The 139398-nt window shown below is 55.0% G+C and overlaps 3 protein-coding genes and 1 non-coding gene across 17 annotated transcripts; 2 read left to right on the forward strand and 2 right to left on the reverse strand.

The window, feature by feature from the left end:
* The first annotated feature begins 32180 nt into the window (after nt 1-32180).
* Nucleotides 32181-74534, forward strand: LOC105103741 (serine/threonine-protein phosphatase 2A regulatory subunit B'' subunit beta). 3 transcript variants are annotated; one of them, XM_031446056.2, is made up of 13 exons: nt 32181-32939; nt 46226-46408; nt 61329-61432; nt 61610-61712; nt 62471-62545; nt 63688-63774; nt 64439-64595; nt 67349-67397; nt 68090-68179; nt 68623-68798; nt 69804-69922; nt 70055-70161; nt 73727-74534. In XM_031446056.2, the coding sequence occupies exons 1-13, from the start codon at nt 32607-32609 to the stop codon at nt 73875-73877; spliced, it is 1734 nt and encodes a 577-aa protein (XP_031301916.1). In that variant the 5' UTR covers nt 32181-32606; the 3' UTR covers nt 73878-74534. The 3 variants fall into 3 exon arrangements, with proteins under 3 accessions (XP_031301916.1, XP_031301918.1, XP_064338725.1); XM_031446058.2 differs by having other exon boundaries at nt 32184-32555; XM_064482655.1 differs by lacking the exon at nt 32181-32939 and adding an exon at nt 40285-40588.
* On the reverse strand, nt 74441-82730 carry LOC116150854 (uncharacterized). 8 transcript variants are annotated; one of them, XR_010379307.1, is made up of 6 exons: nt 82595-82730; nt 79830-79924; nt 77529-77597; nt 76566-77131; nt 76396-76481; nt 74441-75186 (listed from the first exon to the last, which is right to left on the reverse strand). It is a non-coding gene; the product is annotated as an uncharacterized LOC116150854 (transcript). The 8 variants fall into 8 exon arrangements; XR_010379308.1 differs by having other exon boundaries at nt 76566-77152; XR_010379305.1 differs by having other exon boundaries at nt 76566-76648; nt 76992-77597.
* LOC105103740 (putative GTP-binding protein 6) lies at nt 82347-93901 on the forward strand. Of its 4 annotated transcripts, none has more exons than XM_064482656.1 (10): nt 82349-82723; nt 84824-84961; nt 85526-85596; nt 85737-85867; nt 86216-86286; nt 87137-87295; nt 87871-88079; nt 88447-88595; nt 88991-89143; nt 89269-89423. In XM_064482656.1, exons 1-10 carry the CDS (start codon nt 82366-82368, stop codon nt 89291-89293), a joined length of 1464 nt encoding a protein of 487 aa, XP_064338726.1. In that variant the 5' UTR covers nt 82349-82365; the 3' UTR covers nt 89294-89423. The 4 variants fall into 4 exon arrangements, with proteins under 4 accessions (XP_064338728.1, XP_064338726.1, XP_064338727.1 ...); XM_064482657.1 differs by lacking the exon at nt 89269-89423 and adding an exon at nt 92620-93901 and having other exon boundaries at nt 82350-82723; XM_031446059.2 differs by lacking the exon at nt 89269-89423 and adding an exon at nt 89430-90411 and having other exon boundaries at nt 82350-82723.
* LOC105103739 (PI-PLC X domain-containing protein 1) lies at nt 92590-110918 on the reverse strand. 2 transcript variants are annotated; one of them, XM_010997360.3, is made up of 7 exons: nt 110779-110918; nt 107331-107475; nt 103041-103177; nt 100011-100139; nt 99052-99207; nt 98100-98283; nt 94493-94938 (listed from the first exon to the last, which is right to left on the reverse strand). In XM_010997360.3, exons 2-7 carry the CDS (start codon nt 107455-107457, stop codon nt 94700-94702), a joined length of 972 nt encoding a protein of 323 aa, XP_010995662.1. In that variant the 5' UTR covers nt 107458-107475; nt 110779-110918; the 3' UTR covers nt 94493-94699. The 2 variants fall into 2 exon arrangements, with proteins under 2 accessions (XP_064338729.1, XP_010995662.1); XM_064482659.1 differs by lacking the exons at nt 94493-94938; nt 110779-110918 and adding an exon at nt 92590-92949 and having other exon boundaries at nt 107331-107568.
* Between the last annotated feature and the right edge of the window lie 28480 nt (nt 110919-139398).

A 139398-nucleotide genomic window follows, 5' to 3' on the forward strand; every position in this document is an offset into this window, starting at 1 on the left:
GTGACCTGTCCTCCATCTCCCCAGGACGCCCTGACCAGTTTCCCTGTGCAGGTCACCCACCACTCATGCAATGGGGGCGGTACCGGCTCTGGTCTCCAGGGGCACCTGCACTGGCCAAGGCCACAGCCCTGCCGGCCAGAGTCAGCCATGGCTCCTGCCCCCAGCCCCACCCCACTCCACCCCCGGACCAGGGGTGTGGGCACCTTGTACTGAAGTGGGGACCGTGTTTCACCCCGAGGGGCTGCCGCTTTCATTTCAATTCTTGGGTCCTGAGACAGGGCAGGATGTCCCTGCTGTGGGCTGAGGTCCCCAAAATTCCTACACTGAAGTCCTGACCCTCAGGATCTCGGAATGGGGCTGTGTTTGGAAACGGGGTCTTTAAGGAGGTGATGGAGGTAAAACGAGGTCACTAGGGTGGGCCCTGATCCCAGAGGACTGGGGTCCTTATAAGAAGAGGAGATGAGGACCCAGACACTCACAGAGGGACGGCCACGGGAGGACACAGGGAGGAGCCGGCCGTCCACACCCCAAGGGGAGAGGGCTCAGGAGACACCAGCCCTGCTGACACCCTGACCTCAGATCCCAGCGTCCAGGACCGTGAGGAATAGTGTCTATTGTTTATGCCGCCCCCTCTGTGATGTTTGTGATGGCGGCCTCAGGACGCAGCCCCACACAAACTATTTCACTGTTACTCAAATGAATACAGACGGAAAAATAATCACATACGCCTCCTGCTTAGAGTCCTGAGGTGTTGGGAACATGAAAATAAACGTGCCGGTTAAATCCCAGCAAACAAGCAAGCCCTTCCCGTGCACACTCCCCGTTGAGGTCAGAGGCCGGTCACCCCCACCCCAGGGAGATTCCAGCCCCAGGGAAGGCGCTCCCTGGTTCCTCCGGAATCCGGTCTCCGACTTCTACTGAGCTCTCTGGACTTCCCACGTCAGACCCTGCGCCCCACAGTGTCTTGGAGTCCTCCGTCTTTATGGAGCAAAATGGAGTAAATTTGTGCTCCGGGTACACTCAGTCTAACAGGGTCGGAGTGCCTGGTTTGGGAAAACAGGATGGGGGATTCGGGTTCCCACAAGAGGCACGTTTGGGGCCAAGCTACGTCTGAGGCATCCAGCCCCCACACGCAAAGCAGACCCCATGCCCACCACGCCTCGTGGGTGCCCTGGGCGGGCCCGGAACCCCCAGACCTGGAGGGGGCGGTCCTTCTCCACCACGGGAGTGGCAGCAGGGGGCTGCGGCTGAGGTGAAGGCTCTGCGTGTCATGTGTATGTACAAGTCAGAGTTGGGTTTGCCGGCCCTGGAGAGTAAAACCTCACATTTCAGAAGGCCTGGCGTGCCCTCTTCCGGGCCGGGCTCAGTTGGAGGCTCCAGGAAGTCTCAGCCTCCTGGGGGAGGCCAATCCCTTGAGGACATAGCTCCACCTGTGCAGGGAATTCTATGGGAAATGCCATGCGTTTGGCCCCAACTCGGAGGAAGTAAATGTATCGGGTAAAGGAGGGGCTGGCCACAAATGTCATATTCTCTTCTGATGCAGGTTTGTGACAAACAGCAGCAGTAATCACATGCACACACACGTGTCAGGAAGCTGCTCGGGGTGTGGGGACAGGCAGGAACCCGCCCCACCCCGTCTGCTCCTGTTGACAGGGACCGTGTCCGGTGTATGCGTGTCCTGGGGCCACCACACGTGACCCCAAACCATGAGGCTTAGAAGCACAGATATCCAACCTCCCCCCATCCTGGAGACCAGACGTCTGAGGTCAAGGTGTCCCAGGGCCGCGCTCCCTCCCGAGGCCCCAGGGGAGGGTCCCTCCTGCCTCTTCCAGCTTCTGGGGGCTCCAGGCGTCCATCCCTGGGCTAGTGGCCGCCTCCCTCCCGTCCCGGCCTCCGTTTTCACGTGGCGTCTCCTCTGTGTCTGTGTCTCTCCTCTTCTGTCTCTTCTGAGGTCACTGTCCTTGGATGCAGGCCACCTCCTCCAGGAGGACCTCAGTTAACCACTCAATTTCAGACTTCCAGCCTCCGAAACTGTGAGAGAACAAGTTTCTCTTGCTTGAAGACGTAAAGGTGTCTTGGGTCGGAGTGACTGGTTCCAGGAGCCCCATGACCCTCAGACACACCATTCTGGGCTCTACGTGGAGGTCAGCACGCTTGTCTCCTGAACCGTCCGTCCCCTCCCTGGAAGGTAGTTTTTATTTTCTGACTCATCTCCCAGCCCCACAGTCTCTTGACCCCTTCTCCCTCATGAATTTTGCCCCTCGATTCAGACTCTGCCCACCCAGACCCCAGCCCACCCCACCTGTCCGTTCCCTCCCGGCAGCACCGGTTTTGCAGACCTCAGCCTGCCCGTGGCCTGATTTCTACCCCTGGCAGACTAGACAGCACACGAAGGACCCTTGTGCACCACCCCCCACAAGGGGAACCGGTCCCTCAGAGCGGCTGGATTCTCAGCGCATCTTAGGACACAGGTGCCGGTCGCCCAGCAGACACCCAGTCCCACACGATGGGGAGCGGGTGGGGGTCGGGAGGCGCTGCCGCACCAGGAGTGTCGAGAAGCCGCCTTTCATCAGGTATCTGATACGCACGTGCATTTCCCATGCGCAGTTGGACGGAGCGTCCCTCCCCCACGCCCCGCTCACCCTAATTTATTTATCTTGAGGCTCACGATGCACTGTAATTTCATCATAAAGGCTCCCAATCAAAGCTTACCTTTTCCAGAGGTAATTAATACAAAGCTTGTTGAATTAAAGATGTGAGTCATGACACTTTGGCAGGGGGTAAGGGACATGGTCTCCAGGGCCCAAATTATACCCGAGACAGACAATTAGCACCATGCGTCTTCTTTTATGTTAACTCCAATTAAGCTTCCTTAAAATTTTTAAAGTTATTTTCTTCCTCACCGTCTGCGAGTGTCAGACGGCACATCAAAGGGCCTGGGTGGAACACCACAGGTGACGTGGGTCGGCAGACAGCTCTGCAGAGGACCGGCTCGCAGGCGCCCGGGCGTGCGGCTCCGCGGGCCCTGTGTCTGGGCCGGGAGGGGCTCGGGAGAGAGGTGCCCCACAGGGAGCCGGCGTCCCGTGTGTGTGCCCCACGCCCCTCCCCACCCCCGCCGGTTCCCAGCAGCAATGGCCCCAGGGGACAAGGCCCAGACCCAGCCGAGTCCTGCAGCTCAGACTCACCCTCACCCTCTCGAGGTCCCCAGGGACAGGAAAGATCTTTCCCCGCATGGTTGCCGCCTGTCCGAGAATTAAGGCTGTCCACCCAGGGAGCAGCTGAGGGCCACGGAGGACCTGGGGCTGGTCGCAGCCTGTTTGTGTGTCCTGGGGCAGCCGGAACAAATGGCCACAACGTAGGGGTTTAAAACCACAGATATCCACCCTTCCCCATCCTGGAGACCGGACGTCTGAGGTCAAGGTGCCCCAGGGCCGCACTCCCTCCCGAGTCTCCAGGGGAGGGTCCGCCCTGCCTCTTCCAGCTTCTGGGGGCTCCAGGCGTCCATCCCTGAGCTGGTGGCCGCCTCCCTCCCATCTCTGCCTCCGTCTCCACGTGGCTTCTCCTCTATGTCTGTGTCTCTCCTCTTCTGAGAACACTGTCTTTGGATGTAGGGCCACCTCTCCAGGAGGACCTCCTCTCGGATCCTTCATGTCATCATGTCTGCAGAGACCCTATTTCCGGATAAGGTCCCATTCGTAGATTCCTGGTGGTCATGAATTTGGGAGACACCAGTGACCCCCTGGTGGGCTTTTTGCTCCCCAGATAGTTTCTTGTCCTGAAAGATTAGGGCAAGCACTTGTCCTCTCCCCTTCTCTCACGGGGAGGGCACGGGGGGAGGGGGTTCCTGAGAAAGTGCCCGTGGAGGACAGCGCAGGAGCCAGGGTCCACGGGGGTCTCGGTGGAGACATGGGACCAGGACTGACTGCAGGGTCTGTCTGGGCTTCCCTCAGGGTCTGCACAGACATGCGGGGTCCTCTAACAAGACCACCCATCAGCCAGTCTGTGGGTGACCAGACTCAGGGTCCCCTGGACAGGCCATCCCTCTGACACTGAGGTCAGTGGTCCTGGGAGGGGTCACTCGAGAGGGCTTGACAAGCCCCAGCAGCAGTCACGTCGGCACCCACAGTGACTGGGAACAAGGCTGGTCTCTGGGGTCCTCCGTCCAGCGTCCCCAACTTCCACGACTGACGTAGGGGCCCCTGACTGCATGCCATGGGGCTGAGCTGTGCTTAGAAGGAGGTTGAGCAGCAGAGATGCGGGGGCAGCAGCTAATCAATCGACAGATATGTAGACAGACCATAGGCAGGTAATAGACGGACAGGTGCACTCACTGAGCGATGACTGCGTAGTTGTAGCGGAGGGACAGATACCTGGAGATGAAGCTGGGTGACAGATGGATAAATACACAAACAGATAATCGATCGACTGATAGATGACAGATGATCGGTTAGATGTAAAGAGATACAGTTGGTGGATTTTAGATAATGACACATACAGAGACAGGGCCCATCCAAAAGAGCAGATCTGTGACGGACAGACAGCTGAGAGAGAGAAACAGATGACAGACAGACACACGGATACGCAAACAGTCAGACAGGTGAGGACGTAACAGACAGACACGTGGGTTGAAGACAGATGCTTCAGTATGGGTGGTAGATCAGTGACACGTAGATGAGAGACAGGTGGGCACACGTCCATACGTGGGAGGAAGTAGGTTGATCCTGCACAGACAGATGTGCTAGACGACGGACCTATTGAGTGACTCACAGTAAGTGGACAGGTAGGCAGACAGGCAGGTAGGGACTTTCATGCAGAGGAAGGACGGTGATGCTCTGTTGGGTGGTGATCGACAGCCGCCCTGATCTGGAAGGTGACGGTCTAGTCCAGGGTTTCTCAGCCCCACACGGTGGGCGCCTGGGGCTGGGTGGCTCTCTGATGGGGGAGCGTCCTGTGCACTGTGGGGTGTGGAGCTGCATCCCTGGTCTCTACCACCACGTGCCAGGAGCACCCCTCCCCCATTTATGGCAAAAATGTCCCCCAGCACTGCCAAGATGTACAGTATAGCGACTGACCATTTCTTAAGTTTGCACTCCGTTTAGAGGGATAATGAAATATCAGCTATCTTCCCTGTTCTGGACAGTATATCCTTGTAGAGTACTGTTTACTTTATACAGAATAGTTTCTGTCTCTTAATCCCTGCCCCGTCTTGCCGCGCCCTCTTCCCTCCTGACACTGCTCACCACCAGTTTGTTCTCTCTGTCTGTGAGTCTGATTCTGTTTTGCATAGACATTCATTTCTATCATATTTTAGATGGCACATACAAGTGGTCCCATACAGTATGTGTCTTCTCTGACTTGTTCCACTTATCATGATACCCCCCCAGGTCCACCTATGTTGCTGCAAATGGCATTATTTCATTCTTTTTCATGGCTGAGCAGTATTCCATTGTATATACGTACCACATCTTCTTTATCCAGTCATCTGTTGATGGACATTTAGGCTGTTCCCATGTCTTGGCTGTTGTGAATAGTGCTGCTGTGAACATTGGGATGCAGGTACCTTTTCAAATCTTTGTTCAAATTAGTGTTTTCATACACACTGCTGGCATGGAACCAACAGAGCCTGGAATTTCACAGCGACTCCCAGTGCTGGGTGGCTGCGATGCCGGGACACAGGGCGGGGGTTGGAGGACCAAGGCTGTGCAGAGAAATGGGGAACTGGATGTTGGCCGAGTTGAGTTGAGGGACCATGGAGGCATTCAGGTGACAACACTGGGGAGGCAGGAAGACTGTGTGCACAGGATGAGGATGAGTCCAGGTCCAGCAATGGGGGAGGCAGGCACACACGAAGCCCAGGGTGTTGGAGGGAGCATGGGGGGTACCTGCTGGACCCCTGGAGGAACGTCCAACTGGGGAGACAGGACAGTGTGCAGCTCTGAAGAGGGAGGACCCTGGATGGTGCAAGGGAGACCCTGGGGGAGGGAACAACACAGAAAGCACTGGGGAATCCGCCCCAGCACAGGAGGCCCTGGGAGGGTCTAGGAAGCGCCCATTTTTATGTTTAAACCCAGCTCACTTAGGCAGTAATTTCATCAGATATATGAGGACACAGGAAAACAGAAGAGAAATGGACACCAACAGGTAAACTAGTTTTAGGACAAGCCTAAATGAAGGCTGGGGAGCTATCGCCCTGACAGACAGGCGGGCATAAATAAACCATCCTCCAACTCAGTTGTTTCCCAGTGTGCCGTGCGTGAGGGAGCTGACTTTCTCCCAAAACGTGTCCCTGACCCTGAGGAGCTAGTGAGCACGAGGCGGAGGGAACAACGGTGACGGTGTTTGAGGTGGAGGTGATGGCAGTGCAGGTGGTGGTGGACGTGACGCTGGCAGTGCTGTGAGCTGGCGGCGATGGTGGCCCAGTTGGGGGTGATGGCAGTGATGGTGTCCCAGGTGGGGGTGGTGATGGTGACGGTGACGGTGGCCCAGGTGGGGGTGGTGACGGTGACGGTGGCCCAGGTGGGGGTGGTGACGGTGACGGTGGCCCAGGTGGGGGTGATGGCGGTGACGGTGGCCCAGGTGGGGGTGGTGACGGTGACGGTGGCCCAGGTGGGGGTGGTGACGGTGATGGTCCAGGTGGAGGTGGTGGCACCGCACCCTCCTGGGCCACCATCACCGCCCACAGCTCTCACAGCTGCTTAAATGGGGTCTGGACACCTGCCGTCCAACCTGGACGAGCCTTTCCGTGCATCTTACCCTCCTGCTTACAGACAGCACAGGGCATCCCACTTCCGGAAACTTCATTCATTCTTAGAAATGAGAACAGCGGGATTGGTCCATGTGCTAAGAACTCCCGGTTATGACCCTGAGCGACTCACATCCCTCAGCATCAAGATACTTTCCTGCCCCCACAGAACCTGAGTCTCCACGGAGAATCACAGGAAGCCACCTCATGCACTTGCTCTGGCTCTTAAAAGGTTTCTGAAAAAAAAAAAAAACGTATCTGCGAAGCTGCAGGGAAGTGGTGTTAGTCTCCGGCGGGGACACCGGCGCAGTCTGCAGAGTCAGCGGCTTGTGCAGCAGGGGAGGGGTGGCGGGGACGTGAGGAAAGCGCCGGCCACCCTCCACGGGTCTGCAAGCTGCGAGGAATTCACTCAGTGCGTTTCTGACAATTCCATGCCTGGGTTTTTTTTTTTTTTTAACATTTTCATTGGAATCACTGGCCCGGGCAGACAGGAACCCCGAACACCAAAACTCGCCTCTCCTCGCCATCGGTTTCATCGGATCTGTGCAGTGACTGTTGACTTCTGAGCAGTGGGGAGATGTCAGAGGGCGGCCGAGGGGCTGAGTCTGTCAGGAAAGGCCTGCAGGGTGGCCAGCATCAGCTCTGGGCGAGCTGGTTCACGGCGTAAATGGGACCAAGTTAAGAGCCCCGGGCAGGATTGGGGGGAGGGAGCGGGGTTGGTGCCAGTTTGAACTTCAAAAACAAACGAAGCAGCCTTGTTAAACGCAGAAAGGGGGGACGGCACCCACTGGTCAACAGAGGAGAAATAAAAGCACGTCTGGTAAAGGAAATAAGTACTTCAAGACTCCGCAGAAGCCCCGGCGTCCCTGCATTTCCACGGGAGACACCGCCATCCTGTGGCTGCTCAGGGAACGGGCGCCCAGATTCTGGCTCTGACCTGGAGCCACCAGCTCCGTGCACACTTCCTCCCCTGCCCGGGGAGTACCACCCAGGACACGTGGCCTCACCGGCCTCCGCATGAGCCTATTTCAGGGGAACGCACCGTTCTGTGCATCTGTGGGACAACTGCAGACATTGGGATGTGAACTGGTGTTCTGTGTTTGGAGACTGGTCGTTGTCTTTGCTGTCTTGGGCCGTGTTTTCAGGAGGTGCACTCAGGGACCTTCTGAGCCACAGACACTATTTTCAGATGATTCAGGAAAAAATACAATATATACATACATACTCACATATAATGTGTGGGCATGTATGTGTGTCTGGATAATGGAAAGAAACAAAGACAGAAAGAGAAAGAGAGGGAGGGAGGAAGAAAGACGGGGTGTTATGGGTTGAATTGTGGCCCCCAAAAAATGTATGTCCACATCCTGACCCCAAGAACCTCAGAACAGGACCCTATGTGGAAACAGGGTCTCTGCAGATGGGATGACGTGAAGGACCTGAGAGGAGGTCCTCCTGGAGGAGGTGGCCCTGCATCCAAGGACAGTGTCCTCAGAAGAGACAGAAGAGGAGAGACAGACACAGAGGAGACGCCACGTGGAGACGGAGGCAGAGACGGGAGGGAGGCAGCCACCAGCCCAGGGATGGACGCCTGGAGCCCCCAGAAGCTGGAAGAGGCAGGAGGGACCCTCCCCTGGAGCCTCGGGAGGGAGCGCGGCCCTGGGACACCTTGACCTCAGACGTCTGGCCTCCAGGACGGGGGAGGATGGATGTCTAGTCCTTTGTGACAGCGGCCAGTGAAGTTCCCAGAGCCCGGTGCTGGGGGCAGCAGGCGCTGCAGAAACCGGTAACACAGCGGAGGGCCGCTTCCACGGCTACGGGGCGGCCAGCGGCAAAGCCTTCTGGGGAAGCAGCTTGGCGATGGGCATCAAAGACTCAAGGAAGCTCAGTCAATCCCTTCCTTCCAGGATCGGGTCCCAAAGTCGTAAATCAGAGCCGCTCCGGAGGGTGGGTGCGTGGGCACCTTCCTCGCCGGGTAATTTATCGTGTTGAATTTGGAAAGAAGTGAAATGGTTGGACATGAAGGAAACGGCTGAATCCACCCGTGAAAAGCCGCAGCACAAAACAGCGTCCTCCCTTGGAAAAGGAAAAGACGTCTGCGGAGGTTTTTACTGGCAAGAAGACTGCTCATCCCACAGTTTAACTGGGAAACACCCTGGACATTAAAGTACGCACTGTGAATCTGGTGAGAGCCCCGCGTAGAGACCAGACGAGCGCCGTCTGTTCTCAGGGCGGATCCACATGGACAGTGGTCGCGTACGTGCTGGGAAGGAGGCGCTCGGAAGCACACGTCCGAAATGCTCGCCAGGTGCGTGTTACTTTACCTGGATGCTTTTTAAGACTGTCTCCATTTTTCTCCTTTATTGTTTTCTGGAACTTTCCAGCAGGAGCCTGTCTGGACTGCTTTTGCAATCCGACGGAAGCATCTCGTGAATGTTAAAAGCCAAGAGGAGGTTTCCTTCTGTGTTGGTCTGGAGAATGACAATGCCTGGCTGGAGCAGAGCTGGACCCCCCCGAGCCTCTCCAGGAAGAAAGGAGAACCACCACCCGCCCCGCCCCAGGCAGGCACCGAGGTCAGGAGAGGACGGGGCCAGTGCGAGGGACCCCCCCCCCACCCGGACACAGTACCCCCATTGCTCTCCTTCACACACAGCACCCCCAGCACGTGCCAGAGCTAGGCTGAGAACCCCAGGCCACCCGCCTCGATGGCCGCCTAGTGCCCACACAGGTGAGCCACAGGCGGGGCGCCCGGCTGCACCGCACACTTTGTCTCTGCCGGGCAGGCCCCCGCCCAGCGGCAGGAGACACGTCCCTCCTTTCGGTAAGCCTGGGGCGCCCGTCCTGTGTGTGGAGGAACCTGGGAGGCGGCAGTGGGATTAGCGCCTGCAGATGTGGGCGGATGTGGGCCCGGGCGCCCAACCCCAGGGAAGAAAGCTGTTTCTTCAAACACAGCCCTGTGATGTGGGAGAAAGGCTGGGGCGTTGGCAGTATTTGTCCAGAAGCAAGATCTCTGTCTTGGCCGGGACATGCGAGGCCACTAAAGAGAGACCGTGGATTCTGGCTGTCAGGATTTATTGTGTTTGCTCAGTTCTGTTCGGGAGGATGCAGCGTGGGGACCAGCCATGTGTCCGGGCCCTGCCTGTCTCGGGGTCTGGGGGGTTCCCTGGGGGCCTGCAGCCATGGCTGCCACGGGGAGACCTCGCCGTCTGCTGGTTAGGGGGTCGAGGTCCTTCTTGTGCCTTCATCCTGCGTCAGCCTCTCTGCCCGGCCACACGAGGCTCAGATGGGGAGGAAGTGGCTCTGAATTCCATCTGGGTGGTACTCACAGCTTTCTGCCCAAAGCAGCCACTGGCCAGCTCCGGGGTCGACGTTTACGAAGGTTCCCGGGAAGGGGGTCTCTTCCGACGCCGCTGACCCACTCTGCGTTGGAGGGCGGCTTCTTCCCCACGCCGGACGCCACGCCCTTTGCTCCGTGGACACTTAACACAGGTGGGTGATGTGGGCTCTCCCAGGACATGGCCGTTCCACAGAGGAGGCCCCGGGCCCTCGGGGTATCTGTGGGCTCACAGAGATTCCCACTGCCCAACAGACACCTGGGGGTCACCCACACTTCACTGCGGCCTCCCCTCCCCGTTTCCCCCAAATCCTTGGATTATGGGAAATGGTACTGGTGCGCCCACATGCCCACCTGTTGGAAGCCCACGTGGCAGGAAGAGGGGACGTGAAGCCAAGTTTGAGGGCCAGGCTTCGTGGCAGGAGGGCCAGGTGGCCGGTGAAGCAGCACGTGGACGCCGAGTTTCAATAAACGAAGCAGGCAGGATGTTTCATAACGTTGGGGTATTTTTAATTCAATAAGGGCAATTTAATTTCTTTCAATTAAATACTTTTTAAAAGCCCACCCCTTTCATTACTGGGCAAGTGGATAGCGAAATAAATACTGATTTTATCTGCACCTACAACGAACCCAAGGAAACAAACACAACCGCGAAGTGGCAGGATGGTCGAGGAGCCTTGTACAAAATTAAGTGCGCACATAAAAGAGAGTCACGTCCTACTGCATCTGGAAACACAGAGGGGAGGAAAACAGAAAATAAGGCTGTTGGAAAAGCTCGCTTTCTATTTGAATGACGTGGAAATTGATATCTCTAGATGTTCCTTTTCCAGCCACGCTTAATTACATAACATCAGCTCATGTAACATTTAAGAAACCGTGGGAGACCCCAAAGCAATTATAATCACTGCTGAGAAAGTGAACCCTTCACGGAAAGCAATGTTTAAATTAACTATCTCGGTGCATTTTAAAACACACGCAATAAAAATCTCCCGTCCAGACGTGTAAACTGGTAAACTTGGGGAGCTCCCTTAAAGAGTAAAGCATGCACTTGGGTGTGGAGGCAGAAACCGTGTGAACCACAAACCCGATCTCAAAATCCCCGAGGCCCACGGGGCCCACCGCGACTCATGACTTCAGTGTCATTTATTTTTCACAGAAAAAAGCAAGCATGCCATGTGTCGATCTGTGTCCCCCAAATCAGGTATGTGGAAGTCCCCGCCCCAGGACCCTGGAATGTGGCTCTGTCTAGAAATCGGGTCTTTACAGAGGTGACTGAGGTGGGGTAACTGTGGTGGTGGTGGCGTCGGTGTATGAAGGGGACACTGGAGACCATCTCACCAGCGGCTGCACAGAGGTTACTTTAATTTTTCACTCGCCATTTCCTGTCCATATGACGTTCCGATCGCAGTGCAGACGCTCACAGGAAGAATTCTAGCGGAGGTGGAAACGGGGTGGGGGCGTGCCCCCCAGGAACTTAGCGAGAAGACCCCCCCTCTACCCTGGACAGTTGAAAACATCACCCTTCTTACCCCCAGTTTCGAACAAGAGGCCTGGACCCATCCATCTCTCCATCTGTCCGTAGAGAAAACCAGAAGGGAGCGGGCAGCCGCCCATCCTGGGCCCTGTGCACCAGGAGCGGGGCCTCGTCTGCTGGTGGGGACAGGGCTGGCCCCGCCTCCACTCCGTTTGCAAATGAACGTGCTTCCATTATTGGGTTTCATTCACCTTTTCGAAGCGGCTCCGCAGAATTATTGTGGAGAATTCATCTGAATGCCAGCTCTGGGATCAGACCGGGGACCCACGCACGGGCAGCACCTGAACCCTAAGGGCAAGTCTCGGGGGCCAGTGTCTGAAGGACGAAGGGGCCCTGTTTACCTGAAGCATGGAGGTTCTAACCCTGAAGGACAGAGAACTCCTTGGACCTCACCCTCGGCCAACATGGGACAGAGGAGACCCTTCCCAGGTGGCCCCGGGGCACCCCTTGAGCCTCCATCAAGGTGGTCAGGAATTTCCACCTCCCATGCAGCAAACACCTCTTCATCTGATGCAGCCCGGCCCCTCCGAGCTGCAGCAGCCTGGGAGAGGCCTAGGCACCCCCGACCCCGACCCCGTCAGGGCGTAGACCCGTCCGGGCGCATCCACGCAGGAGACCTGGATATCTGGTCGGCACGCTCACGTTTCACTGTACGGCTCGTGTACCGTCTGACGTTACTGGGGGCCCCTTGGACTCGGCCCCAGGACAGTGGTCCTGGGGGAGAAAGCGGGAGACCGCACACAGCCCGTGGGCTGCCAGCGGTCCTGGGTCCTCAGGGCAGCAGAGTACACCCTTCTGGTCTCGTTTTAGGGCGAACGAAGGTGAGGGAGAGGCTCCTACAGGCAGATGTCTGTGACGGGGCGGGGGGGCTAGGGGAGGCGATGAGGCCACGAGGGTGGAGCCCCATGAGCGGGATCAGTGTCCTTACGACAGACCCCAGAGAGCTCCCGCACCCCGTCATCAGTGTCCTTACGACAGACCCCAGAGAGCTCCCGCACCCCGTCATCAGTGTCCTTACGACAGACCCCAGAGAGCTCCCGCACCCCGTCATCAGTGTCCTTACGACAGACCCCAGAGAGCTCCCGCACCCCGTCATCAGTGTCCTTACGACAGACCCCAGAGAGCTCCCGCACCCCGTCATCAGTGTCCTTACGACAGACCCCTGCCTCTGTGTGAGGAACCAGCAAAAAGTCACCATCGGTGAACCAGGAAGAAGCCTCCGCAGACACTAAATCCGCCCCCGCCGGGACCGCAGACTCCTGCCCAGAACGGTGAGGAATAAACGTCTGTTGTCCACAAGCCCCCCACCCCCGTCTGCAGGCCTCTGTTACAGCAGCCCGAGGTAGGACACCCCTCTCTCACCGAGAGCAGTTCACTGACCTGAGGGGATTATACCTGAGGGGGGTGGGGCTGAGCTTTCCCTGGAACCCCTAACAGACGGAGCTGGGGGGCACAGGAAGCAGCAGGCAGGTGTGGTCCGCTGAGGACTGGCCCCGGATGTCCACGTCCTAGTCCCCCTAAGCTGTGACCTGCAGGGCAGACTCTGCAGGTGCAGTGAAGACGTAACTCAAGAAGCGGTCCTCCTGGACCAGCGTGGCCCTAAATCCAGTGACAGTGCCCTTTTACCTTAATCATCTCCTTAAAGATCCTGCCTCTAAATCCAGACACATTCTAAGATTCTGGGGGTTGCAGCTTCAACATGTGAATTTTGGGGACACAAGGCCATAACAGACCCAGACCCTGCAAATGGGACCTTATTTGGAAAATGAGTCTTTGCAGGTGCAATGAAGTGAAGGACCTGAGAGGAGGTCCTCCTGGAGGAGGTGGCCCTGCATCCAAGGACAGTGACCTTAGAAGAGACAGAAGAGGAGACACACAGACACAGAGGAGAAGCCACGTGGAGACGGAGGCAGAGACGGGAGGGAGGCGGCCACCAGCCCAGGGATGGACGCCTGGAGCCCCCAGAACCTGGAAGAGGCAGGAGGGACTCTCCCCTGGAGCCTTCGGAGGGAGCGCGGCCCTGGGACACCTTGACCTCAGATATCTGGTCTCCAGGATTGGGGAGGGTGGATGCCTGTGGTTTAAAGCCCCTACGTTGTGGTCATTTGTTATGAAAACCCCAGGAAACTCATTCCCCCAATTTAATCCTGACTAAGCCAAGGGGCCTCTCTGTTCCTCAGGCCTTGGTGGCCAGGTCCCTTTGCAGGAAAAGCCATAAACTCCAGTCTGGCTGGGAGCTCCCAGGAGGTCGGCCGAGCCCCGAGGGCCGTGGTTGGGGTCACCGTTCCACCATCACACCCACGTTCCCTTCAGTCTGTAAACATGACCCAGCAACTCTGGGCTGTGTTTTGCAGTGTTGCTGGTCTGACAGATGGCACAACCGCTGGGTGAAATGACATGGCCTGCGGCCACCTGATGGGCGGGTCCCTCCTGTGCCCCCTGGAGTCCCCCAGCCCCATGGGGAAGACCTGCAGGGGTGGGGGTCCCACAGGCGTGGTGGGCAGGGACGGCAGCTCCGCCCTTTGAACAAAGCCCCCACTGCCTCCCGGGGGGGTTGATCCAGGCTTGGTTCTGTCCCTTCCCACGGCCAAGGCCACGTTCTTGCACGAGCACCCCGAGAGCGGGCCTTGGAACCGTCCCTTTCACAGTCCCCCCGAACGTTCCTTCCTGGCACCTCCCCGGTCACAAGTCCCACGTCTCCCGCAGAGCGGACCTGGGAAACTTCTGTGTGTTTTTCAAAGGACAGGGAAACCGCTTCGTTCCTGCGCCCAACGCTGCAGGAAGAAACACACACCCCGTGTCTGAAGCCGCGTTCAACATCCAGGGGCAGGTCTGCCCTGGCCAGTCCTGCAGCAGGACCAGGGAGCAGAGGGAGCCTGTTTCTCAGGCTCAGTGACTCAGAGTCACCCGTCCTGACAGCAGCGTAGCTCTCCTCAGACCCCTGCTCGTGTTTTTCGAATGGGACCTGGAAACATCTGGCCCATCTCCTCTCCGGTGATCTGCAGGTTCCCAGCACCGTGCATGGGAGGTGTCACCAAGCCCCCACGTCACCCAGTGAGGGGCCGTCTCCCCATTACCAGCAGCACTGCACACCGGGCGGGGCTGCCCTGTGTACAGCGGCCGGCTCTTGGCAGCCCCCGCCTGGCCCCAACCGACCGTCTATTTATAGACCCACATCGCCCAGCAACCACACAAACACAACTCCCATGACAGCTGATGGGCAGGGGCGTGGCCCTGAGGTCTTAAATGCACAGATCCTGTTTCTCTTGTGAGCCCAAAAAAGACCCGAGCCCCAGGGCATCCGGGGGCCCCCTCTCCTGACCCAGCTGGGGGCGGCCGGATTCTCTGCAAGGCTCCGCTGCCGGCCAGGACCCAGAGGACGACAGGGGCTGGGCTGTCCCCCCTTGCATGGGTCCGTGCGGGGTGGGTTCCGCATTCCCCCAGGCTGAGGTCAATGCTGGCCGGGTGCTGGCCGGGTGCTGGCTGGGTGCTGGCCGGTCTCAGGGTCAGGGCTCAGGTCAGAGGGTATGGCGTGGGTGTGGTGTGGCCTTGGCCGTGGCCAGGGAAGGCAGTTCGTGGAGATTTACCAGCCCAGCTGGCTCTGGTGTTGAGCCCACTCCGTCTGCCTTTAGAAGATGAATAACCAGGTGGATAGACATGGAGGGGGTTCTGCTTAGTGAAATAAGGCAGATGGAGAGAGACAAACACTGTATGTCTTCACTTACATGTGGAATCTGAAAAACAATACAAATGAACAAGTGTAACAAAACAGAATTAGACTCCCACATACAGAGGACAAACTAGTGGTGACCAGTGGGAAGGGGGAGGGCAGGATAGGGGCCAGGGAGTAAGAGATACTAACCACTGTGAATAAAACATTTATATCAATGAATAACTTATAATACGTATAAAGTGAATAAGCTACAAGGATACATGGTACAGCAGAAGGCATCTAGCTGATTTTCTGGAATTGTCATAAATGGAGCAATCTTTAAAAATGGTGACTCACTGTGTTATAAACCTGAAACTTAAAATATCGTAAATCAACTGTGCTTAAATAAAAAAAATCAAAGTAAACTGCACAGTGATTAATGAATTGTTTAAAAGATGAATTAAAATAAATAAGATGTACATTAAACAATGATTTTTTTCCTTTAAAAGACCTGCGCCCCGCCGGGCACATCTGTATCTAAGCCGGGGCACCCGCCATCCCGCCGGCGATCCTGACCCAGCTGTCCCCTCTCCGCCGGCTGCGTCTTGGCTCTTGGAACGTGCGAGCGGAAGGTGGGCCCTCTCAGCTCCCGGCTCTGCCCCTATTAATAGCCACCAGCCTTCAGCATGTGTCCCAGCGACAGCCTCGTGAAAACAAGAGCTTTGGAATTTCAGGCGGGGCCGCCGGGCTGGCCCTGCACAGAAGTAGGACGCAACAGCTGTCCCGGGCCCCTGTGTTTTCCATTTTTATTTCCATCTCCCTGGCTGGACGTCTGGAGACCCCGACCCTGTGGGGTCCCTCATAGCCCTCTTCCTCTTCTTTCCCCGAAACAGCCTGTTTCACGGCTCATGAAAAAGGCGTCTCACACTCATCATGAAAGAGTGAACCTTCACACACAGGAAAAGGCCGCCCCCTGCGCAGCACCGGCCGGGCCAGCCCCGGGACCGTCCTCCCCTCACACCCACATCCCGCCCAGCAGCAGGTCCCAGGGGCTCTGTCTGCAAAGCGCACCCAGGTCCAGAGGGTGTCTCCTCCTCTGCGATGTGAGCTACTACAGCCCGTGGTCTGGCCCCCAGCCCTGGGGTCTCTGCCCCACAGCCCCTCTGTGGTCTGTTCTCACCCTGAGCCCCCTTACTGAGCCCCCCAGTCCCGTCCCATCCCCTGGCATCCATTCCCTCCAGCAGGTCCAGAGTAGGCAGGTCCCTGGGAGAAGAGCCTGTTCAGTCAGCCTTGCAGGACAGAATGGCCACTGCCTGGGGCACAAGGCAGGACATGTCACCCTGGGCGGCCGCAGCAACGCACGCAGAGCCTGGAAAACAGACCTGCCCGCCCTGCCAGCCAGGAGGTCACACCCAGCCGACCCCGGCATGGCAGCTGCCCACCCCCCAGCCCCGCCATCGCCTCCCCCCGGGGCCACGCCCAGCTGAAGGATGGCTGTGTGATGCACCTGAAACGGGGCCACTTCCCAGGTTAGGGGCAGGGTTTGCAGAGTCACTGGGTCGCAGAAACCAGCATTTCTGTGCCTGTCACAGCAGGGTTTGGCCTGTGTGTGTCGTAAAGATGTTGGCGCGGTAGTTCCGAGGGACTCAGCCACGGTGCTCATGTCCCTCTGGCCCACCAGGGGGCGCTGTCCGGCTCCCTTAAACGCGTTTATTCCCAGCACGGGGATGGGTTTGGAGCCACACAGTCATGCCTCGCACATCCCAGCTCTCTAAAGCTACAAGGAAATCAAGTGAGATAATTTATGAGTAACACACTGAGTGAAAAAAAAAAACACAACTGCAGTTGCCAACAAAAAATAAGCCCATAGTCCCAGTGTTGAATTGAACTTTTTAAAGGTAAGATGCATCCTTGCCGATGGGAATGTAAAATGGTGCAGCTGCTGTGGAAACAAAATTACCATCCAACTACCATGCAATGCAACAGCCCCACTTCTGAGCATTTGCTCCAAAGAACTGCAAGCTGGGTCTCAGAGCCATTCTTGCTCACCCATGCTCACAACAGGACTAGTCACAGAAGCTAAGGCGTGGAAGAGACCCAAGGATGATGGATGGACGCCCGGACGGGTGGACGGATGGATAAGCAAATATGCCGTAACTAGTATCTGCACATCTCGCCTCCCAGTTTACCCCTTCCCACCCCTCCCCACAGGAACCATGGGTTTGCCCTCTATTCAGACTTAATGAAGCTGCACGCCTGCCCACCTGCGTGAGGCCAGGTCCAGGGCGGTCTCGGGGAGGAATGAGCGGGGACCACGGTTTGGGGTATCTTGTAAGAATCCCAAGGTGTACGTCCGAGTTCCGTGATTTCTCTAAGTAGACCAACCCCTGTGCTGTCTCTGGACCCACTGCTTCGGGGGCCTCTCTAACCTGCAAACACTCCCAGGAGACAGACACGTCCGGCTACTCCATCCCCGGCCGCAGGTTCTGAGTCGGGGCCGATTCTCCCTGAACAACTTCGAGACAAGTAGCTGTGACAGAGGCCGGAGGGGAGGACAGGACAGGACAGCGGGGGAGGGGCCTCTCCGGCCCGGCCAGGTTGCGTCCTTTACGCCGCGGGGTAGGAACCTACCCTCAGGGACTCGGCTCTCCAGACAAAGGTTTGACAAGCCGTGCGGCCCGTGGGCTGGACTCCACCACCCATGCGGACCTGCCAGGACGTGGGGCAGCTGTCCACCACCTTTAAGGGGTCGCACATTAGTGTCAGAAATGTCTGAGGATGCCCATTCCCTAATATTCACAGCCGTTCGATCCCCAGCCCGCGCCCCCAACAGGAACTGAGTAACAGCATCGACGCCTCAGTCTTCTCCCTTCTCCTGTTTCTGCCCTCCCTGGCTGAGCAAAGATCGTTCTAGAGCCTTATGGAATCAATGGAAAAGCAGCTGCATCTTGTCTAGCCAGCTGACCCGTGGTCACCCTGCTTTGTGCAGCTCTCTGCTCTCCCTCGGAATCTGCGATCGGTTCTCGGAGCTGCTCCCAGGACGGGCCCACCGTGGCCTTTGTCAGCGGGGGCAGGACCTGAGGCCGGGACCCCGGGGAGAGGCAGCTGGGCCGTTCTGTCCACGATCCTGATTCTGTTCTGCACACAAAGACCTGCTACTTGTCACCCTGTGCCAGACCAGACTCCAGAACTTCTGTAATCGATGCAGAAAAAGCATTTGAAAAAAAAATCCAACACCGTTTCATGACGAAAAATCAGTACACGAGGACCAGAAAGGCCTCCCTCAACCTGCTGAAGGGCATCGACGAAAAGCCTGCAGGTAACGTCGCGCTGGACATTTATGTGGACTTCAACTCAATTTGAAAAACCAAAGCTCGATTTGGAGGGGGGGAGAAGCTAACCGGCCGGCCTCCCACCCAGGTCTCACAGCCAGCGGAGCCCACTTGTGATGCAACGGGCGTTAGGTGTCTGGGTTCACCAGACACCAGGGTGAGGGGGCGGGCTGTCCGCAGGCCCCGGGGGAGAGGGTCACCGGGCAGGTCCAGTCGCGGTGGACCCTAAGCCGCTGGTCTGCCCCGTCTGCTGTGGCCCATAAACTTAGGGGACCCTGGGGTCCCTGTGCACCCAGCCTCGGGGACGTCCTTCACCCCCGCGTTCAGCAGGGATGGCACACACAGCAGACGTAAAGCTACCCTGCATGGAAAACAGGTAAGAAGGCAAATGTTCCGACAGACTTCTCCCAACCAAGCACTCCTCTGTTCCCTTGAGAAACAGACCATAGTGACACCACTGCTCCGTCTGAGGTCAAGGCGGGAATGGAAATGCGTGAACATCACTGAAGGGTTTTGAAGGTTGGGTTTTTTGTGGTTTTGGGTGGAACTTTTTCTCATGAAAATGGCTGGGTTTTGTCTAGAATTATTATCTGCTTGAACCAAAAGCACATTTTTGTCTCAGGAGGAGAAAACAATTATGCTATTCAATTTGTGGCTCCAAAGATGTGCTGTAATATGAAGTAATAAAAGAGGGGAAAACAATACAAAGTAAGAGTGAGATTCAATTAACTCACAGAAACCTGAGGGAAGGAAGCCAGTCTGCTCCTAAGAGCGTGTAATCAATAATACGGTTTATGCGTCCCGTCTTACGACTTGATTAAAAAATTCTTCTATTTATTAAATAAGTCCACGTCCTTCTGAGAAGTAATGAAACAGCTGCTGTGAATCTAGGGTCATTTTTCTTCCAAGAACAGTCGGCGTCCTGCACGACCCTCCTGCCTCTCTCTAACTTTGAACACGGGAAGGACTCTGTCATCTCAGAGATGCCTTCACCGCATCACCATTCATTCTCCTTGAAGGAAGAGGGAGTAGAGATAAAGGCCAGTGCAGGCGCTGGAAATCGGAGTCCTGCGTCCTCCAAGACGTGTCCTTTCTGGGATGAAGCCGCCCGGCTATGATTCAGGGCAATTTCTGTTTCCCACTTGGAGGGAAATAACAAAGAGCTTTAATAACAGGGATTCGCTATCTGACCTGGGGGCCTCTGGGCCAGGTGGTCCGGCCCTGATTCCCCAGTTGGAAAACGCTGATGGGGCATATTTTTATGTGGCCAAAAAATGTTCCTACGAAAGCATTAGCGAGCCCCTCAGGTGTGCACACAGCGGCCCCTGCCTCCGCCAGCCGGGTCTCCACCCGCCGGGCACGTGGTGGCTGTGAGAGCGCACGGCGGGGGCAAGCTCGGGAGTACAAGACGGGGAGCGTCCGTGAGCTCACAGGTCACAGCGCCGGCTTCAGATAGCTCCAGCGCAGGCACCCCAGCTCTGAGTAGACCTGGGTCCCTCTGCTTTGAAGCGAGAAGGGTGAGGCCCAGCCAAGGGCGCGCACGGGCCATCCAAGTCTCAAGTGGGCACCAGGCAGAGAGAAAACACGCTGGCCAAGCCCCACCCGAGCCTCAGCAGGCGGTGGGGGGGGCGAGAAAACACCCTGGCCAAGCCCCACCCGAGCCTCAGCAGGTGGGGGGGGAGAAGAGGGGCAGGAAGTAAACTCACTCCCCACCTCCCCACCGGTGTCGTCACCCCTCCCCGCCAGCAACACACACACACCTCTGCACAGACCTTCACGTCCTAAGTCGGGGGTGCAGACACACAGCACTGCTGAGCCGCGAGATTCCGGTGTGCTATTTCCCCACCCAGGAAGACACTGACCACCAGAACATCGGGCACACGACTCACCCCGCTCCCCTCCTGCCCAAGCCTCTGCCCTGGCAGCCCCACCTCTCGTGGGAATGTTCAAAACGCTCAGAACCACGCCCTGTAACAGAACCTTCCGTAACATCCCCGGTGAGGAGATGGTGGAAAAAAGTACACCCTCAGTTTAGGAACCAATTTAGAACCCTTCTGTTTCCAACGCACCCCCAGTCCAAGGTGACGAAGTGTAAATGAAAAACAGGGGCTTGGATTTGCAACGTGGGGTCTCAGCACTTGAAAGCTCTCCTAGTCCCAGCGCGAGTGGCCCCGATAAGGGCCGGCCTCGGGGCTGCTCTGAGACGAGGAGGGCTCGGCTCGATCCGGGAGAAGGTCCGCCTCAGCCCGTCCCTGCCACTCTCTCCACAGCGTGGTCTCACGAGTCCGTTTACCGACGGCTCAGACTTAGGGAGACACCTGCCCTGTGCCAGGCACGGCCTGGGAGCTGGGGTCCCAGCAGTGGGCGGAACAGACTAGTTCCCTCTCCTCAGGGGGCTGTGTTCTCATGGGGGCTTGGTAAAAACTGTGAACCCAGATCCAAAGAGCTCAGTGAACCCCAAGCACAAGAAACATGAAGAAGAACACAGCAGGGTACACTGTAGTCGAGCTGCTCAAACCAGCATTAGGAGAAAATCTTCACAGGATCTGAGGGGAGAAAAAGGCACGTCACATACTTGGGAACGGGATGACGCTGACAACAGAAGAGAAGATGGGGAGCACCTCTGTAAAATACTGAGAGACAGAGAAAAGTCAGCCTAGAATTCTGTACCCAGCCACAGTATCTTTCAATGAAGGCAAAAACCAAAGACATTTTCAGGAGCCCAACAATGGAGAGAATTTACGTCTAGCACATCTGCACTCTGGAGACATCGAAGGACTTCCTTCAGGCAGAAGGAACACAGTGTCGGGGAACCGTGGGCCTAGTCAGAGAAACGCAGAGTGTCAGAAACGGCGATGAGGTGGGTGATTGTGTACGCCGCCGCTTTTCTTGTTATTCAAATCCCCTTAACGCCTTCACCAGCAGGGCTGTTATGGACTGAATGTGTGTGTCTCCCCAAAATTCATATGTGGAAGCCATGCCCCCCAGTGGAATGGTGTCGGGAGGCAGGGCCTTTGGGAGGTGCTTAGTTAGAAGGGGTCCTCGGGGGGCACGGTGGGATGGGTGTCCTTTTAAGAAGAGGAAGAGATAGTAGAGCTCTCTCGCTCTCCATCGTGTAAGGACACGGGGAAGAGGCGGCCTCTGTGGGCCAGGAAGCGAGCCTCACCGGGAGCTAACCCGCCCCCGCCGGGATCTCGGGCTCCCACCTCCACGACTGTGGGAATAAATGCCTGCTGTTTGAGCACCCCTGCCTACGGTGTTTTGTTACAGAGTCCTAGCAAGCCTTAAACAAATCTGGGGAAAATATGCTCAAAAGAAGACCTTTTCCCAGCACCTGACTTTCCTCTGAAGTTGTTGGGGAGCAGTAGGAGAGCCCACATCTGTAGGAGACGTGAGAATCACACGTCGGGCATAAATAAAAGGGCCGGTGCTGGGTCTGCCCTGGTGACGAGGGCGACGTTAGCGGCAGATTCGCCTGGAGCTTGGCGAGCTCCCTGGGGCAGCCCCGCACTGGGGTCATCACTGGAGTCATCACTCGCCGCTTCTGGCTTTGCCTGGCCCTTCAATGCCATCCTCACAGCTGCTTCCGTCCAGTGTTCCTGCCCTGTGAGGCTTTGTACGGGCGCCCGGGCTGCTCTGACAGGGGGTCCCTGCTGAGGGGCTGAACAGCAGGAATCTGTCCTCGCCCTGTCCTGGAGACCAGAAGTCTGAGATCAAGGTGTGGGCGGGGCTGGTGCCCCCTGGGGGCTCTGAAGGAGAAGCTGCTCCAGGCACCCTCCCAGCTTCTGGGGGCTGCCGGGGACCCTCAGTCTCCTTGGGGGTGTGGACACGTCAGCCCATCTCTGCTCCGTCTGCACATGGCTTCTTCCAGTGCACACACATCTGGGTCCGAATTCCCCCTTTTTATACACACCCCAGTCACAGCGGATCAGACTCCACCCAAGATACCTCATTGTAGCCTGTAAAGAACCCCGTCTCTGAATATGGTCAGATCCTGGGGGTCAGGGCTGCAACAGATGGATTTGGGGGTGCAATCCAGCCCCTCACAGGTGGCTGCACCTGTCCTCCACGGCCTGCCTGCTTCCTTCTGCAAGGCCGTGGGGTACCCTCATCCCGTCCACTCCTCCCTGGCCTCCCTGTCCACCTTGTCTCCCCCTCCCACCTTGAAGGCACACTCACTGGCATGCACATCCTCAGGACAATACAGAACACCTGCCCCTCCACAGAGTCCACATGCCTTGGGGGCCACGGCCGGCTGTGGGGTCATCTTACTCCTTTTCTGCAGGAGTAATGGTCATGCATGCTTCTGTTACACAGGCCAGCCTCAGAGAACTCAGGAAGCCAGGTCCTGGGGGGAGCCAGTTCGATACAGAAGGAAGGAGAGGAGGGGAGGACTGGGGTCCGTGGGGTTTCATATTTAAAAGTCATACACTCCTGCAGGAAAAGAAATATATAGAGAGCAACCCCCCCTGCCCTCCTTGTCCTGGGGAGACTGTTAGTCTGCTTTTGCTGGGACTGACTCTCCTGGGGTCTCGGCCGGAACAACATAAGTTCCTGTGCAATCCCGGTGGGGCCACAGCAGTGGTGAGAACCCAGACCCAAAGCAGGAAGAGATCTGGGGGAACTACTGGCCATCTGAAGCACGTCTGTATTGTCAGCCTGGAGAGAAGCTGGAGCATGAGTTCCTGCAGACCTTGCTGCATGGAACGGGGAGATTTAACTGTGAACATAGGGACAGGAGCCACAAGATTCACTGAACACCAGAAAGGTTCCCCCAAAAGTGAGTTAGCAAGGCAGGAAAAGCGTGAGAACCCAGCACCTCAAGGAGCAGACTTTGCAAGCAAGAGGAAAAATCCGATCTTCTACCACAAGAAAGAGAATGGCCGTGGCAGGCCGCCTGGGGAATTGGAATTCTCTCCGGCTCCTAAGCTGTGAATTAGGACGTTTCAGCCACTCTTCCGTACGCTGAGTGGAGGAAGAATAAATATGTTAACCAGGCTCGGAATCCCTTGGCTTCCCACCCAACACAGCAAAAACACAGTTTCATCCTTCCTCCAGCTGCCCTCCAAAAATAGAGGTGCCCAGGACGCCCGGAATCAAGTGTCGGACAGATGCCCCTGCAAGCTCGCAGGGGTGTTTTTAGAGTGTCAGGATCTAGTCCACTTGTGCCGTGGCCAGAAATAAACGCTCCCACTCAGACGGAGGAGGCGTCCGGGAGACGCAGGCTGGGCGACATTTGGTCTACCTCCCTCGTGCGCACTCGCGGATACACAGAGCCCACAGAGGGCAGCCGCATCCCCCAGCCTCCTGCCCTGAGTGTGGGTGCCCCGTCCCACCCACGCCTCGACCCCGAGGGTCCGCAGAGGCACTGCCCTTTGTTAGGACGCACCGTTTTCTCTCTCTCCGTCCTCATGGTCGCTGTGTCTGCGTCCCCGCCGCACTCTCAGTCACGAGCTGAAGGAGCAGCCCGGCGCCCTCCGGGCTCTCAGCCCCCATCTGGGGGGCCCCCTCCGAGCTCTAACCACAGAGCCGGCTCTGATCCTGTCCTTACTGGCGCTGCTGTCATGCCCGTTGGAGTCCACAGCCCCCGTGGGACGGGCAGCTCTGAGCCACAGGGGGCCCTGCGTTGAAGCCTCTGCTGGGGCATTTACCACATCGCCCTGTAACCTTCCAGAGGGACACACCCATGTGCACCACTGGGGATGGGCAGGACCCTCAGACCATACAAGTCCTGGTTCACCAAATCCTCGTGGGTACGGCCTCCTGAATGCGTGAGCTGATGGCCTGTGCCTCACTGACTCGAGCCCTCAGTGAGGAGGGCTAATTGCTAATAAAAGAGTTGGGCACAAAATCCTTCCCACAGGACAGCATGGCTCCTAGCCTCATACAGCCCCTGAGGTGTGTGGTGGCAGGTCCTGTGGACCCTCCCTGGGCACGTGGGTGGCAGGTCTCTGAGCATGCCTTCACCTTAAATCTGCAGGCTCACAGGGGAAAGAGGAAGACAGGAAACCACAGGTGAATTGGGTGGACCTCAGTGTTTGTGGGGTTGAGGTGTCCCACCAATGTGGGTCGTCTGCTGTCTGCATCCAGGTGGGCCCTCCACGTGGGGGAACTGGGCCACACGTGACACCAGGTGAGAAGTGCAGCTGGGGACCCTCAGCCTCTCGGGGGCCACCCAGGCAGAGGCCATCCTGAATCCCTGTCCAGCCGGACGCAGCCCCAGTGGGAGGACAGCCCACCCCACAGCCATCCTGGGGAGCGTTCTGGGCAGGAAGACTCTGGAGAATTCGCTCCGTGGGGCCTGCACGAGGTGAGAGCCCATGTGTGAAACTTCAAAGTCACCTTGATCATTTGTTGGATTGTAAAAATGATGCAAAGAACCCAATTATATGGCATACAGCATACTACTGGATTGTGTTGTGCTACATGCATGTGCATGTGACAGTGCAGCATACAGCATCATTACTTGTACCGTGGTAACTACATAACATACACAGATACCATGTAATCATAGTGCATCGCAGTATGTGAAGCATGTAATCTCACACTGTAATACATATGCATGCACGTGTTATATGAAGTCACACCTGTTATATAAGGTGTGTACATATGTACTATGTGCACGTAACACGTAACTATGTATTCTGCAATTACACGGTACTGTATATTACATGCACGTTATAGAATATAGTATATATACTTACAATGCATGTAATTTTTATATAAGCATATATATTTATCTAAGAAAATCTTTGCTTATTTCTAAGTGGCATATGTGTATGTATCTTAAAGGAAATACATCTACAAGTCATGTGTCTGTCTGTCTATCATCTATCTCTCACCTGTTACCCATCTATTTATCATACATCCGTCTGTCACCTACGTATCACCTGTACATCCATCTCATCTACCTACCTAATCTGTGTATCCATGAAATCTATCGTCCATCTCTCTGCCTTCTGTTTCCCTCTTATCCCCGTGTCTGGAAGGAAAATCAAACCCAGTACGTGAGTTACTTTTCCAGGACTCAGGTGTCAACAGTCTCCGTGTATTTCGGAGAAATAATTTAAGTTGGCTTGGGCGATGTGACGGGGTTGGGGTTCAGAGGCGGTCCCAGACAAACCCCAAGGGAATCACCCTCTTCCTTCGTGGAACCCAGCGCTGACCCTGCCACGCTCCCGTGGTCGGGAGACGGCTGTTGGACAAGAAAGCCCACCCACGTAGAGGGACGGGTCTTGAACCGTCATGACGGGGAAGAGAGGGGATGGGGACGTTCCTCAGCTCGCACTGCTGCGTCTGAGCACCAGAGATGCCACCAGCTTGGTGGGAGCTTGTTTCTGTCACCAGAAAGCACGTCGGGAGGCGGAGGGGGTCACAGAACTGCCTGGTCCTGTCCCTGCACTGTGCACGCCCACGACGCCACCGCCACGATGGCCTGAACCCACTCCCGAGCTGTGCACCTCCCTCCCCCAGCAAAAGCCGGGGTCCGCACACCTCATCCTCAAAGTGCCTGACCGCGGTCACCGATGAGGATGAAGCGTTAGCAACATTCTTCAGATCCTGGACCCAGAGAGTAATGCAGCTTCCATGTCATGCATGGCTGTGATTTCCTGAAATCTGCTGGTACGTAACCTCTGGGGCATGAACGAGAGCCCTTAAAATAACTCGAGTTCTGTCCTGCCAATGCAGGTCTGTGCCCAGCTGTCCCTGCAAGGGCATGCCCTCTGCCAGGCTCCTGGGGGGACCTGTCACCCCACGCCCAGCGTCCTCTTCAACCTTGGGGGGCAGTGGTCAGAAAAGGACCATGGTGTGCATGGTGTCCAGGCAGCCTCATCTGGACAATTGGGCTGAAGACGCCCCAGTGGTGTCCAGATGACCACCGAGATGCCTGATCGCACCAGGCACGGGCTGAAGGGCTGCATTCACTCCTTGACGTGTTGAGGACAGGGAGTCCTCAACTGCTTGGCTGCCCATCAGGACACCACCTGGTCCCCCAGGAGCTGGGCGGGGAGAGTGGCTGGGGTCCCAACAGAGCTGTCCACAGCAGGGGCTCCCCGCACAGCCCTGCTTCTTGCTTCACTGCCAGTGAGTCAGCCCAGGAGATCAGAGGGATGGTCAGGGCCGGGCTACCTGGATTCTTACCTGTGCCCAGGTGAGGCCGGGTGGCAAAGCAGTGAAGTGAGAGGAAAAGTTCGTGCAGCTGGGATCACTGGGGACATCCAAGGACGGGGCCACATCCAGGTCACGCTGGAGAGCAGGCCAGGGGATGGTGATGTCACAGAGGTCACCTGGGGGACGCTGAGGTCACAGAACTCACCCAGAGGATGGTGAGATCACAGATGCCATCCAGGGAACAGTGAGGCCACAGGTCACCCAGGGGACTGTGAGGCCACAGGTCACCCGGGGGACTGTGAGGTCACAGAAGTCACAGAACTTGTCCAGGGGATGCTCTGGGGCTTTCAGAGGTCACTCTGATGTCTGAGTCCTGTGTGCCCTGCTGGTCTGGCCCCCTGTCTGGCCATCTAATGGCCGGCTGCCTCGTCCAGTCTGTGAAAGGACAGAGCTGGCCCTTTATCTATCACTGCCCTGTGGAAACCGCACGTATCTCAACGGGACTTTGAGGTAAATCAGAGTCTTCCTTCTCCAAATGCCTCCTAGAGAGGCCGGTTCCCTCCCCAAGCACCCCCGTCCCCTGCACACCCTGAATCTCCCTCTGAAGTGTCTCCCATTTGGTGACAAAGGAAGAAACAAACTTAACGCCTCATGTTCCCAGGGTAGATATAGGACAGGTCTCAGAAAACACATTGCTTTGTGGGCATATTTAGTGGGAAATATTATCACTCACCCCAAAAACAGGCTGAGTTCCAGGGGCGCCAGAGGTGGGAACGGACATTCCCCGGGTGCACTTTTCTGGTGTCTGCTCCCTAATGTCTCTAAGGATAATGAAACCACAGACCCAGAGCCTGCTCCTTCCAGACTCCAAGCCTCTTCATTTCTCAGCCTGAAGTCTCAGCCCCAATGCACTTGGATGCCCCAGAACCCCAGTCCTGCCTCCAGTGTTGGGATCAGACAGAGCCCCACCTTCCTGGCCCTCAAGGATTTCCATCATGTGAATTTCCATCCTCATGCATAAAGAGGTGTTTCCAATTCTCCATCGCCCCTGAAAGACGCATTTCCCCTTCGAATCCGTCTTAGGAAACAATGTATCAAGGACTTGTGAGGCCCTCCGCTTCTCTTCATTTCTCACAAGGACATCTGTCGTCGTCCCCAGACGCGGTGGCAGGTGTCTGCTGCCTTGCCCTGCCCGGCAGACGCATTTCCATGCGCTCATGTGCATTAAGTTTTAATTCGTGGCCACCCTTTCTCCCCCCCGCGACAGTGCTGTTAGGGGCACGGTAATAAGAGAACGCGGGGTCCTGGCGATGTAACGGGCGATTCTGCACTTTGCGAGGATATTGAATAGACTTCATTATTTCCCTCCAACCCGCAGCGCACTCTGCCATTTGATTACCTGCACCAGAAGCATTTCCGTGCGCCATCCATCACCCTGACCACTGCAAAGCGCTGAATATTCAGATTAAATTGGAGCTTTTTCCCTATGAATAAGGAATTTGATTCTATTCTATCGTACACACTGTCTCTGGGGACAGGAAATTGAGTTGAAGGTGGCGGAAGGCAAGTCAGGAAATTTTATTATCCAAATACAAAATTCTTTTCCTTATCATCAAAACCTGAAACAGTGCCGTGGGGAGACGGCAGGTCAGGGAGAGAATTCAATTAGACGTGAAAATGGAACAGGGGCATTTTTCAACGTACCGTTTATGTTGCCAAACAAGTGGCCGCGAGGAGGGTGCGAGACAGAGACGGATTTGTCAGGGTGTCCTTCCCAGGGACCCTGACTCATGCGTGATGCTTGCAGGAGAATGAGGAGCAGCCCCGGGAACCCTCGTGAGACCTGGCGCCCGGCACCCTCGGCTTTCTCTGGGAGAAGGAAGGGCTCCTCTCCTGCGACTTGCCCCAGACATTTAAGGTACTTAGAATTCACAAAATGCACTTAGAATTTCTCCGTGTGTCTTGGCGGGCCAGCTCTACCGGGGTGGGTAAAGCTCACATTCTTGGACGTTCCCACCAGAACTACCCTATTTTAACAAGGACCCAGCATGTGAGTGTCCTCTAAGAGGGGCATGACGTGTGACCCCAAACTGGCGGGCTGAAAACAGCATGAATCCATCCATCCTCCCCGAGTCCTGGGGACCAGGCATTTGAGGTCAAGGTGTCCCAGGGCCACACTCCTTCCTGTGGATAAAAGGGCAGATTTGTACACTTTTTAATCTTTTTTTTTTAGCATTTGGGATTTTTCAGTTCTCTTTAGTTTGGTCAGAACTGCTATGAATTCATTTCATTTTTCTTTTTTTGCTCAACACTCATTCTTTGAAAGCTTATCAAATTGAGTGCTAACAAAATTTTTTTTTTAATTATCAGGTCTATATGACGTTTTACCTAAAATGCTACTGGTTACATAGGACCCACTCAGTGCATGTGCCCTCCTTTCTGTCCAGGTTGCAGGAAAACTGTAGCATTTAAAGAATGACCATAAAACCGTCTTTGCTGAAAAAAACTTCAAAGGCCATTTGATCCCTGGGTCTTCATCTGGAACCCTCTCCCTGGAAACACTTTGCTTTTAATGAAGGGAAAAGCAGGGGCACTTGGCCCTGTGTCTGAGTCCCACAAGGAAGGGGGTGCAGGGGTGTTGGGGTTCACAAGAAGGAAACGTTTCTGAGACAACCCTGGGGCGTGCAGAGCTCCAGTGACAGAATGTGTCTGCTGGGGCTGCCCTGCCGGGACGCACCAGCCACCTTCACACGGTATGAAAGGAAGTCTCATCCAGCAAGAGATGAAACCAAATGCCGCAAAGGAAAGCAGTCAGGAATAAAGCAGAGCAAATGAGCGGAAGGTAGGGGGAACGAGACAGAATTCTTCTGTGGCCTCAGGACATGCCCATCAGAAAAGAGCCCCACAACATACTTGTTTGAACCCCCCCCCACTCACTACTTTGAGAGGAAACCACTTGAAGTCAAACATACGCACCTCACGGCTATTTTGGAGTCTGTTTTCTCCTGAGAGACAAAGACAAAAAATACATAGAAAACAAGGAAAGACAAAGTTTGATCATTGGTGGCAGATACAGACGTGATCCGTCCGACCTCTAGCTGCACAGGACATACGTGTACTTGGAGCTTCGGGCCAGCCCAGGACCAGTGAGACTGACCACACAGGACACTTGGTCCAGGGCATTCTCACTTCTCACGCTCAAGGTGTGCACTCAACACTCCCACCCTGGCTCTGGCAACAGGCAGGTGTGACACAGAGCCATGCATGCAGGGAGTACCTGCATTTCTGAGCAGCTCCAGGCGGCGCTGAAGCTGCGGCCCTGCCACAAGCTTTGAGCTGGTGGCCCCAGAGGGGACCTGGGCTCAGGTGGGCCAAGCAAGGGCTGCCCTTCCTCCCACTCCCCTGGATAACACACAGGCAAGCCACGTCAGCTTCTCGGGTCCCTCTGCCCTCTTCCCCTACCGGGTCCTCCGGAATCTCCCTCTCCACGTGCACCCTGTCCACCATCACCCTCTACGCCCCCAACTCCCCCGTCTTCCCAAAGGCAGATGCAGCGGGAGAGCTTCCAACCCTGCAATCAGCAGACCCTGCCTCCATTTACGGGCAGGCTGAGCACATCCCCGACCCCACTGGGACCCACAGAGCTCTCTGTATCCACCCACCCCCACCCCAGAGTGGGATCCTGTACAGACTGAAGGCATTCTGTTTGTGTCCCAGCATTTACTGCTGCCTGCTTGGCAGACATACAGGCTCTGCCTCAGGCCTCACCGTGGAGCCTGGGGTATAAAGCCGTCTTGTGCAGGCACTCAGAAAGACCATTCCCCCCCCCAAAACCACATAGATGAATGGCTGCTGGCTTAAAGACCCAGAGTGAAAAGCACATTTGTTCTTTGACAGGATGTCTGTGTACGATAAACTCAAACAGAGACGTGTATTAATATTTACTTCTCTCCAGAAGTGACAGCCTGGCAGACACAAGTATCAGCCTCCCAGTTAATAGAATTCCTGTGATACGGTCCTCCTGTGACCCAGGACACTCGAATTTTTGTCTTCAGAAGTGAAACACGAGGACAGAGAATGTCACCTGCTGTATCAGTAAACAAAGGATGTTGAGGCCATCAGGCCCTCAGGCACTACAGCTGCCCCAGACTGTGCCCCCTGAGGGGCGCTCAGGATGGAGAAAAACAGGACACTGGCCCCAGATGGTTAAGGTGCACACGAAAGGAATGATTTCAGTGAGCCCAGACTCTTGCATCTTCCCATAGGGAGAAAAGCGCTAAATTCATTAAATTAAGATATAATTAAGATTTCTTTAATTAAGAAACCTTTAATTAAGTAATCTATCAATGTTCCAACTACCCGCTCTTTGTTGCAAAAACTCCTACACATCCTGGTTCCTCCCCTACCTCTTTGGAGCCGTCCCTCAGAGCTTATCCTGGGCTTCGGTGCTCAGCAAGTCTTCCCAGTAAAACATAATTCTCAACTTTTGGATTGTGGATTTTTTTTCCCAGTCGACAAACACAAACGAAGTTTGAAAATATACACACAAAATAAAACCACAGTTTAAAACTTACTTAGTGACTCTGGCTATATTTATTTATACTGCTGAGAAGTAGGAGACCGCCATCCCCTATGAACTTGAAATTACCTTCTAAAACGGAGCAAACCCAAGTGAAAACTTTTAAAATAAAGTTATGTTAAGGGAAAAAAAAGTCCTACCCCCCCAAAAAAATCAAGAGACAAAGGAAAGACGTGCACTTGTGCTATGCAGATGATCTAGCGACCCTGTCAAAAGGGTAAACTGAAATACACCAGTCATTGGGCCAAAGGTCATCTAAGTAATTAATTCCACTTCCATCAAAATAGATTTATTGATTATTTTTGCAATTACAAAATCGGTTCATTCTCACCCTAAAAGGCGAGCTGTTTAAAGCAGCTGGAAGCCCCCAACCCCATCATTATAACCAATAAACAAAATTAAGGTAAACGCGACCCCTGCGGTCTGAAGTTGTCCATTATTATCTAAAAACTGCATTCCTCCCCTGCCCCCGCCTCGAGCTCGCTCCCGCGCTCCACGGGCACTAACTGCGCATGCTCCCCCACTGTACACCCCTTCCCCAACCAAGCCTCCCGCTCGCTCCCGGCGGGTACGCACTGCGCATGCCCCACCCACCGGCCAACTCCCCCCACCTCCCTGGCGAGCTCGCACCGCGCATGCTCGCGCTTACGCGGCCCTGAGGGCTCCCCGCTGGCGGGGCTTGCGCCCCTAAAAAGCCTGAAAGCTGAAAGGCCTCGGGTGGGGCGCCCGCCAGCCCCGCCCCCGTCCGCATCACAGCTCCTGAGCGACCCCCGGCCCACCCAAGCGCCCCGGCACAGCGCCGACAGGAGTCGTGGGCGCTGACGGGCGGCGCTGTGATGACGACACTCGTCGCCATGACGCACGACGCAGGCGACCTTCTTTGGGAGCGCAGGCGGCGCGCCCGTTTTGAAGCTGCCCTGAGCTGGGCGGGCCCCGCCGCGGTCCGGCCGCTCGCCTCAGCCAGGCCCCGCGAGTCCGCGCAGCCTCTGGTCGGGGCGACACCTCACCTCCGACTCAGGACCCCAGCCCGCGACCCCCTCAGGGCCGGGCGCCGCCTCCTCTTCCTCGGAACCCGGACCCGCGACCCCCGCCGGCCGCTGCCTCCTGTCCGGACCCATAATCCCCGCTGGGCCGGGTCCCCTACTTGGTCGGGCCCCGCCTCCTCCTCCCGCCCCGAGCCCCTGACACGCTGGGGCTCGTTCCCTAGGGCGGCGGGCCGTAGCTGCCCTGGGGAGGTCCGTTCAGGCCGGACGTCGGTCCCGGCTCCAGGCAGGTGCGCAGGAGGAAGGGATTCCCCCCGGGAAGGAGGGCCCGCGCCCCGGAGATGCCGCCCGGCAAAGTGCTGCAGCCCGTCTTGAAGATGAAGGTTGACGAGCTGTTCCTGTGCTGGCTGAGCGAGTCCAGCACGCAGGCGATGCTCCAGGACTGCCTGCAAAGGATCAAGATGCCCGGGAGGCCGGAGAGGGGCGGGGGAGACGCGGGGCAGCCGGGGCCCCCGCTCGCAGCCCCAGCCCCCGCCTGCAAGCCGCGCGGGTTCGATGGCCTGGGGGTGCCCAGCCCAGCTCCCGCGTCCACTGCGCTCCCCCTGGGAGCCACCTCTAGTGCCCGGAGTGGGCCACCTGTTCGAGGGCCTCGTAGATCCGCAGGGACAAGAGTAGTAAGTTACTCTTCCTTCTGCTAACGCCTGCAAAGGTATCTTGGGTGGCGTAACCACGTGTGGCTTGGGGGTGGCAGAGGCTGGTGGAGGAATGTCAGGCGTGAAAGCGCTTGCACGTCTAGTCTGTTCCCCACCAAACCTCCCCCAGGAAAGTCCTGCACAATGAAAAATGTTGTCTTTGACAGGGTCCCAAGTTGGTCATGCTTCTGAAGTTTGTGTCTAGTCGGTTTTAGTTATCCCCGTGGCCGTTTCTTCCACCCAGTTTAGCTACTGAACCTAGAGGTTTTATCCCTGTGTGTCTTGTTTTAGCACTAATTTATCTACAATAAGGGAAGTTGGATAGCAGTGTATTTTTATGTATTTCTTTGTTACTATTTTAATGGAGGTACTGGAGATTGAACCTAGGACCTTGTGCATGCTAAGCCTGTGCTCCACTATTGAGCTATATACCTCCCTACTGACAGTAGTGTGCTGAAAAAAAAAAAGGAAAGGTGCTTTCTGACAGTCAATACTGTGTCTTTTTAAAGTAATAAAGCATCTCCAGGTGTTAAACAGAAAAAATGCATGGTTGGTACACGTTGTATCTCTAGAACACACCCAAGCCTGAAGTGCTATGACTTTTCCACTGGGACGTGTTGATGAGGTTTAAAGCTTCCCAGCTAGAGCCGGCACCCATCCCCACCACAGCACTAGGCACGTCATGAAGAAGTGTGTCTTCCATCACAGAGTCTGCTGGCTTCCCAGCCACAGTGGACCAGCCACTGTGGTAGAGGGAGTGGTGGATGTCAGTCCAAAGGGAACTCCCCTGGCTCTAAGTGATCGGTGGCTTTCTGACCTGTCCTACTGGATCCTAGGACATTTTCCCAAAAGTGCGTCTTCAAGGAGAGGGAGGCAGACCTGGAGGCAGCTTGGGAGGCCGTCCAGAAATACCCAGAAGGAGGGTTATCTGGACCTGCAGAAACATATGGCTCCCCACCCATCCCTGAGTCTGCCCCCTGCACTTTCCCACTGATCTGCAGGACCCCAGTGTTGTAGAAATCCGTAGACCTCTCTGAGTGCAGAAGTAGAGATGTCGGAGAGAGGCAGAGAGGAATTGTTTTTAACCCTTGATGTTTAAAAAGTCCGCTTTGTTGAGGGTTTCTTTACACACTATGAGCAGTGCCTGTAGGTGTGTGGGACTTCTGTCACACTAGTGTATGAACACACTCAGCACCAGGTCACTTCTGGAGCCCTGTGCCCCTCAGCCCCAGGTGACCACTTGGACTTCCAGGGCCTATGTTTGAGATGCTCTGTAGTGGTGTGCAGTGGTCCCTAGTTCCTTCTCCCTGCTGAGTGGGATCCCAGTGACGGATGGACCACTGTCTGATTGTCAGGTCACTGAGTGCCGTTTGGGACGTTTCTGCTCCACGAAGGAAGGTGCTGGGAGCTTGGTGTGCACAGGTGTCTGCATCTCTTGGATGAATGACCTGGGAGTGGAATTGTTGGGTTTGTACACTGTGTGTTTCACTTGAAAATCATAGAAACTAGAAAGCCTCAAAAGCCCCCCAGTCTAAGGGGGCTGTCACCTCCCAGTCCGGCAGCATGCCCGCGGGTCTCCTCGCCAGCGCCTCCCCAGCACCGGGTGTGCTTAGACTTTTCATTCCAGCTGTCCCGCCGGCCGTGTTGTGGGTCATGGTTTTATCTGCACCTCCCTGTTTTCTGCTGACAGCAAGCATCTTTTCACGACTTACCGCTGCTGTGAGCTCTGCCCACTCCTTCTGCCCTTTTAAAAATCAGGGGTCCGTGTATTACTGAATTGTATGGGCTCCTTCCGCAAAGTCTAATGCAGCCCCCTTGTGAGACCCCTGTTTTGCACGTCCTTTTCATGTCTGCAGCCCGCTTTGTTACTCATTTAAGGTGTCTTTTGAAAGTAAAAGCTGTTATTTTCGATTCTTTCCATTTTCTCTTTGTAAGGTTCTTATTGTCCTGTCTATGAAACATGTGTCTCTCTCAGGGTCTCAAAGCTTTTCTGCCGTTTTCCTTCTAAAAGCTTACTGGTTTTCGCTTTTACATTTAGACTTCTGATCCATTTCACGTAAGCTGTTGTGTGTGGTATAAGATGCCCGGGTGCCCCAGCAGGTCTGAAATCTCTCCCTTTTCTCGTTGAGTTGCGTGGTCGAAGGTCAGCTGGCCATGTGTGTCTGTGTATGTTTGCTCATCTTGAACCCCCTGACCTGTGGTTGTCCTCTGACCCTCCGGCACTTTGTAGATTAACGTATGTAGATTAACATATGGTGTACGGCCAACTCTCCTTTTCAGAGGGCTCCAGCCGTTCTGACGTTTGCATTCATGCATCACATTGAGAATCAGCTTGTCAACTGGAAAAGTCCCTTAGAGTTTTGATTGGGATTGCCTTGACTCTGTAGGTCAATTGGGCATAGTTAATCACTTAAAAAGGTGGAGTTTTCCAACCCATAAGGGCTGATGTCTTTCTGTTTACTTAAGTCTCTTGTCAGTTCTCTGAGCACCGTGGTGTACGTCCAAGTCTCTCACATCGTTGGTTAAATTTATTATGCATCTATTTAGATCTCTGATTCTTTGCAGCCATTTTTGGTAGTCTTAGGGGGTATCCAGCTAACCCTTCATTTCGTCAGGACATGAGACCATGTTCTGGAACGCTAGAGGTGGGCTCCTTGGAGACACACTCTCGTATGTGACCACGGGTATGTACACGTGCAAGTACCTACACACACACACTCATTTACTTTGACAGTTCTGTGATGTTTGAGGTGGACGTGTTGCAGACAGAAAGGACCTGGAAACACTCAGATCAGAAGCTTGGGATTCCGAGAGCATTTCTGGTGGGAGCCTGGAGTTTGCCCAGTGACTATGTCTCCACAGTGGGGCTGTGCTTGGCTACCTTCAGTTCTGTTGATATTTCAGCAAAGAACACTTTCTGGTTTTTGTAGCTGGCATTGACCAGAATCTCTGCAGGAAGGAGGGAAACTTTTCAGAACTTTTTATCACCATTCAAGGGTTTGCCTTGTTGAAATGGCTGGAAGAATCTCTCTTCCTAATGAGTGGAACTAGGAGGTTTCTTGGGAGAACGTGGTCCTGTCCTCTCACCCTCCCGCACAGGGAGGGCCCCACCCGTGTTCACAGATCCTGCACTCACCGCAGCCTGGGCGTGCTCGTGGGGGCGCCTCAGCCCAGCCTGCATCTACCCGGACTGGCTCTGGCTGCTGCCTGGGCTGCCCCTCCGGCACCCAATTGGCCCCAGAGTGGGCTGCGTCGGGAGCCTTAGGGGCCTGGGACACAGATCCGCCACAGCCACTGCCCAGGGACAGGGGAGCTGCCAGCCCCACTCTGGGCCTCACCCCCTGGTCTGCAGTTCCCCAGAGTTCCCCATAGTGGCCTGTGGGCCCTACCAGGTACCAGCTTCCCCCAGCCTGGTCCAGGCTCCTTGGCCAACGGGCTGACATGAGGCTCAGTCACTGGATGGTTACTGAGGGCTGAGGGGTCACATCTAGCAGAATGCAGTCCTGGGAGCACTGCTTCAGATGTCGTGTTTCATGAGCCCTGGTTCAGTCCTGGTTTATTCCTGCTTCGGTCCTGGTTTAGTCCTATTCAGGAGTCCTGGGTCAGTCCTGGTTTAGTCCTAGTTCAGTCCTGGTTCATGAGATGCTAGAGGTAAAGTCAGGGAGAACCTGCAGGGGCTCCCTTGAGCTGGCTCTCTATCCCTACAGTCCCACCAAGGCTGAGGGCGTCCCTCATGTTGCCCCACATTGGATGGCGACCTCACAACGGAGCCTGGAGGGAGAGGCGGAATCAGGGCTCTCCCCACCCCAGAGGAATCACCTGCAGATGCCAGTGGTGTGAGCCTGCAGGTGGAGGTCTTGGTGACAGTGACTCAAATCCCACTGCTTTCAGGAAACAAGGGTTTAATGAGTGTTTAGAGAAAAGCTATGGTCTCCCCACCTCCACCTGCTCTGTAACGTTTATTGCCCCGGATCTTCCCAGGAACTCAACACAGTGCTGTGCAAGGTGGTAGAGGGGAGGTGTTTCAGGTCAGAGCCAGACTAAGGGGGCTTTCAGAGCCTTGAAGGTCACTTTGGGAGCAGATCCACAGCAGAGAGAGCTGTAGGGAGTCTGTGTTGGTGTTGTGAACTCATCACCTGCTCGGCACAGTTGGTGACATCCTCCAGGCCACCCCTTGGCCAGGTCAGTGCTATCCCAGGATCTGCATCAGGGTCAGGCATGGTCCGTCCAGGCACGGCTCAGAGGAGCATTCCCCAGCGCTTCCCCAGCGAGTGGCTGCCTGGCCCCCGTGGCTCTGCCTGCTTCTCAAGACAGTGTCTGCAGCCTGGCCCGTGGCTCAGGCATCTGGACATGAGAGCCTGGACTGGCCAAGGGGAGATTAACCTAGTAATGTGTCTGCATGTGCTGAGTGCCCGCTGGTGGTCAGAGCTTCCCTGACGGCTGTGCTGCTGAGAGAGTGGTCGCTGCAGTGGGACCGGGTGCTCCCTGTCTGCACAGGCGCCTCAAGCGGTCAGTCCTGTGGAGGGCCACCTGCCTGCCTGTCCCATGCCTGCCCTACCCCATAGCCTGTGGCCTGGGCACATCTCCTCCGCCTGTTTCCTCACCCCTGCCCTCCTCCTGGGCTGTCCTGAGGGTGTGCCCTTGGTCTTGGGGGAAAACATCAGAGGTTACTCAGAGCAGGGCCTGGGGTCTCAATCCCTGTCTCTCTCAAGAATTACCTTTGGGAGTGGGAGGGGCTGTTGATCTTTTCCTAGTTTATTTAGAAGTGGAGAAATGGGTAAAACTTTTCTTTTTTCTATTTGGATTTAATTTCTGGTTTGTAGCAAGATTTTAATCTACAGGTTTGGTGTGTTGGGGTATCTCGGTGTCCCCTCACACCTTCCGCTTGGCAGTTGTACATGTCCCGGCATCACTACAGAACTTAAACAGGAACAGAGGAGTAGGGAGCTGGCTTAAAAAGGCAGGATCTGTGTGACCTGGAGGCCTGTGTCGGGCACTGACCAGCTGTGTGTGTCCCTTGCTGCCCCACCTGCTGCATGCTGGTGTCTCACACTCAGTGGAGCATCCCCGAGCTTTTCTGTAAACACTCACTGGGCTCAGAGCGAGAGGTCCGCCCAGCTCCCATGTCTGGCGGGCAGCGGGACCAGGTTGGTGGGCTGGTCCTCCAGGGTCTCTCATCCCCAGTCCACCAGGCCATGTGTTCCTGGCTTAAGCACCTCCAGTCTGTGCCTCACTGGACCTGTGGTCACTCTGCTGGCCAGTTGGCCAGGGCTAGTCACAGGTCCAAGCCCAGGTCTGGGACAGGACACAGAATCCGCCTCCATCTGGGGTTGGGACACAGGCTCCACCTCCCTCTGCCGGGGGGGGGGGGGGCAAGGCTCCGCCTCTATCTGGAGTTGGGGCACAGGCTCCGCCTCCATCTGTGGGGGGGGCCAAGGCTCCGCCTCTATCTGGAGTTGGGGCACAGGCTCCACCTTCATCTGGGGGGGTTGGGGTACAGGCTCCGCCTCCATGGGGGGGTTGGGTACAGGCCCTGCCTTGTCCTGGGAGGAGCTGCAGAGCAGGGCCAGCCACAGAGAACCTGGCTGGTTTTCAGGCTACAGGAAGGGCCCTCTTCCCCACGGTGGGCAGGGAAAGAGGGAGCTGGACTGAACGGCAGGTATGGCCTGTCCTGGCAGAGACGCAGCGCAGATCTACAGGGCTGCGCCTGTATTTGGAAGTCTCCCAGACAAATGATGCCCCAGTGCTGATGTGGGCCCTGTCTGGCGCCCTGGGGTCAGAAGTCTGTCCTGGACCTGATCCCTGCCTGGGACGTGGAGCTGGGAGGGCCTTCCTGCGTGTGGCGTCTTGGGGTGGACATGGCAGATCTTAGGCCCCGTGGTCTCACACCACCCGCGGCGGCACTGTGGTTGCCTTGTGGTGCATACACTGCCCTGTCGTTTGTCTGGAGAGCAGGAGGGGTCACCAGCCGACCTCCGAATCCTTGAGGATGGTCCAGGAGTGGGGAGAAGGGCAGAATAGGGGGAAAAGCTGGGAAAGAGGCGGAGGGGACAGGAGAGAGGGTGACTCCTGAATGGGAGTGTGGAGGGGTGCTGGGGGCGCTGAGCTTGGAGAGGCGCGCAGGTGATGGAGTGGAGAGAGGGAGCTGCCCGAGGTCCCCGGTGGTCCCTGCTGGGCCACGCGGGGAAGGGCAGGATACACAGGCAGTAAGAGCACGGTGAAGGGAGGGTGGCTGAGGAGCCGGCCAGGCCCAGGGGACTCGAGGGCAGCGAGTCAGCACTGTGTGACTCTGTAATGGTGGACACACGTCACTGTGTGTTTGCCCAAACCACACTGTGGCCAGCAGATGCACGTGGAAGGAAACCTCGAATTCCGTTCACAACAACCTACCAGTGTGGTTGATATGGGCTCAGGGTTGTTACAGAGGCAGTACCCAGTGCACACTGGGTGCAGGGTGCTCACAGCAGGGGACCTTGGGCCAGGGGTGGGGAGCATGCGCAGCTCTGCTTTCTGCCCAGTGTCTCTGTGAAACCAAAAGTGCTGGGAAAAAAAATCCATTAGAGAGACAGGAAGAGGGTGGATCGGTGAGGTGCCTCTTCACCACCCGGGTCATCTTCTTGGGGGCTGGGGGAAGGGAGGGACGGGGAAGGAGAGCGCTGGCCTGGGAGGCGTCCCTGGGGTCCTGCGGTTTCGGGGGTGAGGGACGCAGGTCAGACCTAGAAGGTGTTGGGGGATACCCTCCAGGTGTGGGACCTGGCTCCGGCTGTGGGTCCCCTGCTTTCACTGCTCACGCTGCCTTAGGATCTGTCCGTCATCCGCGTCTCTATAAGATATTCTACCCCAGCCACGCCGTCTGCATGTCATCGCACCCGCCACAGGCGTGGATGGTGGCCTGGAAGCTATAAAACCCGTCCCGCCACCCTGTTTGAGGAAAGAGTGCGGGAGCCCTTGCAGTTTAAGTGTGCGCTTAAATTCCGAAGTGCGGGTGCTGCCCCCAGCTCCTCTGTCCCGGCCGTTCTCCGGAGGGAACCGGCACCGCGGGGCAGCCCGCGAGCTCGGTAACAGGCTCCTTTCGGTCCTGGACAGGCTCCCCTGTGTGGAGAGAAGTCCCCTCCCTCCCAGGAATAGCAGGCGGCTCCCACGTCTTCCGTCGTGCGACCAGTTTCCGCGCTGTCCCAGTCCTGCTAAGCGCAGGAGGGTCTGGGAGCGCAGAGTCGCCCCCCGCCCGCGGGACACTTGGGGAGTCTCGGCTGCGTCCCTCCTGCCCGGCGCGGCCGCCGGGAGGGGCAGGCGGGCCGCACCGTCCCCCGGCGCGGCCATGTGCCCTCCTCAGCCTGTGGAATGCGCGCGGCCTGGGCCCGGCCCCCAGAGCGCCCGGCCGGCGACGCATGGAGCGCGCTGAGCCCGGCCGCCCGGACTGCCCCGACCCCGCCGTCCCCGGCCAGCCCCAGCCCCGAGAGCGCGCCCGGCCCGGGCCCCGGCGGCCCATGCGAACCGACATGCGGCTGCGGGACCTGTCCCTGCGCCAGGACCCCGACTTGCGGCAGGAGCTGGCCTCGCTGGCCCGCGGCTGCGACTTCGTGCTGCCGTCCCGCTTCAAGAAGAGGCTCAAAGCCTTCCAGCAGGTTCAGGTGTGGCGGGGCGTTCGCATGCCGGGTGGGAATGGAGGGGCCGCGGTGCTCTCGGGGTGCCTCCGCCTGCGCGGTGCCTGACTGTCGCGGATCAGGTCCCATCCCTTGGGTAGAGCCGGCTGTCTGGGGCGGCCTGGGAGATTTGTCAGGGAGAGAGCTCTTTGAAGGGAGGCACCCACATCTCTCCTGCAGTTTCCTGCCCAACACCGCGGCGCGCTGGGAATGACCGGGGTGTGCAGGGCTCTGGAGCGAGGCGGGGAGAGCAACCTCAGAAGGTGGTGACACAGGGACTCGGCCCTCCCGGGGAGCCTACCCATGGCTGCTGGAACGTGCGGCACCTGTGTGCAAGGCCCCAGTGCTGGAGCGCAGAGCGGCGTCTGCTCCCAGCATGTGTTGTCCCAAGGGCTTCACTGGATAGTCCCTCCGTGGAGAGCCCTGCCTGCCGGCTCCAGTAGCTCTGGGGCTTGTGAACATGCCGGTGCGTCTGGGCGCTCACGGAGTCATCCCGGTCCTTGGGCTGCACCCTGTCGGTGCTTTATAATTTAGTGCGAGGACACCGTGTAATTTAAAAGCCAGGGCCACCCTGGACCTTTCTGTAACTGGAGGTTCTGCTGTTTTACAGATATTTGGCACGTTAATCACTTGTATTTTCTCCCAAGCGAGGACTTAAGGTCATGTCGTGGCCTCAAAAAAAAAATCACGTCGAGTCAAACCAGGCTGCTTGGGGTGGGGAAAAATGAACTGCTTTCTGCTGATGATTTAATTGGACTTTTCTCTAGGATCATGTCTCACATTTTGCACAGCTTCTCAGTTTTGTTTTTTTTTTTTTTTTTTTTGTCTGATCTCTGTCTTCCAACTTGGGAAATTTTGTCCACGCATGGGTATTGCTTTTACATTTGTCCGTTGTTTTGAAGGAAAGTCTATTTAAAATCTGAACGTGAGACTTTCAAAGCAGAACCAGCCGAGGAACCATCTTGTTTCACACAGTAGGGAAACGAGTGTCTGCTGGTTACTGTCTGTCGGACGTGGTGCATCCGAGGTGCAAGGGGACGTTCCCTCCCCTCAGCAGCGGTTGTGACTTGTGGGGCAGGGTCTCCTGGCTCCCGGCAGACCCATCATGTCTGGGCTGTTCTAGGGTGACTGTTCTTACAGAATCACTTTATGGGAAACATGTCTCATGAATGCCTTTAAGAGGAAGAAGTTTCAAGTTACAGAAAATATGCTCCAGCAGTTCCCCAGGAATGCAGCATGTGCTGTGCAGAGTGGGGGCTCCTCAGGTGCAGAGGCTGAACCAGACAGCCTTCCTTGTGGGGGGGGCAGGTACTGAGGGGGAGCGTTTCCTGGCTTCCTTCTCCCCTGGATGTTTGCGTGTGACCTCGGGACATAGCCTTGGGTGGTCGGTGGGAGTCATACAGGGTGTGGGGCGGGGGGAGATAGGGGCGGGGGTGGGAGGACATGGAGGGGTATGCGGGGGGCAAGGGGAGATGTAGGGTAGGGGATGGTGGGGCGGTGCTTCACAGGTGACAGCCACACTGGACTCGGGTCTGTAGGGTGGCAGTGCCATGCGTGTGGAGCTGTCCTACTCCCGCAGCCCCGTGTCTGCCCACCTGCCCCACCTGTGGACGCTTGGGCCCTGCGCTAGCTGAGCAGCACTGAGACCCCCAGATCGTCCACTGCAGTGTCCCCTAGACCTTGTCTCAGGCCCATGGTGTCCCAGAACAGCTGTGCTGCCCGCCCCGACCCTCCGTCCCCCGGGGCCTGAATTGCCTGTTCTCTGCACACCAGGCCTGGGCTCCCCACTCCTCACACTGCCGTGTGCCCTGGTCCCATCCAGCTCCCTGCACAGTCCTTCAGGTGGACGACCAGACCCCACCGAGCACTGAGACCCCAGTGCAGCCATCCCCCAGGTGACAGTCCTGGACGTTGAGCTGACCTCTCCTCTTGTGGAGACAGCCTGGCCTCCGGGCCCTGGCCATCTTGGACACCAGGCGGGGCCACAGCACTGCCAGGGTGGGCCCTGAGTCCTCCCTGGACCCACGATCCCGGGACCCAGCACGCGGATGTGGCTCCTTCCCTCCGTGGTGCGTGACACATGGTGGCAGCGCCCTGTCCCCAACTCCAGCCCTGCCTCCCAGCTTCATGGAGACCACACCGACCTCTAGCTGTGGGTACAGACCCAGCTAACCTCTCAGGCCAGGTGGATGTCCAGCCCCCACCTCGGCCCCACTCGGCTTGGCCCCTCGTGGGTCTGCAGGGTGCCCTGTTCTCCCCCCACCCCCCCGAACCCAGATGCCCCTGGAAAGCTCCCATGGCCTGTGTCGGCCCCTCAACACTGGTCCCTGTCCTGTGGTGATGAGAGGACATTGGGACAAACCCCCGGCCAGGCCTGCCTTTCTCATCATTGTTTTGGAGCCTGTCATGAACTTGGACCGTGTGTCTCTCAGTGCTACCCCACTGTTTGCAAGTCGAGGTGGTGACCTGCCGCCGTGAGGGAGGGGTCCCAGAGCCTGAGAAGAAACTACCATGCCTACAGGGTCCGGGTCCTGGCCTACTCCTCCACGGGCCCCTGCCGGCTCCCAGCCCCCACCAGGGGTGGGCTGGGGTGGGGTCCGCCTGCTCCGCTGCCTTGCCTGGCCTGCTCCTCCCATCCCGCCCCCTGTGCTCTGGCTCCGGCTTGCCCTGCACGTCCACTTCTGTCAGAGTTGGAGCCCAGGTCATTCCCAGCACCCCTCTGGGGCCCCTCACCGCGTCCTGCCCGGCTGAGGTGGTGTTTAGAGGAGGTGTCACAGTGCACCTGCCTGGCTGGCTTTCTTGGGCAGAGAACCCACCCCGAGGGCGCTGGCCTCTGCACAGAGAGACGGCGTTGCCTTCAGGCGGGTGTGGACGGTTCAGCCCCGCGTGTGTTCTGGCAGGCACGGGCCAGCTGGGGTGGCTGGAATTGTGATGAGTCAGGGAGCACTGGTCCGCGTGCCCGCGACAGAAATAGCTCTCTGTGAGCAGGCTGCCATCACCCGCGTGCCCGGGACAGCCTCTTGGGGGGCATCAGGCACGTGGGGGAGCCCAGCTGCACGGCTCTGGGAGCCAGGTGCCCCCCCTCCAGGGTTGGCTCTTCCACCTAAGAGGCCTCGGCCCTTTTGAGAATTCTGTCTCCACTCCCTCCTCTTTCTCTCTCTCCCTCTCTCTCATGCGCGTGCACACTCACAGTTGTGCTATCTCCATCTTCACCATGGACTTGCTGCCTGACCACAGGCGCTCAGGGAACCATCCCGGGGATCCCTTCGGGCTCTGCCGAGGCCTGTGTGCTGGCCGGGGAGGTGGCCGGCTCCCAGCCATGCCCTGTGTGTTGGAAGAGAATGCGCGTCCTGCAGCTGTGCTGGCCGCGCTCTATTTCTGCCCTGGAGATTAGGCCTGGGAGTCTAGTGCGTCCGCACTGGGCTGTTTTGTTTCCCCGTTGTCCAGTGGGTCCGTCACGGGTGCCTTGGGCGCGGAGCCCGGCCTGCCTCTGCCGTGTTGCTGTCTGTCCCCAGCGCCTTTGCTCTGTCTGTGCTGAGGTGCTGCTCAGCCCGGGGCTGGTGCAGCTCCCAGGAGGGACCTGGGGCAGGGGCCGCCTCTCCAGCACGCCCAGACCTCAGCCCGCCTTGTGGATGTAAACACCACACCAGCCTCCTTTCCACAGCTGTCTGCTGCTGCGCCTTTTTCCATTTGTTACCAGGGTTACCCTCTGTCCTTACACCTTGCGTGTGTCTTTTTAAGTGAATGTTATTTTCTGTTTTCCGTCTGATCTCTGTGTTCTAACTGGAACATTTAGTCCCCTTACATTTACTGTGATTATTAGCCTGTCAGACTTTTCTTTCATGATCGTATTTTTGTGCTTCTGTCTGAGCTCTCCCTTGTCCCCTTTCATCTTTTCCTCTTCTGGTTTGGAGGACTGTACCCTCCACACTCACTTCCCACTTGCCTTACAAATGGCAACTGCTTCATTTTTCTAGGTGCAGAGATAATCAGTATCTTTATCCTCCAACTGAAAACCCTCCAACACTTCAGCGCCCTCACCCTTTCACTTTGTGCTGTTGTTGTCCTGAGGGAGTCTCTGAAGAGAAGCGAAGTGGCATCCTCCTCACTGATGCACCTGGCGGGTGAGCGTGGGCTCACCCGGACGCCCCACTTCCCTTGCCCTTCGTTCCATCTTGAACTTCAGACCTTCGTCTGGGAGCCCTCTGCTTCCGTCTGACACACGTTCCTCATCATGTCCTCAGGCGGCTGTTTGCTCACAGCACGCTCACTTCTGTTTCTGTTTTGTTCTGGTTGTTAAAATGTGTCTGTGTTAGTCTCGCTTGTCAGATACCTCCCCGGCGGGCGCAGCCCTAGGTTGGGTCTGTCCTCCACTTCTGGCCGGTGCTTTCTGTTGAGCCTTGGCTGCAGGGCTGATTGTTTTCTCCTTTGCAGATCATCCCCCGTTCAGTTTTGCTTCTTGTACTTGGGCTGTTTCTGAGCACCTGCTGGCTGTCTTTGGCTTCTCCAGTTTCACTGTCCTGTGTCCAGGTGTGGGTTTCTTTCCGTAACCCTGCTCGGGGCTCCCCAGTCTGTGGAGGGTGTCTGGCTGTCCAGGCTGCAGCCTGACCACGTCTCTCAGTCTCATTTCCGCCTTCAGTTACCACACCTCTCCTGAGCCGTGCCTGGTCTGCTCTGTAACCCAGCAGACAAGTGTCTCTCTGCTCACCCATCCCTCATTTCTGGAAGGTGTGTTTGGGTCTGTCTGTGTTCTGCTCACCCTGTGTTCTCAAGCCTGTCTTACTCCTGGAAGCATACGAGGCGCCTTGGGTTCGGGTCCTGACACGTGAGTCCGGAGGCTCTGCGGGTTCCATCCTGCTCCCTTGTTTCTGACGACTCCCCCGTAGTGCCTTGTGTCCACACGTGTTCGGTGGTTTTTGATTGTGAGCCACTCATCTTTTGGGAGTGCCAGGAGTTTTCTGAGTCCTCAGATGAGGACGGGGCTCCCCTGACGGGCAGCGATCTCGCTGTTTCCAGGGCTGCCGCTGGGACAGCTCTGCGTTTGTGGCTGGAGGGGTGGGGACCACCCCGGTGACGTAGGTTTGGTTTCCCGGCTTGGCTGGGCACCCGCAGTGGCTGTGAGTTCTGGGCGGGGGGGGGGGGCACCCACCCGCCAGCTTACTGACGCGGGGCCAGGTGCGAGGCCAACTGTTCTCCTCTTGCTCCCGGAGTCAGGAACGGGGATGTATTTCCAGTTTATTCTTCGCCCGGAAGGTGTGGCCCTCCAGGATCCCCACTCCAGGCAGCCTCCTGTGCGGGTTGAGGGGCCACTCTGCTGTCACCCCAGAGGGTCCTGTCTCTCCGCTCTCCCTGAGTGACTGGTGCTGCCTCGTCCTGACAGCAGAGGCAAACATGCATGTGGCTGGGCAGCTCAGTGTGTGTGTGTGTGCGCGCGCACGCGCATGTGTACACGCGTACCACCCCGCACCTGGAGTTGCCTGCGGTGACGTCAGGTTCTGCCCACATTTGGGTCGGCCAGGCTCTGCGCCCCCCAGGTCAGACCCCCTCTGTCCACCGTACGTCAGGAGGGGAGGCTGCTCCCCGTCCCCAGGTCCTCACTGAGTGTGTCCCCGTTCTGTGTCTCAGGTCCAGACTAAGGAGCAGCCCCCGCCGCCTGCCCCCAGCCAGAGTGTGCCCGCCTTCTACTTCCCCCGCGGCCGCCCGCAGGACTCGGTGAACGTGGACGCCGTCATTGCCAAGATCGAGAGGACCTTTGCCCAGTTCCCACATGAGAGGGCCACCTTGGACGACATGGGCAGAGTGGCCAAGGTGGGTGTCTTCGCGGTCATGGTCATGCATGGGGTGGCCCCTCTGAGTCCCGCTGGCTGGGGTTCTTCAGCGTCTGAAGCACAGCGAGGGTTTTGTGCTCACTTCTGTCCTAAATGTTGACAAATAGGGGTGCGTCCACATGGTGTCTGCCTGGGTTTAGTGAGTGTTACCCTCGCCACCTGTTAGGAAGCCGTTTCCCCAGAGGGAGGGTCTCTTCCCTCTGAGGTGCTGCTGTTCTGGTGGATGAACGGGGACCCCCAGTCCGTCCGTCCATCTGTCAGTCCCGAGGGCGCAGCGGGCTGAGACTTAGCCTGAATATTCCCATCATGCTGTGTGCATCTTTGTTTAGGAATGTGGTTTTTCTTTCAGGAGTGTTTCAGGAGGATCCATGTGGGCGCAGGAGGACCTGGCAGGGCATTCCTGTTTCTGTGTGCTGCCTGTGCTGGGAGCACGCCCAGGTCCCCCCAGGGGTGTGTGTGCTCCGTACAGCTGCTCCAGGGTCCCCTGTGGTGGGGCTGCGGGGACAGAGCAGACTCACCATCCCTCCACGAGGGGCTGTGGGTGGCCGAGCTTTGAGGTTCCCGCACCCCTCCTAGCTTGCGGTGACCCTGGTCGCTGTGCCTGCGCATCTCCGGGTGTCCCGTTCCCACGCCCCGATCCCCTGGGCCCCGCTGCTTTGCAAAGCGCTTCTGGATTCGGCGACATTGGGTCTCCTGCCGTGGATTGCTCAGGCCTCTCCTTTCCCCTCCCTCCCCTCCCTTCCTGTCTCTTCCCCTCCTCCCCACCTCCGTCCCCTCCCACAGAGTTTTGTTCACGTCTAGGGTGCTAACCCTTTGTGTGTCACGTGCGCTCTGAAGCCCTTGGTCTGTCTCGTGCACTCTGAAATGTTCTCCTGTCCCTGTGCTGAGTAACTTCACGTGCTCCCTTGTGCTTCCAGATTTCAGGGGTTGCCCTCTTCCTTCTCCTGACAGCTTCCTTGAAATGAGCTTCCCGCGCACACAGCTCGCCCGTGGAGAACGTGCAGCCCAGGGGTGGTCAGTGCGTCACACAGCTGTGTGGCCCTCACAGTCAGCTCTGGTCGCCCCAAGGGCACCTAGTAGCCTCCGGCTGCCACCCCGTCCCCTTCTGCTTCAGCCCTTGGAACCACGACCCCGCTCTGTGTCCATGGACGTGCCCGGGCCGGTGCCCGTGCTGAGCTTTTCCTGTGACTGGACTCACACCACGTGTGGTTCTGTGTCCATGTTTCTCACCAAGCATCCCGTGCTCCAGGTCCCTCTGTGCTGGACCTGGAGCCTCACACCTCCTCCTGCTCTGACACTTGATTATCCACTTGTCCCTCCACAGACCCTTGGTGGTCTGCCCGCTGTCCGTGGTGCTAAGTGTGCGGTGAACATGCACGGACCGCAGCTTTGTGTGGATGCAGGTGCTTGTGTTTCTCTTCGGCGACACCCACAGCGGGGCTGCTGGGCCCAACGGCACTTTCCCAGGGTTCACAAGCCTGTTCCACAGAGCAGCTGCCCCACTTGATGGCCCCCAGCACTGGGCGAGGGCTCCAGTGTGTCACACCTCCCTCCCTCCCCAGCACTGGTGCCTGAATTGACCGAACTGTCCCACCCTAGTGGGCATGGAGTGGCACCGCCCTGTGGTTCTGGTCTGCGTTTCCTTGACAACTAATGTTGAGCCTCTGCTGGTGTGCTTATTGGCCATTTCTGTGTCTTTGGAAAAATGTCTCTTCAGATCCTTGGACTACTTTTTCAACTGGGTGGTCATTTTATTGTGAATTGTAAGAGCTGTTTATTTATTTTAGACACAATCCCTTACCAGATCTACGGCATGCAAATATTTTCTCCCATTCTCTGGGTTGCTTTTTCACTTTTTTAATACTGTCTCTTTTTTTCTCTAATTGAAGTATAGTCGATTTACAACATTCTGTTAGTTTCTGATATCATCACAGTGATTCAGTTTTTTATATATATATTCCCTTTACAGTTCTTTTTCAATATAGGTTATTACAGGATATTGAATATAGTTCCCTGTGCTGTACCTTATTGTTTATCTACTTTATATATAGTAGTGTGTATCTGCAAATCCCAAACTCCCAATTTATCCCTCCCCACCCTCTTTCCCCTTTTGTAACTATAGTTTGTTTTCTGTCTATGACTCCCTGTTATGTAAATAAGTTAATTTGTGTCTTTTTTTTAGATTTCACATATAAGTGATATCCCATAATAGTAGTCTTTCTCTGTATGACTTACTTCACTTACAATGATGATCTCCTGGTCCATTCATGTTGCTGCAAATGGCAGTATTTCATTCTTTTTTATGACTGAGTAGTATTCCATTGTATAACTATACCACATCTTCTTTATCCAGTTGTCTGTCGATGGACAGATTTAGGTTGCTTCCATGTCTTGGCTATTGTAAACAGTGCTTCTGTGAACATTGGGGTGCCTTTATGTTTTTGAATTAGAGTTCCCTCTGGATATATGCCCAAAAGTGGGATTGCTGGATCATATGATAAGTCTATTTTTAGTTTTTTCGAGGAATCTCCATACTGTTTTTCAGTGGCTGCACCAAACTACATTCCCACCAACAGTTTGGGCGTGTTCCCTTTTCTCCACACGCTCTCCAGCATTTATCATCTGTGGACTTTTGAATGATGGCCATTCTGCTTGGTGATACTTCATTGTAGTTTTGATTTACATTTCTTTTATAATTAGCAATATTGAGCATTTTTTCATGTGACTATTGGCCATTTGTATGTCTTCATTGAGAATTGCTTGTTTAGGTCTTCTGCCCATTTTTGGATTGAGTTGTTTGTTTTTTTTTTTTATTATTAAGTTGTATGAGCTATTTGTATAGTCTGGAAATTAAGCCCTTGTCAGTCATATCATTTGTAAACATTTTCTACCATTCTGTAGGTTGTCTTTTTGTTTTGTTTACAGTTTCCTTTGCTGTGCAAAAGTTTGTAAGTTTAATTAGGTCCCATTTGTTATTTTTGTTTTTATTTCCATTTCCTGGGTAGACAGCCCTAGGAAAACACTGCTAAGATTTATGTCAGAAAATGTTTTCTTCTAAGATGTTTATAATGTCTTGTCTTACGTTTAAATCCTTAAGCCATTTTGAGTGTATTTTTGTGTATGGTGTGAGGGAGTGTTCTACCTTCATTGATTTACATGCGGCTGTCCAGCTTTCTTAGTACCACTTGTCAAAGAGACCATCTTTTCTTCATTGTATGTACTTGCCTCCTTCATTGAAGATTAATTTACCTTAAGTCTGTGGGTTTATTTCTGGGCTCTCTATTCTGTTCCATTGATCCGTATGTCTGCTTTGGTTCCAATATCATGCTGTTTTGATTACTGTAGCTTTGTAGTGTTATCTGAAGTCTGGGAGGGTTATTCCTCCAGCTTCGTTCTTTTTCTTCAGTATTATTTTGGCAATTCTGGGTCTTTTGTGAGTCCATGTAAATTTTAGGATTATTTGTTCTGGGCCTGTTAAAAAAATGTCTTGGGTAATTTGATAGAGATTGCATTAAATCTGTAGATTGCTTTGCATAGTATGGCTGTTTTAACAGAATGAACTCTTCCAATCCAGGAGCATGGGCTATTTTTCCATTTCTTTAAATCATCTTTAATTTCCTTAATCAATGTTTTGTAGTTCTCAGCATATAAGTCTTCCACCTCCTTGGTAAGGTTTATTCCTATTTTTTATGTGATTTTAAAAGGGATTTTTTTTTTTATTTTGCTTTTCTGATATTTCATTGCTAGTGTAAAGATATGCAACTATTTCTGTATGTTAATCTTGTGACCTGCTACCTTGCTGAATGAGTTTATCAGCTCTAGTAGCTTTTTGTGTGGAGTCTTTAGGGTTTTCTATATATAGTATTATGTCATCTACATATAATGATAATTTTCCTCTTCTCTTCCAATTTGGATCCCTTCTATTTCTTTTTCTTGCCTGATTGCTGTAGCTAGGACTTCCAAGACTATGTTGAATCGAAGTGCTGAGAGTGGGCCTTCTTTTCTTGTTCCCGATCTTAGTGGGAAGGTTTTCAGTTTTTCACCATTGAGTACTATGCTGGCTGTAGGTTTGTCATAAATAGCTTTTATTATTTTGAGATGTGTTCCCTCTATACCCACTTTGGTAACAGTTTTAATCATAAATGGCTGTTGAAGTTTATCAAATGCTTTTTCTGCATCTATTGACATGATAATGGGTTTTTGTCCTTTCTTTTGAGGATGTGGTATATTACACTGATTGATTTGCGTATGTGAACCATCCTGTGTTCTTGTCAAGAATCCAGCTTGATCATGGTGTTTGATCTTTTTTACGTGCTGTTGGATTCTGTTTGCTAATATTTTGTTGAGAATTTTTTATTGATAGTATCCTTTGATGCAAAAAAAAGTTTATTAATTTTTTAAATATATAATTGACAAAAGACATTACATTAGTTTCAGTCTTGTTGATAATTTTTTGGATTTGACATCAAAAGCAAAGGCAACAGAAGCAAAAATAAGTGGGACTACATCCAAGTGGCTTCTGCAACAGCAAAGGAAGCCATCGACAGAGTGAAAATGAAAAGGCAACCTACCACATGGGAGGAAATATTTGCAAATTGTATGTCTCATACGGAGTTTAAATGTTTTTAATTTTATTGAAACTGTTTTATCTGTCTCTTTGTTTGTTGCCTGTGTTTTGGTGTCATACGCAAGCAATCATTCCCTAATTCTAGGTCGTGAAGATTTACTCTTGTTTTTTTCCCTAAAGATTTTATAGTTTTCAACTCTTACATCTTAGTAATCTTTTGATCTATTTGGAGTTAATTGTTGTGTATAGTGACAGAGGGGTTCGATTCCCTTCTTTTGTGTATGGGATTCCAGCTGTCCCAGCGTCATTTTTGAAGAGCATGTTCTTTCCCCATCGAGCGGTCTGGATGCCCTTCCTTCTTGAAAATCAGCAGACTAAATGTGAGGGAGTCCTCGTGGACTCTAAGTCAGGCCCCCGATCCGTGTTTCTGTCCTTATGCCAGCACACAGTGTTTTGATTACTGTTGCTTCGTGGTAAGCAGGCTTCTGAACACTCTGAAACAGGGAAGTGTGAGTCCTCTGACGTTGTTCTTTTCCAAGTTTGTACGGGGTCTCTTGCAATTCCATGTGAATTTTAGGGTCAGCTTGTCAGGTTTTTGATTTTTACAAAGAAGGCAGCTGACATTCTGATAGCATTGCCTTGAATCTGTAGATCAGTCTGGGGAATATTTGCCATCTTAATAGTAAGTCTTCTGATCCATACGCCAGGGATGTTTTTCCATTTACTTAGATCTTTAATTTCTTTCAAAAGTGTCTTGTAATTTTCAAGTGCAAATTTTGCACTTCTTTTGTTAAATGTGTTCCAAACTATTTTATTCTTTTTGGTGCTTTTATAGATGGAATTATTTCCTGAATTTTATCTTTGGATTGTTCATTGCAAGCGTATAAAATACAATTGATTTCTGTGTACTGATCTTGTATCCTGCAATCCTTCTGAGCTCATTCATTCATCCGAACAGTTTTTATTTTAGTGTATTCAGGGGCCTTTGTGTATACACGATCATGTCACCTGTGAGTAGAAGTAGTTTTACCTCTTCCTTCCCAGTGTGGATGCCTCTTATTTCTTTGTCTTGCCTAATTGCTCTGGGTAGAGCCTCGAGTACAGTGTTGGACAGAAGTGGTAAGAGTGGAGGGTCTTGTCTTGTTCCTGATCTTATAGGAAAAGCACCTCGTCTTTGACCACTAAGTGTGATGTTGGTTCTGAGGTTTCCATACGTATCCTTTCTTTATTGGTTGAAGATGCTCCTTTCCATTCCAGGTTTTTATACAGAATGGCTATTGGTTTAGTCAGGTGCTTTTTCTGCATCTGTTGAAATGATCCTGTGGTTTTTGTTTTTTCATTCTCTCGGTATGGTGTATTTCATGAGCTGATTTATCCAGTGTTAAACCAGCCTCGCGTTCCTGGAACAAATCCCACTTGGTCACGGTGTATAATCCTTTTCATGTGTTGCCTGAATCTGTTTGCTATTTTGTTGGTTTTTGCATCTGTGTTCATAAGAGATGACGGTGGCACTCCCGTGATTCCTTTGTCTGACTTTGGCTTTAGGGCATTACTGCTCTATGAAGACGAATTGGGAAATGTTCCCTTCTATTAGGAATTATCTTTTTGAAGTATTTTTTAAAGTTTGTGAGTATTTTTTTATTACATAATTCTTACGTTAAACCTAGAAAACCAGATATATTCAGCTGAGTCCAGATTCTGCCTCTGTCTGTTCAACCGTGTTCTCCTCCTCCTCCCTGTAAGTAACCGTTTCCGTAGCTTTGGTTAACCTTTTATCGTTGTTTTACTTTCTAATATGACCAAATACACATGAGTATGTGTATGTGCACACATTTAGTTTCTTCTCTTTCTTAGATGTAGAACACAGCACACTAATCTACACCCAGGTATTTTATCAGTACACCTCGGAGATGAGTCCATGTCGGCACAGGTGACCCTCACTTTGCACTGTTGGGTAGAACCGTGGGAAGAATTACTAGTGTTCTGTAACCTTTGAAAAGTTTGTCTTGAACCTTAGAAACTCCTTACAGTTGGTTATAAATGTTCAGGGAAATGGAGAACATAGTAGGAGTAATATTTAGTACACTAAAATTTAAAACATTAGAAGCACTAATGTTTAAAGTGGGTTTTTTGTGGGGAGGGTATAGCGCAGTGGTAGAGTGTGTCTTAGCATGCACGAGGTCCTGGGTTCAATCCCTAGTACCTCCATTAAAATAAATAAATAAATAAACCTAATTACCTCCCCCATTTAAAAAAAAAAAGGCTTTAAAAAATAAATAAAGTGGGTTTTTTTTTAGGGGGGTTGTTTTTGGTAGAAAAGTTTAAGGTCGTCAGAATAGAGCTTGTCTCCCTGGTGTTGCGTAACTCATGCCCCAGAGGCGAGCTGGTGGCCGTGCTGCCTTCTCAGTCCTGGTCCGCTTCCAGCACCTTCGCCTTTGCGCTTTCTTTGCTGTGAACCATCTCTGAGAGGTCCCTTCAGATGAAGGTTTCGCCACGTCGCGGCCTCATCTGCGTCCACTGTTGGCCGTGCGAGGTCCTCGGGCTGCACCTGCAGCAGCGGCGGCCCTCCTATCGTGGCCACAGCGTAGCGTCTCCGTCTACAGGCCGCTCACGACGGGCAGGTCAGTACAGAGTCCCTGCTTGTCTCCTGGTTCTTGTCCAATTTGTGATTCAAGGGTGACTAAATGGGTTATCTTCTTTACCATTTTACCCCTCATTGTTTGCCCTGAGACAGTTTGACGAAGAGGATTATCTGTGTCTTTAACTCCACCAAACCAACTGCCTCACTTCTGTGGAAACACATGCTTTCCTCTTGGACTGTTACTATCCTTCAACATTATTACTTTCTTTAGGATTTTAGTTTCTGGAGTCCATTTTGGTCATTTATATTTTTTCTAAAACAATTTTTTGCATGACTATAAATTTATTACTGTAGGGCTTTTTCCTTATCTTGTTGTATGACTTTTTGAAATCTTTATCAAATGTGCACATGTGACCTTTTTCTTTGTAGGGTTATTTATTTCTGCTCCCTTTTAACTAGTCATGCTAGACAGCAGCTTAGACTGATTTTTTCAGATAAGCATCTGCCAGCTCCTAGAGTAGTTTTTGTTTATCCCCGTCAGGAGATCTCGGCTCTTACCTTCGTTACTTTCTTGCACTTTCTCCTGTTGTTTTTTGTAGCTCTTGAATTGAACAATCCATGCTTTCCTTCAGTCAGCTTTACTGGGGTAAAACTGACACAGAGCAGACTCCCTAGTTGCAAACATGCAGTGTGACGCACTCGACAAATGTGCACCCGCTTCACACAGGGTGGGGAGCGCTGCCCCCAGAATGTCCCGGGTACTCTCGTACTCGATCCCACCCCTTCTTACCCACCTGGGTCCTCGGACCCCTACTCCGTGGAAATGCATGAGGCCAGACGAGGAGTTCAGGGGAGGCTTTGCTGGGACTTGTGCTGCAGCAGGGGGAGTGAGAGCAAGAAACAGGGGCCCTTGGGGGGTGCTCGGGGAGGGAGGGGGTGAGCAGGACCCTCAAATGGGGTGAGGGTGGGGGCGTGTCGGGTCGGGCAGGAGGGGCGGCTCACCCCCTTGGTGGTGCTGTGTGCAGGGAGCACACCTGGCACCTGCTTTTGCTCAGAAGTGGCAGCTGGGTTTGGTCTTTTTGTATCGTGTTGTTCGTAACCTGCCCCAACTGCGCATGCCTGCAGTTATTTTTGGTCCTTTATTGTTTCCTTGAGTCTATTGCTGGAGGAGACGTTTGTCCCGGAGTCAGCACTGCAGCAGAGCGTAGCGGGTCCCAGGTCCCCCATCTCACCCTCTCTCCCTGGCCCTCTGGTGCTTGTGTTTTGCCTTTTGTAGAATTTCACGTGAACAAGATCGTGTTCCGAGTGGTCTCTGGTTTCCGACTTCTTTTGCGCACGTGGTTGTGATACTCGTCCGTGCCATTTGCTGCTCAGCCGTGTCCTGGGCAACTGGCCGGCTGGTTTCCTGTTTCCTGGTGGAGGACTGCTTGTTACGGTCCTGTCTCCTGAGTGAAGGTGCTGGGTGTGTCTGTAGGCCAGATTTGTGTGCATGTGTGCATTTCTCGGTTATAAGGGCCTCAGGGTTGAATTGCTGGGCCACCTGGTGACCGTGTGTTTAATTTTATAGAGACTGTAAAGCCGTTTTGCAAAGTGGCTGTCTGGCCCACACTTCCAGCCAGGGGCATGCAAGCTGCTGGTCGCGCTGTTATGTGTCAGCACTTGGTACTGGCGGTGGAACTTCAGCCCTGCAGGTGGGTGAGTGTAACCGAGTCCAGACTTGTTCTGCTCGCTGCACGACAGGCCACCAAATCGGAAGACAAGGTGTTGGGGCAAGGAATACCGACTTTATTTGGAAAGCTGCAGACCGAGGATGGCAGACTCATGTCTCGGAGAACCATGCTGCTCCAGTCAGAACACAGGCTCCTTTTATACAAAAAAGCAGGGAAGGGAGTATGGTGGTTGTTGCAAACTTCTTGGTATGGGAGTTCTTTGTTCCTGCAGCCGTCCATGTGGGCCAGGTCATGGTGCTCCTGCAAAACCTCCAACAAAACAAATGTTTTCCTCTGTTCTGCAACTTGTTATCGTCACGTGAGTGCAGAGCTGGCAAGACTCAGCCTAGGAAACAGGGCCCAGGGTTCAAGCCAAAGGAGCAGATGTAGTACGGAGTCAGATTTGTTCTTTTCTGTTTCAGTGCCCCCCTGTCAGTGTCCATTCACAGCCTTGTGGCAAAAGGGGCGGCCACCGCTCTGGCTACCTCCTGCTGAAAAGGGGCGACGAGGGGGTGATTACGGAATGGAGTTGCTCAGCCTTGGACAGGGAGCACTCCTGGGTGTCTTTAGTCTGCAGGATAATCTCTCTCTCTCTTTTTTTTTTTTTTCTCTTTCTCTTCATTTGTAACTTTAACCTGATAAACCCCTTAGAGCTTTGTGGGGTTTGCTGCAGACACAAGCAGGCCCGTTGTCACTTTGCAGAGTACCAGGCAGTCCACATCGGGGGTGACTGCCCTAAGGAGGCTTGAACCACTTTGAAGGCTTTTTCTGTCCGAGTGGGCTGTGCCTCCGCCCATCCTGAGAAAGTGTCCACAAACACTGGGAGGTATCTGACATTTCCTGCGGCTCGAGACAGTGGAGTCGAGTCTATGTGCCAGTCCTCAGTGGGGCAGGTTCCTCTGTGTTGGGTCCCCATCTGGGGAGGCCTGACGGTGGACTCTGGGTTATTTTAGCACAAATCACACAGTTCTCAGTGACTCGCTCGATGGTCTTTTGCAGGTCAGGCCCCATTATATACTTTTGAACCCATTGTAAGGCGGCGTCTCTCCCGTAGTGGGTACTGTTATGTGTGTGCTGCAGCGTAGCGTCCAAGGTGCCTCAGGGCCTAAGACAGTTCCTCGTGCACTACATTTCCAGCCAGGTGAGCTGTGATCAAGAGGGAAACCCCACTCTTCGGGCCTCTCCTTGGCCTTTTCTGAGAACACTGGCTGGTAGCTGACATTTCCCCAAACAAGGCCAGGAGCATTCTTAAATTCCTGAGGCAGGACTGTCCAATACTGTTGGACTGCCTGCGTTTCTGGGCGCTGCCACTCAAACGCAAATAGCTGCTGTGATTCTTCTGCACTGGGAATGCAGAAAAAAGCACCTTCCAAGTCCAAAGCCGAGAACCAGCTGTATTGTCCTGGGACGGCTGTGAGCAGAATGAGCGGATTAGGCACTACAGCGTGTAAGTCTCGGACTGCCTCATTCATAGCCCTTAAGTCTTGGACAAAGCGAGGCTCTGCTGGGTTTGGCTTTTTGACTGGGAGGACAGGGGTGTTGTACGGGGACCTGCAAGGTTTAATCAGTCCTGGTTTGAGAAACTTCTCGAGAATTGGCTGAATTCCCTCTTGGGCCTCTTGTCTCAGAGGACAGTTTTAGCTCAGGTGTCCCAGCATCGCCTTTCAATGGCATATGTATTGGCCATGCATTTCTGGCCTTCCCTGGGGTGCCGTCGGCCCACGCTTATGGCCTTCATAGACCTCGGGGGAAAGAGCTCTGTGTCGTTTTCTGGGCTTTCCGTGAGTGCCATCTGCAGGCTTAAAGTGTGCTCCAGTGGGACCCTGATGTCAAGCTGTTCTGCTGAAAAAGTTATTTGAGCATTTAATTTACAAAGGAGATCTCGGCCCCAAAGAGGGACTGGACACTCTGGCATATACAAGAAGCTGTGCTTCATGGTGAGGTCCCCTAGCTGGCATTCCAGGGGTTGTCAGAATGAACGCTTTTGTACTTCTCCAGAAACTCCTGTGACTGGGATGGACTGGGGAGTCTTCGGTGCCACCTTAGTGTTTACCACAGAGTATGTTGCACCCATATCTGTTAGAAAGTCAATCAGTTTGTCCCCCACTGTCAAAGCTACCTGGGGCTCCTGTGGGGAAATTGGAATTGGGAGCCTCAGATCTACAGGAGCCCCTGGGCCTCTACATTCATCAGAGTGTTCCTCTCCTTTTACAATACGAGGGGCTCCTAGCCTTCTTAATTGTTTTCCTGGATCAGACTCACAATTACGTAAAGTGCGCACGTTGGTGGATAGAACTATGTATCCCCTAAAAATACAGGGCCCTGCACAGGCAGAGGACTGACACAAGAAGCCGCCGAAAGGAAGCCCCAGCATTAGTGCCAGTCGAGAAAAAGCGTCAAGACTTCCCAGTACTGTGGCCACATCATTTGGAAGCGCCCTGGTGAGGACAGACGAAGACGGAGTTACTGCTGCAGCGAAACTTACTGAGTGAGTTATTCTCATTGGAAAACACACAGCAGGGAACACGGGTCCTTTTAGGCCTTGCTCCAGTACGCACCGGAGGACTGTAATTTTTCCTGAGACACACATCCCTGGTACGACTTGTGCTCCAGTACGCACACGCTGTTTTCTACATACCCAAGATGCCAGCAAGTCCAACAAAGCATAACATCCAAAGGTCACACCAGGAACTGTATTGCCGGTTCCTTTCCAGCCTCCTTGGGGAAAAGGGCCCAGAGATAGAACAGCACGTCGTAGAACCTAAGTTAATGGAAGCTGGTCATACCAACGCAAAAATGTGCTCTCTGGAAAGCCGCCTGGGTGTCTCCCTTCCTGGAAGCCATCACCTCTTCATGTGCAAGGATGGGACAGGCTCTGAGAGCACGCAGCATCCTGCTGTGATCAAGTTTCCCAATCAGCAGCTGTTTCCTTAGCTGCGGCATTTTATCACTGGGGGGCCCAGTGCCGGCCGTTTCCTTAGCTGTGGCATTTTATCACTGGGGGGGGGCCCAGTGCCGGCCGTTTCCTTAGCTGCGGCATTTTATCACTGGGGGGCCCAGTGCTGGTGAAGACTGGTGTAGAATAGCCGGGCTCGGCTGAACCTGCGCTTGTCGCCAGTACAGCCGCACATGTCCAGCTGGTAAAGTACACGTCTCTGACACAGCACAGAGTCAAGGAAGCCAAGACGTGAGCTGAGTGAGGTTGTGGTGAAGGACACGGGGCACCCCCGGGTGAAGCGGTGAGTGTCTGGAGTGAGCGTTTCCCTGTCGGGTAGCCTAGGAAAGCAACCTCTGCCAGCTGAGAGGGCGGCACTGATTACTGCAGGTCCCTCGCTTGTAGCGTGCGAGCACTTTCATGGGCCTTGCAGTCTGCTGTCGACCTGATAACTCCTTCCCCCAGCTTCAGAGGGGTCTTTACTTGCTTTTTGCTGGGGTTTCTTTGATTTTATCAAACCCAGACTACTGGCCATTAGCATTTAGGGCCCCTGTGGGTTAATGGTGTAGAAGGAATTGTCCCGTGCCGAGGGTGGCTCCTGGTCCGAACGCAGTGCCTTGTCAGCTCTCAGATGGCAACACCAGACCCGGTCCCTGTGCCCCAGGAACTAACAAGGATTTTCTAATTGATCCCTCTAAGGAGGGGGAGCCAGTCCTACCACTTCCTGAGCCCCAGTGCCAGGAACTGGGGCTGGCTGTGTAGGAAGGAGTGGATACACTGGCAGAGCAGCCAGAGCGGCTGGGACAGCTGGCTCAGCCGGAGAGTGGATGTTCGAAGGATCATATCCTAACGCGCATTCCTTTCCTTTTCAGATTTTCCCTCCTGTAGTAGCACAAGTGCTTGCCCACAGGGCATCCCATCATCTTTCCCACTTTTTCAGAGTGTCTGAAATTGCAGGCGTGTGCAGAGCCCTTCAAAGGCCACCGCTCCTCAGCACCGTGCTGTAAAACTGTAAATAGCCACTGATCCTCTCTAAGCGCTTTGCCTTGGCACCAACCAGCCGGGCCGAACTCCGGGCCTGTGGTGATTTCAGGAACCAAGTAGAACCCCTATATTCTCCCTGGGAACATCCTACTCTCAGACAAGAACAGGTTTGGTTTTTTCCCTCCTGTTCTTTTCCTCTGTTTAACAACAGTAAAAATTTTAAGCACCATAAAACTGACTTGGCAGTAAATGGAGAAATGGCAACAAAACAAAATGAAACGAAAATCCCAGAGGGCAAACAGAAAGCCCTAAATAAATGCTCCGGTTTGGTCTTGGGCTTTTACATACACCGATGACACAGGAGACCACAAGCAACGTGATTCACACAGCAAGGGTGGCAGTATATGGCGATAACCCGGCATAAACCCCTCGTGGGGATCCAAACAGGTGCTCTGGCCACACGCTGTTCATCTTTCTCTCAGGCGTGGGTTCGTAGCTGTAACCAGACCACTCACTCAGAGTGTGCCTCAGAGCACCTCCTTCAGGTGTCCGCGTCTTCGCCGCCGCAGCGTCAGGCCGGGCTTCACCCTTCTCCTTCTGGGGTCACCAGTTCCCCTGCCCACGTGTGTTCACACCTGCGGCTGTGGTCTCTCGTGTGCCAGTACTTGTAACGGGTTTATGCGGTTGCCCCGACAGCCAGGCTGCCTGGAGGCAACGTCCCCACTGAGGCAGCGGCTCTGACTGCGCTGAGTCAGTGGGAGGGGTGGGGTCCCTAAGCTGTGTCCCTCCGTGGGTCCCTGGCCATGTGTCCACAGCCTCGCTGCTGGGACTCCACGGGGGCCTGACCGCCCTGCGCGTTTACCTATGCATTTTAAACAGGGGGTCTGTTTCTGCTCGAATCCGAGTCGTTTGGGGAACAGCAGGCATGTTAACAACGTGGGGCCTCCATCCAGGATTGTGTTCCCCCTTTGTTCACGGTAGAGCTCCACCTGCCCAGGCCTGGAGCCGCGTCCCCGTGGGCTGACACGAGCTGAGTCGTGCGCGCCTGCGTTACGAGGCGCTGTTCCCTCCTGCCCTGTCCCCGGCCTGGTGCCCACCTGGTTGGGATTGGTCCTTCTCGTTGCTGAATTCAGTGTCCAGCGTGCACTGTGTGGTGTCTGTGTCTCTGTCCTGAGAGGGCCGCCCCGGCCCCGCCCCGGGCTCCAGGTGTACACCTCCTGGACTGGGGGTCCCTGCGCCCGTTCTCCGGAAGAGGGTTGCGGTCCGTGTGATGTCGTTCCCATCGTCCAGACTCTCACTGGGGAGCCCGGGGTCCAGACTCCCGTGGGAACGTTAAATCATGGCTCAGCCTCCCGCGGCATCAGACCCCGCCTTTCCCGTTGTGGGTTCTGACCAGACGCATCAGTGCAGGGAGGGCTTTGTCTGTGTCCCTGCGGTCATCACACCCCCGGCCTGGGCTCCGGAGTGTCCATCTCCTGTCCTGTCCTCCCCGCCCTGGCTGCTGACCCAGAGAACTCGATTCTCTGTCTCTGACTCTCAGAGGGTTTGCTGAGTGGGAATTCGTTGTTCAAACTCTTTCTGAGGAACAGGTTGTCGTGTGACTTTCTCTGTGTGTCTCTGCCTCCTCCTCTCTGCCCCCCCGTTTTCCCTTGTGTTCGAGGTGGAAGCTCAGATGCTGGGTTTTCAGCCTCTGTCCCGGTTGGTACCTGCATCAAAAGCAGTAAACATCACCCTGATGTCACCGCAGTCCCCAGGATGTGATGTGTCCCAGCGTCCCTAGTGTGTCCTAACCTGCAGTGTCGTTTACGCTCCCGTCACCTCCTGTGACCTCTCATGACCTCCGGTTACGGGTCATCAGAAGCTGTTTCACCCCCATGGTTTGGGGACTTGTCAGCTGCCTCAGTCATGGTGGCCGCATGCCGCCTCCAGTCATGGAGGGTCCGCAGGGACACTGCGTTTGTCCTGGGGTGACAGCTGGAAGCGCAGCGTCCTCCTGCCCCGTGATGCCCGCTGGCCGTCGTGGAAGCCACAGGCTCTCCGGGGGAGGCCTGAGGTTTGCACAGCCGTGTGGGGGCTCCAGTGGCGCAGGGTGCGGAGCGCTGACCTGCGTGTCCTCTGCTGCAGGCCTGCGGCTGCCCTCTCTACTGGAAGGGGCCACTCTTCTGCGGGGCCGGCGGGGAGCGCACGGGCTCCGTGTCTGTCCACAAGTTCGTCGCCATGTGGAGAAAGTGAGTCCGGGGCGGGCACGGCGTCCCCATGATGCCCTGCTGCTGGGACGGGAGGGGCGGACACGGACCTGCAGGCCCGCCCGGCCCTCCCTTCTCCCCGTCATAGGGCACCTGACCCTGAGTCCGGGTGGGGGCTGTGGGCAGACCTGGGAGGACAGCGGGGTGTCCTGTCACTAGAGTCCTGCAGAACTGTCATGACGATGCGGCCAAGTTTGTCCACCTGCTCATGAATCCCGGCTGCAACTACCTTGTACAGGAGGACTTCGTCCCCTTCCTGCAGGTATGTCCCCACGAGCGCCCCGCACCCTGTAGCCCTCTCAGCCGCTCTTGTGTCTGCACCCCGCCTGGGCTGGGGTCTGCTCCGTCCTGGGGGCGCCGCCTCCCCCGAAGCTGGCTCTGTGCGGCCCTCCACACCTGTTTGGGGGCAGGACGGAGCAGACAGGTGCACCCCTGAGCCTGGGAGGTGTGGTCTGATGGCGGGGTGAGCTCTGTGGTGCGTGAGGCTTTCTCCATAAAGCGGGTTGCGGTCAGCGGGACGCTTATTCTCCAGGCGCTGCTCCAGCCCCTCTTAGCGCTGTTTGTTTGGCACTTCGTTGTCCGTTCCGTGGCAGAGAACTAAAGATGATGCATGGTTACGTGTCACCCCGTGTTCCACTGAAACACGGCGTCACTGAAGCCCCCGAGGCAGGTGGGATAGAGGAGACTTAAGGGCTCCTGGGGTTGGTGGAGCCCTTTGTTGCATGAGGGCACTTCAAATTCCCTTTCTCGAAGTTTGAAGGGGACTTGGGTGTCAGTGCTCACGTGTTCACACAACACAAGCCAGGTTGCCCCGGCCGTGAGCGGTGCTGCCATGTGCGTCCCGAGCTCGTGGCCCAGATGTCCCATGTAACCTTGACGTGATTTCATAGACTCGAGCGTTTGGGGTGATCGTGTGTGAGCGGCTCGTGGCTGGCTGTGTGGGCCACTGTGCTTCACAGGAGACGCTTCTGGTCCCCACGGGCCAGCACGTCCCAGGCGTGTCTTGTCCCCCGTGTGCAGGACGTGGTGAACACGCACCCTGGCCTGGCGTTTCTGAAGGAGGCGTCCGAGTTCCATTCCCGCTACATCACCACCGTGAGTATTGAGCAGGCCCGGCCACGAGGCCTCTGCGGGCCCTGCTTCCTCTCTATGAAGCTGATGCCAGCCACCCTCTCCCTGGGCTTGTGCGTGGGGTGAGGGTGTCTCTGATCCGGACGCGCAGCCGGGCGCCCTGGGGGAGCCCCACGGTCTGACTGCAGCACAGCAAGCCCGAGTGAGGGGCGTCAGAGACCCTGTCTGGGGTCTGGGCAGGAGGGGGTTAACAGCGTGTCCTGGGCCCCAGCCTGGGGGTCTCCTTACCTTCAGGAGAGAGACTTGAGGACATCACAGTCCTCCCCCCTGCACCTGTCCTGGTCAGGGTCACCTGCGGAGGACGGCTCCTCCCACACGCTCCTCCTCCAACTCTGAGCCCGAGTGGCCCGGGCAGCCCGAGGGCGTGCTGCTGGAAGCTTGCATTTGTCCTGCAGAGCAGAGCGGACACAGGGGGGAGAGCCAGGCCGCCTCATCCCGGTCAACGGTCCACTGTCAACCTGGGGGGGGGGGCGTCACCAAGTATGGTGATCGGAATTGGGGTTTATTCAGAGAACAGTGAGGGCTGACCTAAACCCAGCTGTGTGCCCAGGGCTCCGTGAGCACGCCGGATCCTCAGAGCACAGGGCAGGGAGGGGCCGTCTGGGGTGAGGGCAGGGGAGGGGACTTTGTCGCTGGGGACACCCCCATCTGGGTCTTACTGTGCAGGGGGAAGGGGGTCACTCTCTGGTCTTAAATTAGTGCTGTCCATTCCATAGTAAGTTGTTTGCGGAAGCTTTTGAAGCCGTTTTTTAAACCAAGCCCAGTGTAAGGAGGACTCCAGCCTTCCAGGAGCTCCTGTCCCCTGCCCCTCCCTCCCCATCCCCTGCCCGCTCGGGTTGTCCACCTCCTGCATATGCGCCCCCCAGGGTGTGGAATGTGGCCGGAGGGACAGCTCCTCCCCACTGAGTGCCACCCCGGGCCAGAGGCGGGACCCTGTGGGACTGGCTGATGCGTGTGGGCCAGGCGCCCTCTGCTGGCCACGCAGGGTCCTGCAGCCTAGGGTCCGCTGATTCCTGGTGAGGCCCAACAGTCCCAGGCGAGGTCCCCGGTGGGGCCATGTGCAGCCCCCAGGGTCCCGGGCTCCGCTAACAGCCCTCCTCCCTCAGGTCATACAGAGGATCTTCTACACGGTCAACAGGTCCTGGTCGGGGAGGATCACATGCGCAGAGCTCCGGAGGAGCACCTTCCTGCAGGTGGGCGGGGCAGCAGGGCGAGGTGGGTTCCTCACGTCCTCCTGTCCCCTCGCCCCTCCCCTCTTGCATCGTCCCTCACTCCCCCTGCACCACCCAACTCCCCCCCACCCACCCGTCATCCCTACTTCCTTCCACCCACCCAACCCCCATCCACTGTCATTCTCCCTCCCCTCCCCCACCATCACCCACTGATCCCTCCCTCCCTGCCCCACCCACCACCCACCCACCCATCACCCCTCCCTCCTTCCACCCACCCAAACCCCATCCGCCATCATCCTCCCTCCCCCACCCACCACCCACCCACCCATCCATCCATCATCCCTCCCTTCCTTCCATTCATCCTGCGTCCATCCTTCCACCTGTCCAGGAGGCACAGCCCGCCCTCTGGGAGCTGGCATCTCCCATGCCCACACCCAGTTCTGTGGATGGGCGTGTTCACAAGGTGGGGTGCTGACCTGCCTGCGTCAGCATACCTGCTCACGGTGCTGCTCCCCATGGCTGTGAGGCGGCCCTGACCCGGGGGCGCCCCTCCCCTGGGTACTGAGCTCCCAACCCCTGAGCGGGTCTCCACCAGCTCTGAGCCCCCACAGTCACCTGTGAGACCCTGGGGTCCCACCTGCAGGAGGCCCGGCTGCCACGGAAACTCTCGGGTTTGTGCCTGCAGAATGTGGCGCTCCTGGAAGAGGAGGCGGACATCAACCAGCTGACAGAGTATTTCTCTTACGAGCACTTCTACGTCATCTACTGCAAGTTCTGGGAGCTGGACACGGACCATGACCTTCTCATCGATGCGCAGGACCTGGCCCGGCACAACGACCACGGTGAGGACGCGGCCTGTGGATGGCGGGGACCCACGGCCAGGGTGGGCGTGGGCTCTGCCCTCCCATGAGACCAGCCACGGCTGCTGCCCCTGATCCTGGAGGCCTGACGCCTCATGCTGTCCCCCCCGGAGTGGCTTTCACTGCAGGACACACAGGAGGCAGGGACACACGTCAGGACCCACGAGGGCACACGGGGAGGGCCCGCTCAGGTCCTGTGGCGGGAGGGAGGGAGGGAGGCCTCAGCAGTGCCGGCTGCTCCTCCACGCCTGCCACCTCCACGCCTGCCACCTCCACCCCCACTTGCGGGGCTCTTCCCACCCCGAGGCCCCTTGGTCTGTCCTGAGTGTTGGGAGACCGCCACCCACCTGTCAGATTCCTCCAGGTCTCCTAGGTGAGCCCCAGTTTGGGCAAGTCTGTGGGTGCAGCTCTGAGCTCACAACACCTGTTCCCCAGGTGAGCAAGCACTGTTGCTGCAGGTGGCCAGTGTCTCCACCCTCCCTGTCACACCCTCACCCCACTTCCTGCTCCCGGGTCAGGGCCTGCGTCCGTGGAGGGATGGCCCTGTGTCTGTGAGGGTGGCCTGGCCCCAGGCTGGGGAGGGCGGGTGAGGTGCTGGGCCCTGTGTCAGCCCCACAGTCACTGTGACGAGACTGTCTGAGCAGACTCGTTTGTCTGAGGGCTCCCTTCCCGCCTGTAGGGCTGACCCCTCACCTGTCCTGCCTTCTCACCACAGAAGGGCTTGAAAAGTTGACTTTAAGCCCCTTCACGGTCCAGGTGCAGCAGGGAAGAATCCAACGCAAATAATTTTTTTGTAAAAAAAAATCGTCACCTGTCACCTCCATTATAAGAAATCCAATTTTCAAGGCACACAGAATGGCCTGAAATTTGAGCATGCCGTGTGTGGGCTCTTAGTTTTCTGGAAGGTTTCGTCAGACCTGTGTTTGGTGTGACTATTTCAAGTAACCGCACACGCGAGCGCACGTCTGAATTTTCTACGTTTGTTTCATTCGTGCTCAGCGTGGACGGGACAGTCCTGGATGTGAGCTCCCTGGGGCCGCCCGTCTGCTCCCCCACATCTGTCTGCAAGGGTCCCGCAGATGCTGGTGTGTGGACACCTGGGTGGACGTGGGTCCCTCTCAATGCTGCTCCGAACTTGATGTGTGGTCTCAACTCTTACCTGTGCCCTGAGCCCCACAGGAGTGGCTCCGAGCACAGGCTCGTGGTGGCTAGAGGAGGGCGCCACATCAGGGGTCACCCCGGCCTTGCCCGTCCCTGTGGCCCCTCCCTGAGAGCCCACGTCCCTATGGCCCCGTGCACTCCATCGAGTTCTCATGTATGGGGGCTCTCGTGGGGCCGGCCTTGGGGGTTTGTCACCAAGCAGGCTGGTAGCTGGTGGCCTCGTGTGCTGGAAACATTAGTAATAGGGACGGCGGCCCTGTTGTCCAGGACAGAACAGTGGGTGGCTCCCAGAACAGGGCTCCCAGTTATGGGTGTGGGTGCGTGCCATGACATGTCTCCTCCCTTGCACGAGCCTCTTTCAAAACATCACGGGCTCCTGCAGGAGCAGGGGTCTTCCTGCCATCATGGGAGGGAATGGGCGGGGGTTGGCGCTGATCTGTCCTGTGTCCCTGCGGACCAGTGGGTTCCCTGTTTTCAGATCACTGGTTGTGGGAGTGAGTCCGAGTCCCGGGGCTGCTGTCGTGGGGGCGGGGGGGACCGTAACACCAGGAAAGTATCCTCCCAGGGAGCATTTGTGTATTTACGAAGGACCGTCATCCCGGGCAGGGGGTGGTTGCAGTTTCCTGGGGCACTTGTAGCAGATGAGCAGAACCTGGGGCTTAAACAGCCATCTTCATCCCCCTCAGCAACAGGGACCTACACCCACCTTCCCTGAGTCCTGGAGACCAGATGTCTGAGGTCAAGGTGTCCCAGGGCTGTGCTCCCCCTGGAGGCTCCAGGGAGGGTCCCTCCTGCCTCTTCCAGCTTCTGGGGGTTCCAGGCGTCCATCCCTGGGCTGGTGGCCGCCTCCCTCCTGTCTCTGCCTCCGTCTCCACGTGGCTTCTCCTCTGTGTCTGTGTCTCCTCTTCTGAGGACACTGTCCTTGGATGCAGGGCCACCTCTTCCAGGAGGACCTCCTCTCAGGTCCTTCACTTCATCACATCTGCAAAGATGCTATTTCCAGATGGGTCCCATTTGCAGGTTCTGGGTCTATGATGGTCTTAATTGTGTCCCCAGAGTTCGCACGCTTAAGGCGTATCCCCCAGGAACCAGCCCTGCTGACATCTGGACCTCAGACTCCAGCCTCCAGGACTGGAGGCCGTAAACCACTGCTGTTTAAGGCACCTGGTGTGTGGTGCTTCGTGTCAGCAGCCCCAGCGACCTCATTCAGTGCTTTTCCCTTTTACTTCCGAGTCGAGTGTGCCTTGAAATGCATTTGTGTTCAGACTACAGTCAAGCTGAGGGTTTGGGAGCAGAGTGTCTGACCGCGTGGATACTGGCATGTTCTGTCTTCACACCCTGTTTCCATCTTGGAGCCTCCAGGCCAGCTCTTCTCGCTTGTGGCTTTAGTTTGGACTCAGGTCCCGGATTGGCAGGCGCTGGGCAGGCCTGGGCGGGTGTGTGCAGGAGACTCAGGTCCCAAGATCCTGCCCCGACCAGGCCTGGGCCCCGGCGAGAGGACCCGAGCCCGCCCAGAGGCTGCTACATCAGGCCAGGGCCATGCGTGGTGGCTCACGGCCCCTTCTCCTTTGCAGCCATTTCCACCAAGATGATCGAGAGAATCTTCTCAGGAGCCGTGACGAGGTACGTCCACACTCACTGCACCCGGCCCATCCAGTCAGGGTTTCGGCCGATTTTCCGTGCAGCCACCCGGTTCTGTCTCATGTACTGCTGACCCGAGGTTCTTATGTTGTGACAACAAGTGCCTGGTCCCACGAGGTCGTCAGTAAGGGGGACACGGGTGCCTGGTCCCACGAGATCGTCAGTAAGGGGGACACGGGTGCCTGGTCCCACGAGGTCGTCAGTAAGGGGGACACGGGTGCCTGGTCCCACGAGGTCGTCAGTAAGGGGGACACGGGTGCCATGGTCCCACGAGGTCGTCAGTAAGGGGGACACGGGTGCCTGGTCCCACGAGGTCGTCAGTAAGGGGGACACGGGTGCCTGGTCCCACGAGGTCGTCAGTAAGGGGGACACGGGTGCCTGGTCCCACGAGGTCGTCAGTAAGGGGGACACGGGTGCCTGGTCCCACGAGGTCGTCAGTAAGGGGGACACGGGTGCCATGGCAGGCGTTGGGTGTTGAGACCACAGTACTCTGTGACCACGGCAGCTGCTCCTGCCCACCTGGGGTCCTGGGGACCGTCGTCTGTGGTCACAGGGTCTCTCTTGGGCCTCCTCCCCAATAGGAGCCACCCAGTGGGATGTGGGCAGGGACCCTGCACCTCAGGCTGCTTCTCCCTGACCTGGTCTTTGTCTCTCAATTCCGGCCTTGAATCCAGAGGTAAAAAAGTGCAGAAGGAAGGAAAAATAAGCTACGCTGACTTTGTCTGGTTTCTGATCTCCGAAGAAGACAAGAAAACCCCGACCAGGTGTGTGTCTGGCAGGTGTCCTGGGCTCCCCTTGGGAGAAGACTTATAAGCCCTGGGCAGGTGGTTATCCTTGAGAAAGGGTGCCGCCCAGGGTCCATCCAGGCTAGGTCAGTCCCGGGTGGGACTCGGGCACGGTCCAGAATGGGCAGGGTCGTCCAGGTAGGGTCTGTCCAGGGGCATTCACCCTAGGTTCTCTGTGGGGGGGCCTGTCCCTGGAGGGGGGGGTTCACACTGGGTGGAGGTGGTTCCCAGGGGGTCTGTCTCTGGGTCTGTCACTGGGTGGAAGTGGTTCCCGGGGGGAGGTCTGTCCCTGGGGGGGTTCACACTGAGTGGAGGTGGTTCCCAGGGGGTCTGTCTCTGGGTAGGGGGGTTCACACTGGGTGGAGGTCGTTCCCAGGAGGTCTGTCCAGCGTCGTGCTGAGCACAGCCCACTGTGACCACAGCATCGAGTACTGGTTCCGCTGCATGGACCTGGACGGGGACGGGGCACTGTCCATGTACGAGCTGGAGTACTTCTATGAGGAGCAGTGCCGGCGGCTGGACAGCATGGCCATTGAGGCCCTGCCCTTCGAGGACTGTCTCTGCCAGATGCTGGACCTGGTGAAGCCCCAGAACGAAGGTGACGTCCTGAGACGGGGTTGCCCAGCCCTGAGACGGGGGGACACCCTGTCAGGGGACACTCGGTGAGACAGGACAGCCCTGTATGGGGGTGTGAGGGGGATGCCCCCTTGGGGAATAGCAATCCCCACCTCAAGCTGCTGCAGGGCAGGGCACGTGTCATCTCGTGTGGCATCCGCACCGTCATATGGCGGGTTCCTGGGGTAGACACAGCATGTGTGTCCCAGGCCTCCCGCCCCTCAGCCATCACGTGTGACGGGTCCCATCCTGTGGGTGAGCACACGCTTCTGGGCTCAAGAGGGCGGAGGCCCGGGCCCCACAGCCCCGTCCCTCTGCCTGTGCTCCTCCGTTCCCCAGCGGGGAGACCACGTTCGGGACCACCGGTGTCGGGCAGTGCTGAGGGTCAGCTACCCCGGTTCCCCCCATCCAGGCCCTGTGCTGCCTCTTGGGGGTGTGTGGTTACCTGGGAGCAGGAGACCCACCAAGCACATCCTGACGCCTCTCACCTGAGAAGGTGCTTCCAAGTGGGGTCCAGGACGCCTTCCAGTGTGAGAGGAGGCTCGGTGTAAACACAGATGCTCAATCAGTGTTATGTCCTGTCTGGAGGCCCTGGGCTCAGGTGCTGTAAGGGGTCGGCCTGGGCACAGTGGCCTGGGCCTGCTGTCTGACTGGGGTTTCCTCTGCTCTGCGACAGCTCGGGTCCTGGCGCTGAGGCCGAGGGTGCGACCCCCGCAGCGGAGTCTCTTGGCCCCTACGCCCACCCAACCCACCACTACACCCCCCCCCCGGGGCACACAGGTCCCCCCTGCGCCAGGCTCCAAGTCCCACTCCCGCCCCGGGCTTCAGTCCGCGCTGGGAACAACCCTGCGTTCCCTGTTTGCATCAGAGCGCTTGCGGTTCGGGGTTCTAAAGGCGGGTCGCTACGCACAGCGGACGCGGCTTCTGAAAACCGGGGGGGGGGGGGGGCAGGGGCAGCTGGTCCTCACGTCCCGCCGGCCGTCCGCAGGGAGGATCACGCTCCACGACCTGAAGGCCTGCAGGCTCGCCCACGTGTTCTTCGACACCTTCTTCAACGTGGAGAAGTACCTGGACCACGAGCAGAAAGAGCAGGTCTCCCTGCTCAGGGTGAGCGCGCGGGAGCGAGCGCGCGGGAGCCGGGGAGCGGGAACCCGGGAGGACAGGGGCCCGGGGAGACGGGAAGACGGGAAGACGGGAGTAGGCGCAGCGCCGCCCTGCCTGACGTAGCGCTTCCCGCAGGAGAGCGAGAGTGAGGGCCCCGAGCTGTCCGACTGGGAGCGGTACGCCACGGAGGAGTACGACATCCTGGTGGCTGAGGAGGCTGTAGGGGAGCCGTGGGAGGACGGGTAAGCTCGGGGACAGGGAGGAGGCTGGAGGGAGGAGGGCGACAGGGACGCGGGGGTGGTCGGCAGGCGGGACAGAGACACCTCCCCAAGTGTCATGGGTTCAAGAGCCTGCAGGCCCAGGGCCCTGGGACGGGAGACACCTGCGCCCCTCCACCCTGCCGCTCCCTCGTCTGCCACTCTCCGGGAACAGTCCCCGAGGTGTTGCTGCCCCCGACCCACGGACAGTGGGGACCTGCAGAGGCCCGAGGACTCAGAGCCTTCCTTGTCCCCGGGCACTCACCCCACCCCCACTCACGACTGCCCTGCTGGCTGCCCAAACCTCATTCCATCTGGACCCCCAGAGGTGTTCATTCCGAGTCAGTCCCTCCCCCACCCGACTCCTCGAAGGGTCCTGGCAGGGTCCCTGGATGGTGTCTCCCAAGAGCTCCACCTGTTCTCTGAGGATGGGGTTGGCAGGCAGATTGAGGGGCACAGTGCCTCCTGGGCAGAAGTCGCAGACATCAGGGGGCGGCCAGGAGCCTCCCCAGGTCGCCTCTTCCCAGGACATGGCCACTTGGTGCCTGGTCTAGGGTGTGCGCCGCACAGGCAGGTATGGTCGGGAGTGGAACCCAGTCTGAGATTCACCCCCCTGCCTCTGGGGAGGGGGCCTCCACACAGGGGTCTCAGTGTGGCAGCAGCATTGCTGCCTGTTCAGGGGTCCTCCGACTTCAACCCAGAGGGGTTTCAAAGTGACAGGAGGAAGAGTACTGCCTCACCCCAGACTCCTCCCCACTCCCAGCCCTTGGATATGTGGCTTGTTAGTTTCTGTTCCTGCTCCAGAGATTCTGTACCAGGTCCAAGAGTTTCTATTCCAGGTCTGGACTTTCTAGGTTCAAGGTTTCTGTTTCTGGTCCAGAGTTTCTGTTCCTGGTCTAAGATATTCTGTTCCTGGTCCAGGAGGTTCTGTTCCTGGTCTGGAGTGTCTGTTCCTGGTCCAGGAGATTCTGTTCCTGGTCCAGGAGTTTCTGTTCCTGGTCTGGATTGTCTGTTCCAGGTCTGGGGTTTTTTTTCCTGGTCCAGGAGTTTCTGTTCCTGGTCCAGCAGTTGAGCCTCTCCTAGGAAGTCACAGATGTGGAATCTCACGGCCCTTCATGCTGGCTTCTTGCTCTCAGCATGGGCATCTGAGGCCCATGCACGTCACTGGGTGGGTCAGGTCAGCCCGTGTGCATCTGGTCATGCCTGTGGAGGGCATCCCACTAACACTGAATGGTGTCCGTGACTGGCCACATCCTCCCCAGCGATGGGCGCTGGTGGTCTCCACTGCGTCCAGTTTCAGGCACACGTGAGCAGCTGTGGTTCTGTGGGGATGAAAGTGCATGTTTCTCCTGGATCAGCACCTGGAGGGAGGCTCTGGGTCACGTGGTGGACACTGTCACCTTCAGGAGGAGCCACCTAGCCCCGATCCCCATGGCTGCACCACGTGGCATCCCCACCATTGGCGGTCTTGGGTTCCTGTGGCTCCATGACCTCCCGACTGTGGGCATGGTTAGGGGGTTTTGTGTCTTAAATTTTAGCCAGTCTGAAGCCTGTCACAGTATCTCATGTGGCTTTAACCTTTGTGCCCCCGTTGGCCCATTTCCGTTATGTGCCATGTCTCCTGCCCCCTCTGCACCACGGACGATCTGTTCTTTCGATCTGAGTCTCAGCTGTCTTTGCGTCCTCTGTACACAAGTCCTTTATTGGATGGGGTTGGGGGGTGAATGTTCTCTCCCCATTTATACTGCATTTTTTCATTCTCTTTCCCTCGTGTCTTGATGGCCGGGGAGACATCTTCATTTTGATGGACGGCCATTTATCAGCTTGCCTTTTGGGCTGTGCTTTGGTGTCATGTGAGAGACCACCGCCTAATCCACAGATTCCACAGATACGTGGCTCACAGACGGACAGGAGGACGGATGGGGCGTCGCCGGGGGAGATGTGGACCGGGATGTGGACTGCCCTTGGCGGCGGGAAGCCAGTGGGGTGGGGGTCACAGGCCCGGGGCCCGAGAGCCCCCACCCACCCTGGGGGGAGCCAGTCTCTGCTCTGGAAGGTTTAGCATTGTCCCCCTGACGCTTGGGTCTGTGACCTGCTTTGAGAGACCCTTCCTGTGGGGTGTGAGGTCTGTCCCAGGTGTCTCATGCACGTGGGTGTCCATTCCCTGCACAGACTCTGGCTTCATCTGTACTGAGAATCAGCTGACCATGCACATGAGGCCTCTGTGTGAGCTTACTCGGTCCTGCTGACAGGAACCTCTGTCCAACCCCCAGCACCACACAGTCTTGACCCCGTGGCTCCAGGGTCAGCCTCTGGCTCTGGTCCTGCTCAGACCTGTTCGGGTCACCCTGGCTGCTTTCCTCCCATGTGAGTAGTAGACTCGGCTGGGTCTCCAGATGCTGAGCATCAGCACCGTGGTCGCTGACCATCTGTGCCACTGTCCTCGCTGGCCGCCCGGCCATGGTTTCCACAGCTCTGTGGTGACGTGGCTGCTGCACGGTGAGACCTGCCAGCAGTCTTCAATGCACTGTTGGTGTTCTGGGTCCTTTGTTTTCACGTGGATGTTGAAGGCTAAGCTTGTTTGTCTGTACAAGCGCTGTGCTGCACTCTGAGAAGGAGTGAGCTTGGTGGGGACAGGGGGGCGTCTCAGTCACGTAGAGTGTCCTGACCCATCACCATGCGCCCCTCCACTTGTTCAGGTCTCGCCCGACTCACCCATCAGCGCTCTGTGGTTTTCAGGGTACGGCTCTTGTGTGCATTTCATGAGGTATGTGCTGAAGCACTTCATACTTTCTGGTGTTGAAAAGTTACTGTTAAAGTTTGGATTCCAGCTGCTTGTTGGAGGTTTATTCATCTTTTATTTTGCAGCTTTATTAAATGCAGTAAGTCTCTAGGCCTTTCCGTAGCTTCTAGGATTTTCTGTTCACAGACAGCGAGTCTGTTGTGAGGGGCAGCTCTGCCCCCTTCCTCCTGCCCACAACCTCTTCCTCCTTCCCCATGTGCTGCCTGGAGCATCCAGCTCGGCCGTGAGTGGGTGCTGGGTGGGTGCAGGGGTGGCCTGGCCTGTGGGTGCAGAGGACAGCACTTCTCTGTCCATGGGACTGACCTGTTGTCCAGGGGCACGGGACAGCGCTGACCTGTTGTCCGTGGCACTGACCTGTCACCCAGTGGCACAGGGGATGATACTCAGTGCTTTTTGATGGTTGGAGCAGCCCTGCGTCCCCATGAGAAACCTGGCCGTGGTCTGTTTTCCTTCCTGTGTGTTCTCGGATTCTCCCTGCAAAGGCTGCTTGCAGTTTCCTGTGACTGCCCCGTCGTGGTATCGGGTCATGCTGGCCTCCTGCAGAGTGGGGGCGAGGGGCCTCCTCCCGTTTCCTGGAGGGCCTTGTGCCCAGCAGGTGCCGGCTCTCCCACTGGTAGAGCTCAGCAGTGTGTCTGCGGCCGAGTCTGCAGCACCCGAGCTGTGTGTCGGGTGGGGGCCCCTGGCAGCGTGTTGTGGCCGTGGTGGGGCAGGTGGGTACCGCGTGTCCTCACCTGGCTCTCCCTGCAGGTACGAGGCCGAGCTCAGCCCCGTGGACCAGAAGCTGAGCGTGCTGCGGTCCCCGCTGGCCCAGAGGCCCTTCTTCGAGACGCCATCTGGCCTGGGCGCCGTGGACCTGTACGAGTGTGGCTGCGGGGACGACGACCTGCAGCCCTTGTGACCCGCCCACCCACGGGGCCGTCCTCGCCTCCTGCTGCTGGACGCAGCGGCTTCTGTTGAGCTGTTTTACGGAAGATGAGTGCGTTTGTATGGGATGGTAGGTTTTTATTTATTCACCACGGGAGCTGGCTGAGGTGGGCGCTGAGGTGCGTGTCCCGCCCCACCCCCGGAGGGGCCGACACTCGTCCAGGAGCCCAGGCCAGCCTGGCAGGGAGGGGACACAGTCCTGGGCTCCCCTGAAAATCATGATGGTCTCGCCCCACTGGCCAGCTCCCTAGATAATGTCTTTCGAGACTCAGCCTGGTCCCGGCTGACGGTTCACCCTGGAGGGAACCAGTCTGCTCCAAAAGGGTGGGTCTCAGGGTCACGTGATGTGCTCGAACTTTGGGGCTGGGTGGGGTAGTCAGGAACATTCCAGGATCCCCGGCCCCACTGCAGCCCCAGAACCTTCTGTCTGTCCTGCATAGGCGTCTGGGAGGGGGCGCCACCCCAGCCCCAGCCCTCCCCACTGAGGCCACACCCACGTGAGCTTATTTGAACATTTTTGTGTAAATGTACAAAGTATGTAAAGTTAACTTTTATTTGCTGTGCAGAGCAGTTTAAAAATGTTTTATGAGATCACGTTTGTATTTTCAAATAAAGAATTTGAGGATTTTCAGCCACAGGCTCAGCTGGAGACAGACATAGCACCGGGGTTTCTGGACACGGCTCACAGACGGACGGGGGGACGGATGGGGGCATTACTGGGGGAGACTGCAGGGGTGTGGACGGCCCTCGGGGTCGGGAGGCCAGCGGGCTGGGGGTCACAGGCCCTGGGACCCGAGAGCCCCCAGCAGTGTGACCGGCGGTCTGGCCATGTGGCCTGCACTCCAGCCACAGTGCTCCTGACACCACCCCGGTGGCCGTTCTCTCCCGCGTCAGTGCTGGCCTGTGCACGACAGGGTGGGGCCCTCCCCTACGGACAGTGGAAAAGACCCCAGCGTCCGCCCTCCAAGGTCTGCTCAGGCCACCCCCGTGTCCAGGACGGCTCATGGTTTGGCACCAACGTGAAACTTACAGGCATGAGCGGCCCCGCACGTCCGGGGGAGGCATCTGACAAGCACCCCTGCCCAGGCCTGGGCAGGCCGTCCGATCATCTGGGCGCTGAGCAGGCCTTGGGGAACCAGTTTCTCTGTCCAGCAGCTGGGCCCACAGCACGGGACACAAGAGGCTCCAACAGCAGGGCCAGGGCAGAGAGGAGGTGCTGGGTTCTGTCTGCAGAGCTGGATGATGAGGGGCCGCACAGGAGCACACAGGACCACACCGGACCACTAAGGATGCACAGGACCTCACGCTGAGCTCCACAGACAGGAGCAGAGCTGGTTCCGGCCCTGCCTTCCCAGCCCAGCACAGCGGTCAGGCAGTGAGGAAGCTGCGGCAGGTGGGCCCCCAGTCGACAGCCACACCGCCTTGTCCCCAAGTATGGGGTCAGATCCACGGGTGTGGGTGGCCAGGGTCACTGTCACCATCACCTGCCCCACGGCCTCAGGGACCCGAGGCCCGGGTCATCCACACACACTGGCCACTGAGCATGGCTGAGTGGGGTCATGGACGAGGCGATGGAGGAGTTCCCACCACAAGTGCTGGTGGGTGTCGGTCACTCCAGTCAGACTCGCCTGGGGACAGATAGGCCAGGAGCCTAGGACACACGTACGTATGTGCGCTCGCACACAGATGGACGAACGCATGGACACAGGCAGCCTGGGCACCTCTTTGGTGGTCCCCAGGCAACTCAGGGATAATTGAGCAAGTCCCAGGAAGATGATGGGGTCCCATGCCCACCACAGCTGTTTGGAGGAATGAGCCAAGACACAGAGGCCAAGACAGTGGGGAAGATGCTCCCGCAGGCCGGCCACACTTCTGCCCAGAGCCCCCCGGCCGGTGCACTGACCACGCAGGGTTGCCCAGAGCACCCTGCCCAGAGCATTTCCTCCTTCCAAGGGCTGTCCCAGACCCACAGATCGCACCAGGGCCCCGGGCAGCACCGTCCCAGCCCAGGCTCAGGGTCCTGGGTAGGAGCCAGGAGAGAAACTGGGAACCCCAGGGAGCCCCAAACCCAGTGTTCTGAGCCACATAGGCCCAGGGACACACACCTGAGGACCCCGTGTGACCTAAGTCCACATCAAGATCAGAGCACCATGGGTGGTGCCTTGGATGCCTGGGCCCCAGACAACCAGGCCAGTCCCCAGGGCGTTGCCCACATGGCAGGCACCCAGTGATCCTCCGCATGGTGGCCTCGGGTCAGTGTGACCAGCGCCCGAATCCCTGGTTCTGGACGTGCACAGGAACCCCTCCCACCCCGACCTGGGGCAACGGCCTTGCTGTCACCTGGGAGACCCAGTGGCTGGGTGTCCTGCCTCCCCCACCCAGGGCCTGGGGGAAGAAGAGGCGACACCCACGTGGCCCCCCCAGTGTCCTCTCCAGCTCTGCCAGCGTCCCACACAGCCACGAACCGCCCAGAGCCCCAGCCTGGGACCTACCCCCTGGGCGGGGACGGATTCCACATTGATGGCTTCCGTGGAAGAGCTCAGAGTCCTCAGAGACAGAAGCGGATGTCAGAGACGTGCTGCAGGAGGAGAGGTCAGTCCCCACCCTCAGCCGGCAGGCCAGGAACAGGTCGTGTCCCTCACAGTTCCCCCGAGGGACTCACCTGTCTTGGGAATCAGTTCCTGTTCAGAGATGGAGGCTGGAGATCCGTGAAGAGTTGGAGCCCTGGAGGGGACGGGCTGGACGCTGGTGGAGGAGGACACAGAGCCTGATGGAGACGGATGGAGGGCCGGCCCCAGAACGCAGCCCCAGTGGCCTCTCTGACACTCCACTGAGTCTCCTCTTCTGAGCTGTGGGCCACCGCGGGCTCCCAGGGTGGCAGGAGGTGCCCCTGGATCACATCCCACCAGGACAGCACGGTCTGGACACGGCCACCCGCCCGGGGAGCAGCCCCCATCCCTGACCAAGGCAGGACCCTGTGTGACCAGTGGCCCCCAACGGCCAGCCCTGCCTTGAGGTCAGTGGGGATGAGGCATCTCCACTCAGCTCAGCAGGTTACCAGGGCCTCCCCTCAGGGATGGAGACTCACCCAAATCACCAGCCCTGCCCAGCAGCCTGTCCACGCTTAGGCCTAGCAGATGACAGCGCCCAGGGAGACATCACAGCAGCCCCGAGCACCTGAAGGGAGTCAGCGGTCTGGTGGCCCGTCCACGTCATCCACAAAGCACCCTTCCAGAGGAAGCCCAGCAGCTGTTACAGGCAGGCTTGTTCTAGTCGCCGTGGGGCCGAAGGGCCCGACGTGACCTCGGACCCAGCAGGGAGACTGCACCTTTTTGGGGTCACAGGACATCCCACATCCAACGGTGACAGGCCTCCGGTCCAGGAATCAGCTCTGCCCCCAAGGGCCGCACGCGGACTTGCCCCCAGGCCCCGCCTCCACCCGCAACACAGGGACCAGCCCTGGGTCCCCCCTCTTCCCCCAACACACGGGGCAGCCCAGTGAGTCCCAAGTTCGAGTCCTGCCTTAGTCCAGGGCCCAGCTCTCCCCTCAGCACCAGGGACCGCTGGGGCTAGACGACTCTCTGTGGGGGTGGTGTCGGGTGCAGAGTCCCTGGTCTGCACTCACCAGATGCCAGCAGCTCCTCCTCCCCTGCTGTGACAAGCAGACATGTCCCCTGACATCACCAAGTGTCTCCTGTGGGTTAAAACTGCCCCAGTTATGAACCATTTCTATAGACAGGGCAGATGATTGACAGATACGTAACTGATAGACGGATGGTGGATAATTGATTGACAGATAACAGATAGACAGATACACGGATAATAGATTTTTGATAGAAAGTCTCCACGTCAGGCCTCTTGCTCCCCTGCCTCCCTGGACGGCCCGCACTCTGAGTGTGTCTACTTGGACTTTAAGCACCCAACCCCGCATCTCTCCGCCTTTCTTCTGTGTCTGAGACAGCCTGTCAATGGAGCGTACATCTTGGAAGAAATCTACTTTTACTCATAATAAAAAAGCGTCCATATTAGACAGGGTTTCTCATGACCGACATGAGGCTGGGTGGACTGCAAGCTGCATCCCTGGTCTCGATCCACCACATGCCAGGAGCACCCCATCCCCAGTGTGACAACCAGTAATGTCCCCAGCAGTGACAAGTGTCACCAGGTGAGAGCCACAGGTGCAGACGGGTTAGGAACAAGACCATCACCTGATGGCACCCTTGGGTGACACTGGGGGACCCAGAATCCTTAAATCTTTGGGGTCTGGTGGCCCCACAGTGAGGTCAGCTCTATCAGTCCCGCTGCTCAAGCCAAGTGGCCAAGACCACAATGCACATCAGGCCGGAGGAGAGAGGTGCTAGGGCTCGGACACGGGCAGTCACTCTGCTGGGGGCCTGGATGTGAGACTGTGCATCCTGGGAGCCGCCATCAGGGAAGGGAGGCGCGCTTACACAGAGCCAGGTCAGCTGCTTGAGTCCCACGGGTGCTCACCTCCCCATCAGGAGGGAGGCCCAGCCCAAGTGTGCGGTGAGGGCAGTGTGTGCGCGGGGCCAGAAGCAGGAGGTAGGGCACGGGCTGACCCCCCACGGCTCCTGTGTCTGCGTCTTCTTTTCCACGTAGCCCTAGCTGGGTCTCAAGACCTCAAGCTGTCCTGGGAGGCCCACCTGGGAGATAAACTAACTCTGGAGGGTAAAGAGAATGGATTTGTATCCCACTTGGACTGGGGGCGGCATCTTGGACACAGCAGTGCGCCCCCAGGGTTCCCACACGGACGTAGCCGGATTCCCTTCTTTCCTGCAAAGGGCCACACGTGAGTCTGCATGGCAGCCCCTCCCACGAAGGGGTCCTGGATCCCCGCTGGCCACGCGGTCACCCCGCGTGCTGAGTCACCACCCCCAGCACCTCCATCCCAGCAGGCACCATGGCTGCTCCTGGCTTTGTTGGTTTTTCTGAAACATTGTGAGAGTTCAGCTTCCCCAGAGAGACACTGGGGATCCTGTGCATGCACACTTGTCCTGAGAGAGGTCACCTCGCGAAGGGCAGCGGGGCCGTGGAACCAGGAACCAGACACGACGGACGTGCGAAGGGGTCAGGGCCCACCACCCAAGTACGACCTTGGCACACTGATGTTACCAGACAAAGGGGTCTGACCCCCAGGGAAGGGGTCCTCCCCATGCCTGGAGGAGAGGTGCGTCCTGATCTCCCAGGCAGAGCGCTGCCCTCAGAGCCTTTCCACACTGCCCTCCTGCCCTCGGACCTGGAGTGAACACGCAATCTCGCCCTTCCTGGGTCTTCACTCCTTACAAAGGGCTTCCGTGTGGACGCAGCACCTCAAGGCCGGGCCCTGCTCCCAGCTGACCATGGGCCCCAGTCTGTGTGTGGCACCGGCTGACGTGGGCAGCACAAGAGCCTGCCCTCCCTGTGGGAAGTGGGGCTTCCCTCCAGTGCCTGGTGTGGACAGCGAGACCTCCAGCAAGAACTAATCCACCGACAGCTCTGGCCGGCCCCTCGGGCCCTGTAAATTTTACTGACGACCCACTGCTGTGAGTGTCTGGTCAGGAATCTCTCTGGCCTAGCAGGGTAAGCCACCCTCCAGCATCCAGCAGGCATGACTCCCTCAGGCTCCCATGTCAGAGCCTAGCTGACCTGTAGGGGGCACTGGCTCAAACCTGACCCCATGCTTGGAGGCCCGTGGCCAAGGTGCACACCCATCGGGCAGCCGCGCAGCATGGGGTGATGGCCCTGGACTCAGACATGGACACAAGCATCCTGTTCACCTTAGGGTGCGGCAGCCCCGGCACCGTGCTCAGGAGTGGCCGGCGGGGCCGGCGGTGACCCAGCCTGACTTCCACAAATCCAGCAAGACACTGCAAGGATGCTGAGGCCAGGCAGAGGGGCCCTGGCTGAGAAGGTAAAACACACTCACCTTGAATTTACAGGAAAAAAGATCAGTTTCACAGATTATTGCCGTTCCTCATAGAGCGTCCTCAGCACCAAGACACACTTCATGTGAACGTGCATCTGCGGGGACAGATACAGGGCGGAAAGTTACCGTGCACAGCAGCTGCCTTCCCTGAGCACAGACTCCGGTGAGTGGTCAGAAATGGCCTTCTGTCTCCATGACAATGCAAATCAGCCGCATTGACCCAATCAGCACCTGAAATGTTCTCGGTAAAACACATGGTTTCACAGTCTCACTCTTTGCAGAAAAATGCCTGTTATAGGCTGAATTATGTCCCCCAGATTTACTTGCTGAAGTCCTGACCCCCAGGACCTCAGAATGTGGCTGGATTTGGAGATGGGGTCTTTACACAGGTGATGAAGGTAAAATGAGGTAGGCAGGATGACACTGAGAGCCCTTCAGGGTCACCCCAGTACCTCAGAGCCAGCCCCCCAGGGACACCCCAGCACCTCAGAGCCAGCCCCCCAGGGACACCCCAGCACCTCAGAGCCAGCCCCCCAGGGACACCCTAGCACCTCAGAGCCAACCCTCCGGGGACACCCCAGCACCTCAGAGAAGCCCTTCGGGGGCACCCCAGCCCTCACAGAAGCCCTCCGGGGCACCCCAGCCCTCACAGAAGCCCTCCGGGGCACCCTAGCACCTCAGAGAAGCCCTCTGGGGGACCCCAGCACCTCAGAGAAGCCCCCCGGGGGCATTCTTGCTGGGACCAAGGACCATGTGGTTTTAACATGACCCGCTCGTGGACATTCCTGTTGCTGCCTGGCTGTCTACCACCTTTGTGATTGAGGAGGGACCAGCCACAAAAGGGTACCGGCCACCAGAATTCACAGATTCGTGAACTTGTTATTCTAAGTTTTAATTCAACCTCTCACCCTATCCACAGGGAAATGGCCCCCAGGAATTACTACCTGTGCCTGGATCCACTGACAACACTGGGTCAGGACTCCTGAGAGTTCACCCATTTCCTTCAAGGCTAACAATCTCCGTCTCAATGTAAACTTGGGATTCTGCACAGCCTGATCACATTTAGCTGGTGTGTACATGACAGGTCCTGGCCCTAAAGGTTCCTGCTCATCCCCTACACCCATTCCTAAAGGGGAGTTGTGTTTGCAACCCCATTTCGGGCTACGTCTCTCTACATTCCTCTGGGGTCTCCCTCCTTCTCTGTTACAATGATGTGGTTTAACATCATCTCCTGAAATAACAGAAAGGCTTTCTGCAGACACTAAAGGAACATTTCAATTAAAACTGTTCTCCTGTAAAAACAAGAACTCCTAAGAGGCAGCTGGGATTCTGTGTGACCCTCTCAACACCGTGCATTTTGAGGTTTGCCAAGAGGATACAACTGGTAAGTGAATGGGAGGGCCGCTCCTTCGGAACCAGCCCACCTCCCACTTTCTGCAGTGCTGTGGGCTCGGCTATCATTTCCAAAGCCATACCTGCCAGCCAGATGTGGGCCCCCAGGGCAGGGCCTGGGACTCCTGTCCCGACTCACACCCCCAGGGAAGCACTCAGCCTTCAGAGCCCCTCCTTCCCCTACTGGGAAGCCCGAAGCAGCATTTGGGACCCCCAAGGGAGAACAGCATCGGACACCCATAGCAAAGTCAGGGGTCCCTGGGGATGGGCTCAGACCCCTAAGGCAGGGTCCAAGACCCAAAGGGCAGCACTCCAACCCCCTAAGGCAGAGTCTAGGATGCACTGTGACAGACTTGGACCTGCCATGCAGGGTTCCCAATCTCCAGGGCTGCACTCAGACCCCCAAGGCAGGGTCTGGGATCACCAAGTATGGAATGGAACCCCAAAGTCAGGGTTTGAGACCCTCAAGGATGAGATGGGACCCCCTCAAAGCAGGGTTCAGGACCCCTTGGGTCCCCCTCAGACTGCCCCAATGCAGGGTCTGGGGCCTGGGGCTGCACTCCCATACTTGGGCTACCAACGCAGATTTAAGACCCCTCCACCCAGGGCCAGATGGGAGACTCCAAGTTCAAGTTCGGGATCTCCAGAGCAGACATAGAGCCCCAAGGCAGAATTTCGGATTTGCGAGGACTGGCCTGGACCCCCAATGCCGCAGTCGGACTACCAACATAGACTTCCGAGCCTTGACTGGATTTGGAGCCCTCAGGAAGTGTTCACAATACCCGCCGGGCTAGATTCCAGACCCCAAGGCAAAGTCTGGGACCGCAAGGGATGGGATTTGATCCCCAAGGCATGGTCTGGGACCCAGACTGCACTGGAACCCCTAAGGCAGAGTTCAGGATCCCCGGTGTTGCCCTCAGACTCCCTCTTAAGGCAGGGTCTGGGACCTGGGGGCTGCACCTGGCGGGGGGCGATAAGCGCGAGCATCCCGGCCAAAGAGAACCGGACCCCGGCAGTGGCGCCGGGAGCCTGCCTCCCGGCCCCGCCCGCCCCGATCTGGCGGCGGCGAGCACGTGACCCGGGTGGCCAATGGGCAGCCCGCAGAGAGCACGGGCCCCGCCCACCGCGTCCGGGCGCGCGCGGAATGTGGGCCGTGCGCGCCGCCGTCCGCCCGGGGACTTGGCTCTCCCGGGTGGTTCGGGGCTGCAGGGCTCCGAGGGCCGCGCCGCCGCTGCCGCCCCGTCCCGAGCGCGCGCTCGCCGCCTTCCGCGGGGGTCCGAGGGGCCCAGAGGGGCGAGGGGCTGCAGAGCCGGGCCCACGTGCGGATGGCGGGAAAGGTCGGGCTGGAGAAGAGAAGGAGGAGGACGAGGAACCTGAAGATGAGGAAGAGAAGGAGGAGGCGCTGCTGAGAAGGGACCCTCTGTTGCCGGCGGGGACCCAGCGCGTGTGCTTGGTTCACCCCGAGGTCAAGTGCGGACCCGGAAAGCCGCAGGGAAGCCGAGGTGACCGGGACCGGGGGCTGGGCTTGTGGGGGAGGAACTCCGAGGCCTGGTGTTCATAGGGCGATGCCTTGGGGGCGGGGCTCGTGGGGCGGGGCTCCGAGGGCTGGCGTCAATAGGGCGATGCTTTGGGGCGGGGACTTGGGGGGGGTGGAACTGAACCACCACAACCCGTCAGCTCACGGCTGCCGCACCCCTGCTGCGCGTCTGGAAATCCTAATTCTGGGCAGGGCGCCTTCCCCGGGGCACACAGCGGATCCGGAGCCCCTCCCCTCTCCGCTGCGTCCCCGATTATCGCTCTGACCTGCTCCTCTGCAGTCTCCCATCCGTAAAGGAAAAGAACCCAACAACCAACGCCGGGGTGCGCATGGCGTGTCCCGCAGCTTTGAGCCTTTTATCGACCCGCATTTCACTCTGTGGCGCTCAGTCCGAAGCCCAAAGATTGTGCACACACGTGTTCACACGCCCGCTGCTGCAGAATCCGTGAACCTGGCCGAGACCCTGAGTGCACATCTGCCTGGGGCCTACAAACATCGCCTGCACCCGTCAGCAACCCCACTCTGTTCCCGCCCTGGTCAAGCTGTGGGGACAGCAGACAGGCCAGGCAGGAGCCCGCTATGTCCAGAACCTAGCAGGAAGGTGGACAGGGGCGGGGAGGGGCCGTGACGCCAGGGTGGTCCTCGATGGCCTGGGGAGCCAGACCCCACAGATGAATAGGGAGAGTGTCCAGAGAGGGCTCCTGAGGGACCACGTCCTGGGTCCTCCGGCTGTTTGGGGGGCTGTTAGAGCTGAGCCACTTCCATGGCGCAGACCCCCAGACAGGCAGCTGGAAGGAGCAGGGGCAGCAGCAGAGAGGCCAGGGGAGCTGCGCAGTGGTTCAGGATGGATCTGGGGATTGGATGGTGGGGGTCGGGCAAGAGCACCGGTGGGGTTTGCTGATGGGTCATACCCGAAGTTTAAGGACGGAAGTAAGGGAAGGCCAAGCACCTGACCTGAGTGACCTGAAGGTGGCAGTGGGGCAGGCCGGGGGCCATGGGGAGTCACGCCCCAGAAAACTGCACCTCTCACGGCCCAGAGGAAGGGGGACCCTGCTCCCAGCTCCTAGAGGAAAGGGGACCGCGCTCCCTGGCCTTGGAGCCCGCTTGGCTCCTTCCCACCAGCCTCTTCGCTCACATCTCCACTCCGCACCTGTGTCCTGGATGTGCCCTGAGGCAGGTCAGGTGACCACAGAGACGGCAGCACCCAGGTGTCTGAAGCAGGGTGGGGCCGCTCCTCTGAGGTTCTGTGCTCCGGCGCAGCCTCCTGGGTGGGGTGGGAGGCTCAGAAGGGAGACATCTCTTGTGGGGCTCGAGGCACTTACTCCACATCTAACCAGAGGAGGAACCAGGGAGCTTGCAGAGCTGTCCTCCCGGCCCCTCTAGACCACGGCAGCCCCATCCACCCCGGTCAGGCCCCCAAGCCCCACGTGCCTGCACAGCCCAGAGCACGGGTCTCAGCCTGCTCTGCTCTGCCTTCTCCCTCTGGAGGGACTGTCAAGGGGAGAACCTGGGACGGGGCAGCTCACAGTGGCCCTCCAGCCATGGCATGTGCCCTGTGCCCTCTGTTCCTGCCCTGAGTGGACACTGCCTTTCCCAGCCCCCCTCTCCACATGTCTGTTCAGTCAGGGGCCCTGAGTGGGCGCTTTCTCAGTAAAGGGGCAGCCTCTAGGACTAGGCTCTGGTCACCCAGGACAGGATCCCCATGGTGACTCAGCCTGCCCCGCAGGGAGGCAGCAGCTTCCGCAGGCCCTTGGGGAGCCTCACAAGGGAATGCTGCTGAGTGGGTCTTGAGGGACCAGGAGTCCTCACGGAGAAGACTCCCCACTTCCAACATACGGGGCCGGGCCTGCATTCCGGCTCTGCTCAGGCGTCTTCTCCCTTCCTGACAATCTGCCCAGAAGAGCAGAGCTGTGTTTTGAGGAAACGCAGATTCGGGCGCTCTCTCGGGACCTTCATGTCCTGAAGGCAGCAGGAAGCCGTCCCTGCGGGGCATATGGGCCAGGGCACCGGACAGGGCTGACCTGGTTGGGAAGTGACCCTCACACTGGCCTGTCTCCCCCCACAGCTGAGTGGCAGGTGGCTGAGGCACGAGCGCTGGTGCACACGCTGGATGGCTGGTCGGTGGTGGAGACGATGGTGGTGCCCACCAAAACGCCAGACAGGAAGCTCATCTTTGGCAAAGAAACCTTGGAGCACCTGACGGGTGGGTCCAGCACACGTGTCCTGTCCCCATCCCCTCCTAGAATCAGAACAAGCATGCACTGTCCTTCTGGGCTGGGTGGAACTAGTCTCAAGGGAACTTGGATTGAAAAGTCAGAATTTAAACAAGGCCCCAGGGCCCAGCTGAAGCATTTAGAATCTGGTACAAGTCAGCCCTGCAGCCCCAGCCCAGCCGCCCCGGGGTGTGGGTCCTCCCTGTGACCCCTGCCCTCCATGGACCCTGAGGGTCCCCTCCCCACTCTGCTGTCCAGCTCACAGCTTACAGCAGGGTGCCCTGCAGACGCACCGAGAGGCGTGCTCACCTCCTGTCTGTTTCACCCCAAGTGTAATGTCCACTCAGTCTCCATGAGGTCACATGACTTCCGTGTGTGAGACCTACTCCCCTGAAGATGGACACAATCCTCCCTGACCCCCAACCCGCGTGCTCTGATTATTGTATTCAGAGAATCGGGGTGTCTGGGGAACACTGCAAACCAAAGTGCAAGGTCAGTCCCCAGACAGACGTTGTGGGCATGTGGACCTCTGATGGGCCGTTCTCTTTTCCTAGAGAAGATCAGAGGGTCCAAGGAAATCACTGCCGTCTTTCTGAACGTGGAGAGGATGGCGACGCCCACGAAGGTACCTCAGAAGCTCACTGTTCCCCACCCGCAGTGGCTGACGGAGTGGGTCAGCATCCTGCCATGAGGACACAGGTCACGATGGGCCTCGTGTCCCCGCAGATTCCATCCCTCACTTCCTTATTCTCTTTCCTCTTCCAGAAAGAACTGGAAGCTGCCTGGGGCATGCGGGTGTTCGACAGATTCACGGTGGTTCTTCACATTTTCCGGGGCAACGCCCGCACCAGGGAGGCCCGGCTGCAGGTGGCGCTGGCCGAGCTCCCCCTCCTCAGGTGCCTGCAGAGCCCGGGCTGGGGAGAGATGATGGACCCCTTCTTGTTTTCACAAATTTAGGACGTTGCCAGGTGTGGTGAGGGCAGAATGTGGCCGTTGGGACTGGGAGCTTGTGGGCGGCAGGTCTGAGCAGCGTGTCTGCTGGGGCATGTCGCCCACGAGGGAGGAATGTCACCCTGGTGATGGACCCTCTGTCCCGGCCGGTGAAGGCCCATGCAGGAGGGATGGCCCAGCAAGCCCATCCTCTCAGTCCAGAAACCCCCCAGGGTTCTGTGTGCCCCCTCCTCAAGTCTGACACTGGATGGCCATGTGCTCCAATCTCCTGAGCTGACCCATTTCCACGCCAGGTCTCACCTGAAAAACAATGGTGCCCCCCTGGACGGACGAGGCAGAGGCTCTCGCTACATCATGGGATCAGGTACAGAGTCCGAGCTCTCGTCCCTGGGTGCTCAGAAGGGGGGTTGTCACGGCCACCACCCTTACAAAGGGGACAACATCCCTGAAAGGTCCAGACAGGGCAGGGGCTGCATATGGGCCTCATATGTGGTCACATTCAAACAAAAGAGGGCATTGAGGTGGTTTCCTGGGGCAGCAGTAACGAAGGACCACGGACCAGGAACTTGAAATCACAAGAATCTTCCTCCCTCCAGCCCTGGAGACCAGACGTCTGAGGTCAAGATGTCCCAGGGTCAGACTCCTTCCAGAGGCTCTTGGGAGGGTCCACCCTGCCTCTTCCAGCTTCGGGGGGCCCCAGGCGTCCATCCCTGGGCTGGTGGCCGCCTCCCTCCCGTCTCTGCCTCCGTCTCCACGTGGCGTCTCCTCTGTGTCTGTGTCTCTCCTCTTCTGTCTCTTCTGAGGACACTGTCCTTGGATGTAGAGTCACCTCCTCCAGGAGGACCTCCTCTCAGGTCCTTCACTAATTGCATCTGCAAAGACCATTTCCATAGAGGTTCTGTGTGTAGGTCCTGGGGGTCGGGACGTGGATGTGTCTTTGCAGCCTCACCCATCCTGCTGTGGATGCATAGGGGCCCTTCTGAATTGCTGTCAGGGTCTTATTTCCTCCCAGGTAAAGGGGAGCCCAGGTGACCTCAGAGGTCAGCAGGACAGAGCTATCTCAGAACAGAAGGGCCACGTCTGCCTGGGGAGCAGGCTGGGGGGGTCCCTGTGGCCCTGAGAGAGTGCCTGTCCACGGCCCCGCAGGCACCTCTGTGGCTCTTGCCTCTTTCCCCCGTATCTGCTCACTGACTCATCATCTTGGGTGTTTTTAGGAGAATCTTTCCTGCAGGTGCAACAGCGTCTCCTGAAAGACAAGGAAGCCAAGATTCGGAGGGCCCTGGAGAGGCTCCGGAGGAAGAGACTTCTCCTGGGGAGGCAGCGGAGGCGGCGGGAATTTCCTGTGATCTCTGTGCTCGGATACACAAACTGCGGTGAGGAGTGGCCCCTCCCTGGGCCTGGGCTGCTGTATTTTAGGAGAATCCACTTGTAAACCCGTCAAGATAGAGCCCGTCTACACCTTCACCCCTGTCTACACGGACAGCCGTCCACCCCACAGACATGCTGCTCCCACCCCATCTACACCCTCACTTGTCTACATGGACAGCCACCCGCCCCACAGACATGCTGCTCCCACCCAACACCATCAGCACCCTCATCTACATGGTTGCCTCCCCCCTCACATACATCACCCCATCTACACCCTCACTCTTGTCTACACCCACCTCACAGACATGTCACCCCGGTCTCCACCCTCACCACCGTCCACACAGGCCGTGCCCCACACCTACCCCTTATCCAGGAGGCCTGCATGGTGCCGTCTGTGTCTACACAGCCACACACAGCACCCAACGGCCCTGCAGAGACCTCTGAGCTCAGAGACCCTCCGAGTGCCCGGCTCACTCCCCGGAGGCCTGTGGTCAGATGTGTACAGTCCCTCAGGTCCACCATGGACAGTGGGGGATGCCAGGGGCCTGAGACACATCACCCCCTTGTGACTGACTTGCAGGAAAAACCACGCTGATCAAGGCCCTGACAGGGGACGCCGCAGTCCAGCCTCGGGACCAGCTGTTTGCAACGCTGGACGTCACGGCCCACGCGGGGTCGCTGCCCTCCCGCTTGACAGTCATCTACATGGACACCATTGGGTTCCTCTCCCAGCTGCCCCACAGCCTCATTGAGTCCTTCTCTGCCACCCTGGAGGATGTGGCCCACTCGGTGAGCAGGGAGGGGCTGGGGCTCAGGGACCTCAAATGCCAGCAAAGGGGAACTGGTCCCTCCAGCATGACACCATAGGGCCAGGTCCCTCAGTACAACACAGCGGGGGCAGGTGCCTCAATCTGACACCACAGGGCCAGGTCCCTCACTACAACACAGCGGGAGCAGGACCACTGGGGACTCCTTCCACTGTGGGCCAGTTTGTCGTCTTCGTCCCTTAGGACACAGGGACTCCATGGGGGCAGCTCCACCCCATTCTGGGTGAGTGGTGCCCTTGGGGCCTGTCCTCAGTCTGGAGGATCCTCCCTGGTGGGGCTGGGCACCACGGACCCCGAGCACTCTGACCACCTGGCCCGTCTGGTCCCAGGACCTGCTCGTCCACGTGAGAGATGTGAGCCACCCTGACACCGAGCAGCAGAAGGCCAGCGTCCTGTCGGCCCTGCGGGGCCTGCGCCTGCCGGCTGCGCTCCTGGACTCCATGGTGGAGGTGCACAACAAGGTGGACCTGGTGCCCGGGTGAGTGTGCGCCCGGCCGCCTGCTGCCCTCACCCACCGGACCCTGCCCCACAGCAGACTCCGGGTGCCCCTGGAGATGAGGACAGGCTGTCCTGCTGGTGACGGTGACCACATTCTCGGAGTTCCCGCTCCTGCTTTCAGAGTGCCCTCCCCAACCTGCAGCGGGTCAACCCAGGGTTACCGACACCTGGCAGAGCGGCACGTTTGACCCCTTCCCCGCTTGCCCGTATCTCAGCCCAACCTCAGCTCAGCATTTCTCTCCCCATCCCTTGCTCTCAGCCTCTGGCAGGGCCATGTCCTCACCTGGACAAACAGAGGCCATAACAGTGGGGCTGGGGGCAGGGCCCCTTGCCCAGGGGCCCCTCACTGAGCAGGGTCTGCCGGCACCCCGACAGGCACAGCCCCGTGGGACCACACGCTGTGGCCGTGTCCGCCCTCCTGGGGCTCGGGCTGGAGGAGCTGAAGGCCAAGCTGGAGGACGCGGTTCTGAGAGCCACGGGGAGACGGGCCCTCACCCTCCGTGTGCAGCTGGCGGGGGCGCAGCTGAGGTGCGTGGGGGGGCTTGGCAGGAGGGGGTGGGGAGGGAATCACTGTGTAGGGCGGGCCCTCTGCGGGGGCGGGTAAGGCGGCTCCACAGGGACACCAGGATGCCGAGCAGCTGTGTCACCTGCAGGGAATCTGAGTTAATCCTGTGGTGAGCTCCTGCCAGGTGTCCGGCACACTTGTCCACACTGGGGGTGTCGCGATGCCCTCGCCGAGAAATGAGACGCCTCGGTAGGGGCTCCCGGACGCTGTTGGGGTCACCCCTTCACACCAAACGTGCCTTCCTCCCAGCTGGCTGCACAGGGAGGCCACAGTGCAGGCGCTGGACGTGATGCCCGAGGCCGGGGTGGCCGACGTCAAGGTTATCATCAGCAACTCTGCTTACGGCAAGTTCAGGAAGCTATTTCCAGAGTGAAAGGATGGCCCAGGCCTGGGGCTGCAGCGTCTCAGCCTCAGAGGGAAGCAGGCACCCTGGGGGACCTCCCTCCTCTGCCCTGTCAGCCTTGGCTCAGGGGTCGGTGTGGATGGGGCTCTGAGCATTTACAGTCGACTGTCGCGGCGTCTGGAGGCTGATTTCCCTCCCGGGATGACTGAGCCACCAGGAAGCTTTGCCCTGTTTGCGAAGCAGCCTTCTGTTGCACCAGCCCCCTGCAGAGGCCCCGCAAAACGTGGCCGTGAGGGAGGTGACACAGGTTCCCTGACCCCTGTGCCCACCGTTCGCAGCCGCCAGGCCTTGCACTTCCCCACGGCAGCGAGCGGCAGGGGTGTGGTTAAGGTTCCCAGCCACCCCGCGGAGGAGACAGGAAGAACCCCTCGTCACAGGGCCTGGCAGACAGAGCCCACCACACACACGCCCACACCCACGTCAGTCGTCTTTACCCGAAGCACAAGCACGTCAGGCATCTTCTCGAACAAGCAGGAAGCTGCGTCGCGGAGCCAACCCCACAGAGACGGGAGGCAGGGCGCCCCCTGTGCCCCCGATGCTGACTTAGCAAAGAGCCCCCTGGGCCCCCAGACAGACACCCCCGGCATGCAGACAGGCCGGGGGTCCTTCAGCTTTTAAAGAGGCTCACACCTCGGGGCGATGGGAGGGTGTACAGTTGCAAGCCTCTAAAGGGAAAGCCAGTGAGAAGGATCCCTTCCCTTTGGGCTCCAGGAAAAGTTTTGTCTTTTTCCTTCCATTTCTGTTCGTCATTATGGGGTGTTCCCTGCGTTGTCCCAGAGTTTCAGCATAACTGGAAGTAAATCTCTACCCGTCTTCTGAGCATGCGAATCCGGGGTGTGTGTGTGAGCTTTCCTCGTTTTCTGAGACTCGGTTACACACGCGGCCCTGCAGGCCCCTCCCTCGGTGGATCCCAAACCTCCCCGCCTGGCTTCTGTGACTGCTGTCCTGTGGGACTTTGGCCTGGGAGCGGGTAGCAGACAGAGTGGTTTCTCCAACAACGTCCACGTCCGGATCCCCAGGACGTGTGAGCGTGCGACCTTATGTGACCAGGGGACCACGGAGCGTCCCCATCCCCCAGGGAGCCCACCTCGTCACACGTGGCCTCTTAAGCAGGAGGCAGAAGTCAGGTCGGGGCTGGTGTGAGGGCAGCACCAGAGGCTGGAGTCAGGAAACGGCTTTGCTGAGATGCTGGCTGTGAAGATGCAGGAAGAGGCCGTGAACCCAGGAATTCCGGGGCTCAAGGGCTGGGAAAGGGAGGAAACGGGCCTCCCTGGAGCCTCTGGGATGACCAGCCCTGCCCATCCTGACCGTCACCCGGGGACGATATCGGACTCATACCTGCAGAACAGAGAACTCATCTGTGCCGTTGGAAGCTGCCATCTGTGGGCGCCTTGGCACCATCTGCAGGGCCACCTACGTGGGGACCCCCACCCCCATGGGGTCCTGGGGTGCAGGACAGGACAAGAGCCCCCATGAACCCACATGTGTAGGACGGCCTCCCCGTTCTGCTCGAGAGGAGTAGGCTCCAGCAATCGCGAAACTAGGGGTGGGTCCCACAGCCCACCCGTGCTGCGTGTGGTTGGGAGGGGTGGGAGCTGGCCAGGGTAAGGGACCAGTCAGCCAGGGCCTCACAGCACCCGCTCCACTGGCCTGTCCCCTACATTCGGCTCAGCCCCTGGGGAACTCGCTCCTGGGGGATCTCCGAGCCAGAGGGGGCTTTGCAGAGACCCTGGTGGGCGGGGAGCATCCTGCCTGGGCCAAGCCCCCAGGCTCCCGGGTCCCAGCCCAGTCGTCTGCCAGGCTGTGTCCGCCCTGGGTGTGCCCATATGTCCCCAGGGGCTCCCTCAGCACCCTCACGGTCAGGGTTCCTGTGTGCTTGGCCGCCCACTTCCTCCCAGGTCCAGCCTACAATCTCAAGTCAGGTCCACCCCCTCAATTCCTCCCTGTCTGCCAGGCACAAGGAAGGACTGTGGGGGTCAATTCTGGCCTCTGGTCGCCCTCTCTCTCTTCCTGGTCCCCCTCCACTCCCTGAAGCCCCGCCCCAAGGACTTAAGGGCGCAGAACTCAGCCCAGGGCTGCCTCAGGCACAGGTGAGCCGACCACAGAGCCAGACACCCACTGTGGGAGCTTAGCAAGTAGACCCCAACGAGGAGGACAAAGCAAGGGTCTCACGGGGCCTGGGACGGAGGGCCACGGTCTCACGGGGAAGAGGCCCTCAGGGGTCCAAGGAGAGGGTTGGGGGTCTCAGGGAAGAGGCAGGGGTCTCAAGGGCCCCAGGAGAGGGTTCAGGCTTGCCTAGGGTGAGAACAGGAACACGACCACCCCTACCCCATGCCCAGACTCTCCTAAGACCCTCCTTCCACTGCCAGCGTCCCCTCCCGGTGGAGGTCCACTGCCTGGAGGTGCCCAGGGCTGTGAGAACAGGACGGTCAGGGGGCTGTCATCACAAGAAGGGGGTCTGGGCGGGGCAGCCCCCAGCAGTGCCCCCACTGCATCCGATGTGGGATGGCAGAAAGATGGTTTTGAGAGCCAACAGCCTCCATCGCGCTGGCCAGTGGGTTATTCACTTTTTCAGCAGCTGTATTCAGGGCGACACCACCACGCTGGCTGTGAACAGTGAACGCGGGGCCAGCTCTGCTTCCTGGGCCGGCAGCCCCAGCGCACAGCCTCGAGGCCGCCCCGCCAGGAACATCCTCCTGCGGGAACCCATCCCTCAAATACCAAAGTCTCGAAGACTCGTCTTGAAAACGAGTACAGAGTCTTCACTTAACATCCCCACGGAAGAGCCGAAGTTGTCACCAGAGGCACACTTTGATTCGGTGCTTGAATTTATAAAGCAAAAGTAAACGGGAAGGAGGCGCGAGGCGCTGTTCCAGGAACCTCACCGTGACCTGAGAAAAGCACGTCCTCAACGTAACATTTCTAAGGACCCTTCCTGAGCATCAGCACGAGAGCCGCCCACAACCTCCTGGCCGTCTGCGTGTAACCAACATCCACAAACACGGCTGACTTTAATGTCTTTTAATCTTTCCCCAGAGAAAACTGACCCTTGTTGAACCGTTCCTGACACAAACGCGAGGTGATCGCGGTCGGATCCAGCGGGTCACTGAGTCGTTCTCGTTATTAAACGTGCAGCCTCACCTCCACTCGACCTTCCGCATGAGCTCCTCGGGGCCGAGCGGCCAGTTCGAGGCCGAGGCAGCCCGGGGGGCTGCCCGTGAGTTTCTCTTTCTGGATCTCAGGCGCCTCCGTTCAGTGAGGACCACCGAGCACCCAAAGCAGCAGCAGATTTTCTCGTGGAAAATGACGCATCTGACCTCCAGGGAGCGCGTTCCAACGGGGGTGAAGTGTCATCGTCACGACGCCCTAAGAACCCAACCCCGAAGCCCCCGGGTTATGGGACGGGGTTTCAGATCAGAGCCGCAGAGGACTCCCCGGTGCCCTCTTAAGACAGACGTGACCCTGACAGCACCGTTGGGTCGGTCCTTCGACCGAGACGTATTTTGCTGACCTCGGAGTTCGTGAAACTCCTGGCCATCAGGAAGCGGAGCAAAGGCCTCGTGGATGATACCCAGCCTCCCTCGGGACCAGGGGACAGGGGATGTCGAGTCCCCACAGGGTCTAACTTACGGAGGCTTCTGAGCCGACCAGCAGAGGCCGAACGCTGCAGGGACAGCGTGTTCCAGCACCGGGAGAGGGGATGCCATGCAGGGACTGGGGGCCCCCGGGGGTCAGGAGGCAGAACGCAGAGCCCACAGAGTGTCCGCAGGCACAGCAGTGCAGACGGGATGGCACTGGTTAGTCTGACGGGCTCCCGGGGCCCGGGGCTGCAGGCGTGGCCTCTGGTCCCTGGGCCCGGCCCTGGGTGCTGGGAGGGGGAAAGCTGTCCTGCCTGTGCGACTTGGACAGAGGGTGGCCAGCTCCCACGGGGCAAGTAAGTTGTTTTGTCCTCGGGGGTCAGCGAGCCCTCCAGGGACAGCCTCCTCTATACGCCCGCTCCAGGTCTGCAGGGCCCCAGATGTCAGAGCGTCAGGAACACAGAACATAAAAAAACAGTTAACATGATGAACAGACGCCAGATACGAGTCAGAAAAGGCCCAGAACTAGGCCAGCCTGGAAACTGGCAAACATCCCCCGGGGCCCTGGGAGGACAGGAGGAGTTCCAGGTGTGCAGGGACCCAGGGGTGCAGGGCCTAGGGGTGCAGGGACCCAGGGGTGCAACAGGCCAAGTGCTCAGGACAAGTTGGCTTAAGATCAGCGCCTGAGGGAGCAGGGCAGCGCACACCTGGGCTGGAGTGCTGGGTGGACAAGGGAGGTGCGGGCAGCTGAGAGCAGATGTGGGCACATACAAGGGACTGTCAGGAGGACGACAAGGTTGCAAGGCAGCACCAGCACCAGCGTGGACATCGCAGCGTTTCACCTGCGTCCTGACACCAGCATCACTCTGCTTACACCCGTGTCCTGACACTTGAGTCCTCACACTTGCATGAAGAAAATGTTACAACCGGGCTCTGGGGATGGGAGGAGGCCTGTGCTGAACACGGTTCTTGTTCATCTTTGTAACAAAACTCCAAACAGCCCCTTACAGTCATTCCTCCGACAGTTGGGAAAACCACAGTAAACCAGTGGCTCCCGAAGGAGCCCGTGGGCCTGGGGGAAAGGGGACAGGCGTGACTTCACTGGTTAGAAGTGGGTTATCCGTCGCTACCTGCTCAGACGGTCTCAGTAGGACTCCAGCCTGCTCAGTGCCATCCCACAGTGCCCTGAGGGCTCCACAGCCCCGAGCTGGGGGTGTGATGTGCTGCTCTAGTCCCCTGGGCGGGGCCGCCCCTGGGCTCCGCCCCCCCGCAGCGCTGCCGGGCGGAGCCTACAGACCCCACGACCCAGGTAATTCCCTCTGAGGATGCGATCGTGCAAAATCACCTTTAATCTCCACCTGACGTGCTGACTGCACCCCAGAGACACGAGACAGAGGGGCCGGGAGGCACCGAGGGCCCCGCCCGCCTGGCGGGACCCGCTCTCCTCACCCACGTGCGGGGGAACGCCAGGGCCAACCCCCTGGGATGGAGGAGCAGCCGTGGCAGCTCCGCGTGCTGAGCTCGAACAGGTCGCACCGTCAGCCCTGAAGCAGCTTCTGGTTGAGTCTTATGATGTCGCTGACGAGCGAGTCCGCCCCGATGAAGTCCCCGGTGATGATGTTGGTGCACCGTGCACCCGGCCCCGGGCACTGCTCCCGCACCCACGCGCCCAGGTACGGCAGGCTGGGGAGCGTCAGCGTCCGCAGGGACGCGGTCGGGTGCGCAAGGATGTACTCCAGGTTCTCTGTCAGGTTGATGCCGGCCACGAACAGCCCTCCTGCAACAGGGAGGTCAGAGGGCGCGGTGCCCACGAATAGGGAGGTCAGAGGGCGCGGTGCCCACGAGTCCCGGCTGCGCCCGTCAGCCCTCCCTCGAGTGCCGTCTTTGTCGTCTTCAGACTCTCAGATCTCGGACAGAGACTGAGTTCTCACGGCAGGCAGGGTGGTGGACAGAATACTGTCCCCAGAAACATCCACGTCCTGATCCCCGTGTGGCACACAGACTACTGTCCCCAGTTTCAAATCCTAACCCCCGGAACCTGTGAACGTGTGAGCTGACGTGGCGGGACTGAGCTTGCAGGCATGACTAATCTGAGGCTCGTGAGCTGGCGAGGAACCTGGATTATCTGGGGCCCTGTACCTCATCCCAGGGCCGCGACAGGGCCAGGCAGTGGGAGGCGGGAGACGAAGCAGGAAGAGGGGAGACGAGGGTGGAGTCAGGGAGGGAAGAGGGTGTGACCTGGGCTCAGAAGTCCCGGGTGCAGGGCCTCTTGGAGCTGGAAAGGCTGGAAGCAGAGTCCCCTGGAGCTAAGAAGGACCAGCCCTGCCCACATTGACGCGGCCCTGGGACACGTGGGCCGGAGCCAGCACACGTCTGCTCAGTCCTCGGGGTTTGTGGGCTCTGTCACAGCAGCTAAAGGAGACCCCCACGTACGGAGTCTGCACCCCCTGGCTTCCAAGGGGGCCCCTGGGGCTTGGAAATGCAGACGCTCAGCCGTGGCCCAGGAGTCGGTGTGTCAGGGGAGGGCTGGGCCCAGGTGAAGGTATGGGTGCCCCTGTGGCCTGGCGCTCCGCACCGCGGGCAGGTCTGGCGTGGGGGCCATCCTGCTGCTGCAGACTCTTGACTCTCACCCTCCGTCCAAGCTCCTCAGCCAGAGCCGGGAGGGAGGGAGGCCCCGACTCACCGAGCCGCCCTGGGCTGCCTCCGAGCTGGCCCTGCTTCCTAACGACACGTGGCTCAGCTCGTGGGGCTGCAGAAAGGCCGCCGTGTGCGAGGTCAGGGCCTCGCAGAGGTCAGAACCAGGAAGGCCCCGGGTGCGATTTTCAAAAATGGGAGTAAAATTCATACGGCCATTTTACAGCTCGTGGTTTCAGCACATTCACAACATTGTGCAGCCACCACCTCTGTCTGCTTCCAGAACCTTCTCACCCACCAAAGGAGACCCCGTCCCCGTGAGCAGTCACCCCCAGCCCCCGGCCCCTGGCCCCACGAACCCACTTTCTGTCTGTGGATTCGCCTGTCCTGGGCGTTTCCTGTAAGCGGAATCACACTCTGCCTGTCCCTCTGTGTCTGACCTACTGGACCTTGTTTTTAAGGTCCATCCACGTGCGCATGTCCTAAGCTCACTCCTTTTCACAAACAACACTCCACTGTGTTGACAGACCACGTCTGTCTGTCCATTCATCCAACCACAGGCATTCACCCTGGACGCTTCCCGAACAACCTGGCACCACCAGGCCTGGGACCCGGCTGATTTCAAGGTCCAGCCAGGTGGGCACCAGGCCCCCCACACCCCAGATCCCACCACTTGGCTGTTCTCAACAACAAGGCCCCAGAGCTGCACCCCCAAAGTGGGGATTTCTTCTGGGGAAACAGCAGGAGACAAACAGGGAACCCAGAGGTCAGTGTCCAGAGGTCAGTGTCCAGGCTGCAAACAGCTGCTGTTTTAGTGGAAACGGGTCAGAGGGAGCCTGGGCAGAAGCAGGCCCCAGACACCAGCAGACGTGTCTGTGGGGACACTGGGGGGTCATTTGAGTAAAACCATCATCGATCACGTTGGCGCAGCGAAAACAGCCACCTCCTCGCTACACATGGTACCATGCGAAACGGGCCAGGAGTCAATCAGCAGCAGGACCCAGGACAGGACACTGGGCAGTGGGCCCCGGGACCCGGGCGTCCCCCAGCAGCCCTGCCCTTGACCATAGGTGCAAACACCTGCACCGTGAACCACAGGCGACACAAGTTCCCCGTCATCAAACCAACGGTGCAGCAACGCAGAAACACCACTGACCCTCCGAGCAGCCGGGAAAGGGCTGACTTCCTTAAAGGAACCGACAACCCACGAAGATGAAGCAGGGGACCCCGCCGGAGACACCCGCGGCCAGAACACACTCACTGTGGGGGGGATGCGATCCCCTCACTCCCGGCCCCTCCCCAGAGCAGGAGGCCGGCACCCGGTGCACAGCTCAGCCACAGGCACCCCGAACTGAGGGAGCAAAATGTGACAGAGAGACAGGGTGAGGGAGACAGAGACAGAGAGAGAGAGACAGAGGGAGAGACAGAGAGACACATAGAGACAGAGACAGAGAGACGCAGAGGGAGGGGCACAGACAGAGGCACAAACAGAAGGAGAGACAGAGATGCAGAGGCAGAGAGAGGGAGGAGGTGGAGCTGCCGGGCATATGGTTGAGTGTCTCCCTCCCCTGGTCCGTCTCCCACCAGAGTCGCGGGGCCACTCAAGATCTGCTATGAAAACAGGCTAACGAGTGTACACCCTGAGCACTGCCCATGACAGAAATGCCAGGCACTCCTGTCCCTGAGGCCTGTGTGCAGGGAGACATAGACATGACCGAGTGAAAGCCACGTGCACATGGACACGGTCAGTCCTGCTGGACGGCACAGCCTCACCTGCAGAGCAGACGGGGTGGTGGACCTCCCTGGGGAGGCTCTGTTTACACAGCCACGTCAGTGCTGTGTGTGTGTGTGTGTGTGTGTGTGTGTGTGTGTGTGTGCAAGGGTGCAGGTGCACACATAGAACCTCATATAGATTGGGGGTGTGTGTATGTGTGTGCACTGACTGGTATGCATGGGTGTGTGTGCGTAGACACACATGTACACATACAAGTTTGTACGTGTTTGTACACAAATAATCCACGTGGGACATACACGTGTACATGTGTATGTGTGCACATGGGCCTGTATGCTTGTGTATGTGTACACAGATGCATGCCCACATATGCTGGTGTGTGTCCATTACACAGGCACGTGCATGGTTGTGTGGGTGTGCACACATTACGCGTATGTATTGTACAGACACGCACACGTGCACACACCTGTGCATGCACATGTACACACACAGCGTATTTCTTTCACCTGGGCCCCAAAGCAAACTGTGCACCTGGCAGCACGTGGCACCTCCGCGCAGAAGGCATCACGCACCTGGGCGGCCGCAGCTCTTCATGTGCTCCAGGTAGCGGATGAGGTCCTGGGGCTTCACCTGGTTCCCCCACCAGTAAGGGATCCCGGGCCACAGTTCCACGTGCCGGCTCACAGACGTCTCATCCTCGTAGGACAGGAGGACCTGCTGGCCCCGCGACCACAGCTGGCGCAGCGTGGGCACCTCCTGGAGGGATGGATCACCAGGGCGCCCGTGAGACGTGGCGCAGTGGGTTCTGGGGGGTCTGTGAGAGGACAGTGGTGGGTGGAGATATTGGGGTGTCTGTGAGGAGATGGTGGTGGGTGAGTACTGGGGATATGTCTTTGAAGAGGTGATGAAGGTAAAATGAGGTCACTAGGGTGGGTCCTGATCCTATAGCACTGGGGTCCTTGTAAGAAGAGGAGGTGAGGACCCAGACACACACAGAGGGACGGCCACGTGAGGACACAGGGAGGAGCCGGCCGTCCACACCCCAAGGGGAGAGGGCTCGGGAGACACCAGCCCTGCTCACACCTTGACCTCAGATCCCAGCCTCCAGGACTGGGAGACATGAAGATCTGCTGTTCTGAGGCTCCGATTGTGAGCAGCAGCCCCAGGACAGACCAGAGGACACTCAGCACAGACACGGGGAATGAAAACACTGTGCAGACTTCTGCACAAGCATCAGCGTGACCCCTGGTCCAGAGAAGCAGCTGCACCCATGATGTCACCTGGGACACCCTCCCAGCACAGGTGCTGCCCTGGGCCACACTGTGCACCTGAGGGCAGTGGTCTCCTCACTGGGCGTCCAGAGGACCCTGGTAGTGGCCCCATTGGCACCAGAATGATGTCCACGTTATGCAGGGCGGGGCCAAGTGAGCGGGTGGAGCCTGTGATTAGAACCCAGCTCGCCCTCCCCATTGTCCCCGCCGCCCCCGCCATGGAGAGGTGTGGGGAGGCTGTGACCCTTCTCACCCCTCGGGGACACAGCATGTCCCCAAAGATGTTCTTGATGCAGGTGACCAGGTACTCGTGCAGGTCCTCTGTCATCCCCTCGAAGTTCCTGCACGCCAGGAGGACCACCTCCCGCGGGTGCTTCTCCAGCCACTCGGAGATCTCCGTGAGCGTGTCCTGGGCGGGGCGGAGGGGTGGTCGTGAGAGGGGAGTAGGGGCTTCCCTGGGGGAGGCTACCTTGTGAGGGGTGAGAAGGGGCTTCCCCAGGCAATCCCCTCCTCCCCGGGTCCTGGACACACAGACATGAAGCAGGGCAGCTGCCCTCGAGGGAGGCAGCCTCACCCAGGTGACAGCCGGGCCAGCTTGTCCTTGCTCTGGGGGAGACGTGTGTGTGTGCATGCGTGTGCCCTTGTGTGCGCGCCTGCAGGGGCACGTGTGTGTGCACGTACGTCGGTGCCTGCACGTGCACAGATATGCACGTGCGTGCGCACACTCCGGAGGACACCGCTTGTGTAAATGTGTGAGGTCCGGAAGCTGTGGGGAGCGTGAGAGGGCCAGCAGGTGATGTGCAGAGTGACGTCCCAGGGACATGGCCTCCAGATCCCTGGGGGCCTGCAGGGGTTCACGGGGGACTGAGGGGTGGAACAGGAGGTGGCTTATCCAGCAGCCAAGAGGATGGATTGAAAACCCCCAAACTGGACGCAGGAAGACGTATCCCACTTAGCAAGACGCCAGGAGGCAAGGCAGAGGCCAGGGCACCAGTGCAAACACAGAAACACACGCTGGTCAGGAATTCCAGCTGACCGGCTGACGGAAGCCAGCCCTCTCCCATCTGGGGTGGACGTGTGTCCGTCCCCTTAGAGGCCAGCCTCTTCCCACCTGGGGTGGACATGGTTGTCCCCTTAAAGTCCTCCGGCTCCTGCCTAGAGTGGACACGGGTGTCCCTGGCTGGTGGGGCCTCCGCACCCCACCCCCCGTACCTCCACCAGCGCGGTCGTGTACACCATGTGGACGAAGTGCAGGTTCCTCTCGGAGCCCTCCTCCATGTGCGCGACCCGCAGGTCCAGGTACCGCACCCCAGCGTCCAGCTGCTCCGTGACGGTCAGCACCTGCGGACAGAGGTCGGTCATCTCTGCTGGAGACAGAGGGCAGCTCCCACCTCAGTGCTGCCCTCTGGGGCTGGGACGGTGCTGGGGGAGGCCATCTGATGGCCGTGCTGTCCAGAGTCAGACCTATAGCTGTGGTGCTGCCGGGGCTCAGGCAGCCACTCGGGGGGACCCTGCATCCGGAACCCTCTCCCGGGGACGCTGGCCCTGTAGAGCCACAGACCGTGCCTGGTGAGGCCCCGTCCTGCAGGAAATGCCTGGGGCCCTGACGTAGGTCTCAGGACGTCCGTGCAGGGTCCCACCTCACCCTTTTCCCAGCCAGTCACTGGGCAGAACCCCTCTGGGTTCAGCAGCCCCAGGCCAGGCTCCAGGACCCCCCACCTGGACCCTCGGACATCCGGCCACACAGGGACAGGCACTGGAGGGGAGGTCCCCACCCCACAAACAGCACTAGGAGAGCCAAGGAGCCCAGAGAGGGGCAAAGAGAAGGAAAGGCCCCCCTCCTCACAGAGCGAGAGGACGAGGCCACAGTAACACTAACATGAAGAAGAGAAGACGGTGCTGCGTCCTCGACACGGAGCAGTAACGGGAAAAGGGAAAACACAGGAAACAGAAGGGAAACGGTACCCCCTCTACCCAAAATAAAGGGCAAAGCAGTGTTAACCTGAAGAGTAAAAGAGGTGGCACCGAGTGCTCTGCACACAGGACGAGGAGGAAGAAAGCAAGAATCTAAGTGAGCGCAATCTCACACCCCGGGTGTCCCTGCAGGGAGCTCGGTTCCCTTTTGCTCGACCCCTGTTGACAGATGAGGAAACCGAGGCCCGGGAGGGTAGGAAGAGGCCTGCTCTGGGCGCAGCGGGGGCCCGCGCTCCACCCTGCACTGCAGCCGCGCGGAGCTGCCCGAGGGTCCTCAGCACAGTCCTGTTACCCGGCTGCCTCTCCTTTGGTTACGGTTCTGGGTGGAGTCTACGCTTTCCGGCTGTGAAATGGGCACTCATTCTTCCAGTGTTTGCAGAACAGTCTAAAGGGGGCAACAGAATTCGCACGGGAGTGACCCTGCCGCCCAGGCCTGTGCTGAGATCTGGACCCTGCAGAGGACCCTCCCTCAGGCGGGGGTGCACGCCCCCCCAGGTGTTCCTGTTAGAAGTAAGCGACCATCCCCGCCACCCCCCACACACTGTCCTGTCTTCCTGTGAGCATTACATGTTCAGCCCCTTCTGATGACACTGGGTATTCCGGATCCAAAGACCTCTCAGATCTGTGGGCTCAGCTGCGTGGATGGCACTACTGCCCTGTGGCCGGATCCTTCCCCACAGGCCTCTGTGGTTCTCTCTCTGCCAGGTCCCTGAAAGCTTTCAGCCTTTCCTGCAGTGCCACCCACCCCCTGCACCCCCCCCCCCGCAGAGCTCCCCATCACCCAAGCACGGCAGGACCCCAGCCCCGTGGGATCCCAGCACTGCCGGACTCCTGGGCTCCAGACGACCTGCTGCCCCTCCTGCCGGGGTCTGGGCTGCCCCTGCGAGGCTCCAGCTGCAGGTGCTTGACGCAAGTCAGGAATGTTGTTTCCCAACATTCCAGACCTCCCTCTCTGCCCCCGCACATCCCCAGTGGGATTTCGGCAGCCCTGGGTGTGACTGAAACTCCCAGAAGGAAGCAATTACAAAGGAGAGCTGGGGGTTTGGAGCCAGTCAACCGCTGGGAGGACTAGCCTCTGGGAGCAGAAAAGCAGGAACACTGAGGCCCCAGCGCAGGCAGAGGGGGCTGGGGGTCGGCGGCCCCCGGGGTGGACTTGTGTCCCCACCAGCACCCGCACCCCGGCGTGCTCCCTCCCCCAGCCCGGGGTTCTGGCTAATGTGTGCGCAGGGTGAGGGACCACAGGCAGCTCTGTGCCCGTCTGCGCCCGGGCCCCTAGGTGACTCCGGGAGGCCCTTTCCTCTCCACGCCCCCTCCCAGCTGCTCTCCCGTCCCTAAACCCTCGTCCATGCCGTCAACACAGGGGAAGGGCTGCCGGAGGAGGATGTGAGGCAAACAGACTGAAAAGGAGAAGTCCATTCTCCTGCTGAGTCAGGGCAGACCCAGCTTCCCTCACTCCCGTCCCTGGAGAGTTTCCAGGAGAAAACATGTAAGTGTAGGTATTTGGCCACTTTTTCAGATGCACGTACACCTTTTCAAGGAGACCTCTGGCCAGCCCGGCAGCTTGGCACGTTTTCTCCAGGCCTGGGTGTGTGTCTAAGACACGTGGGGAAGAAAACGCCCACCTCCCTGCTCCAGATGCAAACCGGCACCTCCCTCAGTGGTTGTCATGTGGACACGGTCGGGCAGGGGGTTCTCCTCTCTGCTGCACAAAGGGAGCAGATCTTCCATCTCTTCAGCGTCTCTTCAGCTGACATGCGCCCCATCCTGCCTTTACAGTGTTCCCAGTAAAACCTTGTTCTTCCCTATCTGTTTGGGAGGCTTTCTGGCTTGGAGGGGGTTTGTCTTCAATCCTATTTCCCCAACAGGGATGAGGACGCTGTCCCCCAACTCCCGGGACCCCTACCTGGCTGATGGGACACTTCAGCACCAAGGGGAGGGAGCCCCCTGACTCCCGGGACCCCTAGCTGGGTGATGGGACACTTCAGCACCACGGGGAGGGAGCCCCCTGACTCCCGGGACCCCTAGCTGGGTGATGGACACTTCAGCACCAAGGGGAGGGAGCCCCCTGACTCCCGGGACCCCTAGCTGGGTGATGGGACACTTCAGCACCAAGGGGAGGGAGCCCCCTGACTCCCGGGACCCCTAGCTGGGTGATGGGACACTTCAGCACCAAGGGGAGGGAGCCCCCTGACTCCCGGGACCCCTACCTGGGTGATGGACACTTCAGCACCACGGGGAGGGAGCCCCCCCGACACCCAAGACCCCTACCTGGGTGATGGACCACTTCAGCACCACGGGGAGAGTGACACATGGCAGGGTCTTGCCCAGAAACTGCAGCAGCCGTGACTCATTGTGGGAAATGGGGGACTTCTTGTCCAGGCAGTATGTCATGGTGTCGTGGCTCCCTGGAGGAAAACCCGAGGGACATGTCACCCGTTAGCCTCTTCCTCCTGCTCTGTGTCCAGAGCTGCACACGGGAAACAAGCGCAAAGCACCGGCAGGCAGTGGTGGCCCCGAAACTCACACCCACGTGGGCTGGGGACCAGGATCTTAACTGGACATAGGGTCTCTGCAGATGTGATAAAGTGAAGGACCTGAGAGGAGGTCCTCCTGGAGGAGGTGGGCCTACATCCAAGGACAGTGTCCTTAGAAGAGACAGAAGAGGAGAGACACAGACACAGAGGAGACGCCACGTGGAGACGGAGGCAGAGAAGGGAGGGAACTCACACACCCAGGAATACATGTTAACTGCAGAAAAATGAGAACATATAGGTAAGTGAAAAAAAATTAAAATTCTCTACTGAGATATAGAAATTTATACGTCTTTTTATATTATATATTATACACATTATACATATTATATAAATGGATCTGTTTATATGTGGAGACAATCCATTATTATATGTAAATATACAGTTACATATATTCTAAACAAGCAACAGGATCAAACTACGCAATTTTCATCTGCTTCCTTACGTAACAGGCTACCGTCAGCGTGTTGTACACAGGGAGCCCTAGCCGTAATGGCCGTGTCGCTCCCTGGATGTTTATGAACATGTGTACCCAACAGCTGTCACTGGAGGGTTTTTGTTACGCTCCTCCCAGTCCTGCATCCACGGGTCCCTGTCCTCTCTGAAGTCGGCCAAGTCATGCCAGGGATCGGACTCGGGCCATGCTGGGAACCCAGCTGATGGGACACCTGGGCGGCTATCTGGAAAAATGCAGACTGGATCGTGCCCCAGGAAAATGAACTGCAAACGAGTCAAGGATTTAATTTCTCCTAAGCCATACTGTTACAGAAGAAAACCTCTGGCGGATGTGAAAGCCTGAGTGATTCTCAGAAAGCCTGCTGAGTGAGAGCAGGGACCCAGAGGACATGCCGCAAGTCCGGCCATAGAAAGCCTGGGGGAGGCAGCACTGAACTGGGGTGAAAGGGACCGGAGCAAGGCTGCTTCCCCAGGGGAGCGCGGGTCGGCCAGGGCCACGGGGCTACGTGGCAGGGCAACACACGAGGGGTCTGTGCCGTCTGCCACATTTACACGATTCCTGAGAAAACCTAGGACAGAAGGAGCCATGAAGGAAGCACAAGTGATGAGGGATGAGATGCCATCACTGACCCACAGGTGATACGTCCTGTGAGCAAAGACTCGGGGACTGGGTGGAAGCCATCACTGCCCTCCAGGAAGAACTGGGCAAAGGGGTGTCCAGGTGCGAAACCTGCGTCCTTCCACAGGGAGCTGCTCCGGGTCTGCACGTGTGCCGTGGGGCTCTCCACCTCGCTTTTTGGTGAAACAAGACGGGAAAGGCCTACGTGATCCTCAGTGGGTGTTGGTTAAATTAATCGCACAGTCCGCATAGTGGGACTCTATGTACATTTAATATTGGAGGCACACAAGGAACTGATGAGGAGTGATTCCCATGGTGGCTGGTCAGGGGAACAGGGCAGAGGCCCACCTGGGGACTGCAGCTCCCATTCGTAGGGGAGGGGCAGATGCCCACCAGTGTGGTGCTTCTGTGTGCACAGAACGTCCTTGAAGGGTCCTTGGGCCCTGGAGGGAGGACTGGGGTTCTTAGGGGGAGATGGGCCCACCTCCTTCTCTTTTCATGTCCTTCTGGTGCATCAGCTATGCTCTTAAAGTTTGGCTCTGAGTATGCAGAGTATAAAATGAAAACAGGTTTTCAAACAAGTATTTGGACATAGCAACACTAGTCACACAGCCCAAAGGTGGAAACCTTCCAAGTGTCCATCCAGTGATGGATGGATGAGCAGAATGAGGTCCATGCACACAGGGGAATATTACTCAGCCAGGAAAAGGAGCAAAGCTCTGACACAGGCTGCAGCGTGGGAGGACCCTGAACGCAGGATGCTCCGTGAGAGAAGCAGACACAGAAGGACACACAGTATGTGATTCCAGTTACAGGAAACGCCCAGAACAGGCAAATCCACAGTCACAGGAAGTGGTTAGTGGTGCCAGGGGCTGGGGGAGGGGGAGGGGAGTAATGATTTAATGTGCAGAGGGATGAGAATGTTCTGAAACTAGACAGCGAGGGCAATGCCTCAGTGTTGTGAATATGCTAAAAGCCCCTGAACTCTGTAAGTGGGTGAACTGCGTTGTATGCAAATTGCATCTTAAAAAACTGTCAAAAATAGCACGAAGTTGTACATAAGTCATTCCTCCACCAAATTTATAAATTCATTTGAAAGCGTGAAGGACACTGACTCCTTTCTTCTCTCCCACGTTTCCAGGGAGTATCGTTCCAGGACCAGCGCCCTCACGCTGAGCTAGTAGGAGCCAGGAGGTCGGACCCCTGCAGGTGGGGACTGCGGGCAGCGGGGGGACGGACCCCCGCAGGTGGGGACTGCGGGCAGTGTGGGAGAGCATCGAGGGCCACGCAGGGCCTCCAGAACCTGCTGCAGGACATGGGACCAGTGGGGCAGGTCTGTCCAGGCACCACATGTTGCCTCTTGTGATGTGGGGTCCGGGGGACCCCAAGCCAGAGAAAATCGTGTCTGCTGGTCCTCAGACACCCCTGGAGGAGTGAGGGCTGAGGCACAGCCCCCAGGCCTGGCTCAGGGCGCCAGGATGTGCCTGGGGTGCAGGCCTCTCCTGAGCAGAGGCGGGCAGTCCACGGGTCAGGAGAGGGGGGTCTCCCAGGAGGGGCGGAGCCGGAGCCCCTGTTCAGAGGCCAGTCCACGCCACCCCCTGTGCCTCAGCCCTCTCTCCTCCCTGTCCACCTGGCCAGCTTTCCTCCCAGTGGGGGCTCCTCCCACAGCTGGGGCTAGGGTCCCATGGACCCACGTCCCCGAACAGCCTGGGGGTCTTGATGAGGCCTGGGTCAGGAGAGCCACAGAGGGCCCTTCTGTGGCTGGGAGGCCTGAGGGCCTGGGGGCTCTCTTCCTGCAATGTCCTCCAGCTGCTCCACAGCCCTGTCCCCACAGCTCTTTCCCCGCAGCCCCGTCCCACAGCTCTGTCCCCGCAGCCCCGTCCCACAGCTCTGTCCCCGCAGCCCCGTCCCCAGCAGGGACGCACTCAGCAGAGGTTAGAGAGAGCGGGGCTGCGGCTGGCGGACCCTGCACCCAAGTTTGCGGGCAGTTCGCTGCCTGTCCCACACCCCGAAGGGATGAGTGGGCCTGGGGCCCCCTCCGCCTACAAAGGGCAGGGCAGCACAGAATCCGAAAGTCATGAAGGAAGCAAAACAAACGGACAATGTCCCAACAGCAAGAAATAGCACAAAGCTGGCCGTCCAACGGAATCAGTATTTTCTGTTTGTCCAACAGTCCCTGCAAACAAGAGCTGGGCCAGGGCAGCCAGCGGGCAGTGCTGGCCATCACAGGCCAGCGAGGTGCCCGGCGTCCACGTGGCTGGAGGAGTGCGGGTGAGAACAAGGAGCGCGGGCACCTCCAGGAGGTCACTGGGACGGTGTTGGCCGGCGGCGACCCTCCTCACCCCGGCCGTGGTGCCCGTGGCCATCTCTGCAATGTCCTGAGCACAGATGTCTCTCCCTGGCACTGGCACTGGCACCTGCCTGGTCACCGTGGGGTCTTCTCCTGCTCGCCCCCACCCAGGCTGAGACACCTGTCCAGGGCTGAGCTCTGCAGCACTTCTGACAATAAAATGGGCTCGAGTCCAAGCTTCTTTAATTTGCTTAGAAAGTCCCTGGACCATTTACTGAGCCTCTCGGGGCTGGGACCCAACTGTGAACCCTGCAGGCTGAAGCACAGATGCCACACGAGCTCTGCTGGGGAACGTGGATGTGCACAAGCAGCCTGAAATTCCCGGGGCCCCAGAGGGAGAGCTGGCCGGCCAAGGGCAACATCACCCCAAATCCCCCAGACGTCTCGTCTCCCTGAAGCTACTCTCTCAGGGGTGTGCCGCGTGCCTCCCGGGAAGGAAGTGGACAGAGAAGGGAAAGCACTCGGGTGTGTGCATGTGAGTACATGTACGCACTTGTATGTGTGTGCGCGCACATGCATGTACATGTGTATGTGGGCACGCGTGTCCTACGTGGTGTCCCTACACCCAGGTCTGTCTCCCGCCGGGAACGCAGGGGCCTCACCTGGGATGGAGAGGTGGTGGAGGGGCACGTCCCAGAGCCGCGGGCACAGCGCCGACATCCAGTCCGCGTTCTCCGTGGTGCAGTGCAGGCCCGGGGAGCTGCCAGATGTGCTCACTCGCCCACCCATGGAGGCCAACTCTGTGATCTGACCCAGGAAATAAGGTTTTGCATAATTAAAACAGGGCACCCAGAAAACACAGTGCTGGTTGAGGGAAGCATGGCTTTGAGAAAGAGGAACAAGTAGACTTCCTTTCAAACAGAAAGTGGGATGGGGTGGTGGGGAGTGGACAAGAGCTCTGGACAGAGAAACACACACACACACCCCTACACACACACACAAGAGCTCTGGACAGAGACCGAGACAGAGGGACAGACAGACAGACAGATGGGGGTGTGGAAGAGAGGGTTTGCGGAAGAGGAAGGGAGGGAGAGACATAGAGGGGCAGGGACGACAGACCCAGGAGCTCAAATCCACTTTCCCGGGTGGCTAGAGCAGGTGACGGGCCTCCAGAGGCCCCCCGACCTCTGGTCATGCACTGACTGCCCCATCTGGGGACTGCAAAGGGGCGCAGGCTGTGCCTGTGGGGTCTCTGGCGTGGCGGCTTCCATCCTGGAGGTGGTGGAACCTGGGGCCCAGGTCATCACCCCACCTTTGCTCTCCAGGGCTCTGCCTCTGCCTGTCAGTGCTGGTGCAGGAAAAGTGATCTGAGAGGCTCCAGGATGAAGCGTGGAGCGGGGGAGGGGGCCACCTGAGCAGGTGAGCTATGGGACTGCATTTCCGCAGTGTCTCCCTTGCTTGTCCGGGTCCTGGTGCCCCCAGGTCTCTCTGTGGACTGGAGGAGACCTTGTGGGTCCTTCCATTACAGCTGTAGCCGCTGCTTCCTGAGTGCCCACCGTGGGTAGAAGTGACCTTATTCTCAGGACAAGCAGATAAGGTCTGTGTACCCTGCCCACACCCGCACAGGTACAGGAGGGAGGCTGACAGAAGCATCCTTCGGGGTGCAGCAGGCAGGACCGGGCCCCCCAGGTCCCTCAGCTGCTGAGGCCTGCACCACGTCCACCAGGGTCCAGCCGGCCGGCCTACCTCCTCCACCCAGTGGGATGCCATCAGGGGCTCAGCTCTGCTCCCCAAATTCCTATGTTGAAGCCCTGACCCCCAGGACCCCAGAATGTGACTGTGTTTGGAGATGGGCCTTCCCAGAGGTGATGAAGATAAAATGAGGCCACTTGGGCGAGCCCTGGTCCCATAGGACTGGCATCCTTATAAGAAGAAGAGGTGGTCAGGACAGAGACACCAGGCACACACCCGGGACCACAGGAGGGGCCCACAACTCTCCTCAACCACGTGTCACCCAGGCCCTGCCCTTGTCCTTCACCTCGACCTTGGCCCATCCTTGCTGGGCGGGCACAGCCCCGTCTCAGCAAGAACCCTGCTGAGTCAGTGCAGAGTGAGGGCACCAGAACAGACCACCCCAGCATGGGCCTCGTTGGCATGCGGGTTACTTTGGGCTGAAGGCCACCGAGAACCAGCAGACGCAGGTCTCCTCTAGAACCGGGCACAAGCTTTCCTCCTGCAAAGGAGGCTGACACTGACAGAAAAGACGCTCGTTGAACAAACCCCACTGAACACCCTTGTTCACTGGGGCTTCCTGGCTGCCTTCCTGTAACTTACTCCCCTCAAAAGAAGCTTAGCATCTAAGTGTCCCCTCCCTGACGTCACAGCCCAGGGTCTGGGTGTCCCGTCCCTCCTGTCAAATCCCGGGGTCTACGTGTTCCCCTCCCTCCCAGCACAGGCGGATGTCCTGCAAGTGGAGGGACATAAGAATGAAAACACTTCACTCGCCGTGGGACAGAGTATGTCCCCCCATCATGGAAGGGGATGCTGTTGTAAATGACACTCACCCCACACAAGCCCGGACTTTTGAGAAGCTGTGTCCCCAGGGGTCCCCACTGCAGACCCTGGTCTTCACCTGTCCACTCACCCAGAGCCTGGACTCACTCCTGAGCCCCTGTGCCTCAGTTTCCCCGCTTGTGAGAGGGACAAGGCCCTCTCACCGATGTTGAAGGCGACCTGAGGGTCCAGAAGGCCCCTCACCCTCTGAGTGTGGGATACAGATTTGAGCAGAGACCCTTCCCCACTAAGACTTGGCTGAGACTCAGGACCCCCGGTTTCTCGATCAGGACACACAGACCCAGTCCCTCTGGGCTCGTTAGCCGGGTGCTGACCCGCTCCTTCCCAGGATCAGATCCAGGACTGGTCACTCACGTGTCCCCTCCTCCCCAGCCCGAACTGTGCCCGCTGCCCTCACACTGGACAGAAGCCCCACTCAGGGCACCTCCTGAGTCGGGGCCTCTGGTGCACACGCCATCAGGCCACCTTTCACGCCAGCCCCACGCCTGGGCCTTCACACATGGGTTTACTCCTGTCCAGGAGAGACCTCCTCTGCCCCAGCTCTCCAGGCGCTGCAGACCTCCGCTCTCTGGGTCCCAAGCACACAGTCAGGTATGCTCAGCGCTGGTGCCAGCCCAGAGCGCCCGGGAGATCCCCACCCCGCAGGTGCAGCTGCGAACTCCATCCTCAGACGGCACACCTGGCAGCCAGCGGGTGCCCCCGAGCACGCTGATGCCTCCCCCGTGAGCACGGGCCCGTCCTCAGCGGGATCCACCCCACCCTCTGCTGCTCAGTCCACACAGGACTAAGCTGAGCGTGTGGGGAGGACCCTGCTGGGCGCAGGATGAGTTAAGATTCCAGTCCTGCCGACCCACCGTGGCCAGGTGAGACACAAGCGCCACCACCAGTGACTCTGCAGGGAGGCTCCCTCCCCACGCACGTCTGCAGGTGGTGACGGGCACACAGCAGGCACGCAGGAAATAGTTCTCAGGTGAATGAATGGGTAGCAACGCTCACTGTGCTGGCAAACCCGCAGACATTCTCAAAGTCCTTGTCCTCACCTGGGCCCCCCAGTGCTCAGCGGGTCCCCGGATCGCTCACAGGCCCCCAGTCACCTGGTCCCCCAGGGGCTCTCTGGGCTCCCCAAACACTCAGTGGTCTCCTGAACCCAACCCGCCTTGATGGCCCTGCCCCCACAGCCCAAGGACAGGACAGGGACCTCGGTCAACAAGTTATTCTCCGACCCCCTGGGTCAGCAGCACAGGAGACTGTGGGTTGTCACGGCCCCCCTGAGGGGCTCCTGTGGGCTCAGGGGCTCTGGCCCAGCAGGGCTCACACCTCTGTGCGGGGACACAGCGCCTGTGAGTGGTCGCTTTCCCTCGGTGGTCCTGGCCCTCCAGCCCCTCTCGCTGCCCCTCCGGCCTTTGGGTCCCGGGGAGGAGGGAGGAGCCAGGAACTGAGGGGCAGGAGGGCGGAACACCCAGGACCTCCACCCCACCTGGAGGCACGCCTGCCTCCTCTCCCCAGGGGTCTCTGAATTCAGACTCTGGTACTTACCGCGAGGCCGCAGAACCCAGCAGTGTTTCTGGCTGCAGCTCCAGCCTCTTCCCCGTGTATCCTGTGGGAGCCCCAGGCACTTCCTAAAGCACTCCTGGCTGTGATTGGACGCCAGGAACACCCACTCCTGCGGGGCGCGAGGGCGGGAGGAGGGCGAGGAGCGCCTCCCAGAGCTGACCTGCCCCAGCCCCAGGACGGGCCGGCGGCAACGCTGCAACTCCAGAGGAGACCCCACTGTGGGGGTAGTCTGTAGGAACCTGATCCTCACAGGGGATGTGAGGGCATCCTGACTGTGACCAGGGCATCCAGTGGTCAGATGACAGGACGTGAGGATGTTTGAGTGTGACCATCAGGCCTAGAGGTCAGAGGACAGGGACAGGAGGATGTCCCGAGTGTGACCTCAGGGTCCAGTGGTCAGAGGATGGGGACCCCAGGAGGTCCTGGGTGTGACCGTGGGGCCCAGAGGCCAGTGGACTGGATGTGAGGATGACCTGGCTGCCTGGCCGAGCTCTGGCCACTGTCCATCTTTGCGGTCACTGGACCCCAGGGCTGGAGCAAACAAGACTCTCTGCACAGGGCGCTGTTTCCTCATCCCCGCGGTGCCCTTGCCTTTGATGTCTGAGCACGTTGGTCAGCAAACGGCCAGGTCCTCCACTGAAGTGCCAGCCCTTCTGCCCTGAGTGGCCCTTGTCCCAGCCATGACCAGAGTGTGTGGCCTCAGGGGCACAAGAGGGTCCCCAGGGCATGTCCACACCTGCAGACCTGGTTGCCCCTGACACTGGCCCGAGCTGACCACAGCCCAGTAGGGTCAGTCCCTCACACACCCCCATCCCCGTCTGCTCCTCTTGGTCAGTCGTCCAGTCAGCAAAGAGCCTTGTCCACCTATATGGACTCCCATGCTGGCAGGAGGTCAACGGGACACGTGGACAAACACCAGCCAGGGCAGCTCAGAGGGCTGACTGAGTGAGTTCTCCAGGGGGCCTCCCTCCCCCTCTGACCAGCACCCTTGACCCTCAGTCACCACCACAGGTAGACTTGGGGACACTGTCCTCTTATGGGGATGTCCATTCAGCTGTCCAGCAGCATCCATCCGACTCCTCTTTCCCTCCCTCCCACCCCTTACATTTCCTGCCCTCCCCCCACCTTTGCTCTCCCCTCCTCCTCTGGTCCCGAGCTCTCCCCTCTGCGCCCTCCACAGCCCAGGGCCCCAGGTGGAGCTTGTAAAAGGGGGCCTGGGCTTCCTCCCCCCCCCCCCCACTCCCCACACTGCCTGCAGAGTAGACCGTCCCTCCTGGCCAATGCCCACCTTCCTCCAGGTGAGGTCTCCTCCTGCCCTTCACCCTCCTGCCTCCAGGGGGAAGAATCATGGCCCAACATTGTCAAATCCTGGAGCCTGGGACTTCATCAGGCTCCCCAGCAGAGGGGAATTAGGTTGCAGAACAGCTGAGTGTGGAGCAGGGGGAGTTTCCTCATCACCCAGATGGGCGGTGCAATCACAGGGCTGTAAACGTGGATGAGGGGCAGGAGGGGGGTCAGCGATTCTGTGGGAAGGGCTCCCCCACCATTGCTGGCTTTGCCCTGGGGGCAATATTCCCGAGCCAAGGATGCAGGGCTCCTTGGAAAGACAGGACAGGGACCCTCCCCTGGAGCCCCCCGAAGGAACCGCCCTGCCCACACCTGCACCAGCCCAGGCAGACTACGTGGGACTGTGACCTACCAGACTTCTGTGGAAGCTGTTGCAGAAGCTGCAGGGCCTAACACAGGGTCTGTTTCCTGCAGCTGCTTCCCCTGCCTGACTCTGCCCTCCACCTCCTTCCTCCAGCCCAGCTCAGAGGCTGCCTCCTCCATGCAGCCCTCCCAGCTGTACTGAGGCCAGAAGCTCTTTCTCTCCCCGAGGCTCCTGTAACTCAGGTACAGGGGGATGGAGAGTGGGCTCTGTCTGGTCTGAGACCTGATTTACCCTGTGTGAGTCTGCTCGGGCTGCCACAACAAATACCACAGGCCTCCCCACATCCTGGATGCTGTAAGTTTGACCTCAAGGTGTCTGCATGCAGGCTAGCTTCTCCTGAGGCCTCTCACACTGGCGTGTAGATGACTGTCTTCTCTGAATGTCCTCACATGGTCTCCCCTCTGTGCCTGTGGGTGTCCTAATCTCTTCCTGTAGGACATCAGTCCTATCGGATTAGAGTCTACCCTCGTGACCCCGGTTTACCTTGATCACCTCTTTAAAAACCCCATCTTTAATACAGTCACATCCTGGGGCCCTGTGGGTTAGGGATTTAGCACGTGAATTTGGGGGGATACAGCTGAGGCCCTACCATCCTGCATAGGAACCAACACGTGCCTCAGTCCCTCCTCCCCTCACACCCCACGGGGGTGATGTGACAGCGAGGGCGAGGCTGCCGTAAGGTGTTTGTGTCCCAGCTGGGGAGGCCACCTCTGCTCTCTTTTATGGAGCAGCCGCAGTGCCAGCCCCTCCTGAGGTCAGAAGTTCTGAGGTTTCGGGCTGTGTCACCTTCTGTGGTAGGCCAGTGACGTGGGTTAGTAAAAGAATTACCAGAGACCGAGGAAAGTTTAGGGAAGTTTAGTGGGCATGCTGCTATAGGCAACAGCAGGCCACACAGATGAAAGTGTGTTTCTGTGTGCCGAGGGTGGGAGTGCCGGGTCTGTTATTGAGGGAGGGGGCTGCATGATGAGTTTGTGCACAGGTACCTGATTGGCTGTAAGCTCTGTCCCCGACTTTGATAAGGGCAGGATGTGATGCCTGTCCACCTGGGGTATTGTGGACAGGGCTATCTCCAGGGGTGATGAGTTCTGCCAGGGTAAACACACATAAAGAGATATTTTTATGCTGCAGAAATGCAGGTATGCGAAGGGTCCTGCCGTGGGGGTGGCGGTTAAGGTGTCAATGACTCCAGGCACACAGAGAGCCCAGGAGTAGGGGTTTTACGGACTTTAGAGCAGTTTCAGAGTGCCAGGCTGCCCCACAGCACGTGGCCCACGGAGGTGCTGTCAGGGAACCCGGAAGCCAGCAGCCTAGGAGGGGTGCTGGGGACTCTCGGGGCCTCGTGGGGTGTCTCTCCCAGCAGACGGCCCAGCCAGAGTGGGGAACCTGTGAGGGATTACAGGTGGGAGGGAGCCACCATCTCACTGATGCTTCAGAAAGTCCACACTGGGATGGGATGTGAGATACACCGTGGGGGTGGGAGGTTTGTCAGGGCCTGATGGAGGAGCCAGGCACGAGACCCAGCTTGGGCCACGGCTGTAGAGGGGAAGTCCTGTGGGGACTGGCTCCAGAGGAGGTGCTGACAGTCACTGGGGCACAAAGAAAGTGGGGGACTGGGAAGCCCCAGGTGTCTGGGCTCAGCCACCAGGGCAGGCGGGGCTGCCTCCTGGGGTGTGGAGAGCAGCAGGGCCACAGTCCTGTGAGGGGCCTGTCAGCCCCAAGGTGAGAGGGGGATGCAGTGGATGGACAGATGCATCTGGCCTGGGAGAGGGGTCCAGGGAGGAAGGGGAGAGGCCGGGTCAGGGCAGGTAGGTTACAGCAGACATGTGTTAATGAAAAATACTGCACATCTTATCAGTAAACGAAGAATGCTGGAGCCATCAAGTCATCAGCGGCTGCCCCACCCCCCAGTGAAGACAAACCTGCAGCCTGGCCTCTGCAGCCACTCACAATGGTGCCCTCTGAGGGGACTCAGAATAAGAAAGGACAGGACACTGGCCCTAGAAAGCTAGGTGCTTGTCGAAGGAATGAATTCAGTGAGCCCAGATGTTTGCTCCTTCCATACATAGAAAAGCGCTAAATTCTTTACCTTGAGATGTCTGGTTTTCTTCAGTTAACAAACAACGTTTAACATTCTGACTGCCTGGTCTTTGCTGTCAAACTGTCCCTGCATAACCTGGCTCCCCACCACCCCAGAGCAGACCCTCAGAGCCATCCGAGAGGCGGTCATCCAGGGCGTGAGGCTTTGAAGTGAAGCTATGAGATCTTTGGTTTTGTCTGTTTATACGTCTGTACACATTATAGACATGAGGTGTCTACTGCTAGAAATATCAAAATTAGATTTATAAAAGAGCTCTGCTTAATTGACTTTGTCGACTGAAATAAAATCACACAACCTGAGAGTTGTGGGCTAAGTTTTATTGGGGTCAGAATGAGAATCATAGCCTGGGAGACAGCACCCCGGAAAGCTCTGAGAAGCTGTTCTGAGGAGGCAGGGGGACGGGATCAGGTGTGCTTTCAGTGGAGGGGGACGTCCTGTCAAGCACACATCTAGGCAGAGGCTGCTGCTATTCCCGAGGAGCAGATGTCACTGTTAATGATTTTAGTGCTTTTCTAGAATGAGGAGATGCAAAAATTGGGGTCATAAAATCTTGTCCTGAAAATATCTAACCACGTGAAGGCCTGTTTAGCCAGTTTTCCCAAAGCACAGATTGCCTCATTCCTGACCTCCATCCTGAGCTCGGTCAGTGGCTGCAGTGGCTGATGATTTAGTCCAAGCAGAGGTAGATGGCAAGTGCCAGTTTTTACTTAGCCACTTAAAAGTAAGCACTCACAAATTAAATACTTCTAAAATAAAACCTGGCCAAATTGACTTTCAGGTTCACATGAACTGGAAAATACTCAATATTAAGTTAATACCTGGTATCAAGTTTAGTTTAAGTTTGTTGATCTAATTAATACAGATGTCCTTAGAGTCATCAATGTTAAGTATAACACCTTTACTGTAACTAGGTTTCATGAAAATCAAATAAGATCTTGTTGCAGATTTGTCAAAAAAATTTTAGTAATTTGGTGTGATCAAATTCTTAGAAGTAAAATAAACACAAATGATATAAGAACTTCTGGGTAAATGCTTTAAAAATATTTTTTAGGAATATCTGCCTGAAATAATCTCTGCAAATATTTGGTATCTTAAAATTCCAGACTTGTGCTAAATTAAGTTAAATGATAGTAGTTTATTAAATAAGTAGGTCATTCCCAAATGAAGTAAGATATTAAAACATTAATTCCTGAACATTGGCTTCCCTTTGCAGAGAGGCTAAAGGTATTTGGGAGTATTGACAAAAACATTCGGCACCACCCTAAGAGATTCTCTATAAGAAAACGTATGGGTTTAGAAATGATTATTGTGTTTATGCTTGTCAATCTACAAAACACTAATGCAGAAGGCAGTTCATAATTGCTTATTTCCTAGTTTTCTCCTGAAATTAATGATTTCAAGAGGTAAGTTTTCGAATTTAAACATGTAATCATAGCTACTATAAATAATGAAGAAACATTTTGGTATCCAGTAGAAAAACAGAGTGCATGTTGTCAGCAAAAGAAGGTATAAAAAATAAGATTGCATTTTGCTACTTACAGTGGGGAGGTTCTAGAGGGGAGAACTAAGGGCTACAATAATATGGACACAGGAAGTGACAGAAGGTTGTGGAGGAGGAATCCTGAGAAAAGAGTTTCGTGTATGGTCGGGATTGACTAAGTAAGTGGATTTTTGTTAAAAGTAAACTGGCACAAGACTGGGTTAATTCTCTATGTCAAGAAAAAAAGTTTCTTAAAATGCTACTTTTCATAACAGATTGTGGGAGTTAGCTGTAAGTAATTTGTATCTGTTTTTAAAGCCACTGTCACTTGGGTTAAGTAAGTAAGTATTGTTTCACAGTGACCTATGATTTTATCTGACCTAGTGTTTTGAAGCTTTTTAACAAGCTTCCCAAATATCAAATTTCGATTAAAGTTGTTTTGACCTCCAGCTAACTTTGGGATGCTTCAGAGGGCCCCAGAAACATCCCAAAGATAGATATTAAAGTAATTAGATATATTTGGTATGTTAAATTGCTAAAAAAAATTGTCAAGTGATTGGGGATAAAGCTTAGGTTTTATTGTAAAGATAAAAGACACACAGTTATTCCAAAATTTATAAAATTCCTAAAAATCTAATATGTCCTGGTATCAATCATAATTCTAATTACCTTAAAATGTTTTATGTCAGAAATATCCAAGTTGGTTGTCATTTGCATTATAATTAAATCTTTAATCATGCCATTTTAAGTCTTGTCAGTTATATAAACAATGTTTTACTCTGCTAATTTTACAAAATGAAGATCTTCAGGAAGATTCATAAAAAAGGGGACTATTAAACAAATATGTTCCTAGTAACCTTTAGATCATACCACTGAACTGGGTAAATTATGAAACTCTAATTGAAACTTGAAGACTTCATCCAGATAAAAAGAAAATAATTGCCTAGAACTAAATAAACTGATAAATGCAATTGATAACCTTATGATTTTTGAGTGGTTGTGTGAAGGAAAATCTGGGCTGGGCTAATAAGATAACTCACAAGTCTAAGAATGTGGGCTAACAAGATAACTCACAAATCTAAGTATCAGAATACTGATCTGAGTTCTGCTGGACCAAGTTGTTAATCTAAGGTAATTAGTGTTGGTTTGCTGTTTATGTGTTTTTGCTAGCCAGCTGGATTTTCAAAGACACATATCTGGCTTTGGAATGTGGGTTTGCTGCCTCCCTGCCTCCACTTTTGTGATAATGATGCAGCTAAAGCTGTTCCATGCCTATTGGCCTAATATCCCAAGCTTGTACTTTACCCTATAAAACCTCATGCGCACGTCTTGGAGGTGCTCAGAGCTTCGGAGCAGAAGCCCCTCTGAGCCCGCCGGCGTGATACATCTGAGTACTCCAACCCTCCGAGTGGTGCTTGTTTCTTAGGTGGCCTGTTGTTTCCATAACAGTTGGACAGATGCACCTGGCCTGGGAGAAGGGTCCAGGGAGGAAGAAGAGAGGTCAGGTCAGGGCAGGTAGGTTACAGCAGACCTGTTAGCCAAGGTGATCAGGGGACACAGTGGTTGGACAGATGCGTCTGACCTGGGAGAAGGGTCCAGGGTGGAAGGGGAGAGGCTGAGTGGGAGCAGGTGAGTTACAGCAGACTCTGTGCAGGGGACTGTGGTACTGATGGAAGCAGCTCTGAGCCAGAGAGGAGAGGCTGTCAGGTGCTCAGCATCACTCTCCTGTTCCTTTGTAAAGCTGCTGTGTCAGAGTTTGAAACACCGCCAGGGGACCCCTGAGCCCAGCACTGCCCTGGCTCCATCCAAGGGGCTCAGGTGGAAAACAGAACCACTGCAGGCCCCGCCCATGTCCCCACAAGGAATGAATCCCACCAGGGCACTGGGCTCACAGACTTCAGGAGACCCCTGCCCTCAGGATTGGTCTCTTCCTTGCTCTAACCTGCTGGTCAGAGGCTCAGGTGCCTCATCCATAAGAATGTCTTAAAAGCTGCATTGGCTGATTTCAGACATCTGAGTGTTTCCAGCAGGTATGGAGGTGAAGATGTGTGAAGTTCCTATGTCTGCAGGACCTTCTTATAGAGCTGGGCAGTTTTTTTTATCAACTCAGTTATTTCATATGCTAACAAGTGGGAGGATTTTTTCAACTACTTCGAGGAAGTGGTTGGGATTCCCAGGAGCTGGACCACCACCCACTTTTTGACCTTTACTGGTCAGCCTCGGAGCTGTCAAGGCGCTTGTGGGAGCGTCATTTACCATGTGAATATATTACAACTAGCATATAGTGAAGCTCAAGGCGGACTGGGAGTTGAATATCCTGCCACTTTGGTGCTACTTGCTGTGTTATTTCTTGAATGGCTGTGCCCTGCCCCCTTCCTTCCTGTGTCAAACGCCCCAAGCATGATCTGCTTAGCTACCTAGCTTTGCCTTGTCCAGAATGCCATATATGGGGCTATACTGTGTGCAGCCTTCTCAGGCTGGATTCTTCCACTTTGCAATATGCACATAAGATTTATCCATGTCTTTCCATGGGTTGATGATTCATTTCTGTCTATTGCTGAGTAGTATTCCACTGAATGTATATGAGAGGAAAAGCATTTTTTCCCTCTACCCTTCTAGGTTCTTGGTTGAGACCCCCCTGTAATAAAAGACAGATTGCCAGGAGAAAACCAAACAGAAGTTTAGTAATACGTGTACCTTCTGTATACAGGGGAGATACTGGGTCACTCACTGCAATGGCCAAAGACAGCACCTTAAATTCCATCTTCAGCTAAAAACAAAAGCAAGACCTTGGGGGAAGGGGGGAAGTTATGGAAGGTTACCATGGAAGCTCAGAGTTCTTGTTATGCAGATTTAAGTCAGGACTTCCCTATTGATAAGAGTTACTTGAGGTTTAATCACCCTTCTATTTCTGGTACAAAGAGGGACGTACCCTTACAAATGTAGACTCTCCTATTAAGTGTTGCTCACAGAAGGGCGAGTTCATCTCAGTTTTCTGAAATTTTTTTTTTTTAAATCAGACTGAATTCTTATGCAAAAGAAGCCTATCTGGGGGTAGCTTATTGTGAACAAAAATACTGCAAACCGTACCAGTAAACAAAGACTGCTGAAGCCATCAAGTCCTCCACGGCTGCCCCACCCCCCAGTGAAGACAAGCCTGCAGTGTGGCCTCTGCAGCCACTCACCATGGTGCCCTCTGAGGGGACTCAGAACAAGAAAGGACAGGACACTGGCCCTAGCTAGCTAGGTGCTTGTCAGAGGAATGAGTTCAATGAGCCCAAATGTTTGCTTCCTCCCATACATAGAAAAAGCACTAAATTCTTTAACTTGAGATGCCTGGTTTTCTTTAGATAACAAGTCATCTTTTATTGTTCCAACTACCTGGTCTTTGTTGTAAAGCTCCTATATATCCCGACTCCTCCCCCACCTCTTCGGAGCAGTCCCTCAGAGCCATCTGAGAGGCTGTCATCCCGGCTGGAGTCCTCCTGCCAAATAAAACTTAACTCTCAACTTTAAGGCTGTGCATTTATTTCAGTCAACATTATTGTGCTCTCAGTGACATGGATGTACCCTGATTTTCTTATGCATTAATCTATTGAAGGACATCCTGATGTCAAGTTTTCAGCCAGTATGAGCAGAGCTGCTGTGTGTAGCTGCATCCTAGTTTGTGTTTGGACATCGTTTTTCAAAGCAGTTGCCTAAATACTGGAAGCAGGATTGTGGGAGCCCAAGGTGAGACTTGTTTAGCTTTGGGGAAAACCACCAAACTCGCTTATGAGGTGGCTGTGCGTGCGTTCCAGCCATAAGGGAGTCCTGCCTTTCCTCACCACCAGCAAAGGGGTTGTATGGTCATATTTTTGGAGTTCAGTTGCCCTAACGGATGTGTTGTGATACCCTGTGAGTGTAATTTGTAATTCCCTAATGGTATTATCATAATGAATATTTTTTGGTATGTGTATTTGTGTGTTGTTTGGCTGGATATCTGTTCAGATCTTTACCCATTTTTTTATGGGGCTATTTTAGAGTTCTTTGTACATGGTGTTGACAGAAATAAATGCACAGCCTGAAAGTTAAGAGTTAAGTTTTATTTGGCAGGAGGACCCCAGCCGGGATGACAGCCCCTCAGATGGCTCTGAGGGACTGCTCTGAAGAAATAGGGGAGGAGCTAGGATATATAGGAGCCTTACAACAAAGACCAGGTAGTTGGAACAATAAAAGATGACTTGTTATCTAAAGAAAACCAGGCATCTCCAGTTAAAGAATTTAGCTCTTTTCTGTGTATGGGAGGAAGCAAACATCTGGGCTCACTGAATTCATTCCTTTGACAAGCACCTAGCCATCTAGGGCCAGTGTCCTGTCCTTTCTTATTCTGAGTCCCCTCAGAGGGCATCATTGTGAGTGGCTGCAGAGGCCGGGCTGCAGGCCCATCCCCACTGGGGGGTGGTGGCAGCCGCTGATGACTTGGTTTCAGCATTCTTTGTTTACTGATAGTTTGCAGTATTGTCACTCACATTGCAGTATTTTCATTCACAATGGTGAGTCAAAATCATTTATCTGATACGTGTTTAGTAAATATTTTTCTTTGTTTGTGGCTTGTCTTTTGGCTTTCTGAATAAGATCTTTCAGAAATCTTTAATAAAGTCCATGATGTTACTTTTTCTTTTGTGGATTGGCTTTCTGTGTTGTGTGATAAAACTCAAAGCTCGTAATCTGCTTCACCAAAACCAGGGTCATGTAGATATGTTTCTGTTTATCTCTATAATTTGATGATTTGAATTTTAAATGTGTATGCATAAATTTGAGTCAATTTGTTTTAAGGTTTGTGTCTCCATTCAGTTTATTACATTCAGCCTATAATTGATTGTTTCTTAGCTCTTTTGCAAAGGTTAGGGTTAGTGCAGTGGACTGAGCAGAACTGCCCTCAGGGGGGTGGTGCTGCCTGCACGGGAATGAACTCGCGGTCTGCCAGTGGACTCGTCTCCGTGTGGCTGATGGTCCCCTGATCCCCTCAGGACCCACTGGAGCTTTGGGACAACATGAGGTGAGGAGAAAGGAAAAGTGGGGAAAAGTGGGGAGAAGCTTCCTGAGAAGCTTACTGCTGAGAGGGGTTCCTCTTCAGAGGCCCCAGGAGAGAAAAACCTTGATGTGGAACCCTGGGATGTGAGTCAGTTTCCGTGCGTGGTGCAGACGGTGTGCCGTGCCCTTCTCTGGTGTGTGGTGTCCAGTTTCCCCAGCGCCATTCATTGAGGGGACTACCCTTTCCCCAGCACACGTTCCTGGCTTCTTTCCTGTGAATTAACTGATGACAGATCGTAGGTTTATTTCTGGGCACTCTACTCTGATCCATGTCCCTATTTTTGTGCCAATTCCACATGTTTTTGGTGGCTGTATTTTCATAATGCAGTGTGAAGTCAGGGGGGGAGATGCCTCCAGCCTGTTCTCTTTTCTCAGAATCCCTTTGCCTATTCAGGGCCCTTTGTGTTTTCCATACAAATATCAGGAATGTTTGTTGTGTTTCTGTGAAAAATGCCCCTGGAGTTTTCACCAGCCTTGCCTTGAATTTGAACATTGCTTTGGGTAGAATGGACATTTAGAAGGCATTATGTCCGTCCACGAGCACAGGACACACTTGCACTTGTGCCTGTTCAGTTTCTTTCCTCAGTGACCTGCTGTTCTCGCTGTGCAGCTCTTCCATGTCTTTGCTAAAATTTATTCGTAGGTTTCTTTTCCCCCCAGAGGGATGAAATTGTAAATGGTGTTTTTTTTTTTCACTTTTAATTTTTTTCACTTTATATGTTTTTGTTTCCTTTTTCATTTTTTATTGAAATATAGTCAGTTTACAATGTTGTATCAATTTCTGGTGTACGGCATGTTTCAGTTATGCATGTACATATGTATATTTTCAAATTCTTTTTCATTATAGGTCACCTCAAGGTATTGAATATAATTCCCTGTGGTGTACAGTATAAACTTATTGTTTGTCTATTTTATATGTACTCGTTAGTATCTGCACATCTTGAACTCCCAGTTAATCCCTTCCCACCCCCATTCCCCTTGGTAACAACAGAGATTATGTTTTTGTCTTTTTTTTTTTATTTCAATAGCCTTATTGTGGTATGGTTCCTGTACAGTGAACTACATGTATTTCAAATATACGACTTGATTAATTTTGATAGATGCACATACACCAGTGAAACCACCACCACAATCAAGATAGCTAGCATTTCTACCAGTCCCCAGGAGGTGCAATTTTCCAATTCCCAACTTATCCCTTCCCACCCCCTTCACCCCCGTTTTGTTCTCTGTGTCTATAAGGTTGTTTTCTATGTCTATGAGTCTGTTTCTGTTTTGTAGATAAGTTCATTTGTGTCTTTTTTTTTTTTTTTCGGATTCCACATATAAGCGATATCATATGGGAGAAAAGGGATTGTTTTTCAAAGTTCTCTCTCTGGTGGTTCATTATTAGTGTGTACAAGGATAACTGATTTTTTTTATGTACTGATTTTGTGCCCTGCAGCTTTACTGAAATCATGTTTTAGTTCTAACAGTGTTTTGGTGGTTTGATGTGGAAAACTTGACTTTAGAAATCCCCCATTTGTACTACAGCTCATCCACAGCACCTAAGACAGGGGCTCCTAATAACACCTTTCCACAGCGCATCTGAGTTACGTGTGGGCTCCTACAGGGGCGACCAGCTTCAGCACTTCGGGTGAACTGGGTCTGGTGAAGGGCTGGCCTCTACAGGGAAGTCTGAGGTCTTCTCTGCTTTTTTGGTGTGGTGTTGACATGGTTGTTTTCAAAAGTAATTTACTTTGTAGTAATTAAAAAAAAAAAAAAACCAAAAACCAAAAAACTTTAAATAGCACTACCAGGTACTCAAATCTGCCACTCACATAAAACACTCCAGTGTATTTTACCCCCAAATTGGGATATTCTCCCAGAGAACCAGCACAAAAACCCCAAATGAATAAATTTTATGGTTCCACCCTGTAATCACATCCGCAGGCCCACTTCAGTTTCACCAAGGCCCCAACTTATGGAAATGTCTTTTTCCATTCTGATTCAGTTTTCCTTTTCTGAAGCCATTATGTGACTTCTCCTCATTTTCAAAATCGTAATGGATTTAAAGCCCAAAGATAGTGCCATCTGGGTGGCCTCTTCTGTGTGGCTTCCTTCACTTAGACCGCTTCTAATGCTCATCCAAGTTGCATCATGAATCTCCAGGGCTTCATTCACTTTCTTCCCACTGTGATTAAAAATAGGTAACACAACATTTACTATTTAAGCCACTTTCAATACACAGTTCTGTGGCGTTAGTTACATTCCCATTGTTGTGCAAATAGCTTCACCGTCCATTTCCAGAACTTCCTCATTGTCCCCAAGTGAAACTCTATCCATTAAGCGCTAGCTCCCCTCAGCCCTGGCAGTGACATTGTTCCTATCTCTGATTTTGACTTCTCTGGGTGCCTTGTGTAAGTGGAATCATGTAACACTTGTCCTTCTGTGTCTTGCTGATTTCACGTAGCACAGTGACGTCAGGATTTATCCACGTTGTAGCACGTGGCATCATTCCTTAGCTGTTAAGGCTGTGTCGTGTCCCGTTGTGTCTACACCACATTTAGTTTATCCATTCATCTGTTGACGGACACTTGAGCTGCTTCCACCTTTTGCTGCTGTGAGTAATGCTAGTACGAACATGGGTGTACCCATTTCTGTTTCAGTTCCTGCTTTCGTGTATTTTGAACATATACCCAGAACTGGAATTGATGGATCACATGTTAACCCCATGTGTAAGATTTTGAGGTGCTACCGTGTTGTTTTCCACAGTGGTTGCACTGTTTTACTTTATTCCTCTATCTGGCAGAAACATACGTTAGTTTATGAATCTATTCCCATTCGTTTACCCATTCAGCCTATGATGAATATTTTAGTTGTTATGTCTTTTTGTCCATTGTGAATAGTACTGTTATGAATATCCATGCTAAATTTTTTTTGCTTGAACACTTGTTTTTAATATTTTGGGGTCTGTTTCTAAGAGTGGTGTTGTTGAAGGTAACTATATTGTAATCTTTTTGAGTAAATGACAAACTGTTGTCCATATAGTCTGTGCCATTTTCCAGTTCCAAAAGTAATGTTTAAGGGTTTCAATATCTCTACAATTTTGCCAATATTGGTTATTTTTAGTTTTTTTTTTTTTTTATTTTTATTGTAGGCATTCTATTGTCTTTGGAGGGGTATGGCACTGTGGTACTAATTTGCATTTCCATCATGACTAATGATATTTTCCTGTGCTTGTTGGCTATTTGTCTCGCCTGGAGAAGGGTCTATTCAAGGTCTTTTACTGTTTTCAAGTTTGGCTTGTTTGTCTTTTTGTTTATGAGTTGTGAAAGTTTTTGATATATTCTTGATAAATATTCTTTTCAGGTATATAAAATGCACATATTTTCTTTGATTTTGTGGGCTGTCTTTTCACTTTATGGATAGCATCTTTGATGCACAAAGGTTTTTAATTTTGAGGAAATGCAATTTACCTTTTTTCTTTCATTGCTTGTGTTTTGCTGTCTGATCTAAGAAGATTGCTAAGTCCAAGGTCATGATGATTTATCCCCACTTTTTTTTTTTTTTGACAGTTTATACAGCTGTCCCTCACTATTTGTGAGGTATTGGTTCCAGTGCTCAAGTCCTTTGTATAAAGTGATGTAGTATTTGCAAATAACCTAAGCACATCTTCCTGTATACTTTAAATCACTTCTAGATCACCTAGTGCAATGTAAATGATGTGTAAATAGTTCTGAAAAAATGTAATGTGAAATGGCATGCAGCAAAGTCAAGTTTTCCTGTATGAATTTTCTCAAAGTATGTTTTGTCCCCCCGCCCCATGTGAAGTTGGTTGATTCTGTGGATGTGGAACCTGCAGATAGGGAAGGCTGACTGTAATTTTATTTTGTAGTAAATTTAAGCTTTTTATCTATCTTGAATTAATTTTATGTTTGGTGTGCAGTAACGATCCAGTTTCATTTCACTGCACTTGGGTAGCCAATTGCCCAGAACCATTTGTTAAAAACACCATTTTCCCCCAATTAAATGTCACCCACTGTTGTAAAAAATCAGTTGCTCTTAGATCCATGGGTTTCTTACTGGGCTCTCCATTCATTTCTCTCGATCTGCAGGTATATATTTATGCCAGTATCACGTTGTTCTATTTACTGTTGCTTTGAAATAAGATTAGAAATTGGGAGATGTGAGCCTCCAACTTAGATTTTCTTTTTCAAGATTGTTTTGGCTCTTTGGAGCCCCTAGTGATTCCATATGTATGTTAGGATAGGGTTATGTGTTTCTTCCCAAAGGCCGCGGGATTCTTCACAGGAATCACATTGAATCTGTAGGCTGTGTTATGTACTGTTGTCATCTTAACAAGATTAAGTCTTTCCATCACCATGGGATGTCTCCATATTTACTTAGGATTTCTTTCAGCAATGCTTTATAACTTTCAGTGTACCAATCTTGCATCCTCATTAAATCTGTTCCAAAGTATTGTATTAATGCTAACATTATTTAAAACGAACTCGTTTTCTTAAAATCCTTTTCAGATAATTGCTTGATAGTGCACACAAATAAAGTTTATTTTTGTTTACTGATGTTTTGTTCTACTCGTTTGCTGAATTAGTGTAGTAGCTGAAATAGTTTTTAGGTAATTCTCTTTTCTTTTCTTTCTCTCTTCTTGCTTGGGGGAGGTAATTAGGTTTATTTATTTATTTGACTTTTCAGTGGAGCTACTAGGGATTGAACCCAGGACCTCAGGCATGCTAGGCATGTGCTCCACCACTTGAGCTGTACCCTCCTCCCCCAGTTGACTCTTTAGGAGGGTCTGTATACAAGATGATGTGAACTGTGTCTTTGAATAGAAATAGTTTTACTTTTCCTTTCACATGTGGATGCATTTTCCTTCCTTCCTTATTTGCTCAGTGTAGAGATTCCAGTACAATATTGAGTAACAGTGGGGAAAGCCAGCATCATGGCCTTGTTCTCGATCTCAGGAGTAACGTTTTAGTTCTTCAACATTGAGCACGATGCTTGCTGTGGGTTTTGCAAAACACTTTTTATCACATTGAAGAAGTTTCCTGTTACTTTCTTGGGTGTTATGGACATGAAACTGCACTGGATTTTGTGTAACGGCTTTTGCTGCATCAGTGGATATAACCGCGTGTTTCGATGTCACATAGTTACTGTGGTGTATTACGTTGCTAGGTTTTAGTATGTTGAACAACCTGGAGTTCTTTCTGGTGCAGAGACACTTGCTTGTACTGCGTAACCCTTTTAATGTGCCTTTGGCTTCATGTTGCTATTATTTTGTGGAGGATTTTTCTTTCTTTTTCTTTTAAAGATTGTAATTCTTTATTTTGTATATTGGCTCAGCACTTGTGGAGGATTCTTATATGTGTATTTAGAAGGGATACTGGTCTGTAGTTTTCTTTTTTAAACATGTGTTTGTGTGATTTGAGTGGATTGTGGTTGGTGTCAGTGGCCTAGAGAGTTAGGGCTGGGGTGAGGCAGCCATTGGTGCTGCAACTGGGGCTGGGTTGAGGTTTCTGGCTACGGTTATGTTTTATGGTTATGGCTCATTGGGCAAGAGCTCAGGGTTAAAGGCTAGTGGCTAGAGTCAGTGCTCAGGGCTCCACTTGGGCTTGGAATAGTGCTTGAGGATTGGGATTGGAGCTCCTGCAGAGTGTACAGGGGGTTGAGTTAGGGGTTAGGGTTAGAAGTAGGGGCTTAAGAGTTCAAGGTTCAGATTCAGGTTTGGAGTTTGGTGTTCAGGTTTGTGTTTGATTCCAGGTTCAGTTATTAGTTTTTGTTTGTTTGTTTGTTTTTGGTTTTTTTTTAAAAACCTGTTAGGGTTAAGGGGTATGGGTTAAAGTTAGGGTTAGGGTATTATTTTGGGGTGAGGTATGGGTTAAGGTAGGACATGTGTCTGAGTCAGGGCTAGACAAAGGCTCCTGTTTAGTCCAGGATCAGGGGCAGTGTTGGGGTTTAGGATTATTGTAAGAGTTGTAGAGTCAGGGTTAGAGGATCAGGGGGAGAGGGTCAGTGTTTACACTTTAAGGGTCAGGGCCAAGGGTCTAGGGGCCTGGGTTTGGGGCAGTTAGGGTAATGGGTTATAGGTTAGGTGATTAAGGTATAGGTGAGGGTGTTAGGCTTAGAGTGTTAGGGTTAGGAAAGTTAGGTTTAAGCATGACTGGCCCACTTCCTCCTCTTTCCTCTCCATCTCTCTGAGGCCTCCAGGATGGGCAGGATTAACCCAGGGTCCCACGTGAGTCAGGGAGTTGACTGTAGCACTGTTACTGCCCCAACTCGACCTCAGTCAAGGCTTGTGGGGCTTCAGAAGTCACACAGTGTTTCTCTCTGCCCTCTTACCTGGGCAAGGCACTGCTGTCCTCAGTCTGCCTGGGCAGCCCCAGGTTCCAGCACAGTGTTGGCTCCCAGAAAACTCAGGAGACAAGTGTGGACTTAAACAGGACTGGATGGAGGGACCTGCCAGCCCCCAGTTGCTCCCTTCGTGAGTGCTGAGGGGCCCCTCCTGGAACTGGCTGGATCCTTTGTCCCATCTGAGTGGGTATCAATGGACAGTCAAGTCAGGCAGGACAGCCCCTGACTACTGACCTTCTGGGCAGGCATTCATGGTCCTCCAGCTCAGGCCAGCCTGGGCCTGTCAAGCCCCTGTTGCGAGTTACTAAGCTGACTATGCTTCTAGGCAATTCAACAGCACCCTGGGCAGTGTAGAGAGCACCTTGGGATGTTTCAATTCTCTACATCCATGTGGTTGACCAAAGGGCCTCCTGCTTCACAACTTCTTAGCTTGCTAAGAGGGGTAGTAGACCTCCAACCTTGAATATCGCCCTGGGCACAGCAACTATACACCAGACTGTGGCCCTGCAATCCTTTGGTCTTCAGGTTTTGACATTCATACCCATGAAGAATCCAAGATATGGGAGCAACTGGACCTCACAATGGCCAGTTTCACACTGATGCTGCATGGTCTTGGAGACCCACATGCATCCAAGGCAGTGTCCCTGTGGCCTCTAGAAAGCAGGCAACTGTGGATTCCATGTTCTAGAATATCTTTGAGAACTTTCCCTAATTAAATGAGCAAGTTTCCTTGCCACTCTAGTATTTGGTTTTTACTCTTGTGAAGGAGAAAGCAGAGATTAGAACATGTGCAAATTTTGTTCTGTGGAGATGGGTGATTAATGTGGGCAGGGGACAGGCATGCCTCTTGAGCTCCCACCTCCCAGGGACGCAGAACCAGTGAGTTCTGCGTGTAAAGTTTGTGGTGTAGTTTGAGTACAAATCCTTAATCAGGTATGTGTTTTTATTTTTTCTCAGTGTGTGGCTTTTCATTTCAGTATTTTCAAATTTAGTTTTTCTCAGTGTGTGGCTTTTCATTGTGTTTTATGAATAAGGCCTTAAACAGAGTTTAAATTTTCAAATTTTGAGAGTCAGTGATATAAATTTTACTTCTTTTGTGGATAGACTTGGATTATTTCCCCTTTTTTGTTTCTTTGCTTTTGGGGGGATTTTTGTAAAAGTTAATCACCCAGGCAAGGTTATTTATATTTTCTTACGTGTTTTCTTGTAGAATTTTAATAGATCTATAAATTAAAAATGTTAATGTACAATTTCAAGTAAATTTTGGTGTAAGCAGTGAAGTTTCAGTCTACATTCATTTGATTACATATGGCTTCCCATTGATTGTTGTTTAACTAGCTTTGGAGAGGTCAAGGTATATTTGGTTCCACTTCAGTTTGAATTTCCAGGTTTAGTGGATTCTGCAGGCCTGTTCACAGGGAGCATGGCCTGCACTGAACTGAGCGGTTGTGGCCTGCAGTTCCCCAGGTAGCCAGCAGACGGCGCCACTCCCACTTTCTGACCCTCAAGGTGCGCGGTGTCTCACTGTGTGGGTCTTGGCTCCTGTGGGAACCTGGCTACTCGCGGCGCTGGTGGAGGCTGGGTCTTTTCAGGACCCACTGTGATTTCGAGAGGAGTGGGGAGTCCTGCTTGTCAGCGCGACAAACAGGGAACAAGGACCGCAACCAAAGTGCCTACCCTGGTCCCGGGACCGCAGCACCCAGAATCCACTGTGTGGCATGGACTACAGTACCCAGAATCCTCAGTGTGACCGCCCATCCGGGGACTATAGTACCCAGAATCCTTGGCGTGCCTGCACATCCTGAGACTACAGTACCCAGGATCCTTGGCGTTTCCGCCCATCCAGAGACTACATTTCCCCGAATCCTCCACGTTTCCGCTCATGCTGGGACTACACTACCCAGAGTCCTCGGCGTTTCCGCCCATCCAGAGACTACAGTTCCCCGAATCCTCCGCGTTTCCGCTCATGCTGGGACTACACTACCCAGAGTCCTCGGCGTTTCCGCCCATCCAGAGACTACAGTTCCCCGAATCCTCCGCGTTTCCGCTCATGCTGGGACTACACTACCCAGAGTCCTCGGCGTTTCCGCCCATCCAGAGACTACAGTTCCCCGAATCCTCCGCGTTTCCGCTCATGCTGGGAATACAGTACCCAGAATCCTCGGCGTTTCCGTCCATCCAGAGACTACAGTTCCCCGAATCCTCCGCGTTTCTGCTCATGCTGGGAATACAGTACCCAGAATCCTCTGCGTGCCCCCATCCTGGGACTACAGTACCCAGAATGCTTGGCATGCCAGCCCATCGAGGACTGCATACCCAGAATCCTCAGTATGCCTCCATTCCGGGGTACTACATACCCACAGTCCTCTGCGCTGTCCTGGACTCCAACGCCCAGGGTTTTCCGCCAGGCCAAGAAGCGCATTAATCCAATCTGGTTCATTGGCTGCGATGACATCTTTTCCAAGCCTGTAGTTTGTTACCTGGTTTGGTGACCACTCTGGGCCACCCTTTCCTGCTTGCCTTCTTTTCCTCGAAGGTGGACAACCAGGACCCGTGAGCATGGGCCTGCAGCAGCCTGGGCAAACCTCGCAGGCATAGGCCTGTCCACAGTTCCCGCAGGGCAGACCGAGGCCCGGGGACTTCCCCAGATGCTGGCTGGACTGCCTCTCTGTGTGCTCCTTTGGGGCCCAGAGTCCTTTCCCCTGCCATGGGGCTCTCATGCCAGTGATGGTCACCTGGCGCCAGAGGCATCTGCGCCTCAACCCCAGGTTTCTGCCCAGCCCAGTCTTTGAACTTCTGTGACTTCCCTGCCAGCCCCAGGGCTTGAAAGCCCTTCTGCCAGGTGGGAAGGCCTTTCTAGCCTGGCACTTTCTTGCTTCCTTTGGTGTGTCTGAGCTCCTTTGTCATACCTTAACTGACCTCATCTGCGTGGGTTTATTTCTGGGCTCTCTGTTGTGTTCCTCTGGTCCATATGCCTGTTTTTGTGCCAATTCTATGGTTTTTTTTTTTTTTTTTTTTTTTTTTTTTTTGGTGACCAAAGCTTTGTGGTGTCGTGTGAAGTCAGGGAGGGAGACGCCTCCAGCTTCTTCTCCTTTTTCAGGTTCACTTTGTCTATTTGGAGTCCTTTGTGGGTCCACACAAGTATTAGGGTGATTTGTTCTTTTTTTGTGAAAAATGCCATTGCAATGTCTTATTTTAGGGAGAAAGTGGGCAGTTTTAGGTGAGAGGGCCCTAAAGTAAGAACCAGATGCCAGTTATAGTTTATTTATAGAAATTCCCATGGCTCATGGGCCTGGAATGAGGAGAGAGGCACGTTTGTGGGTGGGCTGATGGTTTATCGAAGCTTGATGATTAAGCGCTGGTTATTGGTTATGATAAGCATGCTGACTGGAAATGTTTGGACTCAGTGTGGTAGTATGATTAATAAACATATGTTCTATATACTGTCGATCAGTTCAGTTACCCCGTGAGTATTTGTAGGGACTGGAATCTAATATGGATTGAACTGTTTAATGTGTCCTGTAATAGCAATAGGCTGATGTACATGCTTATTCACATGGGTTAGATGGTTAGATAATTAATTCATGATTATACATATCAGTATTGTGTATGATAAAACATCTGTATTGTGCTTATGTATGTGGAAGGGCCCATAATGCACAAGGTACATAGTAATGTTCATTTTTATGATGTCATTTTCTCACACTTACATAGTACTTAAAGATAGTACTCAAGGAACAAGTTAAGAAACTTTTTCAGGGAATAGTTTAAGTAGAATTTCAACCTTGGAAGCTGAAGGTGGAGCTGGAGCTTCTTACTGGGGTCTCAGGGAGATATGTTGTTCTCCTTTTCCTGTTTACAGGACCACAGTAAGAAATAAACGACAAAGACTCATCATTTCAGGAGGTTATTTTCAATAATGCTGTTATTATGAGAAGGACAAGAATTGAAATAGTTAAAAGAAAGTGTAGAATAGATGCTATTTCAGGTTTCTGTAGCCAAAAGACAAGACTGAAGCTGATATGAATGTAGCACAAGCTTTATTCAGTGGTCAAAGGCTGGAGAAGTGGGGACTTAGTTCACAGGTCAGCTTCGCACCCTTGTGGTGAGAGGGATTTGATTTTGAACAGTAAAGACAAAGGAAGAGGCGTGTTTGTATCCCAGCTGGGGGGCCCTTCTCTTCTCTCTTTGATGGAGCAGCTGCAGTGCCAGCCCTCTCTTGAAGTGAGCAGTTCTGAGGTTTCAGTGTGTGTCACCTGGCCTGCTGAAGTGCTCAGTGTCAGGGAACCCAGGAGCCAGTACCCTAGCAGTGGTGCTGGGGACACTCAGAGCCTCAGCAAACATCCCTTCCAGCAGACAGCCCAGCCAAAGTGGGGAAACTTTGCTGGAGTACAGTAGGAGAGAGTCACCAACTCATTGATGCTTCAGGAAGTCTGCATTGGGCCAGGATGTGAGATGCACCATGGGGTTGGGATCTTTGTTAAGGCCTGATGGAGGGCACAAGATCTGGCTTGGGCCAGGGTTGTAGAGGGGAAGTCCTGTGGGGACTGGCTCTGGAGGAGGAGCTGACAGTCACTGATGCGCAAGGAAAGTGGGGGGACTGGGAGGCCCCAGGTGTCTGGGCTCAGCAGCCAGGGAATGTGAGGCTGTTTCCTGGGAGTGGAGTGTGGTAGGATCACAGTCCTGTGAGGGGCCTGTCAGCCCCAAGGTGATAGGGGGATGCAGTGGATGGACAGATGCATCTGGCCTGGGAGAGGGGTCCAGGGAGAAAGGGGAGAGGCCGGGTCGGGGCAGGTGGGTTATAGCAGATCTGTTAGTCGCTGTGTATGCATTCCACCAGCAGTGAGGGAGGGTGGCTGTTGTTCCTCACCACCAGCAATGGGATTGTCGTATTTTTGGAGTTTAGTGGTCCTAATAGGTGTGCTGTGATATCTTGTGATTTTTAAGTTATCATTCCCTAATTGTATGTGATATGTAATTTTTAATTGTATATGATATTGAGCATATTTTTGTATTCTTATTTACTCCATCTGTTTTTGCTGGGTGTCCATTGAGATCTTTACCCATTTTTATTTTAGAGTTCTTTGTATGAGCCCAAATCATTTATCAGATACGTGTTTTGTAAATAGTTTTCTCACAGTTTGTGGCTTGTCTTTTGGATTTCTGAATAAGGTGTTTGAGAGTAGGAATCTTTTATAAAGTCCATAATACTATTTTTTGTGGATTGACTTTTTGTGTAGTGTGGTAAAACTCGAAGGTCATAATCTGCGTGACCAAACCCAAGGTCATGTAAATATTTTCCTGTTTATCTGTATGATTTTGATAGTTTTTGATTTTAAATGTGCATGAATACATTTGAGTGAATTTGTTGTAAGTTTTAAAGTTTGTGTCTCCATTCACATCATTCATTTTGGCTTCCAATTAATTGTCCCTTAACTATTTGGGGGAAGTTATGGCTATTTGGCTATATTTCAGTTTGAATTTCCAGCTTAAAGGATTCAGCACAACTGCCCTTGGGGCGGGGCATCCTTATTCAGAAATCCAAAAGACAAGCCAAAAGCTGGCTATGAGGGCCGCTTGGTTCCCGCCCTCCTGTCCACAGTGTAGTGGACTGAGCAGAGCTGCCCTTAGAGCACAGCGCCCTCCACCACCAATGGCTGCGAGGGCTGCTGGGTCCGTGCTTTCCCATTGGCTGGCTGGGCCCAGAGCCCGCCTCCCCCACTTGTGGCGGGAACGTTCTGCCTGAGGATTTGGCTTCCTGGGCAGCTGACTGGAGCTGCATCTCCTCTGTACCTGCCGGAGCTTCAGGACAACAGAGGGTTACGTCCCTGCTGATGGGAGCCCAGTCGCCTCAGGACCCAACAGGAGGTGCTGCTCTGAAGGAAAATGTGAGGAGAAAAGAAAAGTGAGGAGAAGTTTCCTGTGAGGGGCTGACTTCTGAGGAGAGTCCCTCCTCAGAGGCCCAGGAGAGGAATGGCTGGATGTGGGAAGCTGGGTTTTTGTCCGTTTGCGTGTGTGGTGTAGAGTGTGCCGTGTCCTTCTTTGGTGTCTGGTGTCCAGTTTTCCCAAAGCGCCACTTGTTGAGGGGACTGTCCTTTCCCCGGTGTAGTTTCCTGCCTCCTTTCTTGTGAATTAATTGACCACATACCCCTAGGTTTTTTTCTGGGCTTTCTCTGGTCTGTGTCCCTATTTTTGTGCCAATTCCACACTTTTTGGTGACTGTACTTGCCTACTGCAGTTTGAAGTCAGCGGGGGAGAGGCCTCCAGTCTGTTCTCCTTTTGCAGCATCCCTTTGGTTGTTCAGGGTCATCTGTGTTTCCACACGAATGTTAGGAATGTTTGTTGTGTTTCTGTGAAAAATGCCACTGAAGTTTATTTTATTTTATAGAATTATATTCAATTCACAATGTTCTGTTATTTTCTGGTGTAGGGCACAGTGATTTGATGAGGCTAGCTTTGAGTTTGAGCACTGCCTTGGGTAGAATGGACATTTTAACAGTATTGATTCTTTCTGTCCATGAACAGAGGGTATCTTTCCATTTATTTGTGTCTGTTCAGTTTCTTTCCTCAGTGTCTTAGAATTTTCAGTGTGCAGGTCTTTCACATCTTTGATTAAATTTATTCCTCAGTAATTTTTTGGATGCAATTGTAAATGGGATTTTAAAAAATGTCTCTTTCTCACTTTTCATTATTAATGTGTAGAAAGACAAGTGATTTTTGTGTATTGATTTTGTACCTTGTAGCTTTACTGAAATAATTCATTAGTTCTAAGAGTTTTTTTGATGGTTTGATGTGGAAAACTAGAAATCAGAAGTCACCCTGTTTGGACTCCATCCAGGTCCCTCACAGCGCCCAAGACACAGTGGCTCCTAATCTTCCCACAGTGCCTCTTAATTACATGTGGACTCCTGCAAGGAGATTAGCATCAGCACTTTGGGTGAACTGGATCGCGTTAAGGGTGGGCCTCTGTAAGGAAATCGGATCTCTTCTCTGCTTTTTTGGTGTGGTGTTGACATGGTTGTTTTCAAAAGTAATTAAGTTTCTAAGAAAGTTTCTTATAAAGTTTTCTTACAAAGTTCTGTATAAAATACTTTAAATAGCATTACGCAGTACTCACATTTGCCACCTCACATAAAACACTCCAGTGGGTCTTACCTAACACTGGGATACTCCCCCAGGAAGCCAGCACATAAACCCCAAGTGAAGAAATTGTATGGTTCACTTTGTAACCCCACCCACAGGCTCACTTCAGCCTTCCCCATTACCCCAAATTATGGAAATCCTTTTTTTCCATTCTGTGCCAGTTTTCTTTTTCTGAAACAATTACTGAGGGTTTCCCTCTTTCTCAAAATCTTAATGGATTTAAAGCTCACAAGATATGAGTACGATCTGGGTGGCGTCCTCTGTGTGTCTTCTTTCACTTGAAATGTTTTTAATCTTTATCCAATTTGAATCATTAGTGATTCATTCACATTTTTCATTGTCATTAAAAATACAGAAGATAACACTTACCATTTAAACCATGTAACTATGCAGTTCGATGTATTAACTAAATCCATATTGTTGTACAGATGCCTCACCGTCCATCTCCAGAACTTACTCATTTTCCCCAAGTGAAGCCCTGTATCCAGTGAACACTGACTCCCTTCAGCCCCTGGCAGTGACACTCTTTCTATCTCTGCATTTGACTTCTCTGGATGCCTTGTATAAGGGGAATCATATGATATTTGTCCTTCTGTGTCTGGCTTATTTCACTTAGCATAGTGACTTCAATATTTATCCATGTTGTAGCATGTGTCATAATTTCCTTACCTTTTGAGGCTGTGTAGTATCTCACTGTGCATACACCACATTTAGTTTATCCATTCATCTGTTGATGGACAGGTGAGTTATGTCCACCTTTTGCTGTTGTGATGTGATTAGTGCTGCCATGGATATGGGTGTACCCATTTCTCTTCCAGTTCCTGCTTTCAAATATATTGATCATATATCCTGAAGTGGAATTGATGGATCACACTTGAACCCCACGTGTAAGTTTTTGAGGAACTCCCATATGGTTCTCCACCATGGCTGCACCATTTTATTCCTTCATATGGCAGAATAATATGGTAGTTTATGGATACATCCTATTTGTTTTATCTGTTTAGACTTTGATGGATATTTCAATTGTTCTACCTTTTGGGCCATTGTGAATAGTGCTGCTATGAATATTTGTGGGCCTTTTTTTTTTGTTTGTTAGTTTGAACACCTATTTTTAATGTTTTGGGGTCTATATCTAGGAGTGAAGTTGTTGAACCATAAGGTAACTGTATTTTTATCTTTTTGAGGAAATGACAAACTGGAAACATGGGCTATACCATTTTCCAATTTTTCAAGTAATATTTAAAAGTTTCAATCTCTCTACATTTTGCCAATATTTGTTGTTTTTAATTTTCTTGATTGTAAGGCTTCTAGTGTGCCTGAAAATGTACAGCATTATGGTATTCATTTACATTTTCATCATGACTGATTTTAAACATCTTTTCATGTGCTTGTTGACTATTTGTCTTGTCTGGAGAAGGGCCTATTTAAAAAATATATGTTTAATTTTATTTATTTATTGGTTTTTCTTTTTCACTTTTGTTAGGTAGATTATTACTGTTTGACTGCACATATACATTATATTTCATGTAAATACATACATACAATATAATGTACTTTTTTTTTTTAGTTTAAATATAGACAAGGGTGTATTTAAGTCCTTTTACCATGTTAAAAATTGGGTTTGTTTTGACTTTTTATGAGTTGTAAAAGTTCTTGATATATTCTTGATAAAATTTTTTTCAGTATATAATATGCAAATATTTTCTTTGATTTTGTGTGCTGTCTTTTCAGTTTCTGGATAGCATCTTTGATGTACAAATGTCTTTAATTTTCAGGAAAAGCAATTAATTATTTTCTTCCCTTGCTTGTGTTTGCTACCAGATCGAAAACAATTGCTTAATTCAAGGTCATGATGACTTATCTCCATTGTTTCTTTGAGAGTTTATACAGCTTCCCTCCCTGTCTGTGAGGTATTGGTACCAGGACACCCAGTGGATACTAAATATCTGTCTGTGTTCAAATCCATTATATAAAGTGGTGTAGTATTGGCAAATAATCTAAGCACATCTTCCTGTATACTTAAAATCATCTCTAGATCACTTATAATAAATAATACAATGTAAATGATATGTAAATAATTGTGAAGAAAATATGTTATTTAAGTAGTTTCTGGCATGCCACAAATTTAATTTTTTCTTTATGGAACATTCTCAAATTATTATTTTTTTATCTGAAGGTGGCTGATTCTGCAAATGTGGAATCAGCAGATGAGGGCTGATTGTCACTTTACCACTCTTTAGATTTAAGCTTTTTATGTATCTTGAGTTAATTTTGCATGTGATGTGAAGCAAGGATCCAATTTCATTTATCTTGGAAATCAAAGGTTTTCACTGGATAGACAATTGCCTGGCATGATTTGTTGGAAACAGAATTTCTTCCCCAATTTAATGTTGTCCACTGCTGTGAAAAAAATCAGTCAGTGCATGTGTCTTTTCACATTAGAGTGTTGCTCTGGATACATGCCCAGCAGTGGGATCCTAGACTTTTCTAAACAGGAGGTCACTATGTGGAACTTACACTTCAGGAGACAGAGCTTTAGCTCCACCTCCTTGATGGATGTCTTAGATTATTAGGAATTCTTCTGCATAGGAGTTTTCTATTCAATCCCATTTATTAAAAAAAACCCAAAAACCTATGTCATCATTTAACTTCACCAATGTAGACATCTGGACAGTTATTTTAATCTTTTGGTTATAATCCAGCACTACAGATTTTGGTTGCTCAGTTTATTCCTGCTTTGTCTATTGAGAACCCTTTCACTGGCTCCTGTTTCCTTTGGGATCATTCCATATTTGTTTTTTTTCCCCCTGTACTTCCTTACCTTCTGATACAAGATTCAAGGTTATCCTGGCTCGTATATTGACTGTCTTAGTTCTAGTATAAGCCATTTCTTCAAAGAGTCCTGATTCCTTTAATTAGAGAATGGTATTAAGAACTTACATATGGAAGGAAAATGTTCTCCACTGACAATGAAAGGAAATGTGTGCATGTGTTCCCACCTTAGTGTATTGTTACTGCTCAGGGAGCACTGTCCCCCCCCCCCCCATCTGCCACAACCACATAATGTTTTAAATTTAAGTTACTTATAAATGGCCAAAGCAAGAGGGACACTCTGACCCCTGCTCTATCTCCCTAAAAGCAGGAAATAAGTCTGTCACGTGAAAGGTTCAGAGGCACATATAAACATAACTTGTAACTTCTTTAATTTACCACCCCAACCCCAAACTCTGTCTAGATTCTTCATTTAGTACCCAAAAGCTACATTTCCTTGTTCTGTCAATTGCTAACAAATTTATAGTTCTCTAGATGTATGAAATCTGCCTGTTTTCACTACTTCTTTCTTCACATTTCTATGAGAGCTTTGTGTGTAGGAATTAAAATTTCTTTTCCTCCTGTGGCTCTGTCTTGTGTTAGTTTTATTATTAGTCCAGCCACAAGAAGTCAAGAGGGAAAGAGAGTGAAATTTTCCCCTCCCCAATAGTATACACTCCTAATTATAAAGATTTCTATGTGGAAATGTCTGTATTTATATTAAGCAGAAGATGGGTTTATACTTATGCCTCCAACTTGGTCCATTATCATATGGACAGTGTACATCTCACCCCCTGCTTATCTGTAACTCCCAGTTAGACAATAGAATCCTGGTTCCCACCATCTTCCACCCATTCAATTCATTTCTCATTCTACTCCAGATGAGTGGTTTCAGCATTCTTAGCTCCTGCCCCTGTGGGATGGATCTTATAGATCCCACTGTTTACGTGCAGTATGCTTTCCCTGTAGTCTACACGTTCCATTCATTCCTGCAGTTACTGAGGCTGGCCCCTTTTGCTCCACCAGCATCAGTGAGTGTTTTCATACATTTTTAATACACAGCCTTTGTTACATCCTGTATTCCTTCGTGTGACACTACCACTTAATTGATCACATAATTGACTTTTTTCTGTAAGATTTCTGTAAGAAATGGAAATGTCCCTCAAAAAAGGGCAACCTCTACTCAGTTTTCTGAGAGTCTTTTTTTTTTTTTTTAATTACTCAGATTGTAGTAGTCACTAGGCTACAGACCTATTTTGGGGGGGTGGTGGCACATTCTGCTCCCCGTGACATGAATGTGCACTACTTTGCTTATGAGTTCACCTGCAGACGGGCATACTGACCACTTGAGTTTCTAAGCCATTATGAATAGACCTCCTGTGCATTACTTGATGTTAGTTTTTATTGGAACAGTTTTTCAAAGCAGTTGACTAAATTCAAGAGACCATTTTTTTAGATTCTAAGCTGAGAATGTTTAGCTTTGGAAGAAACTGCCAAACTGTCTTCCAAAGTTGGCTGCACCTGTCTTCCACTAGGATCTTGAATGTATTTTTGTATGATTATTTTCTGTCTGTGTACCTTCTTTAGCCAGATGTTTGTATCTATCTTTACCCATTTTTAATGGGGTTGTTTGTTCTAGATCTTATTGGCATAATTAGAGTACAAATCCTTTATCAGATGCACATTTTGCAAATACTTTCTCCTAGTGTGTGGTTTCTCTTTTGCCTTTACGAATAAGACCTTTCACAGAGTAGAAGTTTATAGTTCTATAAAGTCCACGTTATTAATTTTGTGTTGATTTGTAGATAGGCATTTGTTGTTGCGATTTAAAACTCATCACCAGACCCAAGGTCTTACAGATTTTCTTCCTTTTCCTTTTAAGATTTGTATAGTTTTGTCATTTAAGTTTGTCTATGGGCAATCTTGAGTGAATTT

Source organism: Camelus dromedarius, chromosome X (genome assembly GCF_036321535.1).
Source record: "Camelus dromedarius isolate mCamDro1 chromosome X, mCamDro1.pat, whole genome shotgun sequence".
NCBI classification, from domain to species: domain Eukaryota; kingdom Metazoa; phylum Chordata; class Mammalia; order Artiodactyla; family Camelidae; genus Camelus; species Camelus dromedarius.

Bases quoted from the DNA above. Each gene is read 5' to 3' on its own strand.
- LOC105103741 (XM_031446056.2), top strand. From the start codon at position 32,607: ATGCCGCCCGGCAAAGTGCTGCAGCCCGTCTTGAAGATGAAGGTTGAC. The intron at 68,180-68,622 runs GTGTGTGTCTGG...CTGTGACCACAG, and splicing joins GACAAGAAAACCCCGACCAG to CATCGAGTACTGGTTCCGCT. The intron at 70,162-73,726 runs GTAAGCTCGGGG...CTCTCCCTGCAG, and splicing joins GGGGAGCCGTGGGAGGACGG to GTACGAGGCCGAGCTCAGCC.
- LOC105103740 (XM_031446059.2), top strand. From the start codon at position 82,366: ATGTGGGCCGTGCGCGCCGCCGTCCGCCCGGGGACTTGGCTCTCCCGG. The intron at 86,287-87,136 runs GTACAGAGTCCG...GGGTGTTTTTAG, and splicing joins TCGCTACATCATGGGATCAG to GAGAATCTTTCCTGCAGGTG. The intron at 87,296-87,870 runs GTGAGGAGTGGC...ACTGACTTGCAG, and splicing joins GCTCGGATACACAAACTGCG to GAAAAACCACGCTGATCAAG.
- LOC105103739 (XM_010997360.3), bottom strand. From the start codon at position 107,457: ATGGGTGGGCGAGTGAGCACATCTGGCAGCTCCCCGGGCCTGCACTGC. The intron at 103,178-107,330 runs GTGAGGCCCCTG...GTTTTCCTCCAG, and splicing joins CCACCACCTCTCCATCCCAG to GGAGCCACGACACCATGACA. The intron at 98,284-99,051 runs GTGAGAAGGGTC...CCATCCCTCCAG, and splicing joins ACATGCTGTGTCCCCGAGGG to GAGGTGCCCACGCTGCGCCA.